A 128,096-nucleotide genomic window follows, 5' to 3' on the forward strand; every position below is an offset into this window, starting at 1 on the left:
CAAGACAATAACCCCTCTTGCTCCCGCTTTCCAAGCCCTCAGTCTCTTTCACATACAGATCACTGAACTCTGCTAGATAAACAACTTCCTCTCCCAAATCACCATCTTACTCCACCAGGTCTCAACCAGGGACAAACTCAAGTAGTCATCACATTACCCGCAGCCCCCTCACTATTAGATTTGCCTCACACCCCATGAAGACAGCAACCACAGAAACGCAGACCACAGTTCAAATAATACTCAAAAGTATCCATATATATTGTTTCTGTCAAAGGAGGAAAACACAGACATTAATTAGAGTAAGTGGCAATGTCTGTCAGTACATACTCTGTTTCTCCAAGGGCCAGTTTGTGCTGACCTGAAAGCATCTTCCCATTTCTCTGTGTCTTTTTTCTAACATTTAAATTCTCTCCTGTTGCCCCTGTCTACACTAGAGGGTGTGGGCTCATCCTAATCTAATCACTCTACACATGTAAGTTTTACATAAGTAAAGTAAATAAGTAAAGTAATCCAAATCTACATAAGTAAAGTAATCTAAATCACTTCCTTGGGTGTCCTACAGACAAAGCAATCATTTCAATGATCTTAATATAATTCAACCATTGACTGTGTCATTGAATAAATATCTGTATGAATATTATAGCTCTTCCTTAAGGACAAAGGAAATACTGTGACTTCCAGTCAATTGCTGTGAACAATTGTTACATTCATTATTTAAAAATCACACTCTGTTAAGAAAACTAAGCTCAAGAAAGAATAGCGGAACTTTTGAATTTCATATCACACCTCACTTAGCAAAGATATGTTAGCAGTTCAAGTCCAAGTAGGAGCCTTCGACTAGTACATTTCAATTTGGCATTGAAGGTTGACTAAAAAGTACAGTGCAGGAACGCAGAATCATTTTCCTTGCTGCTAGAAATTCAACAAGTTATAAGAAACACAGCTTTTCCAACACTTTTCAAGGCAATGAGATGAAATAATATAGAAACTAACCTGCCAACACCAACAGCTCTTTCCTTCTTCTGGTTGAGCCTGGGGTGGAGGGACAAACAGAGCAACTGAAGACTCAACAGAGAAGAGACAACGTCCACGTGCTCTGTTGTGTTCAGTGTGTGGCTTTAAATTCTGTCCTTCCGAATGTCTCCAGCTGGCGTCAGGCTCTGGGTATCACCTTGCAGTCTTACACACCAGACTGACCACTTTGGCATGACTGGTCTTGCTGGGACTATGTGAGGAACTTCCTAATCCTGTGACATGAGAAGGGGACAAGGAACTCAACTAAGAAATCAACATCTAAAAATTGGTCCCCAGTTTTAGTATATTTAACCAAATAGAATCACTGTTCACCTTTTGTATAACTTAGGAAAAAAATGATTCTGTGAATGAGTTCGTCAAAATGAATGATTATCTTACGAGATCAAAGGTAGTGGAAAGGGGTAAGATGAAGAAATCTTGAAGGAGGGAGATATTAACAAATAGTCAAGAAAGAAAGCCAATAATAAAAAAGAAAGAACGTAATAATGAGAAGCCAGATTACAATTACAGTAATCTCAGAGGTTTGTTGAAGGGTACAGTTCTGATTAAGTCATTACACTGCCACAAATGTGGAACTGTCAAAGCAGATTCCTAGCAATCACACATCATACCTAACAGCAAACTTTACTACAATTAGGGAAAGATACAAAAAGCAAGGACAGAGACAGTAACATCCACGCCTGAAATGGCCCCACACCATCAGATGTGCTTCTCAGAAAAGTCATTTATTTTTCTACCCTGGGATGCACTTTGGTTTTAGATTAAGAAATAAGGGCTTACAATGTGTGTAACACATGTGATTTAAAAGTTAGTCTGAGAAAGGAATTTTAGATTTTTAGTTCACACTCCATCAATCATACAAGTAGGGAATTTACATGACTACATTTCACTCTCCAGTCATGCCCTATAAACCATAAATTCCAGTCTTATGTACAATGTGTAGAAAGACCAAATATACAGAGATGCTGTCAACTCTTTTTTTCCCAGTTATGAGTGGGTGCATCAATACTGTAGCCTTCCTTTTGTGGAACGTGTGTGAGTTGCAGTCCTGGAAGTGGCTGAGAATCGAATTTCATCCACTCCCTAGACATCCTATTGTGCATTGTGCAGCCTGGCTTCCCTTGGGACAACTGATGGGAGACAATGACAGCTTTCTGAGCATCCACGAGACGAACCTTCAGCTCCAAGGAGAATGTCTCTGGCCCTCTCTTCACTCTCTCCTGGGCTCAGAATTATTCAGTTTAGTTCTTCTTTTTATACATTTTCAAGGTCTCTATCTCTGCTCCACATTGAGGGCCACTAGGGCACACAATGCTGTGCAGGGAGCAAGGCTACAGGCAGCAGAAGAGAGTCTGAAAGACGGACCGAATACACTGGAAACATAAACTGGTCTTTGGGATGCTCCACTCGGAATTGTGGTAGGGCTGCCCACTAATCAGTGTCCAATAGTTTGGGAGGCTCCAAGGTAATGAATGGATCTTTCTATATCTCAGCATAATCTTTAAAGCACACAACACACACAAGCACCGTGAATAGTTGATATTTTTGGTGAAATCAGGGAGTAATGAATGCTGTATGCTGTATGTAGAGTGACATTTTGCAAACTAATGAAAGCACCCGAGGGAAAACAAATTGACGAACATACTGAGCTGATACTAGCATCTAGATGCTAGTACCAAATTTGAGCTTTGGATTGTAAACATGGAACTATCTGGGGGAGGCTATTATATTTTGCACTAAAGGTTCAGGGCATTGTTTATCGCAAATGTCAAGGTGATTGTTGCTGGCATACCAAAAATAGGTAGTAATAAATATCAGCATTTATTATTAACTTACCATGTAACATGCAATGTACTAACTTCTTTGCACTAATTTTTATCACTTAAATTACGTAATATACCAATGAATTAGGTACTAGTATTTTCCTCATATTTATTTAATAATGGAAAATTTAAAAGGTCAAGTAACCTGCATAAAGGTGTATTTCAAAAAAAAAAAGTAGAGCATGAACTACTTCCTACCTCTTTATTCTTCGCTACAAAATAAGGAACTTAGATTCAGTTTCAAATTAATTCTTTCAAGTTCAAACATTTTAATGAGCCAATTAATTGAAAATATGTACAACCACGCTGAATTCTTTTTATATTCAACATCAGCCATAGCACACACAAACATTTAGTTCCTCTAATTCCATGAATATAAAAACATTAAAAAATTTAATTTACTGAGTTTCTTTTTTTTGGTGAACTATCACAGCTTGTTAGAAGGAAAATATGAATTTTGTATGCACTACAACTGAAATTTTCTCCATAGGCTTCTTAATTTAGTAAGAATATAGTTTTAACTACCACACCAATATTTTTATTTATATTACCATCATAAAACCTATAATTTTATAGCCAATGTTAAACTTTTTAACTGAATTTATACTTTCAATTACATAATTTGTTTCATCCTCAACAAAATGAAATCCCCAAATAATTCCTTTTACTATGTGACATGCACACAAGAATCAAATGTTATTAGAATTAACTAATGTTCTGGTTGATACATCTAATGACACTGATACAAACTGGCCTCATTTAAAATCTTGGCCAAGTTTTTCTAATGAAGCAACATAGTAGCACTAGAATCTTGCTCAAGAAAGGTTGCTCAAAAAAATTAAAACTGAGCATATGTATTTTAGAAGAACAGTGACTAGACATAAAGGAAAGGATGCATGCCACAAAGGTATTTGTCCACCCCGCTCTGCTGCCACATGTCTGAATGCATCATCTTTCACCAGTCTTCTCAGTATACTTACCAACTTTCAGAAAATGCTGATGCTTCTTCAGCTAATTTGTGTCTTCTTGTTTTCATGGGATCAGTGATATCACTGCTACCCCTAAGGTGGGTGAAAAATGTCAACAAACATTTCCGGTAAGAAGTATACACATCAACTCTTTTTTTTTAAATTAGTTTCAGGTGTACAAAACAATGCACTAGTTAGACATTTCACCCCTCACAAAGTAATAACCCCCTTCCCCAATTTATTGCCCCTCTGACATCGTATATAACTGTTACAATTCCATTGACTCTATTCCTATGCTGTACTCCATATCCCATGACCATATATATATATATACATATATATATATATACATATATATATACACATATGTATATATATATATATATATATATATATATATATATATGTAAAATTATAGTTGACATACAATATTATTCAGCTTCAGCTTCAGGTGTACAGTGCAGTGGTCAGGCAACATCAACTCTCTTTAAAAGGAACAAAAATTAATTATATAACATTTTATTACGTGTTAGCATTTCAGTTTTTGTTTGTTTGGGTTTTTTGGGTATTTTTGGCTCATTGTTGCCAAAAAAGTTCCTCACCAAATGAAAAAAAACAAACAAAAAAATGTTTAAACCATTAAATAGCTGAAGACTTACACCATACATTTAGTGACAATCACCATAGGTACTGTTCAGACTATTCTTTACGACTTTGCACACAGTAGGACCACTTGGCCTCTACCACACATCTCATCACAACTGACGTGTAAAAAACAAAACAAAACAACAAAACAACTTACGTATAATTGCCCACTGCAAGTCAGAAGCAGCCTGAATACACTGACAGCTTGTACAAAGGCCTAGCCGCTTGCTTCAATCTGAAGCCACTCTGCAAGGCCATTCCAGCTCCAGGGTTCTACAGGGGATGGAGGAGTCTCTCTCACCACGGCCCCACAGTTCAACGTCAGCTTTCCCCGCTGCCTTGCTGGTAAACCTCCTGCACGACAATGCCCACCTCTGAATCTACTTCCTGGAGAACTTGACTTAAGACCCCAAGTCTTTATGTGATCCAGCATGCTACATTTCTTAAAGGCTGAGAAGAAATGTACAGGTGAAGGCTTGCCTGAGAGCTGAGAAGATAATCTGGGTGAGGGTGTTCCTGCTGTAGCAGCAACGCAGGATTCTGAGGTGCACCGAGAAGCTTGGGCCAGTCAAGGCTGCATGACAGCAGGAATGTATGGGTGATGGGAGCTCTGAGACCTGGCGACCAAAGAGCAGGAGAGACCTGCTGAGAGTTGGGGGGAGTACATGCTTTCCACTCAGACCTATAAATGCAGTTTCCTGACTGATGAACAAAGGGTCGAGCAACCTGTTACGCCGAGAGGGAGAAGAATGCGGCTAGATAATAATATAAGCTTACAGGAAGTAAGAGCAATAGTGTCCAAAGATATCTGGTTTTAATTGTAATGCATTAATTAAAACAAGGGTGATTTTCTTTAAGCCATGTGCTGCTAGTTAGAGATGTTATGGTCGTGTGAGAGAGTGAGTCCTGTGTTCTAAGGTGCTGTATTTGTCACAGAAGAGGTATGCGGCTTGTGGTCTTCATGATTCCATAAAGGTCCCTCCCTTGCAACTATCACAGGGACTGTATATAACATATAAATATGCACATATTATAAATATAGAATATACAAAGCATCTCACATTTAATTAAGACACAGCCCCACCCACACCTCAGGGACTTTCGCAGGATCTACACAGGGAAAGTTCAGGATTGCTCTGAACAGGGATCTGTGTGTGCTCTTGTTTCAATGATCTCTTGCTAAGTAACAGATCACCCTCAAATTAATGGCTTCAATCAGCAACAGTCATTATCACGGCGCATGAGTCTTTAGGCGAGTTAGGCTCACCTGGGTAGTTTTTCCTCTACGTCAGGGGTGTCCAAACTTTTTTCAATGTTTTTTACCAAGGGCCATATGCGGTCAAATACACAAACAGTCAGGCCACTCACTCGAGGTGAAGTACGTATTGCCTCACCTGGTTTATTTAAGTAAACTAAATATATTTTTGGAATTTGCTGCAGGCCAATTAGAAATGGATTGTGGGCCGCAGTTGGCCCGCGGGCCGCAGTTTGGACACCACTGCTCTATGTGATACGAGCTATAGCTGCAGTCATCTGAAGGCTCCACTGGTCTGGAATGACCAAGATGGCTCACCGGAGGCTCAGCTAATTTGGAATGTTCGAGATGGAGGCAGTTGGTGCTGGCTGAAGGCTGGGATTTCAAGTAGGACAGTCAGTCAAAGCACTTTCATCCTCCTTCAGGACATCGTCAAGTGGCTCACGTAGGCTTCCTTAAAAGGCTGGTGGTCTCAGGATAATCAGACTTCTTTTGTGGTGTCCTTTTACGTTTAGGCCAGGGATCATGGAAGACCACTTGTGTCACATTCTATTGTTTAAAGCAGGCCACAGGGCCAGATCGGATTCAAGAGGAGGGGACACAAGGAGGGGCCACCAGGGGTTGTTCATTGGTGTTCACTGATGGGAGAGATTACGCAGGCCTTCCAATCTTTTTATTTCCAAATAGAAGTGTTCAGAGTGATTATCCTGCCTCTTCCTTCATCATGGCAGGAGTCCCTGAGAAGAGAGACCCAGAGAGCGCTCTGCTCTCCAGCATGTGGGGACACAGCGAGAAGTCAGCAGTCTGCAACCCCGCAGAGGGCTCTCACCAGGACCGGACCATGGCAGCCTGATCTTGGACGTTTAGTCTCCAGAGATGTGAGAAATAAATTTACGTTTCTAGTAAGTTGCCCGGTCTATGTAATTTGTTAAAGCAGCCTGAACGGACAAAACACCATTCTTTCCTCCTATATCAGAGAAGAAAGGTCCTCTTCAGACCTCACTTCCCTCTGTTTTGGATCCCGGGCCGTCCCACTTCACTGGGGACTTTGTGCAATAGTGCTTCTCACATTCCTTGGACACAGCTGTGTTCCAAGATACTGGGCCATCAAAACCTTTGCACACAACATACTCATCAGTTTGTGCATCAGCATCATGGAGACACCAGGGCCAAAGGTGAGCAAAGGGGCGATGGCAGGGAACCACCACCAGTAACAACAAACATTACTTCATGATGCCGAGGTGGGCACTGGCCTTATCCAGAGATGAAAGGAAAAAGATGGCCCCAAACCCTGGGATGTAAACCCCACAGTGAGAGAATCCATTTTCACTTGTATATGCTAGCACCTACCCCTTCACTGGCTTGGGCTGGCTCTGAGGTGACAGCAGCAAACAGAAAGGGTACTGAGTGAAGAATAGAGACAGACATCCATGGTGTGGCCATAATTGCAGAGTCAGCCAGGGCTCCATACAGAAAAAACCCCAAAATGGTTTGAACCTTGAAGGAGTGTGGGGAGACATAAGAATAACTACGGCTGAGCACCTAAGAGAGGGATGTTTGCGTGTGAGCCATTTGATTAAATGGCGCTGACATCTGGATGCTGCGATGTGCTATCACCCAAGGCGCACTGTGATTTTAGCATTGCCCGCATTGAGCTATTCTCGGCTTTTGTAGGATCAGAATTTTCTTGCTGCATTTGAGGTGGCTGATCACTTCCTACTACTAGAAACCCCTTCCTGGCACCCGTGACAACATTCCCCTGGTTTCCCTCATTTCCTTGCCTGTTACTTCTCTGTTTCCTTCCTGGGTTCCAGCTCTTCTTCCCCGTCTCCTGGTATCATCTACCACTGTGCTGAGAACTTCCCAACTCTACCACTAGCCCTGCTTCTCCATAAAGCTTCAGAATCACAGACCAACATCTGCACAGCTGGCCACCTCCATCTGATATCAAGCTTTGCCACTGGCTGCTCTTTTTATCTTCAGCTGTGTCTACCTTCAGAAGGGAGAGAACATTTTCTTGTTTATTGTAAAAACCTCATTTACATCCTGACTTAGAGGAGGGTTGCAACAGTACTCAGCCCATTTCAGCTGAGGGCAAAATGGACACCTGTCTTGGAGGTAGAAGACAGCAGAGCCCAGAGGTAAGACTTAGCAGAAACTCTAGAAGATGGGGCTAGGGCCGGGGTGCTTTGGGAGAGGAGCCAAAGGCTGGTCCTGCAAAGTCTTTGGTGCTCTCTGAGGCTCATCTGGAAAACATCACATTTAGAAGGGCCCAGGGCCAAATGAGTCACATTTGGGAGGTTTACCCAAGGCTGAATTTCAGATTCCTTAGATGTCAGTTTCTCTAATCTCATTCCCAATGTTGTAACACCCTCTACAGAATCCTGACCACTGACACTATTCTCAAAGAATTATTACTCCAACCCAGACAGTTTGATCTGATGTGGGCCATTTTAACTATGAGGAAGCACTTTGTTTTTAACCATTATCTGTCTCCTCATGACCACCATGCACTGACTTTGTACACGTCAGGAGCAGTTCAATGTGGTTGTGCACACACGAACAATTTGTCAGTAGCTATCAAAACGTAAAATACTCCTTGGCCAGCAGTGTCACTTCTAGGACTCAATTCTGCAGATACAAGAACAAAAGTATATATGAGGTGTGATAAAAAGATACAGTGAATGTTTAAATTAAAAATATATATATTTGGGGGCAGCCGGTTAGCTCAGTTGGTTGGAACATATGCTCTTAACAACAAAGCTGCCCGTTTGATTCCCACATGGGATGACAGGCCACACCCCCTGCAACTAGATTGAAAATGGTGACTGGACTTGGAGCAGAGCTGCACCCTCCACAACTAGACTGAAGGACAGTGACTTGTTGCTGATGGGCCCTGGAAAAAACACATTGTTACCCAACAAAGGTCCTTTTTGTCCCAAGATCCTATCCAGGCTCTCAGACTGCATTTAGTTGTTATTTCTATGTGGAGGTCCTACACGTCATGATTAGATTTATTTTAGGTGTTTTATACTTTTGATGCTAATATAAGTGGTATCTTTAATTTTCAATGTCGCTAGTTTGTAGAATTAGTTTACTTCATATTAAAATTATATAAACCAACTAAACTCCTTTATTTATAATACTTAATTAGTATAGTTTTGTTTTCTTTACACACAAGTGTATCATCTGCAAATAATGTTCATTTTGCTTTTTCCTTTCCAATCCTTACACCTATTAATTTTTTCTTGCCTCACTGCACCCACTAGCTCCGCTAGCAAAATGCTGAAAAAGAGTGGTGAAGCATTAAATGAGTAGATGCTAATTCTGAAGTGGGGTTTTTATAGAAACATTATCAGATCAATGAGGTTGCCTGGGGGCTGTGACAGAGGAAAGATCAAATGGGAGACCTGTAAGGTGGGAACTGTGAATCTTTGTTATAGCTACATAAGTTCCAGAGCTGTTAGTATATAGAACTCTCTCTCTATCAAATTTCTGTGTATTCCCAACATTATCCCTTATCCTTCTCATGCCTTCATAAGGGCCAGTTGGGACATCTTCCATGAGGAAACTTCAGAGGAGCTCAACACATGAAATGTTTCCCTAGAACTTCTTTCCCAGGCCTGAATGGTCAGTCAGAGCAGATGTTACTGTTCTCAGTTCACCGTTCATAAGGAGACCAGGAATTTGCCCACACACATTCCCACATCCCTGTCAGGTGTGCTCTCTCCCCTGCAGAGGTTCTCACCTAGAAGGGCCCCATCATTTCACAACAGACAGTTCAGCCATGCAAGAAGGGGATCAGGTGACCAGGAATTGTGAAGGAATCAACATGGGTAAACTGTGTATCTACACAGACACCCTCATCCTTGCCAGGTATGCTCTCCTGCAGGGTATCTCCAGCATGGGTCCTGCAAAGGTGCTCACGGAGGAATAGGTAAAACCATAGGAAGGAGGGAAGGAGATATTTTAGAGATATCAAATTCTCAAATCTATGGCAGGCATGATTTCTCACCTCAAGAATTTTCCTCTGTAAGTGTCCTCGCTTCCCTGGGAAAACAGTGGGGGCTGCAGGGCAGAGGCCAGAAGGAACTGAAGAAACATCAGACAGGGCCTTTACGTGCAATCACCACAGTTTATATAAGTGTATGTAAAAACATAATAAATGTATAATACAATGCCACTTTAACATACCAACAATCAAGGCCACCGGGATCAAAGACAGTAAAATGAACCAGTCATAGGAATGGGATCTCAAAAGCAAGAGTGTCTGGAATGCAAAGCAAGTTCAGATGTGTCTTTTACATATTAATCTTAGCATCCTGTTGCAGTAGGATAGAAAGATTACAAAGAATTGGTATTAACTAAAAAGGCAGTCTATGTTGTACTTTTATTTACCAATAAGAAACAATATTCAGATGGGTGAAGCAGGCTTGCCTGAGGTCACACAATCTGTGAGTAGCTGAGCCAGGATTTAAATCCAAGACCATCTGGTTCAGTACCAAAGTCTTTCCACCATTCCAAATTCCCAGTGATGGAGAATAAAGGTAAGACCTCGTCCAGAAGCATCTATTTCAAGATTCAAGATACTTCCAGAGATAAAGGTCAACTTATATGCTTGAGATGGAAAAATACATAAACATCACCTTTACTGAATCTGATCAACCCATATTTCCATCTTTGCACAAGAATTTTACATGTACCGTTAGGAGTCATGCTAAGCCCCTCCTTATAATGCAGTTTCTAGGAATTTTTTTTTTACACAACCTTTCTTCATAGGGAATTACTGTGTGGCCAAAATTATGATAAGCTAATATTAGCAATTTCACAATGTCTGGTTATTGGTATGTAGCATAACAAGGAATATGTAACTTGACAACATTCTGCATAGATAATTTGTTCTACTGACCATTCAGTTCCTAACGTTAAAAGCTTGACATGTCATGGTGAAAATGTCCTTCATTTTCATAATTATTTCCCATCATCTTTGCTGAGTTAGGTATCATCACATTACAAACATGATTTCTCCTATAAAATTTTATCCATAATGACGTCTTCCACAAACGTATCAAATTTATCAGGGTTCCAGTATTTAAGGCTTGAGCTAATACTGAAGGCTTTTCTGTGTTCAGTTCGTTATGGTTTTACTACTGTTATGAATTCTCTGGTGCACAGTGAGTTGTGACTTCTGAATGAAGGCTTTTCCACATGTAGCACACTGATAGGGTCTTTCTCCAGTATGGATTCTCTGATGTAAAACAAGGTCTGACTTCTGCGAAAAGGCCTTTCCACATTCAGCACATATGTAAGGTTTCTCTCCGGTATGAATTCGCTGATGTCCTGGGAGGTGAGATTTCTGAGAGAAGGCTTTCCCACATTCAGTGCATATATAAGGTTTTTCTCCTGTGTGAATTCTCTGATGTCCAATGAGATGTGATTTCTGACAGAAAGCCTTTCCACATTCACTGCATTTGTAGGGTTTCTCTCCAGTATGCGTTCTCTGATGTATGATGAGCTGTGACTTCCGGGAGAAGGTCTTTCCACATTCAGTACATTCATAAGGTTTCTCCCCAGTATGAATTAACTGATGTGTAATGAGTTCTGTCTTCCTGCTGAAGGCTTCCTCACACTGAGCACATTTGTAGGGTTTCTCTCCAGTGTGAATTCTTTTATGTATAATGAGGTGGGACTTCTCACAGAAGGCTTTCCCACATTCAGTACACTCATAGGGCTTCTCTCCTGTATGTGCTCGATGATGTATAATCAGCTGTGACTTCTGGGAGAAGGCCTTTCCACACTCTCTACATTCATAAGGTTTCTCTCCAGTGTGAATTCTCTGATGTATAATGAGGGGTGACTTCTGAGAGAAGGCTTTCCCACAGTCACTACATTCATATGGTTTTTCCCCAGTGTGAACTCTCTGATGTATAATGAGGGACGATTTCTGAGAGAAGGCTTTCCCACACTCAGAACATTCATAAGGTTTCTCCCCAGTATGAGTTCTCTGGTGTACAATAAGATGAAATTTCTCACTGAAAGCCTTCCCACACGCACCACATTCATATGGTTTCTTTCCAGTATGAATTCGTTGGTGTACAATAAGCTGTGACTTCTTGGCAAAGGCTTTTCCACATGTAATACATAAACAGGTTTTCTCCCTAGTTGCAACATTCTGATATTGAATAAGGGATTGTTTATTGGTGAAAATGTTTCCACACTGGTTATCATCACAGGGTATTACTCCATTTTGAATTTTCTCAAGATTAGAATTGGACGCATCTTGGCTAGAGGATTTTCCATATCCAAAACTCTCATCAGGGCTTTTTCTTGAATTGGTCTTATTACAACTAGGTAGGTCAATATTCGATTTCAAGTACTTTTTAAATGCATCACAGTTATAGGGTCTCTGTGTTGAAGTATCTGGTTCTATGCACTCTTGAAACATTTTTCCCAATGCATTATATTTATGGCCCAACTCCACTGTCACTGTTTTATTATTGATAACTGTTACTTGACTGAAAGTTCTGTCTTGGTTTTCGGGACATCTCTGCAGCTGGCCATCACCTTGACAGATTTTTAAAATGGAGTACAATGAACCATCCTTTGTGACTCCTTTCCATGTCTTATTATGGAAGGAAAATGACCCCAAAATACATGATTGGGGATTGTCAAGGTAACTCTTCCTGTCTAAAGGAAAGAAAGATAAAATAAAACAATCACAAAGAACAATTAACAGAACGCAGAGGAGAAGAACAAATGAGTGATCCAACGCAGTTGATGAACTCAGAAAATAGGGCTAGAGACAGGCCATCTTCTAACAGTACATCCATTATCAGGTAAATGGATGGACAGGATGTTAAAGAGATATTCATGGATAACTTGACCTGAAGGAGATGGAAAGTGTCTGGATTATTTTCACTCTAATCTTGGGTTACTCTTCTAGAATTTTCCCATTTCCCTTGATTTCTGAATGGAAATGTTTTTCACCTTTTGAATTCATTTATTTTATAAACCATTTGCTACATATCTACTTAACAACTATTATCCTGCTATCACTATTCAAAGAAACAATGCTTTCTAGTACTCAAAATATTTTAACTCTCCTCAGTCTACTTTCCTAATTAACAACTGACACAAACAACAGAAAATCCAAGATCCTGTTATGGATTCGTGATCAGATTCACACCAAAAAATCCAAGCTTGAATTCCACCATTCCCCATAAATATCATCTCTACATGTCAAATAAAACTAGCAAAGTTCTCCCAGAAGAACCGTATTTCCCTAACTCCAAGATTTTATTCATGTACACCCCCCTCAGTTTGCCTCCACCCTCCTCCAATGTCATCATCAATACTTAACATATCTTTCAAAGCAGCTACCGCTGCATGCTCTGAAAAATACCTTCTCAAATTCTGTTGCATCTCTTTAGACTCTAATTTTCTCTGATCTTTTTAAAAACAAACAGTAACTGTATTTGACATTTAATTTTGTACAGCTATGCGTCTCAAGTCTTACTTCCTAAAGTACAACCTATATTCTTGAAAGGAATTTGCCTTCTATTGTCTTTAAGCCTTATCATAAAAGGCATTATATATGTCTATAATAGAGACTGAGGATCAATAAGAAATAGCTTTCCCCTATAAAGACTCACAATTACTTAATTATTTGTTGAATGCTTACTAAATTGTCAGCACAGGAGCAAAGAAGAATAAGAGATTTCAAAAAGAATAGAAACATAAGCCTCAGGCATCAATCAATTAAAACAACTGTCTTGTCTCCCATCTGCCTGATTTTCACCTGGATAGATCCAATTTGACACGTCTCTTTTTATGATCCATGGTTCTTCTCCTTGTTCCAACTTGGAGATGACATCTGGTTTGGAAAGTGGATGCCCTATTGAATGGAAATCACAGAGAAATTGGGATAGATTGCACTAAAGAAAGAAGAGAAGGTGCAGTTTAAGTCTACAATGAAGCAGTCCAGTTAGCACTTAGCAAAGTAATGACCTCTATTTGGGGAGGAATGAAGATCATAAAAGTCATTATACATGTCAGGAACCACCTAGCCATGGAACCTGATATGAAAGGCACTTGATTACACAAGTCCGAGTTATGCAGGGAAAGCTTCCTTACCCACTGAGACCAGGTGGCTGTAGTTCTCCAGCATCACATCCCTGTACAGGGTCCTCTGAGCAGGGTCCAGATGCTGCCACTCTTCCTGGGTGAAATCCACAGCCACGTCCTTGAACGATACTAACCCCTGTAACAGTATATTCCTGTTTAATCTGAAGTGACCATTCCCACCATTTCTACCATAGTATGTAAAACTATACCTACACCTAGTTTTCTACCATGGTATTTGGGAAAAAACAATGAAAAATCCTGTCTTTAGCAAGAAGAGCCAGACAGATCAGGAAAACAGAAGAGGTTAATCAGAAAATGCCGACCTGTATACAAATAATAATTTAATAAGTGATAAGGGCAGCATTCACATAACTGGTAGGAAGATAGATTGTTCATTGGCTAGTACTGAAACAACTGAATAGTCCGTGGGAAAAGAATAATATTGAGTCCACATGTTCTAGGCTGAATTGTATCCCCTGAAAATTCATACGTTGAAATCCTAACCCCCAATGCCTCAGAATGTTACCTTATTTGGAAATAGGGTTGTTGCAGATGTAATTAGCAATAGGAGGTCATTAGGGTGGACCACAATCCAATATGACTGATGCCCATATCAAAAGAAGACATTTGAACAGAGAAACAAATAGATATAGACGGAAGGAGATATGAAGAGACATGGGGAGAAGATGGTCATCTACAAAGGAGACAGCGCTGGAACAGACCATTCCTTCACAGCCCTTAGAAAGAACCAACCCCACTGACACCTTGAGTTTTGACTTCCAACCTCCAGAACTGTGAGAATACATTTCTGTTGTTTACTCGGCTCAGTTTGTGGTACTTTGCTATGGTAGCCCTAGCAAACTAATACCATACCTTATGTCTTAGAAAATAGAAAAAATACATTCTGGATGGAGCAAAAATTTAAACTCTGAAAAATACCCAAGACCATAAAAGTAACAAAAAAGCATGGGAGAATTTTTATTAATATTTATAGAGAAGGCCTTTTTGAGTATGACGTTAAAAAAAGGGAAAAGCCACATTTAGAGAATCACAGAATGTCAGAGTTCTTGAAGATCATAATCTAATCCCCTCATTTTATAGGAATATAATCTTAGCTTCTCCTAAATCTTACAGTTCTCCTGTATGTATACATGCAATAGCTAGTAATAAAATGAAATAGATTAGTGACAATAGAAATACCAAAGAACAGACTTAACAAAAAATGTGCAGGAAACATTCATGAAAACACCCCAGCAAATTATTGACATGACATTAAAATAAAGGACTTAGGTAAGTGTAGAGCCATAAGGTATTTCTGGAGGAAAAACTGACTGTTTTAATTATGTCACCATTATGTTCACGTTAGTTGTCATCTAATAGTAGGATCTGAGTGATCTGTATTATTGTAAATGATTTTTCAGGTTTTTTCCTAAATATTCCACTATTATCAAATTTTGCTTTAAGAGTGAAAACAAATTAAATATTGTTTCAAATATCAACAGTCCCCTGCTTAAAAGCCTTCTTTGGATCCATCCTTACATATACAAATAGTCTTATCTCAATCTTACGGTCTCTCTCATCCCACACTAAGTCCCGTATTCATACCATCAAGCTGCCAAACATTTAATTTGTCCTCTTAACAACCCTATTAATTTTCCCATTTTATGTTTGAGAAAATTGAGGATTACAGTGCTTAACTAAATACGTGCCAGACGTTACACACTATGTGATTGATTAACTCAGATTTAAAAGCAGGTGTTCTGATTCGATACTTGGGTTCTTGACCTCTGTGCTCCACACTGTGTCCTTGATATTATAAACAAGATCTTTTATATTTTACTTTGGTACCACCCAGAGTCCAACTTTCCATGAAGCACCCCCCACTTTAGTTTTCTAAAATTCTCGCTCTTCCTAGAATCACTCTGCTTGTTCTACTTTTGCTTATGCTGTTTCTCATTCTCACCCTGCTTCCCTCAGGATCCCAAGTTCAAGACTCTCTATTTAAGCCAATTCCCAGTTTCCTTGTTGCTTCCCCCTGTAACAGTTCCTTGCTCTCATGTCTATTATAGAGCTTTTTTGTGTCAATATTGGTTTCCACAGTGTCTACCCCATTTTTCTCTGCATTCCTCCCAGGAAAGAACCATGCCTAAATCTCCTTCAGATACTCCACAGGTAGCCAGTGCATATGACATATATTAGGTAGTCAAGAAATGTTTGCTAAAAAGGAATCAGGAAAGATTATAGAGAATAAAATAAAGTTCATGTTAAGTTAAAAATATTTTTGTGTATCAGTCAATTATATTCTTCTGATCTGAAGAAGAGCAACATGAAAAAGGCAATAAACGTGGAATGCAGAAGAAATCCATCTGATAGGAAAATTAATAGATACAATTCTAACATTCTGGTTTTGCTTTATTAAAGATATTTGAATGTTTCAATATACTAAATACATATACCTCTTATTACTTTTGAAAAAATATTGTGCATAATCAATAGGAAATTGTACTTTTGTCATCTACAAACAATTTTTATAGCTTGGGTGACTTGGAGAATGAAAGCGATGGAACAGATGGAAACAGAATAAATGTTAGAATAGACATGTTCAAAAAATTATGTTTAATAATATATATCTATCCCATTATATCCAAAATAGCATTTTAACATGTGAATCAATCCTTAAAAAGTGTGAGTTTTTAAAATTATACCTTCAAAATCCAGTATGTACTTTACACACATTTCAATTCAGACTAATCTATTTCAAGGTCTCAATAACCACATGTGGCTGGTGGCTCTGTATTAGACAACACAGCTCTAAAATGACTGAAATCCAAGAAGGGAAAAAAACCTGTGTTTTTTTTTTTTCACAAGACAACTCAGTTGTTAAGCTCTACTATAAAATATACATAAGGATTCCTAATGCAAAAGCTGATTTCAAGATTTGACAATAATAATGATGTAATAATAACAACTACAGCTAACACTTAAATAATAGAACAAACCTTCCCCAGTTACAGTTCTAAGCATGGTTTTTACGCACTCAATTCTCACAACAACCCTACGAGGATTATAATCTCCATTTTACAGATGAGAGAACAATCCCAGGCAACCACAGGAAATATTATGCATCTGCTAAAATAATACAGGAGAATCTATGTACTGGCGTGGAGATATTTAAAATGTATACAAAAGGCCGGCCCGGTGGCTCAGGCAGTTGGAGCTCCATGCTCCTAACTCCGAAGGCTGCCGGTTCGATTCCCACTTGCTCTCAACCACAAGGTTGCCAGTTCAATTCCTCGAGTCCCGCAAGGGATGGTGGGCTCCGCCCCCTGCAACTAAGATTGAACACGGCACCTTGAGCTGAGCTGCTGCTGAGCTCCCGGATGGCTCAGTTGGTTGGAGCGCGTCCTCTCAACCACAAGGATGCCAGTTCGATTCCTCGACTCCCGCAAGGGATTGTGGGCTACGACCCCTGCAACTAGCAATGGCAACTGGACCTGGAGCTGAGCTGCGCCCTCCACAACTAAGACTGAAAGGACAACAACTTGAAGCTGAATGGCACCCTCCACGACTAAGATTGAAAGGACAACAACTTGACTTGGAAAAAAAGTCCTGGAAGTACACACTGTTCCCCAATAAATTCCTGTTCCCCTTCTCCAATAAAATCTTTAAAAAAAATGTATACAAAAATCTTTATATTGGACAGTGAAGTTAAAAGTCAAGTTGCAGAACAGAATGTTTACTACAGCATTATTTTTCCAAAAGAAAAGCACAAGAAAATAAGAGACATTCTCACACATTCGTGCTTTCACATATACAGACTTACTTGCAGTTATACAGTAAAAGGTTTGGAAGATTATCTACAAATGGTTAACACCGATAACCTCAGAAGGAGTAGTTTAAAACTGAAAGGTCACTCACCTTTTAATTTTTAGCTTTTTGTATAGTTTAAAACTTTTATGCCATGTATATAGTGAATGTTGACTGGGAGAAAAACATAATACAGACCTTTAACAAGGGAAGAGCAGAGAAGGAATGGGTCTTGAGTTGGGCAGTAATCCTAGAAACTCACAAAACCACAGTAAAGGACGTGGAGCATCACAGATCCTAACTCTCCAAAGTTTTGCCAGATAATTATAATTCAAGAAATGCCTCTTGAGAGGCATATATATTTTGGAAGACCATTCAAAATGTATCCATCCTATGTTATCCAGATTTTATTGGCAAATAAAGCTGGATAATAGGAAGCCTCCGTAATCAATTTGGTCCTCTAAAGCAGAGGTCGACAAAGTTTTTCAGTAAAGGTATGTATTTTCAGCATTGAAGGTCACGCGCTCTCCGTTGTACTTACCCCAACTCTGCCACTGTAGCAGGACAACAGCCATAGACAATATGTAAGCAAATGGCAGGGCTGATAAACTTTGCTTATAAAAACAGTTGGTTTGCTACTGATAAAACTTTGCTTATAAAAACAGTTGGACTGGGCCCACATGCAATAGTTTGATGACTCCAGTTCAAAAGGACAAAGGTCAAGGAGTTTGGCTATGACACTGATACCTTCCCTCTAGAAGAGATTTTATGATACAGCTACAAGAAACGTACTATTGCATTTACCACAGGAATGTTGGTGAGCACACTTTGGATTCCATCACCTAGAGAGACTCATAAAAGAAACGTTAGTATTATATGGCAAGAAATCATTTCTTCCCATGGGAAATCGACCTGCTTTCTCTTTAGAGGATTGCAAAGCATGTAACTGATGATGCCTGCAAGAAAGATCAGAAAAATTTGTACATCAATTTTCAGGCCAGGTTATCTGTATATTACCTAGCAACTCTTTCTAGGTCTTGATCTTTATTTTGACTACTTTTCCCTAATCCAAATTTTAGCTCTTTGTACTTTTCCACTTGATTGTATGGAAAATCAAGGAGAAAAATTTGAAAATAAAAATAAATGCAACTCACCTGGGATGTCATCCTTTTCTGCTCTAATCGAAAAGGACAGATGCCTGTAAAAGCAAAACTGGTGATCAGAAGAGCGTTTTCACAGACTAGACCCAAACTGCAGCTTCCATATTCACCAACCTAGAAACAACTACCGTGTTTTCCTGAAAATGAGACCTAGACAGACAATCAGCTCTAATGCGTCTTTTGGAGCAAAAATTAATATAAGACCGGTCTTATTTTACTATAATACAAGACCGGGTCTTTATAATATAATATAGCATAGCATAGGATAATATAATATAATATAATATAATATAATATAATATAATATAATACAATAGAATACTGGGTCTGATATTAATTTTTGCTCCAAAAGATGCATTAGAGCTGATTGTCCACCTAGGTCTTTTTTTCAGGGAAACACAGGGCCACCAGAAGTTGGGTGAATGATGGGAGAAGGTTGTTTGGTCCTGATAGAAACGTCAGCAAGCACCACATGAAGGAGGAAGTCCTCTTGTGCCTATACTATGATCACACAGAACTTAGACAACGTTTTTTAATTGTATAGATGCGAAGATAAGTTTCATGTTGATTTACTAACAATTTATTTTCCCCCTATGAACCAGCAATTATTTTGTAAAATGTTTTCATAAAGCAATAAACATGGATAGATCTATATAAAGATTTAACTGCCGATAGAGTTCCCTGGCAATAAGAAAGGCAATGACCAAACAGAAAACTGAGGAATGCATTCCCTTATTCCCCAGGAAGAACCAGCAGCTGAATTTCAATACTCGTATCTGCCCTCAGCTCAGCAAACTCTCCTGCCAATCAATATTCATGGACCAAAATGTTAATTTTAAGATGTTTTCTGTTTAAATTTTTATTGCTGATTTTCAACAGTGCAGTTGTGTGCATATAAAAATGGTGATAGGTTGGAACCACTGATACAAGGGAATACACCTCAATGCAGGAAGGTACGTACCTGGTAAAGTTTTCTCAGTCTCAGGAGTCATGCAGACAGGACTGAACGGGTTCAGAGGAAATAGGTGCTCTCATGACAGGGAGATTTTATCAAAACGGATCTGGAAGTTAACAATCAGGAGGAATAATCCTACTAATCTCTGGGTACCCAGCAGGTGCTCAATAACTGTTTCTTGAATAAAATATAAAATGATTTCAATGAACTAGAAAGAGGTAGGGCTAAAATCACACTTTTCATACTAATGCTATCCTTTTTGTTTGGTGTTGTTTTAAAATGATCATTTCTGTGGGGGGCGCCAGACTAAGGGGTGCAATGATGGATTGAGAAGGGGGTTGACCTTTAAGAACTCAACAGTTGTAAGTTTTAGTGTATGTAAAACCCTTCCCAGTCAATTGGGGCTGATCATCAAGATGCCCTGATGCCATTATTACTCCCTCCAAATCTCTGAGTCCTGGGGCCTAGCAATCACATATCCCAAAGAACCCCCTATGCCCATCACATCACTGACCACCACATGTACGTCCCCGTCATTTAGTCCACAGCCTCCTCATCAATCACTGATTCCCCAGAGTCCCCCTAAATCACTGACCCCTGTCATCACCACCAGTGAGTCCCCCACACGTCATCCCCCCTCTGATCCCATAGACAGCCCCATCACTGACACATCCTTCTCCAATTACTAATCTCATAGCTCACACCAACCCTGCCTCCCAAACAAACCCAACACCAATCGCATATTCCTTCCACACCAGTGACTTCATAAATCTCTAATCACCGACCCTATGAACCCCTCCCCTCCATTACCAATCCAATAGACTCATCACCTCACTTATCTACCTTCTGACCTGCAGCTCCTTTATCAGTTCCCGAAATGCCAGGCACGGCTTAACCTGGGACCGCTGTCACATCCATACTGGCGAACTCTCCTGCTTCCTGTCTAGTTGAGCAAAGCGCGGAGCTCCCCAGCCTGCGCTGTTCCGTACTGGGCGGTTTTGCCCACTTCGCATCCCCGGAGGCTTTGTTCAGGAGGCACTATGGCCGCTTCCAGGCACTATGTCTGAATGGGAGCCGCCATCTTGAGAGCCCAGGCAGTTCCGTACATTTGGAGGAATTCATTCGTGGTTGGGATGTGCCACTGGCAGAGAGAAGAAGGTGACAGCAAGGAGGATTATATAAACGAATAAGGTGCAAACTTTGCAGAGAGGTTTTATAGGAGCACTGGGGAAGAAGTTTGAGTGATACGTACTCTATCAGAAGACTGCATTTGGTGAAAGAGGAAGACTTTGGAATAGTAAAATATTCTTATTGACGACACATCTTAAAAGTGTTTGTAAATGGTACAGCCCCCTACCGGGAGATTCTACTTGCTGAGAGGGGTGAAAACGTGGAATAGTATAATCACCTCCCGGGAGATTCCACTGTAGGAAAGAGGGACCAAAGTGTTGAAAGAGTTCACTGGGAGGCAGAGAAAGGGGATACACAGTAATAATGGACTGTGTGCTAAAAACGATTATAAGGAATTCTCTAGGGGAAATTACGGTAGCAACAAGTGGTAAAGGCCAATTGAAGGAAAAAGGAAAATTAAGAGACAAATAAGAGGAGACTGAGGCACGGATTGAAAGACAGTGAGAAGCTGAGAATCAGAGAATAGGAGAAAACAGAAAGCAGAGATACTGGGAGCAGAAGACAGGCCTGTGTAGGCAGAGAGACGGCAGACTGAGGGCAAAAAATGGGAGGCATAGGAACAGAAGTGGGAAGCTAAGAGACAGAACACGAGGCTCAAACAGAAAGGGAAATTGAGACAGAGAAAGGGGAGACTAAAAAATAGAAGAGAAAAAGGAAGAGAGTGATAAGGTTAGATTTCGTGGGGGATCACTCTATTAAAAAACTGAACCAATAAACCATCATATAAAACATCAATAAATCATCACTGTTATCATAACCTTTTAGACCTTACATCAAGCTTTTATACTTTTTAAAAAATGCATGTTAAATTGATGTTTTAGTGTGTATCAGTAGATAAAATTTTGAATCATTAGTTTTCATAGGAGCCATGTTGACTTCTGCAATTAAATGAGTAGCAATTTTACACTTAACAGGTTTATTTTTCATGTCAAATAAAAACAAATCTGGACTTAGATAAGGAGAGATTTTATTCAGAAAGATTATTGAATTGGGAGAACACTCTCATCTCAGAAATCTGCAAGTATCTCAAAATCACACCAAAAAAGTCTTTTCTTTTATAGGGGGAGGGCTAAGAAAGGGTAGCACGGACTTTTAAGAGGTGGGGGTGTGCAAGTGGCAAAACCAGGGCACTTCAACAAGAAATGTTTTTGGGATCCTCAGATTCTGAGAATAAGCTGTTAAGGATGTTTGCACATACATAATACTAGAGTGTGTGTCTAAACTGGAGGGCAAGCCAGAGTTTAGGGGCCTTTGGCGAGGAGAGAAGCCTGACTAATGTTTGGTCAAGACAAAGAAGAGGGTAAGAAATGGGCAGTTGTAATCACTCGCTTCAACTTGAACTTCCACAGTTATATCAATATTTATTGCATACCCTGTGCTTCAGATAGTACAGCCACTGTGTTAGGCACTAAGGGTATAGTAATAGTTAATTTAGAACCCTCAAGGAGTGATGCCAATGGAAGTTGTAGATATAGGAAGGGGCCATACTGTGGAAAGCCTTGTAGGGATTGTGAAAAATTTAGCTCTTAATCCTAAGGGTGATGGGAAGTTATCTTTATGTAGTAACTCGTCAAAAAAGAAGAGGATGGAGACTTCTCTCATAATGAAAGAAATAAAAATTAAAGCTGCAGTAAGACACTATTTCTCATCTATTATCTTGTTAAAAAAATGTATTCTAAATTTGGAATCACACAGTGTTGGGAATCAGGAATGCTCATATATTATTGGTGGTGGGCAGAAGAATGGTGTAGCCCCTCTACAGGGGGTTTGGCAATAGCTAGCAAAACTACAGGTATTAGTTATTTACTGCTGGGTAAAGAGTTACCTGGAACTTAGCAGTTTGAAACTATACGCATTTAACGTTTTATGGTTTCTGTGAGTCGAATCTAGGCACAGCTTAGCTGGGTGGTTCAGGTTTAGCCTCTCATGAGGTTGCAGTCAAGCTGTTGGCCAGCACTGCAGTTATTTCAAGGTTCAATTGGAGAAGGATACGCTTCCAAACTCAGTCAAGGGGCTGATGACAAGCCTCAGAATACCAGTTCCCAAATTCAGTTCCGTGTGGACCTTTCCTGGGGCTACTTGGTTATCTTTATGATATGGTAGTGGTATTCCCTCTTCTCAAGTCTACCTCCTGATATGGTAGCTGATTTCTGTCAAGACCAAGTGAGTAGAGGGAGGGAGAGAATGAAAGAGCACAAACAAGACAGAAGCCACAGTCTTTTTATAATCTAAACTGGAAGTGATAGCTCATTACTTCTTCTGTGTTCTGTTTGCTAAAAATGAGTCACTCAGGCCTGCCCACTATTAAAGAAATAGGAGTTGAGCTCCACCTCTTAAGAGGAGGATTATCAGAGAATATACGGATGTGTCTTTAAAACCACAACACTATATAGCTTTTACCCTTTTATTCAGAAACCCCACTCCCAGGGCTATATCCCAAGATACACTGACAAAAAGATAGGGTCAAAGGTTATTCATTGCGGTACTATTTTTAATACTAAAGGACAGCAGTCAACCCAAACATCTACTACCCGAGGTCTGGTTGTATAAATTACGGCATACACACAAAATGGTACTATTCGGCTGTAAGAGAGAGACAGAGAGAAATATCTCTATATACTAATATGGAGTGAACTTCACAATATAATGTTATGTGAACAAAACAAAGTGGAAAAAAATGAAAATAGTTACTACTATTTAATTTTTTGAAATGTGAAAATGAATGAGTATACAGTCAATTCTCATTATTCATGGTAGTTATGTTCTATAAAGTTGCTGCAAACACAGAATTAGTCAATACTGAACCACTGCTCCTAGGGGAAATAATGTAAATATACATGTATACACTTACAAACATATGTACATATATATGTATGTATATGTACATAATACATATATATCACATAAATTATAATCGTAAATTACAACTTTGTGTAATTAAGATAATAATCTTAAAATCAACTCATCCTGGTAGATTCTATTTTCTTTATTTTACAAATGAGAAAATGATGTTCAGAAGAATTGAGTGATTTACCTGAGGTCACTCCACTAACAGGTGCTAGAGTTGAGTTCAAACTCCATCCACTGGTCCCGTAGCTGGAGTTTCTTGCTCTGCATTGCCTCTGCTGTCTCCATCCTCTGGTCCTCTCTGTTTGCGAGCTGGAAGAAGAGGGAGAGCATCCCATTGCTCACCTTCAGCTGGGAATGTGGGCAACTCAAAGTTTTCACTGCTCTGTGCATGTCTGCTAATGACTGTCAAAGTACTGTGAGTACTGATTTGGGGGTTACAAATATAGTTTAGCAAGTAGGTGAATTTGCAGCTATGGAATCTGTGAATAATATAGATCAAATGTGGGCTGGCCCGGTGGCTCAGGCGGTTGGAGCTCTGTGCTCCTAACTCCTAAGGCTGCCGGTTCGATTCCCACATGGGCCAATGGGCTCTCAACCACAAAGCTGCTGGTTCAATTCCTCGAGTCAGGCAAGGGATGGTGGGCTCCGCCCCCTGCAACTAAGATTGAACACGGCACCTTGAGCTGAGCTGCTGCTGAGCTCCCGGATGGCTCAGTTGGTTGGAGTGTGTCCTCTCAACCACAAGGTTGCCGGTTTGACTCCCGCAAGGGATGGTGGGCTGTGCCCCCTGCAACTAGCAAACGGCAACTGGACCTGGAGCTGAGCTGTGCCCTCCACAGCTAAGATTGAAAGGGCAACAACTTGACTTGGAAAAAAGTCCTAGAAGTACACACTGTTTCCCGATAAAGTCCTGTTCCCCTTCCCCAATAAAATCTTTAAAAATATATTTATAGAGAGAGAGCAAATGTATATGTTTACCTTAAAAATAACAAGCAAATAACTGAAGAATAAACCATTAAATAAAATACTATCTATTAATATAAAGGGTGATATTAGTTAGCTACCGTATTGAAATCTAGCAACTTATTCCCAAATTTAGTGGCTTAAAAATAACCCACATTTATTGTCTCCCTTTCTGTGGGTCAGGAATCTGAACATGGATTATCTGAGTCCTTTGCTTCAGGGTCTCCCACAAATCTATAATTAAAGTATTGGCCCAGGATAGGGTCTCATCTGAAGACTCAACTGGGAAGAGATCCACTTCCAAGCTCAATTACATGATTGGTGACAGAATTCAATGCCTCAAGGATTGTTGGACTTCAAGCATTCCCGTTCTCGCTGGCTGTTGGATGGAAGCCACCCACAGTACCCTGTCATGCAGGACTCTCCAACTTGCAACTTGCTTTATTTAACAAAACAAGAAAGTCAATATCTTTTATAACCTAATAACAGAAGTGACATACCCTCAATGTTGCCATGTCCTATTGGTTAGGAACGACTTATTCACATGGAGATTCTTACAAAGGCCATGAATGCCAGGAGGTAGGAATCATTGCTGGCCATTTTAGACACTTCCTACCACAGGGAAACAGGAAATAAGATAGAGGGGACAGAGATAGTACCTAATCTTCTTTTAATGTACAATGCTCTGTTGATTTGACTTTAGAAACACAAAAAATTAAAAAATTATGAAACAAAATTAAATCTTAGAAAATAATTCCAAACTTTTGCTTTTGGCCAAAGTGAAGTAATGGAATGGATTGTACTTTCACCTGAAGCAATGGAAAAACCACACAAGTGTATGAATAAACAGTTTTCAAGACATTAGACATCAGACAATGAAGGACATTCGTCCTTAAAGATGGGAAACAAATGAGGTGACCCCTTTAATTGCTCAGTCTACTGCCTTGAGAAAATTTCCAGGACACAACATAGGGAAGGGGAGCCCACATAGAGGCCATCAGACTCCCAGAGTTGAGGAGAAAGAGCTAAAAGTACAGAAAGACCAAGGTAGCTGAAGTCACAGAGCAGAGGACCAAAGAGGAGAAAGCTGCACAAAAGGGGAACTACAGAGACTTGCAGAGGGTCCACTTCAAGTATTCATCCGAATATTTATTGGTCAGTGTATGTAGGTAAGGAAACTATCAGAGTCTGGGAAAAGAAATACATGAAAAGAATGAGAAACAGTAACTGGAACTCACAAAAAGCCAAGATTAATACCTGTTCCTACAAGCCAAACTGGAGAAACGTTTCATGGAGCATTGGGCAGAGTACTCAAAAAGTGCTGCTTCAATACTAGGAAATATAATTCACTCTGTGTAAAAATCTTGTTTAGGTGCCATCTAACAAATCAGACCTGAAAGGATCAAACTGCTTCCAAATAACAACTGAACTGCAGAGAGAAGTTTCAAAAATATTTATTGGAACACAAAAGTTCTAGCACCCAGAAAAGTTTGGCATCAGCCAATAATTACCAGGCATGTATAGAAACGAAAATGATACTCATAATGAGGAGAAAAATCAATCAAAGAAACAAAAAGACCAGAATTGGAAGAGATGTTGGAAATTGCAGACCTGGATATTAACAAGTTATTATAGATCTTAACAGTCACTAAAAATGTAATACGAGAAAATTATGAACAACTTAAACATCATAAATTTGACAAGGTACAAGAAATGGGCCACTTCCTCGAATACCAAAGCTCAATCAAGTTGACACAGATAATCTGCATGGTCTCATAACTACATAAAAAAATTCATCCTTAATTAAAGACCTTGCAAAAAGAAAAGATGTCACTGGAGAATTCTACCAAAATTTAAAGAATTAAAATCGATTTTACACAGCCTCTTCCAGAAAACAGAAAAAAAGGAACACATTCCAAATAATTTGATCAGGAAATTATTACCAAAATCACACCAAGACAGTACAATGAAAGAAAACTACAGACCAATGTGTCACGAACTTAGACGCAAAAACCCTCAACAAAATATTAGCAAACCAAACACAACGATCTATTAAAGTAGTTATACACAACGACCAAGTGGGATGTATTTCAGGCATGCAAAGCTGGCCCAAATTTGAAAATTAACCAATGGAACCCACCTATTGACACGATAAAAGAAATAGAATATGATTATATCAGTTAACACACACACAAAAAGGCATTTGACAAAAACCCAACACCTAACCGTGATAAAATCTCTCCAAAAAAAAGAGTAATGGGGGGAATTCCCTCCACCTGTAAAGAGCATCTACCAAAACCCTCCCCCCCAAAAAAAACCCTACAGTATACATAATAATGATGAAAGACTGAATGCTTTCCCCACTAGATCAGGAATAAGACCACGGTGTTTGCTCTCACTACTCTAATTCAACACAGTACAGGAAATTCTACCCAGTAAAATAACACAAGAAAACAAAATTACAAGCAGAGTGATGAAAAAGGAAGGAAATAAAACTGTCCCTATATGCAAATGACATGAATAATTGTCAAAGGAATTTACCAAAATACCTAAATCTAGTGAGTTCAGCAAAGTCACAGATGCATAAAAGTTAATCACATTTCTATATACTAACAATAAACATATGGAAATAAAAACATAATACTATTTCAATCATGCCAAAGAAATAAAAATATTTAGGCCTATACTTAACATGTATGGGATTGTCAGAAAGTCACAAAATGTTGAAAGAAATCAAATAAATAGAGAGACATACCATGTGCACTGTTGAAGACTCATAACAGTAAAGATGTTCATTCTCCCCAGATTGATCTATAGGTTTTAATTAAATTTATTTGGGTGACAATGATTAGCAAAATTACATGGGTTTCAAATGTGCATTTCTATAATGCATCATCTATATCTCACATCGTGTGTTCACTACCCAGAGGCAGTTCTCCTTCCATCACCATATATTTGATCCCCTTTACCTTCTTCTACTATTCCTCTCCTCCCTTACCCTCTGGTAACCACTAAACTGTTGTCTGTGTCTATGAGTTTTTGTTTCTTTATTTGTTTGTCTTGTTCCTTTGTTGCTTTGCTTTATATTCCACATACAAGTGAAGTCATATAGTTTTCAACTTTTTCTGATTTATTTCTCTTAGCATAATAATCTCAAAATCCATCCATGTTGTCGCAGATGGCACTATTTCATCTTTTCTTATGGCAGATTAGTATTCCATTGTGTATATATATCACATCTTCTTTATCCAACCATCTATTGAAGGACAATTTGATTGTTTCCATGTCCTGGCCACCATAAATCAACATCAGAGTACATATAGCTCTATGGATAAATGTTTTCAGATTTTTTGGGTAGATACCCAGGAGAGGGATTGCTGGGTCTTATGGCAATTCTATCCTTAATTTTTTGAGGAACCACCATACTGTTTTCCATAGTGGCTGTACCAATTTACATTCCCCCCAACAGCGTATGAGGGTTCCTTTTTCTCCACAGCCTCTCCAACACTTGTTATTATTTGTCTCATTGATGATGGCCATTCTCACAAGTGTGAAGTGATATCTCACTATGGCTTTGATTTGTATTTCCCTAGTAGCTAGTGAAGATCTATAGGTTTAATAAAATTTCTATTAAAATCGCAGCAAGTTTTTTTTGGAGACTTAGACAGGGTTATTCTAAAATTTATTTGGAAAGGAACACGCCCTAGAATGATGAAAACAATCTTGACAATGAAGATAAAGTGGAAAGAATCACTCCTATAACTTCTATTCAACATTGTACTACAGGTTCTAGTCAGTGCAATAAAGCAAAAAGAAATAAAAGATGTCCAGTTTGGAAAGGAAAAGGTAAAACAATATTTGTAGATAACATGATCTTCTATGTAGGAAATCTGATATATTCTATCAAACAAAGCCCCTAGAACAAATCAGTAAGTGTTTACTAGATCAATATACAATAATCAGTTGTATTTCCATCTACTACCAATAAACAATCAGAAATTAAAATAAAAACGTCTACAGATTTCCTTAACTATAAAAGGCTTGGGGGTGGATCTGACAAAAGATGTGAAACAGCTGTACAATAAAAACTATAAAATATTGCTAAGAGAAATTTTAAAAGACATAAATGAAAGGACTATGTTGTGTTATGTGTTAGAAGACTCATTATTGTAAATCTCCCCAAATTGATTTACAGGTTCAGTGCAATCCATTCAAAATTGCAGCAGCTTTTGAAAAGAAATTAAAAAGATGATTCTTATGATTCCTATAGAAATGAAAAGGACTAAGAATAGCCAAAACAACTTTGCAAGAAAAATTTGTTTGAGGTCCAACACTACCTGATCTCAAGACATACAAATATCTATTATAATCAAGACAGCGTGTTATTGGTGTAAAGAAAGAAAAAAAATGGATAAATGAAACAAAATAGATAGTTCAGAAACAGATTCAACTCACATAATGACAACAAATTTTCAACAAAGCCATTTCAGTGGAGCAAAGAATAGTATTTTCAACAAATGCTGCTGGAATAATTACATATCTATATTTTAAATGAAACCATAATCCTTTCTTCATATACAAAAAAATTCATTCAAAATGGATCATAGCCCTAAATATAAAATCTGAAACTATAAAACTCCTAGAAGAAAATATAGGAGAAAACCCTTGTGACTTAGGATTAGGCAAAATTTCTTAGGTAATGACACTAAAAGCATAAATGACAAAATAATAAATAACAAATAGGATTTTGGTCTTCAATAGACACCAGTAGAATGAAGTGATAAGCCATAGATGAGGAGAAAATGTTTTCAAATCACATTTCTGACAAAGAACTGAAGCCGGAATATGTGAAGAATTCCAATAACCAAACCATTAAAACTGAGCAAAAGATTTAACAGACACTTCACCAAAGATCTACTGATGACAAATAAAAACATGAAAAGATTCCCAACATCATTAGTTATCAGGGAAATGCTAATTAAAACCACAGTGTGATACCACTACGCACCTAATAAAATGACTAAAATTTAAAAACTAATATTTACCAAGTGTTGGCAAGGATGTAGAGAAACACACACTGCTAGTGGGAATATAAAATGGTGCCATCACTTTGGAAAATAGATGATTTGCTTTAAACATAAACCTATATGATTCAGCCATTCCATTCCTAATATTTATCCAAGAGAATAAGCGTTAGGCATGTGTGCATACAACATACAGTATCCATGACACATGTGCATACAAATATTTGCACAGGAATGCTTACAGCAGCTTCATCTGTAACAACCAAAAACTGAGTGTAACTCAAACATCCATTGCAGGCAAATGGATAAACTACCATACAATGGAATACTAATCAGCAAAAGAATGAACTCTTGATACATACAACAAATTGGATTAAATTCAAACTAATACGCTGAGTGAAAGAAACCAGTAAAAACAAGAATGCATACTTTGTGATTCCACCTCATCAAATTCCAGGAAATGCAAAAGAATAGAGGGGCACAAAGCAGATCCATGGCCGCCTGAGCATGGGGTTGAGAGCTGGCGAAGGACGACTAACTACCAAAGGTAAGAACTCTTGGGGGTGATAAACACGTGCGTTACCTTGATTGCAGTGAGTCTCACTGGTGTATACATAAGCCAAAAGTTATCAAATTGTACGCTTTAAATATGTGCGGTTTATTGTGTGTCTATTAAACCTCAATAAATTTGCTTAAAAAAGAAACCTACATCCTCTGCTCCTTCCTCACATTTCTGATGTGATTCTAAATACCTCTTCTCATTCATTCCACTTTAGCCACCACTTTGTTCTTTCCTAAGTCATTTTCACCTCAAAGCTTTTGAAATGCTCTTCTTACTAGTATACAGATTTATTATTACTCTAACCAACTGCCATAGCAAATAAGAAAGATTTAGATTATCTTCCCAAAATGAGAATAACTTTCTCTTCTTTTCTTTCTTAATTTCAGCTTACCCGCACTTTATAAACTTTCTGATGTATGAAATTTTGGAATATAATTCCACACAGGTTGTTAAACCAGTAAAACTGTTTATTCATTCTATCATTTAGTCCTTCAACAAATATTTCGTGAACAGCTATTATATGCCGTGCATTCTTCTAGAGCTTGAAATTTATCATTATAATATAGCTAAATATTCCTTCCCCAGTCATGCTTAAATGCTACCAAAGTGGACAGACAAGAAAAATAAACAAAATAAATTACAATATGACAAGCATGCCATTAAAAAGTGAAATAAAGCAAGGTGATTAGTGACACTTGGGGGAGTATTGTAGTGTCACATATGCAGGTCGGCTAGGCTTAGAAAAGGCTGATCTAATCAGTCATGAACAAGAATCATAATGCAATATAATTCTCCCGTGATAAAATAATAGATAATGGCAATGAAGAGGGTCTGCTCCTCAAGGCTACCAGCAGAAAGAGAATACAAAAGATTAGCGCTGGGATAAACAAAATAGACAATAGAAACCAATAGAGAAAATCAACAAAAAGATCAACAAAAAGATCAACAAAACTGGCACACCTTTAGCTAGATTGATGAAGGAAAAAAAGAGAAAAGATTCAAATAACTATCATCAGAAATGAAAGAGGGGACATTTTAACTGATTTTTACAGAAATCAAAAACATTATACGAGAGTACTATGAACAACTGTATACCAACAAATTGGATAATCTAGCTGAAATGGACAAATTCCTACAAACCCAGAGCTTACCAGCACTGAATCATGAAGAAATAGAAAATCTGAGTGCCCAGAACTAGTAAGAAGATCGAATAAGTAATCAGAAATCCAAACAAATAACCATAACTACAACTGCCTCTGGCACCCTCTCTTCCACATCAGAGATCACGGAGAGACACAGATCGTATATCACTCCTGTTAGAGATAAAGAGTTTGATTCCCAAAGAGAAGCAAGATCTAGACAAGCAAGGAAATCAAGATCAAAACAAGGGGTGACAGTGACTGATATTCAGGGAGCTAAAAACACAATAGAAATAAATTGTTCTACCTAAACCAGAGAACAAGAAAATGAAGAAAAAGAGAAAAAGAAACACAAAATCAAGAGAAGAAAAGGAGTCAGAAACATCTAGAGATGAATATAAACAAAAGTACTCCAGAACATATGATGAGATTTATCAGTGCCACAGACTAGAATCAACTTGAAGTTCAACCACTCCACCTCTTGGCTTTCTACCATGAGCAGTTCACTCTATGCTTCAAGCAACTAAACAGCTAAACAGGCCACATAGTCTTATAGCAATGACTTCTGTTTACTCCAGAGTATTAACAAACAAACAAAAAATAAAAGTAAGAAAGGGAGAAAAAAGAGAACAGGAAAAAGAAGATTAAATTACAACCTAAATCAGAGAATGATGGCGACCAAGAGAGAAAAAGATCTACCAAAGATTCATATCAGAAACAAGGTAGTGATGAGAATGAAGAACAACAATCATACAGAAGAGGATTGAAATAAGGAAGTTACACAGATTCCATTTCTAGATGTGAAACCAGTTCCACATCAGCTAGTGATCAGTCTGATTCCTTGCTGGGTTGCTCTGGATCATACAGTTACTTAGAATAAAGAAAACCTTACAGTAGCCGGCTAGAAAAGGATAATTCAATGGACTTTAAAAAGCCTTATGAACAAATTCTAGCTGAAAATGAAAACCTGAAAACAGTTGCATGATACAAATAGGGAACTGACATATTGTAAATTTTAATTGGAAAAGGCCACCGAGCGATAAGAAAAGATTTGTGGAGAGGTCACTATTGGAAATAGAAAAAAAAGGGATGAAGAGCTTCAGAAAGAAGACTATCTGAAATGGAAGAAGAGCCCAAATGTTACCAGACCTAAAAGCAGACAACCAGAGGCTAAAGGGTAAAAACGGGGCCCTGTCAGAGTTATTAGCAAACTTTCCAAATTAAAAAAGGGATGAGTAATAAAATTGCACCTTCTGAGGAGGGATTTCTCAAAGAAGGCTTTCCCACATTCAGTACACTCATACGGCTTCTCTCCTGTATGAGGTCGGTGATGTATAATCTGATGTGACTTCTGGGAGAAAGCCTTTCCACACTGATTACATTCACAAGGCTTCTCTCCAGTGTGAATTCTCTGATGTAAAATGAGGAGTGATTTCTGGGAGAAGGCTTTTCCATAGTCACTACATTCGTATGGTTTTCCTCAGAATGAACTCTTTGATGTATAATGAGGGATGATTTTTGCGAGAAGGCTTTTCCACATTCAGAACATTCATAAGGTTTCTCCCCAGTATGAGTCCTCTGATGTACAATGAGATGTGACTTCTCACTGACGGCTTTCCTACATGCACTGCAATCATAATGTTTCTCTCCAGTATGAATTCTTTGATGTATAACAAGCTGTGACTTTTTAAGAAAAGATTTTCTACATTCAATACATAAACAGGTCTTCTCCCCAGTTTCAATATTCACATACTGAATAAAAGATTGTTTATTGTTGATAACCTTTCATACTGACCATTTTCACTGTTTCACTCCATTATACATTTTTTTATGCTTAGAATAGAAAGGACTAGGTGTTCTCCCACATTCAAAATTCTCCTCAGTGTTTTTCTTGCATAACCCCTATTACAACAGAAAAGGTTTATATTAGGTTTCAAGCTCTTTTCAAATGAATCACATTTATACATTCTTTGTCTTGAAGTAGCTAGCTCTGTACAGTCATAAAATATTTTTCCAAATGCATTATATGTATGGCCTGACTCTTCAATAACTGTTTTATTGTTGATGATCATGATTTGCCTACAAGGTCTTCTCGATTTTCCTGATCTTTCTCCAGCTGGTCATCACCTTGCCAGACCTTTCACATGGAGGACAATGAATGATCCCGTGTGACACTTTTCCAGTATCTCCTAATAGAAGGAACACCTTCAAGTATATCCAATTGAGGAGTATCAAGTGTAGTATCTCTGTCTGAAAGAATAAAGAAATAAAAGAAAACAGATATAAAGATTTAGTAGAGGACTGAAGAGGTCAAACAAGTGGATGCTCCAGAATGGTCCATGAAGACGGAGAATTGGGAGGGCAATAGGCCATTTAAAACACAATAAAACATGTAAGTTTATCAGGTGAGTAATTAAAGATGGGCTTTACTCCTACAGTGGAAACAATGAGGTAGTCATGGAATTCCCCTCAGAAAACAGGTATAAAACTGAATAAAATTATTTTTAAGACTATCGTTCAGGGCATTGGAAAACTACCAAAGGCAGGTCACAAGTTGAAAAGTATTTACTCACCAAACACTTGTACTTCATTAGGTAAGAATGGGGAACTTGTGGCATTCTTTCCTAGGGTTTTCCCATCTCCCATCCCTATCTGTCAATTTGTATTGACAGATAATGCAAATCCACTGGGTACAGTTTAATGCTGATAGTAAACCAGCTAGAAATTTAACAGGGAGAATTTGAAAGCAAGAGAGTTATAGAAAGATTGAGATAATAAACTCTCCTTATAGCCCTACTTGACTGCTAAAATATTTGTGCAAAGAGCCCAGCAGTGATTGAATGTCTAGACAGACTTGCAAATTTGCTATACTTGTCAAGCATTCTGACACATGCACAACTCAGGTGGCAAAGAGTAGAAGCCAGACGGGCTTTAGATGTCTGATATAACTTCTGTCCAAATCACTAGTTCACCTCTATGTTGTGCAGGTGTTGGGAATCCCTTAGAGAGCCTAGCTTAAAAACAAACAAACAAACAAACAAACAAACAAAACTAAGCAGAGACATCAGTGATGGCACTATATGGGAGACACAGATGTCACAGTTTGAGTCGAAGCAAGTTAAGTGCCTCTAAAACAAAAACAAGAACCCTCAGGACTAGAAAATTTCAGAGACACCACAACATACGTATTATCTACCATGTAGTCTGCAACCAAAAATTACTAGATATATAAAGAAACAGGAGATGGTGACTTATACTCAGAAATAAAATCAGTCAATAGAAACTGACTCTAAGTGGGTGTAAATGTTGGGTTTAGCAAAAGGAGTCCTCAAAAAAGCTATTACAAACATATTGCAAAAAATTGAGAGAAAAGATGCTAAGAAATGAACAAATAGGCAATTTTAAAAGAGAAAAAACTATATGAAAAATACAGTTCGACTATAAAGAGGCAGCAAGAGGAAATTTTGAGAGTGATGGAGCTTTATCACGTCATGATTGTGGATGTAGTTAACTTTTTCTATGCCTTTGTCAAAATTTAAAGAAAGAGTAACATTTATTTTATATAAATTAAAAAATAAAAGAACCAAATGGAAATTCTAAGACTGAAATGAAAATTTCACCAGGGGGCTCATTATATTTGAGAAAGCAGAAAGCAAAATCAGAATCATAAACTTGAAGATACATCACTAGAAATGATCCAACCCAAAGAACAACAACAAAAAAGGATTATATAAAAAATAAATAGAACCTCTGCAATCTGTAGAGCAATATTTGGCATTCCAGCACATGTATAATTGGTGTGCTAGAAAGAGGGGAGAGAGAGCGGCAAAAAAAATTGGGAGAAATGTCTTTAAAATTACCAACTTTCATGAAAAACATTACACATCAAAGAAGCTCACCAAACCTCAGGTAGGATACCTAGTCAATTAGCCACATTATCTTGGACATATTTCACAACACTGAAAGCACAATGGCTAAAATGTTGGAAGCTGACCCAACTTAGAAAAGAGTATGACAATTCATTAAGACGTAGAAAACAGGCTCATTCCATATCATAAATTATACAGTGATAAGAAGGCAAGTACTGTTCAAGCTATTCTATGTAAGATTTTCAAAGAGAAATAAAACATATTTTCAATATTTTACATTGCAGAGTACTAAACAGTTTTACTATATTTTTATTTTTTATACAGTTAAACCAAGAGTAAGATAGTTTTTTATGTTCTGACAAAAAAGTTTACAGGTCACAAAACAATGATACTTTTTTCCCATTGATTATTTAAATTATTTCGCAAAGTTTTGGCTTCCATGGTAATTTTTATGGTCCCTCACTACCATACAAAGTGAGGACTCCCTGTACTTAAGCTCTCATATAGAAAACAAAACAAATCTCAAGTGACTGATCTATGCTTCCACCTAAGAAGGGAGAAAATGAACAAATTACACCCCAAATAAGTCGAATAAGAAAAAATAAACATCAAACCAGAAATCAATGAAATAGGAAATGGACAAATAGAGTAAAATCAATGACATCAAAACATAATTATTTTAAAAAATTAATGAAATTGATATATTTTAGCTAGTGATAAAAAAAAGAAGACATAAAGTAACGATATTAGGAATGAAAGACAGACCATCTCTACAATAGATCCTATAGACATAAAAGAACAAAAAGTGAATATTATGAAAAATTACATAACAATGAATTTGACCATTTTGATGAAATGGAAAAATTCCTTGAAAGACACAAATTAACAATACTGACCCATGACAAACTAGATAATCTAAATAGATCCACATTAAGGAAAGAAACTTAGTAAATAAAAATCTTCCCACAAAGAGAAGTCCAAACCTAGACTGATAAATTCTATCACTGTAATAAACCACAACCATCAGTAGAACAGCTTTTTAAAGTCTGTTTTAAGTCCTTCTAGCAAATCATCAAATCTGAGTGCTGTCTTGTAGACTCACAATACAACTAGCAAACCGAATCCAGAAACATATAAAAAGAATTATATACCATTACCAGATGGAACTTGTCTAGGAATGTAAGGTTGGTTTAGTATCCAAAGATCTATTAATTAAAATTCAGTAATACCTCGGGGTGGCCAGTTAGCTCAGTTGGTTAGAAAGTAGTGCTCTTAACAAAAAGGTTGCCAGTTTGATCCCCACATGGGCCACTGTGAGCGGCACCTTCCACAACTATATTGAAACAACTACCTTGACTTGAAGCTGATGGGTCCTGGAAAAACACACTTAAAAAAAATTCAGTAATACCTCAATATTAGTAAATAGATGGTCTTAATGGATGCAGAAAATGCATTTGTCAAAATCCAACACATTTTCATGATAAAAACACTCAACAAACTACAATAGAAGGGAACTTCCTCAACCTGACAAAGGGTATAACAGGTTAGAGCTAACATACTTAACAGTGAAAAACTGGATTTTCCGCATAAGGTAGAAACAAAACAAGGATGTCTACTCACCATTCTATTCAACATTGTACTGGGGGTTCTAGCCAGGGCAATTAAGCAAGGAAAGGAAATAAAAGGCATTCAATGTGTAAAGAAATGTTTAAAACTATCTCTATTTGGAGATAACAAAATCATTTATATAGAAAATCCTAAGAAATCAACTAAAAAAGTTTTCGAACTAATAAATGAGTTCAGCAAGTTTGCAGGATACCAGACCAATACACAAAACTCAATTGTATTCCATATTTGCTATGGACAATCCAAAAATGAAATTAATGAAACATTTCCATCTACAATAGCATCCAAAAGAATACAATACTAAGAAATAAATTTAACAAAGAGCTAGACAACTGAGACTCTGAAAACCATAAAACATTGTTGAAAGAAATTAAAGAAGATCTAAATAAATGGAAAAAACATTTCATGTTCCGTGGATCAGACGACTTAATATTGTTAAGATGTCAATACACCTCAAGTTGATCTACAAATTCAACCAATCCCTATGAGAATTTGAAGATGTTTATTTGTAGAAATTGTTACTGTGATTCTAAAATTCATATGAACCCTGAAGAACCAAAACAATCCTCAAAAAGAAAAACAATGTTTAAAAAAAATGACACTTCCAAATTTCAAAACTTACTATAAACAACAGTAATCAAGAGAGTATGATATTGGCATAGGACAGATATATAAGATCAATAGAATACTCAGTCCAGAAATAAACCTTTTCATTCATGGCCTATTGATTTTTTTGCAGAGGTGCCAAGATCATTCAATGGGAAACGAATAGTCTTTTCAATAAATGGTGCCAGAACAACTGGATACCACATGCAAAAGAATAAAACTGGACTCTTACCTCACACCATATGTAAAAATGAACTCAAAATGGATAAAAAACCTAAATGTAAGAGCTTATTTGCCGGTTAAGTCTTATTTTCAGGGAAACATGGTAATAATAATAGCTAAAGAATAAAACTTTGTATGTGCCAGACAGTAGTCTGAGTACTTTATACCTGTTGTCTCATTTAATCCTCATAACAACACTACAAGGTAGGTGCTGTTATTATCCTTTTTTATAGAAGGGAAAATTGGGACCCAAAGAGATCAAGTAACTTGACCTGTGCCACACATCTAACTAGTGATGGAGCTAGGATTTAAACCCTGGTAATCTGGATTCAGAGTCCATGTACTTAACTGCAATTCCTCTTTTTTATGTAGTAGGTGAAGAGCAAGATGGGGAGAGTATTTCAAAGTTAGGATTGCTACAGTATCTGTAAAGTATTACAGAATAAGAGGATAAACTCAGCAATCAGAATACAGTAGCAAATCTAATCCTGAGTCAAGTAGGACTTGGCTGATTCTGTGACCGATATTCCTCTTACTGGACATATGAATTCCTGGGCCCTCACGCCCATACAAGAATGAATGACTGGCATTAGAGATAATCCACTTTTTGAAACACTGGCTACAAAGATGTTCCTGTTTGCAAGTGGAATTGATGGTTTTGAAAAATCAGTTCATGTTGATGGATAAATAGACTGGCGCTCAAAGACACTGGAAGCAAAGAGACAAGTGAATATTGAACTACAGCAGTCCACCAATGAGTTGACGGGGCTCCAGTTCAGATCTCTCTGCTCCTCATCCAGGCCTTCCTTTGTTTTCTCTAATTACCACTTCACTCCAGTCACTTTTAATTCTCCTAGGTGGGCTCTCCCCACTGACCTATCACAGCTGTCCTTTTTGTTACTTTTTACTACTTCTTGGGATTATTTCCACACCTCTCCCTTACACATGCCCAATTTGCAAATTCCCATTTGCATATAGCCTGATATATTTGTATTCATTGCTGTATTCTATTTCTTTACTACAATTAAAGAAAAAAGTTGTGGTTTTCTTACAAAGCTCGGGGTTGGGGGGTGTGATTCCATTTAGTTTTGGTGTTTCTTTTATATATGGATATTAGTCCTAAAAGTAAAGATTCAATTTCACAATAGGGTGAAAAGTTATAAGCCATAATACAGAGATATTCACCAATATATTCACCAACATATAGTCTCTTTTGCTTCCTTCTAGAAGAAGTCCGGCAAGTTCATGACCATGTAGAGAGGTTCCAGAGGAATCAAGAAACACTTCTGAGGCACACTGCATTCATTGACTGAAAAACTATGACTGAGGAAAAGGGTAACAAGCGTAATGCACTTAGAAATATATTTTTTTTCTGAGCACAGACTTTGTTTCTTTAAAACAAAGACTCCAAAAAAGACTCCAAAAATTTGACTCTTATGGTAGGAGTTTGAACTATTTAGACTTATTTAGTGGTAATAGAAGATACGCAAGAAAGAATGAATGCAGTGAATGTGGGAAATTCTCCTTGCAGAAGTCAGACCTCGTTATACACAAGAGAACTCATACAGGAGAAAAGCCTTTTGAATGTACTGAGTGTGGGGAAGCCTTCAGCAAGAAATCAAATCTCATTATACATGTGAGAATCCGTACTCAAGAGAAACCTTATGAGTGTACTGAACGTAGAAAAGCTTTCTCCCATAAATCACACCTCATTGAACATCAGAGAATTCCTGGGGAGAAACCTTATGAATGTAATGAGAGTTTGAAAGCCTTTTTCCAAAAATCACACCTCAACATTCATCAGAGAACTCATACTGGAGAGAAACCCTATGTGTGTAATGAATGTGGGAGACCCTTCAGTCTGAAGTCACACTTCTTTGTACATCAGAGAACACACACAGGAGAGAAACCTTATGTATGTAACAAGTGTGAGAGAGCTTTCAGTGACGTGTCATGCCTTATTAGACACCAGAAAATCCCTATGAGGGAGAAACCTTTTGAATGTAATGAGTGTAAAAAATCGTTTTCTGAGAAGTCTGACCTTATCACAGAACCCATACAGGGGAAAAACCCTATGAATGCAATTGATGTAGAAAAGCCTTCAGACATAGCTCAGCCCTCTGTCGACATAAGAGGACTCATAAAGAAAAAATTTCTTAAAAGAGAAATTAATGTGGGAGTATCTTCAACTAAAAATTAGTGACAGAAAGCCTTTAGTAGAAATCAAACCTTATTATGTATCAAGTCTTACTAAGAAGAAGCTATTAATTAAACATATTTTAAAAAGAATGTAGGGGCCAGACTGGTGGCTCAGGCTGTTGGAGCTCCATGCTCCTAACTCTGAAGGCTGCTAGTTTGATTCCCACATGGGCCAGTGGGCTCTCAACCACAAGGTTGCCAGTTCAACTCCTGGAGTCCTGCAAGGGATGGGGGGCTCTGCCCCCTGCAACCAAGATTGAACATGGTACCTTGAGCTGATCTGCCTCCCAGATAGCTCAGTGGGTTGGAGCAGGTCCTCTCAACCACAAGGTTGCTGGTTCGACTCCTGGAGTCCCACAAGGGATGGTGGGCAGCGCCCCCTGCAACTAGCAACAGCAACTGGACCTGGTGCTGAGCTATGCCCTCCAACTAAGACTGAAAGGACAACAACTTGACTTGGAAACAGTCCTGGAAGTACACACTGTTCCCCAATAAAGTCCTGTTCCTCCTCCCCAGTAAAAAAAAAATCTTTAAAAAAAAAAGTAGCTTGGTTTCTGTAGAAATCGTATTCCAGATGTGATGCCAAAGTATTTCTAGACCATATTACAGCAAGTATACCTGCCTATTAAAGGTATATCACTGTGGACCACAAAATTTTTTGATATATTAACAACTGGACTAATCAGAACAAAATTAGAAGACAATATATGGACAATCTGCAAGATATGAAAGCATTGTATTCCTAGCTGCACTGCATTATATTATGTACCATACAACATAAATCATATATGTGTTTGAATTGCATATGTGAAGCTCACATAATTGTGAATATAAAATAAGAATTATATATAGAATGTCATCTACCAAGGTTTTCCACATTAAATAATACCATTTTGCTTCTATTAAGGCAGTATGAATTTTAACAAAAACATGACATTCAATAAGTATTACAAAGGTATTGTTATTTACATAAAAATTTAAATATGAGATAGACATCTTATGAGAGTTTTAATAAAATAAAATAGCCTTGGCCTCTTAGAACACTTACCACAATTTAAAAAGTAGTTTCTGGTGACTAAATTACCCGCTTCTTATATGCTGTTGCTGTTCTTCCCCTAAACTCATTATGTTGAGGCTCTAAAGTTCAGCACCCCAGAATGGGACTGCATTTGGACATAGGGCCTTTAAAGAGTAATTAACTGTAAAGGAGGCTATTAGGATGGACCCTAATCTGGTATGACTGGTGTCCTTATAAGAAGGGGAGATAGGACACACAGAGAGATACCAAGGATGCGGGTGTACAGAGGAAAGACCATGTGAAGAGGCAACAGGAGGGTAGCCATCTGCAAGCCAAGGAGAGAGGCTGCAGAGGAAACCAACTCTGCTAACACCTTGATCTTGGACGTGTAACCTCTAGAACTATGAGAAAATAAATTTCTGGGATTTAAGCCTCCCAGTCTACGGTATTTTGTTATGGCAGCTGTAGCAAACTAACACACATACTGCTGCTCTTTTTCACTGAAGTACTTAATAATTTGAATATACAAATTATAAGTACGACATGATCCGATGATATGATAGGGGGCTTGCTGTACTGTGCACCATTTCTATCTATTTGGAATATCCTAATTCACCTTGTAATAGATTAGTAAGAAATACTTTCATAAGGATTTTACAACTCAGAAGTATAGAGACTTTTTCCAGAGAGGATTGTTTATTTAAAAAAATAAAATTCATTCAATGGTGGGGGATAGATATCCTGTAAATTTCCATATGAATATCTGTCACTTTAGAAATCAACCTGTTCCTTCTTTATTAATTAAAAATGGAACCTCATTAGGCCGGCCCAGTGGCTCAGGTGGTTGGAACACTGTGCTCTTAATGCTGAGGTCGCTGGTTCGATTCCCACATGGGCTGGTGAGCTGTGCTCTCTATAGCTAAGATTGTGAACAATGGCTCTCCCTGGAGCTGGGCTGCTGTGGGCTAATGTGGGCTATCGCATGCTGCCATGAGTGGCCCACAGCCAGTGTGAATGGCCGGCAGCCAGCATGAGCTGATGAGAGCTGCTGTGAGCAGCCCACTGAAGACTGGTGACTGACTGCCTCAGCCTGGGAGACTGCAAGGCTCATAATACCAGCATGGGCCAGGGAGCGGTGTCCTATACAACTAGACTGAAAAACAACAGCTTGAACTGTAGTGGGGGTGGGGAAGGTAGAAGAAGGGGAGGAAAAAAACTTGGAAGTTGTCATGACCATCTTCAAAACAACAGCAAAAAAAAAATCTGAACAAACTGGAATCAACAACTCTTCTTGGATCCTGCAAAGAATTGAGGTCACGTGACAAACCACTGCCCTGAACACTAGAGAGAAAGGGAGAGATACTGAGAAGTTACTGGGAGCAGAAGCCCACCAGTGCAGCCAGTATCGGTAGGAACATTTAGATTGTTGGGTTCCAACTAGCATAAAAGTTAAAAAATTCTAGGGGCTCAGTCTTAGGATGGCCCCCCAACAATTAATGAATTGTTGCAACTAGCACAAGAGTTAAAAAATTCTAGGGGCTCAATCTTAGGATGGACCCCCACAACTTCCTGAGTTTTACCTCCAGGAGCCGCACCAGGTTCTCAGGATGAGGCTCGGAGAAAAGTTTCCTCCTGCTTCAGGTGCTGGGAGCATAAAAGGAACCATTCTGAAATACACCCAGAGCATTCTGTTCTTTTAAAGAAAGGACTTGCTTCAAAAAACTATTTTACCAGAGCCTAAATGACCTGAGGGAAGAGAAACACCCAATTCCACCCCCCTCTAGCCTTTGACATGGAGGAAAGGAAATACCCAACGCTAGCTAGTCCCCTCTAAACTTCATATCTCTCCTGGGAGGCAGGAGAAACTGAAAGCACTTCTAAAGGTCCCAGCCCAGGAGGATAGGCCACAGAAAGACTGACACCTAAGCACAGGGTTGGAGAATGCGCCCCTCCCTCCACATATTACCATCACCTGTATAATCACAATGGGCTAAAGCGAACGTAACTGCAAAGCGCAGATGCAATTTAAGCAGGAGTCTCTGGGGGAAACAAAGACAACAGAGGAGACAAAAATGAGGACACTAGAGGAAATTTTAGTCTCTGACACTTACAGCTACAGCAAACACTAAATTCAGCCTAACTCCTATCCAGGTAAACATAAAACTTCACAGTAAATGCCTATTTACCTCATTTCCAGTCACCTAATACATAATGTCTAGCTTTCAACAAAAAATTACAAGGCAGGCAACGCACAACATTCAAGAACAAATGGGTAATGTAAGCAGAGAGATGGAAACCCTATGAAAGAAGCAGAACGAAATGCTAGGAAACAAAAACGCTGCACTAGAAATGAATGTGTTTGATGGGCTCATGAGCAGACTGGACATGACGAAAGCCTCTGTGAGCTGGAAAGTATGCCAACAGAAACTTCCTAAATGGAAAAGCAGAGAGAAAAAAAGAATGAAAAAAAAAAAAAAAAAGAGAGAGCAGAACATCTAAGCACTGTGGGACAATTTGAAAAGTGTAAAGCCCATAGACAGCTTCCGGATGCGCTGGTCACCAGGAGGACCAAACACATGGTTAGGAGGTGGGAAGCCTCAGAGAAGGAAGGGGAGCTGGAGACTCGGTAATAAAAACTTTAGCAATGAGATTCAGGGAACTTTCAAGTTGATGAACACATAAAGTGCTGGGAGGGTGGCACACCCAGGCAGGACATACAAACTCCACATACCACCCCCATTTCTTTCCTTGCCCTATGCGTCTCTTCCATTTGGTTATTCCTGGACTGCATCCATTATAATAAAATGGTAAACACAAGGAAAGTGTTTTTCTGAGTTCTATGAGTCACTGAGTCATTCTAGCAAATTATCAAAACAGAGGTGGGGGGGTGGTGTTAGAACCCCTGAATTTGTAGTTGGCCAGACAGAAGTTTGGATAGCCTGGTGTTTGAAGGGGGCAGTCTTGTGCGACTGGGACCCTAACTCACATAGACTATACTAACTCCAGGGGCTAGTGTCAAAATTTAACTGGATTTTTAGACATCCAGTTGGTATTGGAGACCTGATATAGGAAAATCCTTCACATTTGGTGTCAGAAGTAGTGTCACAAAAGAGATATTGAACCCTTCAAAAGTTAAGGAGAAATATTTTCTCAGAAAAAAAAAATCGAGGGAGTTTGTCACTAGACTTGCCTTTCAAGAAATGTTAGAAGATCTTCAGAAAGAAGGAAAATGAGGTGTCAGAAATTTAGATCTACATAAAGAAAGGAAGTGCATTGTAGAAGGAATAAATGGAGGCAAACCAAAATCTTTTCTTTTACTTAGTCTTAATTGATCAAATAAGTTTTAAAAATAGTAATGACAATATACTGGTTGATGACAGCCTATGGATACGTAAAATGAATGATAACAGTGTCACAAGGGATTGGGAGGGAGGAATTGTCTTTATATTTGAGTTTCTTGTAGACAACATACACTGCTGGTGGGAATGTAAAATGAGGCAGTCTCTTTGGAAAACATGCTGGAAGCTCCTCAAATGACTTAACATAGAGTCACCATAGCACCCAGCAAGTCCACTCCTAAGTGTATAACCAAAAGCAATGAAAACCTATGGTCATGCGGAAACTCATATACATGTGTTCAAAGCACCACTATTCACAATAACGAAAAGATAAAAACAATCCAAATGTCCATCAACTGATGAATGGATAAGAAAAAAATATGCTATTTATCTATACAATGAAATATTATTCGGCCATAAAAAAAAAAAAAGAATGAAGTGCATGATACAACACAGACGAACCTCGAAATATTATGGTAAGTGAAAGAAGTCGGTCACAAAAGACCACATATCAGGTGATTCCATTTATATGGAATGTCCAGAACAGGCAATTCTACAGAGACAAAAAGTAGACTGGTGGTTGCCTAGCACTGCAGGAGAGGATGAGGGGATGGGGGATGCTAGCTAAAGGGTATAGATGTCTTTCTGAGGTAATGAAAAGGATATTCTAATATTGACTGTGGTAATGGTTACACATATTTGTGAATATACTGAAACCACTGAATTGTACACTTTAAATGGATGAATGTATGTGAACTATAGCTCCGTAAATCTGTTTTCACATGATGGAAAAAGACAGAGTTGGCAGGATCAGGAAGAGCTAAGCACATGAACATTTAAGCATGAGCCACCTGGAGAAGACAGTGTGAAGAATATTTGGAGACCTGGTTTGCTTTCAATGTTTCAGTAACATAAACAATGCTAAGATAAAACTCTGGCTCCTGCGTTATTTACAGACTGATTTTAATATGCAATTTGAATGTTATCCACAAGGGGGAAGCAGGCTACCGTGAGAAGACAAGCTAAGATTTAAAAACAAAACAAAACAAAACAAAAAACCCCAAACTAGAAAGTTCTTGCATAGGTAAGCTCACCCCAACCTTGGGAGCAGATACTAATATTTTCCCCTTTTTATTCATGAGGAACCTGGGTGTGGGGAGAGCAGGCAATGCATACAAAAGCTCACCAACCAGCGAGTGCCAAGGTGGAGTTCAAAGCAGTCTTCTGATCCCACATAGCCGGCCCTCTCCATTCACCGCGCTTCCCAAGTTGACCACAGTAAGATAGTCTCCCTACACTCAACTCAACTCACTTCTAGGCACTGTGTTGGGATACTATTCAGAAATAAACAAGAGGATCCCTGCCCCTCTGTGGGACAGAAGTGTGAGGACAGACTTATACCTAAAAATAACTGAATAACTAAATGCCCACCAGACTAGAGAGACATCAGGAAGGCAGGAAAGACTCTTTGACAATGAGGCTGAGCACGGCTTTATAGAAGAGCCGTGATACCAATAAGAGCTACGGTTGACTTAGCATTTACTCTGTAAAAGGCACTGTGCTAAGTGCTTTATATGCACAGCCACATTAAAAGTTCCCCATAGACCGGGGAGATAGTATATCCTTTTTACAGAGGAGAAAATTGGTGGTCAGAGAGATTAAGAAACTGGCAGAACACTGCAACCCACATCCTTAATGTCTGTTTGGCATGACCTAGAGCGATGGTAGACCTTCAGCAGGCAGAGCTCAGAGAGAGACTCCGAGAAGAGGAAACACAGAAACAAAGTCTTAGAGACAAGAAGTACTGGCACATTTGGGAATACAAGGGGCTCAGTGTGAAAGAGGAAGAAACTAAAGAGATAAAAACTATAGGGAGAACACTGAGCCAGATTGCAGAAGTCTGTGAATAGCAAGCCAAGAAAATCCTTTCTATTTGGGGGGTCAGGGGTATTAATCAGAGAATGACATAACCTGTGCTTTATGAAGATTACTTTGGTGCATTGCATAAGAGAACAAGGAGATTAGTTAAAGGACTGTTAAAATAATCCTGGCTAAAGATAAGAAGGAATGAGAACTAAAAGATATTACTGAGATAAAATCCACAAGATTTGACGTCTCATTAGATACGGGTGTGGGGGGGGGGAAGAACTATGGTTAAGATTTCCAGGTTTGGGCAACTGGGAGGATATAAGAGTGTATATCAAGAGAGGGGCTGAGGGGAGAGAAAAGATGAGGTCACTTTTCTTATGTGAGACCGAGGAACCTGAGGGACCTCTGGGTAGAGATGCTCAGTAGGGAGATAGAGATAGCAAGCTGGTGATTTAGATGTGGTACCTTAGTATCAGGAGAAACGACCCCAGGAGCAGACCAGGGACAATCTATACTTGAGATTCAGCAGGGGATAACTGTTGAGAAGAGACGGCTCCAAGACCTGACCACTGCCTGACCCGTGAGCTGGACTTGGGTCGGAACGGAGATTGCTTACAGCAATGGCCCCTTGGAGACTGTTAGATAGTAATCGATGCCTGTTCTGACATAAACCAGCACCCCTCCTCCCCTTCCTCCTGGTACATGCCAGTTCCTGGAACAGGCCATTGTCCTGACCTGGTCAAGCACGTAAAGTAATTTCCCATACCTGGTAGCACTCACGTGCTAGGACCCGTGAATAACCCCTTTTACTCTATATAGTTCTTTGGTGCCTGCAATTATGCAGGGATCAATTTGTCTTGCCGCCACCCAAAACTTGCCTCCTGCGTAAGATTCTCTTAATAAACTCTATTAATTGCCAGACTGAAGTGGCCAGCCTCTTTCTTTGGTCTTTCCATGCCCTTTGCTGTAAGCAAAGAGGTAGATTTTCAGTCCCGGGACCTTTTCCTGGGTCTGCATGCACTAAAAATAACCTGTAATTCCGCTTCCAGAGTTCTGTCCTGGAGAAATAAAACCACATGCGCACAAGAAGGTGTATGAAGGCTATTCCCAGAGGCATGGTTTGCAGCATTGAAAGGTGGGTGAGGGAGGAATGAGTAAATAAACCATAAAACATCCACATGGTGCCACAGTTAAAAATTAAGTAGATGAAAAATATGAACATGGACACATCTCTAAAACATACAGTGGTGAGCAGCACAATATGTGTAATACTACTTATGAAAAAAGAAGAAAAAAAGTTAAAAAATATGCTGTCACATATTTTAAGTCGTGTGTGTGTGGAGAGAGAATTCTGGAAGGATAAGCACACTGCAAATTATGCTAAAGGAGAAGAGTTGTGGGGGGGAAATGGAGAGCAGCGGGGTGAAAAGGGATTTTAGCTTTAGTTGTCAAGTTTTAATCTTACAAGAATACAATCACGTATTACTTAGGTGAATAAAAACTCTCAAACTAGTAAAATATATAGAGATTCAATGGGAAGAAGAGAGAATGGAAGAGAGAGACATATTCCAAGACTCTGGGGTAGGGCAATATTATTGGGAACACTGGGAGAAGTTTCTGGAAGTACAGGGTGGAGGGGGGATCCACTGCACTCACCAGCCCTGCAGAGGCAGCCAGCTGGATGAGCCCTGTGGGCTCAGTTAGTTTTTAACACCTTTCAATTATAGCCACAAAATCCTGTGTCCTTGAAAGGTCACCACGCCCCACAACTTGCCCTGGAATGAGACTGTGTTTGCTCTGTTCTGAGTTGTAAATATCCTAAGACTTTTCATCTAATTCTTGTGTTTGGACATACCGTACCTTTGCTAGAAATTCCACAGTGGTGGTTCTGGGTGTCCTCATTCTAATCCTTCAAATTGCCTATGAAACTCACTTCTTCCCATTCCAGCCACAGCAAATACCTGCCTCGTTGCTTGTCTCCCATTCAGAAATATTCCCAGTCTAGGTCCCTTGTAAGAGCGTTGCTGTGAGAGGCCGGGACACCCAGAATAGATGCAGCTAACACTGATTGAGCACACAGAGCTGCCAGGCACTGTGCCAAACTTCCACCAACCAAATAGGTCAATGCTATTGTAACTGTCATTCACAGCTGAGACGTGGTGAGTGGTGGTAAGCATGGGGTGGGTAAATGTGTGTGTCTTATGATGCAAGTTTGTCCTAAGGGATTGAATGAAGGTGGCATGGAGGGACTGGACGAGGGGACAAGGCCTCGGGTGCTCAGGGGGCTTCAGTTTGCCCAGTGCCTTGATAGCCATGGTTTATTTCATTTGATTTCACCACAGTGCTCTTATGGTGGAGGTCATTTGAGAAAATAATGAGGAGTCAAGCTTTCATTCCCTTAAAGGCGCAGCCATTTGGGTCAAAGGCTTTTAGGGCCCATTAACCCACTATGCAGCCTTGAGCAAGTTGGCAAGGAGTGGACACAGACAGAATGTATGCTCTCTGTGGCCCCTTTTGGCCCAGCTCTACAACGGTCATCGAGTTCCTAGCAGTCACACCACCCAGTAGGGAAATTCTTGGCCAGGCACCGCCTGCTTTCCAAGCTTGTCCCATCCCAGGAGATAAAGCTAAGCGGCAGAGGAGCCAGTGTCCTGGGGTTAATAAACAGGCTGTTTTATCCAGGAGCAGTCACGGGGCAGGGACAGACAGGCTGGGAGGTCATGGTCCCGAATATTGAGGTTTCTCATAAACATTTGCCCAGCAAGCCTTCTGGGATACAAGGACAACTGTGGGCCCATTGCCCTCCCAGGAGGAGTGCCAAGTCTGCCACCCCTCACCTGCTTCTCCCTTCTCCCCACTATGGCTCGCCTCCTTTCTTTTCTCCTGTCACTCCTCTCCTTTCTTCTATAAGGAAAGGGGGTACATTTTCAAAGTAGACACACCTCATAACTTTGGGCAGGTAGTTTATCCCTCTGAGTCTCAACTTCTCTTGTAAAGAAAAAAAAAATGGGGGTAACAATGGGGCCCTCCTCACAGGCTGTATGGGCAGATGCCTAGCATTGTGTTTGGCACACACTGTGTATTTAAATGTGTTTGTCTTTCCCTTTTCCCCTCCACGCCATCCCTCCTCCCTAATCCTGGCCTCTGCCCTTTTCCCTTTCTATTTTCCTGCTCCAGTCCTGCCCCCACCTCCACCCCGGGCACTTCCACCCTGTCTGATTGTGCTTCTGTTGTGTGGGTGGGTGGGAGAGGCAGCCAGGCTTCCCTCTAAGGAGGGCTGACTACTGTGGGGCCAGCCCAACCAGGCCAGCCTGGCCACTTACCCATAAGGCCACACCCTACGTCTATTGGCTTTAAATAAATAGCCCATAGGGGCTGGAAGGAGGATGTAGAATGGGAGAGGCCAGGCTATTTTAACCTTTGGCTTAGTTTTGCCTGCAATCTGACTCTCTGAGTGGCTTAATGGTCAGAGATCATTGCGTAAATTACTGTGTGACTTTGGGCAGTCTCCTTCACTCTTTGGGCTTCAGTGCAGTGTCATATAGCAGTGCAGGCCCTAGAGCCAGATTGTCTGAAATGAAACCCTATGTTACTAGCTTGGGTTAGTAACCTCCCTATGCCCCAGTTTCCTAAATTTTAAAATGGAATTTATATTATATGTACTTTATAGGTTTGTAAACAAGATCTGTTATCTTGTTAACAGATTAAATAGTCTGTTCAAAGCACTTAGAACAGAGCCTAACCCACATGCACTCAGTTAATCTTAGTTATTATATACAAATAAGACGTTGAACAGACGTTGTACCCACGTGAGGAGAGCATGCTATTCTTTCAGTGTATTCTAACATCCTAAAATCTCACATTCCTCTTCTTTGTTGACCTCTGGATAAGGTCAGAATCTTGCACACAAAGTACTTGACTGTCCCAAGGAGACCCTAGGAAACTAGTCAAAGACTTTCAAAATCAGATGGCGCCTTTAGAGGTCATGTGATCCATGGTGGAGAAAGGGCAAGGAGACCAGAAACTACGAGGACCGCTCTGGGAGCAGAGTTGTGATGAGTTGTAGAATCACAGGTGGTGCTACGGAGAGCAGGGAGGGTTGTTTTTTTTTTTTTTAGAAAGTTGGATCTAGCCTGTCATTCTTTTTTTTTTTTTTTTTTTTTTTTTTTTTTTAAAGATTTTATTGGGGAAGGGGAACAGGACTTTATTGGGGAACAGTGTGTACTTCCAGGACTTTTCTCCAAGTCAAGTTGTTGTCCTTTCAATCTTAGTTTTGGAGGGTTCTGTTCAGCTTCAAGTTGTTGTTCTTTCAGTCTTAGTTGTGGAGGGCGCAGCTCAGCTCCAGGTCCAGTTGCCGTTACTAGTTGCAGGGGGCACAGCCCACCATCCCTTGCGGGAGTCGAACCGGCAACCTTGTGGTTGAGAGGACATGCTCCAACCAACTGAGCCATCTGGAGCTCAGGGACAGCTCAGCTCAAGGTGCCGTGTTCAATTTTAGTTGCAGGGGGCGCTGCCCACCATCCCTTGCGGGAGTCGAGGAATTGAACTGGCAACCTTGTGGTTGAGAGCCCACTGGCCCATGTGGGAATCAAACCGGCAGCCTTCAGAGTTAGAAGCACGGAGCTCCAACCACCTGAGCCACCGGGCCAGCCCCCAGGGAGGGTTTTAATGGAGCAACAGGATGGTAGGATGCTGAGGGCCAGAGTCCAGGCTCTGCGCCCTCTAGGATGTTTATGAATTCAGGATGATTATGAGTTCATGGCTAAGATACTTGGGGTCATCACTGACACCTTTAATAATAATTATTATTTCTATTAAGGAGTAAGAAATATATCCCAAGCACTGCACCGAAAGTTTTCATATGCATTATGTCAGTCCATACAAAAACCCCCTTTTTACCAATGAGGAAAGATGGCTTGCCCAAGGTGAAACAACCAGAAAGAGGCAGAGCTGGGATTCGAACCCAGGTTTTTCTGATGCCAAAGCCAGAGTTCTCAAGCGACACACATTTAATGTTTCCCAGCGCCTGATCCGGGGCTGGAGGCCACAGCCTAAAAATAAGGACCTTTCATTGTGGTCTGCCTGAGCTGGCCAAGCAAATAACACCAGTGAGACTGGGCTCCCCGTCATCTTTCCAACCCTGTGCACCCCACAAAACACGATAAGAGACTAGACCTTGTGTGAGAGGATAGGTCCTCCCCTTCAGGGACCCTGCCTTGATGCTATCTGTCGCCAGTCAGGGGGAGAAGCAGTGGCTATTTTTGCCATTGGCGGGGAAGGAGGGCTTAGAGCCTGGGGTGAAGCTTATGTGCCTGACTTCAGCAAGGGCCTTGACTTGGATGAGAAGGGCATGAAAAAATGGAAAGTGGAGGAGAAGCAAGAAAGGGGGGTCACCTGAAAAACAACTTCTTCCTCTCAAAAAACACAAAGCTTACAGTTGACATGAATGGGTCAATTTAATGTAATATAAGAAATATGATTTATATTATGCAGTCTGCCTTCCCACTTGTGCAGGAACCCATTCATTATGTTCACTACAATATGTTTAGTGCCCAGCCCAGGGCTTGGCTATAGTCAGTGCTCAATAAATATAGGAATGAGGGGCGGCCAGATGGCTCAGTTGGTTAGAGCGTGAGCTCTGAACAACAAGGTTGCCGGTTCAATTCCCACAGCGACTGGACTTGGAGCTGAGCTGCACCCTCCACAACTAAATTGAAGGACAACGACTTGGAGCTGATGGGCCCTGGAGAGACACACTGTTCCCCAATATTCCCCAATAAAATAAAAATTTTATTTTAAAAATTAATTAACTAAAAATAAATAAATATAGGAATGGTAATATGAGTGGTAGCATGAAACCTGGGTCAGAAAACCTTCATTTTAGCATTTAGCTGCATGGCTCCCTGTGACACCTAGGCAAGCCACTTTGGCTCTGTAAGCCTCATTATCTGTAAAACAGATACCATGATAGTTTCTACTTCAAGGGCTTTGAAATCAGAGTGCAGGGCAGGAAACGGTGGCTTAAACACTGAATGTCAAGCTGACAATTGTATTCCTCCAGAGTGTAATAGATTGCTGGGTTTGGCAATCTATTTCAAGGGGCCTTGCCAAACCAGGGTGAGGGGAAAGCCAGAAGTATGGTTCTAGGACTGGCAATTAAACATGAAAGAGACTGTAAAGCTGCTTGGAGAAATGTACCCCTGAGGAGGATACAATAAAGCAGGTATGCATAAGGGATTCTCTCTCCCCTAGGGGTTCTTCAGCTTTGCCCATTCGGGGGATCAGTTAGCATTAGCTGAGCACAAATAGACCTAAGTCTGAGAGGTTATAAGTCATCTAGTCCACACTTCTCCCCTACCTTCTACAGGTAAGAAGGCAATCGCCCGGTGAGGGGGTTAAGGGCTGAATGACAAGGACCAGGCATTCTAGACCCGGCTCAGTGCTGCTCCTACTAAACCATGTTCTAGAAGATATGCAAGGGTGGGTTTTAAGAGAAACAGATTAGGCCAGGGAAAGAATGCCTCCACATAGCAATGATTTACAAAGGGCTTACAAATAGGAGTCATCTTGATAAAGAAGAGAGGGGGAAAGTTAAAAAGACTCTTTTACACCTTTAAGGACTACGTTTCAAAGCTCCTTCGTGTGGAATAGCTTGTTAAAGTGTGGTTTTGAGATGGAGCGTTACTGACTAGGCATCAGAAAGTCCGTATTCATCTCCCAGCTCTGCCATGTGACCTTGGGTAAGTCCTTTCTCTGACCTTCAAAATTATTATTTAAAGCCAGGACAACAGTGCCTACCCCACAGAGCTGATCCGCGGGGACCTGTTCGGTAACGGATGTGGAGAGAAGTTATATACACCATAAAATGCTCTAAAATGGGCAACATAGCAAGGTGGTCACGAGTGAGGGTCCTGGAGTCAGACCTGGGTTCAAGCCCCTGTTCCACCAGTCACCCGGTGTGTGACTTAGACCCTTCGTGTAACCTCTCTGTGCCTCAGTTTCTTCATCTATAAACGATGTGGTGGGAATCAAGTATGATCATACATATAAAGTGGTTCGCATAGTCCCTGGTACATACTAAGCATGCAACATACTGTTAGTTATTATCACTAGTTTGAAGGTGTGGGATTTTCTCATTTAATCCTCACAGTAATCTCCTAAGGTGGAATTCTTTTTTTTTTTTTAATTTATTTTTTAAATTTATTGGGGTGACAATTGTTAGTAAAATTATATAGATTTCAGGTGTACAATTCTGTATTACATCATCTATAAATCCCATTGTGTGTTCACTACCCAGAGTCAGTTCTCCTTCCATCACCATATATTTGATCCCCTTTACCCTCATCTCCCACCCCCCACGCCCCCTTACCCTCTGGTAACCACTAAACTATTGTCTGTGTCTATGAGTTTCTGTTTCTCACTTGTTTGTCTTGTTCTTTTGTTGTTTTTGGTTTATATACCACATATCAGTGAAATCACATGGTTCTCTGCTTTTTCTGTCTGACTTATTTCGCTCAGCATTACACTCTCAAGATCCATCCATGTTGTCACAAATGTTCCTATATCATCTTTTCTTACTGGAATTCTTATTAGTCTCATCTTGCAGATAGGGAAACTAGAGAGAAGAATTAGGCCTAGAGAAAAGAATCGTTTACCCAAGATCCATCGCTAATTAAAACATAGCAAAGCCAGAACTACATTCCAAATGCCCTGTTTCACTAGATGGTAGAAGACAGAGTCAGGCAGCAGGGCAGGCAGCCGTGGGAAGGTCTGTCAGTGGAGTCCAAGGACCAGACTTTGAGTAGCAAGGAATTAGATCATCTCTAAGGACCCTTCCGGCCTGATAGTCTCTTATGAGGCAGAGAGAGCGAAACCTGAGAAGTAGGACAAGAACAGATTCTGACCCAGCTGCTCTAGGAGTTCGGTGTGAGGGCCAGATTATTTATTTCCTGCGGTCCACAGACCACCGAAGAAAAAGGAACTTTATATCCAGAGCTTGGCCAGGCTCTGGGTGGGTCAGCTCACCCAGACCCACCTCCCTCGCCCATTTCTTAACCTCACCTACACTTCACTACCTGAAGAGACAAAACTTTCTGAGCCACACCCCTCCCCTATGGAGAGCGGGAGGCAGACAGTGGCTTATCCCTACATAAAGGATGAATGAGGCTTAAGAGACACTCTCAGATCTATGCCCCCTTCCTTTTTCTCATTCATTCATTCATTCAAACAACTATTTATTGACTGCTCTATGTGCTTGTACTCTGCTAGGGACTGGAGTTACAACAGAGAAAAATGGTCTCTGACCTCATGGTGCTTACATTCTAGTTGGGAGCAGAATGGGATAGACCACAAATAGGTAGATAAATAAATGAATGAGATCATTTTAAAGTGTAAAAAACAATAAAAGAATAACAGAACAAAGTAATGGGGGTCTTCTTCTACTGTCCTCAAGATAAAGTCCAAAGCCATCAAAGGCCAACTCCATCTGCCCTTGTTTACCTCTCCAACCTTATGTCTTGTCACTTTTTACCTTGAACTTGAACTCTCTGCTTCAGCCACAAAGAACATGGAGTACCAAAGTTCAAAGGGGCCAACCAGCCTTTGGTCAAGTGATTCCTTTCACCCCAAACATTCTTTCTCTTTTCCCCTCCCTCTTTCATGTCTCGCGCCCAGCTAATTTCTCCTCCTCCTTCCCAGCTTACTAGTGACTCCCACCTGGACGCTGGTCCTGCTACCACTGATCCAGGTTACGCGTCCTTCACTGCACGGCCACTTTCCCTGTGGGAGCATCCATCACCCTGCACGGCCAGTTTACTGTCATCAACTCACCAGACTGGGAGATCCTTGAGGGCTGGAATCATGTCTTGTTTGCTCTGAATGGTAGAATCCTCAGCCGTTGACACGGTGTCTAGCACATAGTAGGCACTTAATAAACACCTGTTGAATTCATTAACATTTAGTAAGTTCAAGAGCTCAGTAATACGAGGCAAAGGCATTGACAAGACATGGTTTTGGAGACAAAGAATGAATTGAAAGGAAAAAGCCAATTCCTTAGTCCTTGGAGTTCATATTCCAGCGTCTTTCAGCTCCAACTCTCTATCAGAACCTCCTTAAAGGTTTCCTGGGCAGGCAGGACAGAAATTATTGGCCCCATTGAACAGCTGAGGAAGGTCACCCCCCAGATAGGTGAGTCTCCGTTAGCTGAAATTACCCAGCCAGGTGGTGGCAAAGTGTGTCTGACTAAGGTTAGGGCCTCAGAAACCTCAGGCTTAGCCTCTTCATTTGCAGGTGATGAGGATGGGGTGGTAATATGTAGACTCTGAACTAAGTGTCTAAAAGTTAAAATCATTTAAAAATCAAAATAACCATTTGAGGGTGATCATGACCACAAAAGAGGAAACGACATGATTTACCCATAGTCCACCCTCACTCTGTAACCCAACCCCAACTGGGCAGACGCTTCAGACACCACCCCATTTATCCTCAGGAACTCCTTCCCGCGGGTCAGTTCATGAGAAACTGTATATTCATAGACTGGTGGGCATGAACAAAACCTCAGAATTCTAATTTCATTTCGGAGTTGGGGGAAGTCCAAGACTCAGAGAGAAGGGCCGAGTGGAAGGTACAGTGAGACAGGATCAGGACTCCAGACTCTCAGTCCAGAACTTGCTCGAGTATAGCTCACAAGTTCCCCGTCCTGACCTTCTGAGTTGGGGAAGCGGTAAGAATAGGTGGCCCTGATCTGGCCATTGGTTAGCTGTGGTCCTGTCGGGTGAAGAGAGGCGGGAGGGGTGATAAGCCACCCACCCCACCTGATTAGCCTACTCTAGAGTTTATTTATTCCCTCTGGTCCTCATTAGTTTTGTGCATTTTCAGTTGACCCACAGGAAATGGGACGTGGGTTGTTCACTGTTTAGTGACTGTTCATGGAGGTTGTTATTGCTACTTCAGCACTGTACTCCCCCAGCTACCAATAGCCTAGAAAGGGTGGAGGGTGGGTGGAGTGAGGCTAGAAGAGATAGGTAAGACTACCTATGAAGAAATGGGGAAAAGGATACCTGTTTGGGGTTCCAGCAACATATAAGGGCATCTAAGAGAAGGAAAGGGACATTTTGACTGAAAGCTTGGTGTGACTCTGGTAGGCGTTTGTATTTGCTATGTGACACTGGACAAATCCCTCAACCTCTCTGAGCCTCAGCTCTTAGCTGAGAGGGGTAAATGAAATAGTTTCTACGGACTCTTCCCCTTTTTATAACTCCCTCCAACTAAGAGAGCGTTGGAGAGAGTGGGAGTCTTGAATTCCATTTCAGTATTTGCCAAAGCCTGTATTTGCCAGGCCAAATCCTGTTGAAGTTTAACTGGGAGAGCTGCAAGAAAAAAGTCAACACAGCAGAACTGAGACTGCTATCCTTAGAACCATCTGCTTGCATGGTTGGCCCTTGGTTGGCTTTTGGAACTTTGATTTCAGGAGGATTGCTATTATTCCCAGAACTGAGAAGAGTCGTTCCCTGTACCAAAACTGTTTGTACAAACAACATGGTTTGTGCTGAACACCCGCTTTCCTTCTGGGAGTCTGGAATTGAGGTACATGCCAGGCCGACAATGCCTACATGGCTAGCCCCCAATAAAAGCCCTGGGCACTGAGTCTCTAACGAACGTCGCTGGTAGACAACATTTTACATGTGTTGTCACAGTTTGTTGCTAGAGGAATGAAGCTCATCCTGTGTGACTCCACTGGGAGAGGACTCTTGGGAGTTTGTGCCTGGTTTCCTCCAAACGTTGTCCCATGCACCTTTTCCCTTTGCTGATTTTGCTTGCTTTGTATCCTTTTGCCATAATAAATCATTGCATGCTGAGTTTTGTGACTTCTCCTAGTGAATCACTGAACCTGGAGGTGGTTTTGGGGACTTCAGACAGGAGCTAAGCTGAGATTTCAAAGGGACAACCACAATTGTATACCAATCTCTTAGGAATCTATAGCTTACGCCAGCACGGTCCGATAGAAATATTAACATTAGTTGTGCATGTAATTTTAGATTCCCTAGCAGTCACATTCAAAAATTAAAAACAAGGGCTGGCCCGGTAGCCCAGGTGGTTAGAGCTCCATGCTCCTAACTCTGAAGGCTGCCGGTTCGATTCCCACATGGGCCAGTGGGCTCTCAACCACAAGGTTGCCGGTTCGACTCCCACAAGGGATGTTGGGCTGCGCCCCCTGCAACTAAGATTGAACTCAGCACCTTGAGCTGAGCTGCCACTGAGCTCCTGGATGGCTCAGTTGGTTGGAGTACGTCCTGTCAACCACAAGGTTGCCGGTTCGACTCCCGCAAGGGATGGTGGGCTGCGCCCCCTGCAACTAGCAACAGCAACTGGACCTGGAGCTGAGCTGCACCCTCCACAACTAAGACTGAAAGGACAACAACTTGAGTTGGAAAAAAGGCCTGGAAGTACACACTGTTCCCCAATAAACTCCTGTTCCCCTTCCCCAATAAAATCTTTAAATAAAAAAAATTAAAAACAAGTGAAGTTAATTTCAAGAATACATTTCCTTTAACCCAACATATAAAAATACTAACATTTCAACATGTAACTATATAAAAATTTATGAGATATTTTTATAGTCTCTTTTTCTCATATTACATCTTCAAAAACCAGTGTGTATTTTACACTGATAGCACATCTCAATTTGGACTCGCCACATTCCAAGTTCTCACTAGTCATACCTGTCCAGTAACTATCATGTTGGCAGCACAGGCTTAGAGATGAATAGCAAGGGCTCTGGAAACAGGACATCTGGGTCAGAATCCTGGTTCTGCCACTTACCAACTGCATGCCTTTAAGCAGTTACTTAACCTCTCTGGATATTAGTTTCCTCATCTGTAAAATGGGCACAATAATGTTAGCTATCTCACGAGGTGGCAGGGACTTTTCAAAAACTGCGGCAGTACCTGGTGTATATAGGATGTTGGGTGAATGCTGCCTGTTACTCTTATTATCCAAAATCTTGGCCCTTCAGGTCAACTTGTCCAACTCCTATAGATGAGGAAACTGAGGCTCAAAAGCACTGGCTTCAAAAGCAAAGACTCTAGCCACCTCTCCTCTTCATGGACTCACTGTCTGCAGGCTGGCTCTGAGGTTAGATATGCCAGTTATTCAGAACACCAGCAGCTGGCTCCACCTGGGTTCTGCAATCCCTTCTTGATTGCAAAACAGGGCCACTATCTGAAGTTGGCACTGAATTCATGGGGGTTGGGCTTCCCTTCGGCAGCCGCCATCCAGACCTATTAGTTGGGCTGGCTGACCCCATCACTGAGTCCAGCACTTACTAAGCAATGATAGGGGTGGCTTCCATTGTTTTGGCTTTTTATAGCCTTTATTGTTTGTTAACTCATGTTCTATTTTCCTTGAAGACACAGAGCATCAACACTTTTTTTCAAACCTCCTTCTAAGTCATCTACAGTCTCCATTCACACACCAAGACATATTTTGGGTAGGCAGTAAGATCCCTGTATATGTCTCAAAAAACAAAAAACAAAAAACAAGAGGGTGCACACTTGCCTGGGATTCAGTAGAGACTTTCTCAGACTAGAAGCAAAACTGGCTTATGATTTGTCTATAGAGTCGGTTTCCACCCTTCCCTTCCCAAAACCCAAAACGCAAATCATCTACCCTTATCTGACAAGCTCATTCAACGTGACCCACATGTCTTGAATCTTACTAGCAACTGGAATCAGACCAGTTTTGTGGGCTAACCTTGTTAGCATGTGCTGACCTGAAGCCTTGCTTATTCTATAGGCCAAACAGTGTTTTATTTGACATTCACTTATTTCATAGATATTCCTGTGCATCTACTATGTTTTAAGCCCTGGGCAAAGTGCTGGGAATGAAGCCTTCGTGGACCTTATGGTTTAGTATAGAAGATAAACAAACAAGAAATGACAATAAGGTACAACAAAGGGTTGATGTAGAAAGTGTCAAATGCTCTAGGAACTATAACAAGGGGACTGTATAAAGGGACCTGAACAAAACTCTTTTCTGAAGAAGTGACATTGAAGCTGAGACCTGAAAAATGGTAGGAGAGTTAAAGCGAGAACATGGAGCACTCCAGGCACAGGAACAGCATAGACAAAACCTGGAGGTGAGAGAGAATGGCATGTTGGAGGAACCGAATAAAGTCCAGCGCAGCTGGGATCGAGAGAAGAGGAGTGTGGCGAACGAGGAGGAAGCAGCTGGACTTTGAGGACATTGCCTGAAGCGCTAAGGAATTTGGACTTCAACCTGAGGGCAAGAGGAAACGCTGTGGTGGAGAATAACATCTTTCAAAACATAGGCTTCCTAGGAACAAATCAACCAAAATGTGCTTTAAAAAAAGCTGGAGGTGAGAAGACTGGGCAGTACTGTTTTCCTTCTTGTCTTCATGCTCGTTGTACCAAGGCTCAGGCCTCCTCAACGCCAGGCCATGCTACCCCCACCCCCACCCCCTGTCCCAGAAATCAGTGCTCCTGAGTTTGGTGTGGCACTGGCCTTCCTCTGACCCTTGGAGCTGTAGAGCCACAGAGACCACTGGTGAGAGAATGTCAAAGACCCTTGTTTAACAGATGGGCCAGCTAAGGCCCAGGGAAGGAAGTAACTGGTCTGTGGCCCCACAGTAGGCCTCAGGCCTCTGACGTCTGCTTGTTTCCCCCAAAGAAACCGAACAAGCAAGATTGGGACCAGGGTAAGGCCAGTCAGGCACACAGAGTGCAAACTTTAAGGCACTCACTCTCAGATGCCAGCTGTGCTTACTTGCCCCATCCCAGTCCTGGCTCTGCTGCATATGCCTTGAGGGCAGAGATTGTAAATTCCAGAAAACTCTTTGACATCTCTTATGTGGTGTTAGCATGATGCTGGGCACACATCTTGAGGGTCACTAGATGCCTACTGATACTGATGAATGATGGATTTCTGACAAACTGATAAGTATACAGATGTTTGTATCCTTGGGTATACATGGTCTTCAAAAGACAACAGAACAAAATGAAAAGGGCCTGAGATCGGAATCTAGAGACCTGGATTCCGGACTCCTCTCTGCCACCTACTTGCTATGGGAACTTAAGTAACTTGTTCTCCATCTCTAGACTTCAGTGAAATGAGGTAGGAGAATAAATTACATTTATTGAGCATATACTTTGTGTCTGTTACTGTTCAAATGTTTCTGCCCTTTAACTCATTTAAAGACTTCCTGGCCTTCAAGCTTCCCTTCACTTCAACAGGCTGTGGTTTGAGGTAAGGAGGCTTCGCAGAGAATGTGGAACTTGAGATAGACCTTCCAAATTTCCACAAGCACAGTAATATTTTAAATCGTAATAAAGGCATGGTATCTCAAGGTACTTCTCCGTCAGAAGATGGGGAATCCCCTGCTTCAGAATCACCTTTGGAACATGTCTGAGGGCAATTCTCAGCCTCTGCCCCTGAGATTCTAATGCAGTGATTCTGAAGTGGGGCCTTGGAATCTGTGTTAAAACCTTCCTAGGTAGACAGATATGGGAAGCACTAATCTCGACTCATTCCTCTATCTGTGGATAGAATCATCCCGGACAACCCAGACCTAGAGCTGTCTGGCCGGTTCATCAGTATCTCCCAGCAGAGAAATGAATTCATTGATGGATTAATGCAGCAAATATCAAGCACCTGTTGTGTTCTAGGCCCTGTGCCAGGTGGTGATTATGGTCCCTACTCTCAAGGGACTCCTGGTTTGTCACTTATTTTAGAAGCAAATCATCTAGCCAGAACCAGCAGGACCTTAGAGATGGTCGACCAATCCCATTACACAGTTGGGGAAACTGAGACCCAGAGAGGGAAAGCAACACGTTCAAGACTATACAGGGAGCAAATATATTTCCTGCTCCCAAACCAGCTGAGGTATCCCAGTGTTCTTCCCAGGAGGGGGCTGCATTCAAAATCCTAGGGCACCCACTCTGCTTCTTAAGCACCAAACTTACAGAGCAATGTTTCTGAAAGTCTGACTTCAGATCTTGCTGACATTTTAAATCCTCAACCTTTCTTCAACTGGCATGGAGGCAGGAGGGAAGGGGGAACACCATGGGGTATTGGAAAGCCTAGGAGTGAGAAATGCTTCCCAGAATTGAGCCTACCATCAGTTCTTCCGTGTTATCTAAAGCCCTTTTCCTGGCTGTGCTGAAGGACATCGTGCCTGCCTCCTGTTGCACTTTAAAACCAAAAGAAGAGGGGGCCCCTCTCAGGTCCACAAGGACCTGGCTCCCACCTCTCTGCCCAGACTTGCTCACGTCACTGTCGCCCGGGACCTGCGGAGGAGGGAGAAACGGAGAGTAAGTCGTGCCCGCCCCTGAAACGCGAGCGGCCCTGCGATTGGCTACAAGGACTCCGGGCCAGCTGCGGATTGGTCATCACTGAGGGCTTCAAAGGTGCCTGAGCATCGGACACCTCAGACCGACGGTGGCCCGGGATTAGAGAGCGTCTTGGGCGAGCCCGAAACGCGCCCCCAGCCCACCATGGCCCGGCTGCTCCGGGCATCCTGCCTTCTCTCCCTGCTCCTGGCTGGCTTCGTCCCGCCCAGCCGGGGGCAGGAGAAGTCGAAGGTGAGTGAGCCTCTGGGGTGTGGGTCAGGGTGGCGGGTCGGGGAATGAACATAGCCCCCAGGTGTCCATCTTCCTGGGAGGCACCCCTCTTTCCGGGTTCCCCTCCAGAAGGGCAACACCTTGGTGGGAGGGACGCCCTTAACTCCGGTTGCCTCCCCACTGCGCCTGGACCCCCACACCCAGACCGTCAGTCTCCGAGCAGTTCCACCTATTGGAGACCTGAGAGCCCCGGATGAGAGGAAGGTCCCTCTCCTGGAGTTCGAGATTCTCCCCCACGGCTACCTCAGGGTTGCCTTGCTACATCTATGTCACTTCGGAGCTACTCCGCTCCAGTCAGGCCTGAAGGGGGTGCAGTCACAGAAAAAGGCCTAGAGAGAGACTTGGCATCTGGTTGGCTGACGAGGTTTCTTGGGAGACTGACAGCCAAGGAGGAAGGAAAGAACGCAGCTGGGTGGTCCCCATTTTGAAGAATTGCCTTGGGGGCTCTTCTAGCCCAAGAATACACCCAAGTAGAAATGCACTTGGATTTGGGGCATTGGTAAAAGATACAGAGACTGGTGTCAGAAAAAGCTCCAGACTGGTAGTGCACAATACCCAGGACCCTGAGTAGACCGCTGCTCCTTTCTGGTCCTGTTTCTCCATCTGTAGGTGTGTGTGGGGGGGGGTGGGGGGGTGGGCAGCGGTGAAATGAAGTTTGAGACTTCAGAGGGGATGCTTGGAGAAGCTGCAACATCCACACACTGTTCTCTGAAAGGCTTCCTGCGCTGGGACAGCCTCCCAACCCACCACCCATTGTGCATACTGTCCTGAACACACCTGGTCGTTGGAGCAAGCGGGGGACTGCCAGCTCAGCATGAGAGGCAGAATTCCCCTGAGCCTGAGTCTATGGCCAGCAGGGTGTGTGACTCTTAGCTAGAGGGGGATGCTGAGGCCAGCATGCCTATCTCTTTTGATTATATACACCAGTGTGGGACCTGGAGGCAAAAGCCAGGCATAGGGATGGACCCAAAGAGAGAGATTTCTGTCTCCAATTGCCCAACAGAGACACACACACACACGCATGCACGCACGCACGCGCACACACACGCACACATACACATAAGCTCAAAAAGAGCTTCTGTGTTTCTAGAATTTTCTGGGTCTTTATTCTAAGATCTTAAGAGTCCATGATTCTGTTTCCAAAGTTCTATCTACTGCTCAGGAAGCCCCTTCCAAGCACAGGGTTCCTTCTGTCTGATTCAATCCCCTGTACTGTCCTTAGCCTAAATCCCATTCGGTGTATTCCTTCTCGGAGTTGTCAGCCTAGAGACTAGATGGCTATGAAGCCACTTCCTCCCAGCCTCCTCCTTTGGATCCAGCCTTGTTCACAATCCCCAACTCAAAAGGCATTTTCCAGGGCAGGGATGCGGCTGACCTCAAGACTGAGGGTGTGGGGTGGAGGTGGTATGGGCAGGCCCCACCATGGAGTCTGCCTTATACCCTCAGTTTGGGGAGAACAAGAGAAGGGAGGGTCGGGCCCTGCCTCACGCAGGCCAGAGGGAAGAACATGGACCCCCATGAATAACTCATCACACTGTGTTCTCTGCAGAACTCTGGGGAGAAACAGATGGATTCAGAGAGTACAGGATGGGTATGGTCTCGTCAAGTCTTAGGGTGAGGTGTGATCATATCAGATGCAACAAGCTACGACTTGCTAGCTAATGAGAGCCTGGGTGGCCATGCCCATCTCTCCTCCCAGATCCTTAGAGTTGAATGTCAAGCCCTGGATTCTAGGACTCAGCGACTTACCTTACTCCCACTCCAGAGCCAAGGGGAGGGGTGGGGGGGCATATGGAGAATGGGATGGGCAAAAGATGGCAGCCCCAGAGGGATGTTTGCCTCCTTCCAATTCAAAAGGACAGGCTACAGAACAAAGGGAATCCTCCTTTCCTTGCCATGTCCCCTCTCCAGTCCAGCTTAAGGTTGCCAAGGCTCCCTGTCCTTGCTCTATAAAAGGACTGCAGAAGCTGGAGAGAGTAACAACTGCTGACGTGCACAGGACCCTAGTAACCGCTGGTTTCTAGGTGACTAAACCAGGCGGAGAAATCGAGGAACCACAGGCTGACAGAGCTGAAGGGCGGCGCTTAAGCCAGCACTGAATCTGACCGCATCTCACAATGGAGGAGCCAGGAAAGGAGTGGTCAGAGTCAGAGGCCCAGCCAGGCCCAGAACTCAGATCTCCTGCCCCCAGTCTAGTTTTCTTTTCACAGCATCACACTGATGGGAGCAGGAAGATGGGAGAGAAGAGAGACACAAGACCAGTAGCCCAAGGCAGCCAGCAGGGGTCCTGGCTGAGTCTCTACCCGCCTCCAACTCTCGAGCCATCAGAGCTCTCCTGTCTGGTCCAACTGTGTGAGGATTGAGGCACTCTCACAGCCTGCCCCTCCTTCGCCTCTGGCCTCCCCTGTTTAAGGTGCAGGGCTCTGGGAGTCCATAGACCCAGAGGAAGGAAAAGGGCTCAAGGAAGAACTGGGCTGCAGTGCCCAGGGGGGAGTGCAGGCCTTGGCTTCCCCCACCCTGGGCCATTCTCTGATCCCCATTGGTCTGAACCCACTGCACTCACCTCACTGGGCCCAGTAGAAATCCTGGAAGCTCTGTCACTTGTCCCTCCTCCGGGAGACGTCTTCTTCAGATGGGGGTGGGGGGGACGGTCTTCTTCATTGGCTGGGGAACATCAAAGCCCTCTTCACAACAATGTGGGAACAACAGGGCCCTTTACCCTAGCTGCAGGCAGAAAAATCGCTATCCCTTGATGTGGTGATTTCTTTCCAAGAGCCTTTCAAGACAGTTTGATCTGCCAAGAGGGTCTCACAGCCATTTTTGGAGGCAGTTGGTATTACCCTCGCTCAGAGAGTGAAAGTGACTTGCCTAGGGCTACAGAGCCAGCAAACATCTAAAACCTGATGAGAGGAGATACCCCTTGCCCCACCCCCACCCGGAAACAGTACCCAGAAGCCGATCCTCCTGATGTTTACAAGCTTTCGTTATTTGGACAACCTCTTGGCTCTTTCTCTGTTTCCCAGAGTTTGGTTTATTTAATCTCTATTTCCCAGAGATTGGGGGGGCGGGGGGGCGGGGCAGGGAGGCCTTGCCTTCTGGCTGCTAGACCTCTGTGGCCAGCTGGGCTGTGTTTGTTGTGCCCTAGTTGTTTGTACTTTGAGGTAGAAATGACCCCAGCTGGGACCAAGGAGGCTCAGGGGCTGGAGGAATATTGAGTGGAGGTCTGAGGCCTGCTCCCAGCACCCACCAAACGTCACGGGGCATGGAATATTAGACTAATGTAAAGCAGGGAATGTGCACCAAAGCCAAGAGAGCCCGCAGCTGTCAGGGAACGGAGGGACCCAGCCTCACCTGGCTCAGCAGGCCTGTGGCATCTTCAAGACAGAGGCAGCTTTTCTACACCCTCCTGGGACCACACCCTGCCAGCCCAGATGGCTTCCTTCAGCCAGTTGGGCTGAGGTGCTTCCTTCACTTCAACAGCAAGTCTTCCAGGATTGATGGGAAGAGAGGGCGTGGATTTGCCTCTCTAACTCCTATCACCTGTCTCCATCTCTCCCGGTCTATCATAGTTTGCACTCGATTTGTTTATTGCCTTTCCACTTCTCATATGATGGCAGGGCCAGAAAGCAGCTTCGAGGTTACCTGAAACAACGGTGGCAAGCTCTTTCCTTTCCCATCACCACCGGCCCACCTGCTTATTGTGCTACTGAAACCATGACCCCCTTTCAAGAGTAGACCCAGATTTTTTGTGGTCTGGGCCAAGGATGAGGGAGAGGCAGAGTGGAGTCAAATGCAATCTAATGCTTGTTAATAACCCCATTCCTTCCTCTCCCACTGAGAAGATGCTCTCAAGCCATCATGGGTGAGAACAGCTGATCCAGTTCAAGGCTCTCATTTTATAAAAGGAAACAGGCCCAGAGAAGAGAAAGGTCCATCCAGGACCCTCCAAGGAGTTCGTGGCAGAGCTGGATGTGGAATCCACGTCCCCCAACTTGCAGTCCCTTGAACGCTGTCCCTCCTTGTTCTGGAGGTTGACTTTGGAGCAGCCGCTGGCCAGAGGAAGGCACAATGGTCATCGTCACAAGTGCTCACTTACAGGAAACATCTCATATGTTTTAGGCGCTGTGCTGTACCCTTCCCACCTTATTTCATCCTCACGGCAGGCCTTTCCCCATGCCTGACTCCTATTCCTCTGTGCCTATTTTATAACAACAGCCTCAGCTTTCCAGGCCTCCAGGTTTGGAATGTCTGAATCTCACCACTGGCCACACTGCCGCTGCCTTCTTCCCTCTCAGCTCTTCCTTCACCGTGGTCCAGTTCAGGCCCTCACCATCACTTGCCTGGATTATTGCACCAGCCACCCAACCAGTCTCCATCAGCCCATCTAGTAAGGCAACCACGCCTGTCAGGGTAGTGTCCCTCAGAGCCTGGGACGCCAATGTCTATAAGTTGACATGTGATATGAAGTAATGACCCCAGTAATTCTGCAGGTCTCCATAGCACTCACCAGCATATGCAGTGCTTTCATGATCATTATCTTGCACAAGGAATTAGGAGACCTTGGTTCTAGTCCAGTTCCAATGCTTAGAGTGGTCTTGAAAGACATCCAAGATAATCTTTTGTTATCTTGAAAATGCAGATATCTAAGTTCCCTTCCAGCTTTAACCGCTCCGACGCTGGTCTTCTGTTCCAGACGGACTGCTATGCTGGCGTGAGTGGCACCATCTATGACTATGGAGCCCTCACCCTCAACGGGGAGGAGTACATCCCCTTCAAGCAGTATGCTGGCAAATACGTCCTGTTTGTCAACGTGGCCAGCTACTGAGGCCTGACGAGCCAGTACATTGGTAAGAGCCCGCCCCTTCTCCCTGCTTTATTTGGGGCTGTTTCTGCCAGTTGGGCATATTTCAGTCATAAGCACTTTTCTGGTGGAAGGGGGAAGGGGTGACCGTCCATGAGATTCCAAACCGTGTATCTCAATTCTGTGTTCCACGGTTTTGTGAAGATCATTACCTAAGCCTGAGGTCTGATTGCCTTTGAACATCTTCGGAAGATTCTGTTGTCTTTCTTTATCCCTGGGCACAACTGCCCAAAAAGCAGAGGGATGGAGGAGGTTGGGTTTGTGCCTGAAGTATCCTTTCACCGGAGTAAGGAATGGTAGCTTTGTCTTGCTGAGAATTTCTCATTTGCCCTCAGCCGCATCTGCCTTAGCGCTTCTCTTGGCCCTTATCTGGAAAGCAGGCAATGAGCCTCGAGGCCATTTCAGCTGGGTTTCTTGATCCCTGGTATCCTCACTCCTTTCTTCTTAGTTGAGGCAGAGTGAAGAGGGACCAAGCAGGCCAAAGGCAGCTGGCAGCACCCACAGGAAACTGCTCTGGGGCTGAGCAGTCTGGTGGGAGGGGCTAGGAGGTGAGAGCAGTCTGACCCTGAATGTTCTGCCTGGCAATCAGGCGGATTCCTGGAAGTCGAACGACAGAGGGCTGGATGGCCGTCGGCAGGGGCTGCTGTCTAGAATGCTGCTGTCAAGCCCTTGGAATAGAGCAGTGTGTTTGTGCAAGAGATAGGTTGGGTGCTGGCCTTGTACAGGCCAGGAACACTGAGGGAGCTGGGCCAAGGCATTCCTCGGATCCCTGAATTCCCAGAGTCTAGGAGGGGTGTCAGCCCCCTACCCCCAGGGAAGTCCTCTGCTTTCTCCCAGCAATGGATGGTTCTTGCTCCAGGAAACTCAACCCTCAGAGTCCTGAAGGAGCCCTGCCTTGGCAGTGGGTGGGTGACTGACTACTGATTTGAGAAAGGGTATTACTTTCTTTCCCCCAAAACCTCCAACCTATCCAGCTTAGAGTCAGGAGGACGGGACTTGAATTCCAACACTGACACATTTGCTGCGTGATCTTGGGCAAGAGCCTACTGTCAGGCCCCAGGGATTTCAGCGGTATGGATGCGGCAGGGCTCCTCACCAGCTCCCCCCCTCTGCTCTCTCTCCCTGGCCCAGAACTGAATGCACTACAGGAAGAGCTTGAACCATTCGGCCTGGTCATTCTGGGCTTCCCCTGCAACCAATTCGGAAAACAGGAGCCAGGAGAGAACTCGGAGATCCTACCTACCCTCAAGTGAGTGCTCACTCAGCGTCCTGAGGAAGAGCCTCCATCCAGCACGCCCACCCTGTGCCCCGGCTCCTGAGGCCTCAGGCTCCAGGCCTCTCTTGCATTGGCCCCTACTCATGAGGGATTTATCAGCCACCTAAACAACTCTCCCATCCCAGGAACCCCCGTTTAGTGAAATGAGGGGAAGACGGGAGAAAAAAAGGGAGAGCGACAGGGATGACTGGTTGTGTGGGTGACGTGGGGGGAGGGCAGGGGTGACTGAGCAAGTACCAAACTGGAAAAAGAAGACGGCACACCCACATTATGCCAAGCCATTCAACATTCTTTGGCTCCCACTGCCCACTACTGAGTAAGATCCGGATTCCTAACACCCCCGCCCCTGCTGTCCCTCCCTCTCATTTCTGAGCCCTGTGCCCAACCATCTCCTTGGGACCCACATAAGAACATTCCTCTAGGCATGTCCGACCAGGTGGAGGCTTCGTCCCCAATTTCCAACTCTTTGAGAAAGGAGATGTGAACGGAGAGAAAGAGCAGAAGGTCTACACGTTCCTGAAGGTGAGTGCATGGCCACCTCTGCGGGAGCCCCTCTGCCCACTGCAGCTGGCTGCGGCCTGGGCTCCAGCTGCTCCAGGCCCGTGCCATCCTGCCCTGCTCCTGGGCTCTTGGCATCTATTGTTCCAACTGGCGGGCTTTGCAGATCCTAGGATCTCATCAGCCTGTTTTACAAATAAGGCCCAGCCAGGGCCCCAGAAGGGAAAAGCTAAGGGTTTCACAATCGGCTAGAGCTAAAGATGGCTCTGGGATTCGGTCTTTGAGCTCCCAAACTGGCACTTCCTCAGTGCCAGGCTGTCCTACCCCGAGGAAGGCCTAGGAGGAAGAGTGGGAGGGGCCCCACCCAGGGTTAACGTTCCTCTCACCCCTGTTCCAGAACTCCTGTCCTCCCACCTCGGAGCTCCTGGGCTCATCGCACCGCCTCTTCTGGGATCCCATGAAGATCCATGACATCCGTTGGAACTTTGAGAAGTTCCTGGTGGGGCCAGACGGTGTACCCATCATGCGCTGGTACCACCGGACCACAGTCAGCAACATCAAGATGGACATCCTGTCCTACATGAAGCAGAAGGCAGCCCTGGGAGTCACGCGGAAGTAACTGAGGCCTGCTCCCCTCCCCCCCACCCCTACCATGTCCATCACGCAGGGCTGCGGAGGGACTGTTCAGGAAGGAACCCATTTCTCCAGCCACACCACACTCCCACCACACACCCTCCCTATCACACAAGGTCCCAGCCTGACACAAACGTGTGCCTAGTTGTGTGGGGATGCACATGCGTGTGCAGCCACGTGCCTCCCTGTAGGCGTGTGCACCAATATGTGTGCCACAGCTTTGTACCGCGGAGAGTACCAGATAATAACACCCCTTTCTCTCCAGTTCTCTGCTCCAATGACAACAATTCACTTTCAGCTGAGCCCAAAGAAAAAACCAGCGCTAGATCCAACTCTTCTGCTCTACCTAGACCTCAGCTTTGGGGTCAGCATCTGCCACTGCCTCCAAATACCACCACTGAAGTGCCCAGAAGTTTCTGGGTCCGCCACACTGCCCGACCTCTCTCCTCTCCATCATACAGCTCATTCCTTCCTGAAGGGCCCTCCCAGCCCCCTCCCCCACCCCACCGTGCTCCCTGAGCAGCCAAGGCAGATGTGACAGCAACGGCCACGTTCCCCAGTTCAGGGGTGGCTTCTCCATGAAGGAGGGGCCCGAAGCCCTTATGGGCGGACCTCCCCTGAGCCTGTCGGAAGGGCCAGCCTTTAGTGCATTCAGGCTGAGGCCCCCGGCAGGGATGCCACCCCCACTACTTCGGAGAATGTGCCCTCACTGCTCACCCTGGCCCAATGGCAATAGACTCACCCCCGTCTGCCCAGTAAAGGCCTTTCTGCAGCAGCTGAGTCTACTCTGGTGTTTCCGCAATGGGGCCACCACAGCTGGCGGTGGGTGGGGGTTGGGGAATGAGAAAAGAAATGGAGTCCTTTAGGCCCCTGCTTTTTGGTTTCTACCTAGGCCCACTATGCTTCTCACTCAGCATCTGGAGTTTATAAAACTAGTTCACATCTACTCTCATTCCCTCCCACAATTCTCCAAGGTGGCTAGGGCTGAAGTGAGGTGTTCCATTTGACAGGTGAAGAAACTGAGGCTCACAGAAGGGCCAGGCCTTGCCTAAGGTCTCCTGACAAGTGAGGTGTAAGATTGGAATTTGGATCCAGGTCGCCTGATTCCCAGCCCAGGCTCCTCCCACTGTCCCTGGATGCCCCACTGTCATGGAAGCTCTGAGCAGGGCCCCAGGGTGTATCAGCCAAGAGTAATGGCGACGCTCTCAGGAGACGGGGGAACAGGGCAGAGAGGGCAGGGACGAGGAAAGCAGTACTCTGACTAGGAGGGGAACATTAGCCGAGACATAAAAGAACACCATTACAGAAACTTTCACTTGGATTTATGTCCAAGATTTCATGCAAAGAGCTGCCCAGGGACGGACAGCCGCCCCAATCTGGGCCTCCAGCACCACAAGCCTCCAGTGGTGAGGCCTAAAGCCTGACGGCCTCAGGCTGGGCCCCTTGGTGGATGTGGCTGGAGTGGCCTTTTTCCCAGGCTGTGGTGGTGGTAGCAAGGCTGCCATGGGCAGAGAGGGCGGGCCCGACAGCAGACATCCTGTCCTTGTCTTCTGCTCCTGGAGGCAAACCCATTCTTCCCACGCCTCCTCTCGGAGGGGAAGGGATGGGCATGAGGCAGGTCCTGCTACTACAGAGCTTAAAGCAAACTTAAACATACATATGAATTGAACGTGGTCCCCAGAGGGACTGGAACCACTTCTGGGGAAGTGTCAAGAGAAAGTGGTCTCAGCTGCATCCCACTCTTGAGATTGACGTCCCCCGGTGGATTCCACAAAGGATGGCAGGTCAAAGCAGGATGAGGCCTCTCCACTAGGTGGCAGGACAGTGACTTTTTCCTGGTCACTCCAAAGATGAGGCCCGATGGAAACCTGGGGGGAGCCTCCCATCTGTAAACAGTTCAGGTTGGGGCCAGTGCACAAACTGGTCACCCATCTCAGCTTCCTGTCTGGCTGAGGCTCTGGCCACACAGAGCACATGGCCTCTAGTTTTTCAATAATCTGAGGTCAGCGGGCTCTGGAAGACGAAGGTGGAGCCAAGTGATGCAATCTGGTCTCATTGAGGCCCCTCGCGGTCGTTTTTTGTGGAGTCTAAAGAAACACAAATTTTGAGGACTGAAAGAAGATGTGGTATAGTAGGTTTCAAAGTCCTGTGGAAACCAATCCAGTGACAGTGAAAATAACAGAGTTATTGCGTGTTACTGATGCCAGGCCCTTGGCTAAGTGCATTTAGCACTTAGATGTAGGGAGCTGAAGCACAGAGAGGTTGTAAAAAACTTGCCCAAAGTCCCTGATGTAGGAAGTGTTGCAGCCTAGTCAGTCTCTGGCTCAAGATCCCAAAAGTGGACTAGTTCTGGAAGCGGGGACAGCCCTGCCCTTTGGCCACCCTCTCTGCCCCTCATCAGGGCAGCCTCCGAGGGGCTCTACCGAACCTCCAGGGTTCTGCTGGGAACACGAGAAAATGAAGGAGCAGCCCAATCCCTCCTTCCAACCACTAACTCTCCAACCACGCTCCCCCCTAGTCACCTGCAGCCTCTGCCTGCACACTGTGAAAGGGCACACTACCTCCTAGCAGAGCTGGCTCCGTTTCTGCGCAGCTGCGACTCTCACAAAACTCCTCTATACTAGGGGATCACGCTTACCTGGTTCTGCAGGCCTGGCCGTAGGCGAGTCCATTACTTGGGAGGTCTGATTGCGCATCCCCCCACAGGGTGGCCGCCAAGTGTATTCCGGCTGCAACAAATCTGGTACTTTAGTAATCAGAAACCACACTCAAAAATTACAATAGCAGCTACCGTGTTTCCTCGAAAATAAGACCTACCTGGAAAATAAGCCCTGGCATGATTTTTCAGGATGACATCCCCTGAACATAAGCCCTAATGCGTCTTTTGGAGCAAACCTTAATATAAGACCCGGTCTTATTTTCAGGGAAACACGGTACCATACTAAAACAGTACTAAATACATGTTAATCAAGTATATGGTTGTCCCTTGGTATCCTTGGGGGATTGGTTCCAGGACCCCCCGAGGACACCCAAATCCAGATGCCAAGTCCCCTATAGGGAATGCTGTCGTATTTGCATATAATGCATATATCCTGTGTACATCCTCCTGCATACTTTAAATCATCTCTAGGTTACTTATAATACCTAATACAATGTAAATACTATGTAAATAGCATTTACTGTATTGTTTGGGGAATAATGACAAGAAGAAAGTCTGTACATGTTTAGTACAGACACAACCATCCAAGGCCTAACTACATGGTACACATCAGCAACAATGTAACTTTTCCCCAAAATATTTTCAATCCACGGTTGACTGAATCCTCGATGTAGAACCTGTGATATGCAGGGCCGACTATAGTCGAATCCCTACAACAACCCAGGTTGCCATTCCCATTTTACAGGTAAGGAAACACGGGCTCAGAGGGGTTAAGTAACTTTTTGAAGGTCATCCATCTAGGAAAGTGGCCAAACTTCTATTAGAATCCAGCTCTCTGTAAGCCCAGAGTCCACCTCTTAAGCCCCACACTATACCAGTGTTTAAAGAACATGTGTACAGAATGGTCATAGGGAGAGAAGCTCAGAGAGCCCGGATAGGAGGCTGCTCTCATTTGTCCAGGTGAGAGTGGGGATACCTGAGGGGGCGGTGGCAGAAGCATGGAGCGAATGGAACAGGAGACCGCAGCTCTTTGGAGAAAGAATGATAAGCAAGGAAAAGAAAAGAAAGCAACAAGAGAGAAAAGGAGAAGAAACTGAAAACAGAGCTGAGAAGAAGAGGAAAAAGCAAGGGAGGGAATGTCTGATGGTACCCGACTGCATGTGAAAGTTGTAAGAAAATGTCAAACCCAAACTCTGGTAGCCCTGGCCTGGCTAGCTGGAGGGCGCCCTGCTTGCTGCCCTGCTCTCTTGCTCAGCCTTTTCCGTCCTCCATCAGCGACCATGCCCTGGGAGAGCAGGCCAGAGCCAGGCCCTGGACACCTGCCTGCACACCTCACTGCTGTTCCCAAAGGAGCCAAGCATGCAGTTTCGGACACCCTCACTTGACCTTGCCCTCTGGAAAGGGCCTGGGGTGGCCTCCATGTGTGTCCTGGAGTGAAGGAGGGACACAGACTCACCAGATGGAAGAGGCGCGAGTTGGGGAGTGGGGGTGGGTGTTCCATGCCCATGGGAGGTGGAGGGTAGCGGATCTGGGTCCAGTCCTCAAAGCCATGGTGTGGCACCATGGCTGGCATGGGCGGGTAGGCATAGGGGTAGGCCCCACAGAGGTGCTCCGGGTGAGGCTCCATGTGGTAGCGCTCTGCCGAGGCCTGTAAGAAAAGCTCACTTCTGGCTCTGGCCTGTGATGGGCTGCACAGGCCACCCCCAGTGATACCCATCTTATCTCCCCTTCTTTATTTAGGATTTTAGTTCTCTGAAGGCTGGTACATGAGCATGAATAGCTGGTACATGGGCACGGAAGGCTGGTACATGCACAAGGCTGGCACATGCACAGGGAAGGCTGGCACATGGGCAGGGAAGGCTGGTACATGTGCACGGAAGGCTGGTACATGTGCACAGAAGGCTGGCACATGCACAGGGAAGGCTGGAACATGCACAAGGCTGGCACATGCACAGGGAAGGCTGGCACATACACAGGGAAGGCTGGCACATGGGCAGGGAAGGCTGGTACATGTGCACGGAAGGCTGGCACATGTGCAGGGAAGGCTGGCACATGGGCAGGGAAGGCTAGTACGTGGGCAGGGAAGGCTGGTACATGCACAGGGAAGGCTGGCACATGGACACACAGAATATCAGCAATGATGACAGCTAATGTGTCGTGAGCACTTACTCTGTACCAAGTACTGATCTAAATGCTCCCCCTGCATCACCTCATTAGTTAGTTGGACACCTGAACAAACACTGTCTCTCCCTTCAGACTGTAGCTCCCTGAAGAAGGGAAGGCAAGGTAAGGGCTGTTTCCTCCCTCAAGCCCCCTCACCTTTGCTTTCCTCTTCTGCTGTTTGAGGGCTTCTTTCGCCTTCTCCTCATCTCTGAATGCTTTTAGCTGAGGAAGGAAGGAGAGAGAGAAGATCGTTGGCCCAGGTGCTCCCTGGCCAACCCTGGACCCAGGGCCTAAGCAGCCCCAGGGCTGCCCAACAGATGAGCAGGGCTCCCAGTCCAAGCTGTCCTGCCTGGCCAGCCCTGAGGAAGGGCCTCAGGGGACACCGCACAGCCCAAGACATTGGCTACAGGTCAGGCCTACTCCTGGGAAGTCGGAACACCTGTCAGGAGGGCTCCTGTGAGCCTCCCTGCTTCTGTGCTTCCGTAGTATCACTTTCAGTTGCATTCTGTGAGAGAGTGGGTGGCTGGCTCAGGACCAGTTCCTGAATTTGCTCTTTAAAGGCATCCAAACCGATTGTGAAAAGCCAGAGCTAGAGGTCACAGAGGGGAAGGGTCTTGCTGAGGTGCAGAGAAATTTAGCCGCAGAACCAGCGAGTCTCCGGATAGCCAGTCTCACCAGGACCCTCCAATACATGTCCCCCTCCCCGTGAGGACAGGCCAACAGCCCCTTCCTTGGTCCAGCTCCTTGCACCTGGGCATTCGACAGGGTGACCTGGGCCTGCAGTTTCTCCACCTGCTTCTTCAGCTCTTCCTTCTCCTCATTCATGCGCTCTCGATCGCTACGCTCCCTCTGGAAGTCCTCCTCAAAGATCTTGACCTGGAGACGCGGGGAGGGGAGAAGGGAGAGGGGTGAAAAAGGAAGGGCCGTTCTGAGCGGAGGCGCAGACCTACTCGGGCCCAGCAGCCCAGGCCTGCTACTGGGAGTCACAGACGTCCTATCACCCTGTCTCGACAGCCCCCGCAGGGAAGGGAATGGGTACACCTCCAGCCATACCCCCAACTTCAAACAGTGGTTCTAGGTCCCTCTAGTTTATATTCTGGGTTTCAACACAGGGCTTTATTTAAACAAGGCATCCATGGCTTTGGGGGAACTAAAAGGTTGACAGCCATCAGCCAGTCCTTTCACTCTGCTCCAGCCTCAGGGAGGCGGAGGCCACAGGACCACCGTGTGGGTGGAAGACCAGTTCAGGGAGCAAAAGGCCTACAAAACTCTCCCAGGTCTCCCAGGGTGCCTGGAAGGGAAGGGGCTGGGAAAAGGCCCTGCCTCTGTCTCTGCACCTACAGTTTCACATCCTTAAGGCCGCTCAGTGAGATTCTGACTGGTCTGAGATGACGTAGGAGGATCCAAAGCATGGCTACCATAGAAACACATGGGAGAGCCATGACCTTTTCAATCTCCTTTCAAACCTCCTCCGCTCCTCCAGGAGAAAAGTCTCTGTTTTATGCTAATATGTCTTTAATGCCTTTCTAGTATGTGTTCATTTCCCTTAAGCAAAGGGAAAATGGACTCAAGTGCAGAGTCTTCTGAGACAAGCGTATCTAGCTCAAGTTCAATAACACTGTTTTGCTTTTACTCTATTTCTTGCTTATGGTTACTTTCTATATATGGCAAATAATAAACAGGTTTTTCTATTTCTAGTAGTGATATAATTACATTTAATGAAACTAATTTATTTTTTAAATATTAGGTAAATAGTAGCACAGCTGCGGTATAGACATGGCTAAATCACAGAAGTGGCAGGAAAATGACCTAGTTAGGGACACACTGCTGGAAAGGACAAACCTATATAACTAGGCCAGGGTCCTGGTTATACAGCTTCCACGTGATTGTGAGCCCATCCTGGGCCCTCAGGAATGCTCCAGCTCCCACTGAGCACCTCCTACTTGGCCTCCTCCCCTCAGGCTCACCTGCTGTTTCAGCAATTCGTTCTGTGTGACCAGCTCCTGTTTTCTTAGGAGGCCCCCAGCTCCTTCCGGGCTCCCAAAAGCTGTTGGGGGAGATGATGGGGAGGCCTGGATGCTCAATGCTTCCTCCAGGGCCTGGGATCAGGAAGAGAGGAGATGGGCCCATCAGCAAAAGCCCAGGAAGTCAGATCCCATTGGAGGGGTCATCCTCAGGGACCCCCTTCCTGATAATACTGATAACGATAACCACCATCACCAGCACAATTTAATAAATGTTGCCTTATTTATTAATACTATCTACACATCATTTCATTGAATCCTCTCCACAGTTCTCAGAACAAAAGACTATATGATCATCATCCCCATTTTATAGATGTGAAAACTGAGGTTCAGAGACCTGAAGTGATTTGTCCAAAGTCACACAGCTAGTAAGAAGCAAAGCAGGGATTCAACCCCACTGTGTGCTCCTAACCAGCAGCCTAATCTGGGATCTTCAGGTAGAGGGAGAATCTCCCCTTCCCTGAGCAGATGTGGTTCAATTCCAGCACCCAGACCTAGAAGGAATATTAAGTCCTTTGGGGAAGCATTCAGTCTCCTCAACAACTGCCCTGCCCTGAGGTTCTTCAGCTTCCACAGTCCATTCCCACCAGGTCAACCCTTCGATCCTCACCTCTTCTGAAGTTAGATTAAACTGGATTTAACTTCAACTTAGTTAACTTTTCTAAACCTGAAAATGGGCTGAAACATCACCAAATAACATTTGAAAAGAGAGAAAAAACCACCCTTTTCCTACCATACTCACAAAACTCTTTCTTTTATGTAAATTGTGTGCTCACATCTTCTTAAAAGGTTTCCATTAACTGGTTTACTCCTTCAACCCTGCTAACATGTTACTTGGGGACTTTGGACCACCTCTCGAGACTGGCCACCCTCATCAGCACCTGGACGTCAGCTCCCTGGCCAGCATTGCCCATGGTGCCTCCCTGGACCTTGGGGAGATAAAGGAAACCTTCCCCAACTTGGACCTGGGCCCCCACTTGGTCTCCTCGACTCCCCCAGAAACACAAGGCAACTGCTGAGCCAAGAGTCAATTTAGGGTGCTGCAGGGGAATATGTGGCTCCCCTTCATCCTCCTACTCCATTCGACCCATTTTGAGGTGAGAAGACTGGGCTCCAGGGACAGGGAGAGCCTTGTACAGTCATCCACATCAGGGTCTCTGTCCCCAGCTGTTCCAGGAAACCTGGACGGCAGTGATTCTGCCTGGGTCATCTCTCCAATCAGCGCCACATACGACATCCTGCCAGGATTCAGACCCCGAGTTCCCAGCTCGGGACAAATCATTCTTTTCTCTGAGAGCAGGTCACAGGACTCCAGACTCAGCATAATCAATGCTTTTCAAACATCAAAATGGAAGGGAAAAGGTGAGCCAGACTCAACAAGTCCTCCCGGCCTGCAGAGCACATTTCCTCTCAAAGCTCCCTCTTCTAACCCCTGCCCTGAAGGTGCTCAGGGATAGAGTGAGTCCAACCAGGGATCAGATAGCAACACTGAGGCCCCGAGAGGAGGGTACAGTGTTGGAGCTGGGACTAGAACCAGCCCCCACCCCGGCCCAGCCCACTGCCACTCGCCCTGGCTCAGAGGACAGGGTTTCAGCCTCCAGCCCGGAGCCCACTTCTCGAGGGCGGGAACCCTCGGGCCTGTGCTCACCTACTCTGTTCAGTGAGTATTTCCTGAACACGTGCTCGGTGCCAGGCGCTGGGGGAATATGCCCTGGCGAAGACGTACACCTCCCACCACTGCATGAGGACACAATGTTACACAGGTAATCACAAGACAACGTGAGAAGAGCTGTGAAAGAAGTTGCTGGTAGTCTAGTGCACAGAACACGGTGATGTGAACGAGTCGGGGAAGGCCGTGCTGAGCCTGAACAATGTCAGCATTGCCCATGGTGCCTCCCTGGACCCGTGGGCAGAGCGGCACCATGTGAAGAAACCGCGCGTCCAAGGCCAGGGAGGGGGAGTGAGCACAGACTCAGGCCAGAGCCCGCCACTCAGCGTGAGCGGAGGGACAGGCAGAGGCGAGGGAACCATGAGGCAGCACCGAGCCTGCAGCGCCAGGGCCATGACCCAGGAGTGGCCCCTCCTGAGCTGAGGGTCACGCGCACTAGAGATGGGGTGGGCATTGCAGGTGGGCTCAGGGGGGCTCTGCCTGCCCAAGGGAACAGGCCCAAGGCGCCCACCTTGTTGAGCCGCTGGATCTCCTTTTCCTGGTAATCCCGCTGCCGGCTCAGTGGACTCAGCTGATCCTGCAGGTGCTTGACCTTCTGGAGCAGCTCCTTGGTCTCTTCTGTCAGTCGCTCCTTGTCGGTCTGCAGAGAGCACAGGGTTGGTAAGCAGGAGGCTTCTCCAGGAGGCCGGGACTGCCTGCCCTGCCTGCCGCACCCCTCACGCAGGCAAGCCTCCTCTCGCTCCCTCAGCAGCCCCACAATGCCCGCTCACAGTGCACCATGCAAGGCACAGGCTTACAGAGCTAATGCCCACGGGGTCCTGTCCTCAAAGAAGAGGCACTTTGGTTGCGTGAAAGGCCCTGGGTCCTGATACCAGCTCCTCTACCAGCGAGCTGAGACCTGGGGCACGTCACAGCACTCTCTGGTCTCAGCCACCTATCAGTCATGGGTAAAGGGTGCTGAACCTGAGTCACAGAGGAGCTTCAGGAGGTCAGGGAGCCCCAAACCTGAATGCAAGATTTTGTCTGTGCAATTTTCTAGAGACAAAAGCTATAGTTTCCACCAGGTATGCACAGGGATCTTACGTGACACACAGAAAATGATAAATAAACCACAAGAGGATCTCTAAAGGACCTTTCTGCTCTTACAGTCTCTGACCCGAGAGGGCAGAAGACACTCAAAGAAATACATGCAGCATAAGGCAGAGAGTGTTCCTCCAAAAGAAAGAGTCCTCAGGCTGAAAGAAAGCACTAGAGCTGAGAAGAAACGAGGGAAGGCTGCAAGGTAGAAATACTGCTCCAACACCCACAATGGCAAGTCAGGGCTTCTTCACTGCAGAGGGACACAGCTGGACTGGCCTTTAGAGAAGGTCAAGTCCTAGCTCCTTTATTCGATGGGAAATGAAATGTGCAGGGAAGGGAGGTGACTTATCCCAGGCCACACACCGAGCTGAGGCTAGAGCCCAGGTCTCCTCATTTCGCTGCTCTCCCTCTTTGCAAGTCAAAGGAAGTATTTAAAATATGAGAGGGCAGTCAGAGATTGCTGAGGGCAACTTTGTCAGGAGGTGTGGGAGCTGCTCTGGGCTTCCACTACAGAGGCTCCAGAATTAGCACTCGCCGTGTGTCCTTATCTGCAGGACCCAGCTTTGTGTTGAAATCTGCCGCCTTCCCCCAGCTGAAAGAGAGGCGCTGTCAGATCCAGGGACTTGTCCACCTACTGATGTGAGCCAGGGGTCTGGCTCTCAGTCACAAGATGTGACCGCACTCAAAAGAAAAGTTAGGCAGTGTCCTCCGGAACACACCTCTTCAAGTTAAGGAGCGGTCACTGAGGCAGGCAGACCGCTCAGATAAGGCCCCTGGGCGTCACATGCTGAGAGCAAACTCTGAAATGCAATCTCTCATGAAAATGCCCATTTTTAAGCTACACAAAAGCAGCCTGGGCCTAGTTACCACAAAGGGGAAGACAATGTGACATAAATAAAATCTCCCATGAGTCTGGGGGTCAAGTGCCCTTTTCTTTTTAAGTTGTAACAGGATCCGAAAGGCCTTGGCTAGTATCTGTCACACGCAGGACAGAGCACATGCTGTCCTTCAGGGGACGTATTCCTGGACCCCACACTGCACCTGGGCCTTCCTGCCCTCTCCCCGAACCCTGTAACTTCTCCTGGCTAGTACTGAACACACTTCTACGCATTTGCTTCTGTAACTAGTTGTTTAGCGTCTCTTCCCCCTCAAGGGTGGGACTCGTCTGTTCACGGCTGAGTCTCTGTGCCCACCAAACTGCCAAGTGCATGCTCTGTTGAACAACGATTGCACGAATGAACAAAGAAGTGTCGTCTAATGTTTCAGCCTCTCCCTCATCACAGCTCTAAACATTCAATAGCCCCCGACCCCCATCGAGTGCACCAGAGCTGGCCTGCTCAGCTCTCTCTTATGCCCTGTGCTGCCCCAGTCCATAGGTTTTAATGGAATGAAAAGTTCTTCTGGATGAAAACAAGAAAATATGAAAAGCAATGGCTAATCCAACGTCTTCAATTTTTAGATGGGAAACTGAGGCACGGGGAAGTACTTTTGCCTACAGGCGCACAGCCCTTCAGCACCAGTGCCAGAGCTGGAACCCCCAGGTCTCCCGAGTCCTGTCCCCCGGCTTGTTTGTTCCACTGCGCTCCTGGTTAACGGGAGTGGGGAGAAGGCCTCCCGGAGCTGGACCTGCAGCTCCCGCAGTCGCACTTGCCTCCTCCATTTCAATCTTGGACTTGGCCAGGAGGAGCTTGCGGTCAAAGTCACGCTGCTTCTGCTCCCGCTCAGCCTCTAGGTCAGTCACCTGCTTCTGCATGTCCGCCAGCTTCTGGCGCAGCTCAGTGATCTGGGGTCAGAGGCAGAGAGAGGGGTGCGTGAGGGTGAACGTCCAAGGTTCCAAGCTGCTGAGAAGGAAGCAGCAAGCAGGACAGTAGAGACATAGCGCAGCCCAGACCCTGGCTCAGCCCTGACTTCCCATCACTCCCACACTACCTTCTGCTCGTACTGCTGCTTCATGGACCGGAAATGCTGGTCCCATTGCTTGTTCACTTCAAGCAGCTGTGGGGAGAGATTGCGGTTAGCAGGAGACAAGCAGAGAAATACCAAAGAGCCAACTGTACGCACACCAGCTTCCCAAGGAGCACGCAGGGTGTGGGAACAAGCGGTGCCTACAGACACTGCCTCCGTCCCTAGCTTCCCAAAACCTCAACACTCCTCAGAGGTTCACCTTTATCAACTGCCACATGTTATCCTTGCCAGGACGAGACTAATACCAAACACAGAAACGGTCTTTAAGCTTGGCGTACAACTATAGAACAGATACCTCTTTAGAGAGCAGTTTGGGACTATGTGTTCAAACTCTGAGTTCTCAGTCTCTTTACCTCAATAATTCCACTCTGAAAAATGTAACCACAAGAAGCACTGGCACGAAAGTGTGTAAAAATATACGTATATTGCTGATCATCTCAATAATGTTTGTATTACAAGACAATCCAGAGGCCCACCTAAGCATAGACAGGTTAAGGAAATTAGAGTATAAACAGAAAATGGAGCGCTGTGAAGCTATTCAGAAAGCCAGGCATTTAATACATTGACTCAGTTATAAGGCAATGTTTTATTTGCCATACTCTTGATATAACAGTTCCTCAGGGAAGAAAAAAAACTCTAGATCATTAAATAAATGAAATGGGAAAGGGTGTCTCAATTTCAGAAACATAGGATAAAAAGTACTTGAAAATTAAAGGAATACAGTATATTTATAAATAAATACCCTCAAAGATATAGTTTATTTTAAAGAAAGAAAAGGAGAAAATAAATTTGCAACGCAGCATGTATAATTTTTTCTGCTATTTTAAAAAGCAGATCATACATTAGTAAGTACATAGAAAAGAATGAGGAATATGCAATGAACTGTTATCAATTGTGGTCATCTCTAGTAGTTGAGATTCTCAATCTTTTTATAATGATTATATTACTTTTGTAATAACAACAAAGTACCTTACAGCAATACTAACAGAAAACTAGTACTAATATGCATGTAAGCAAAAGATAAACGGAGCCTGACTTCCAAACGTGCAGGAAGACCTGGGAGGCAGAAAGGCCTAGGGGCCTGGAGAACAACCTGAGTTGTGTGGAGAGGGGGGCTAAGAGAACTGGCTCCATCTCCGGTCTGGAAATTCTGGCCTAGGGGTGGGAGGTGGAGGAGGAATGTGCATGAGACACAAGAGAGTAACCTCAACTTCTAGAGACTCTCAGCTGGTTAGTGTCAGAAGAAGACGTGGATCCTCTCCTTCTGTGACAGTCCCTCCCTGGACCAGCTGCACGGTGACAGATGGACCCCAGGTTCCCTACTCCTACTGCTGAAACTTGCCTACCTTATCACAACCTCTTTCCACCACCCAAGGTTTCCCGTGGGAGCCTTCCGAAACTACCCCTCCCCTGCCAACAATTTTAGGCCATTCCTCAAATGCCACCTCCTCCTTGGCCACTGTGAGCAGGAGGAATGATCGAGAGACAAGAGTCCAGGACAAGGCAGCGGGTCTCTCCCATGGGTAGATGGTTCAGTGGTCACCAGGGCAACTCACCATGGTGACCTCAGACTAGCAAGAGTCAGAGCACCAAGGAGGGCCTTGTCCTGCCCGTCCCAGAAGGGAAGACAGGTCTTCCCGGACCACTACCCTCTCCAGCCACCTACCTCAGTGCGCTGCTGCTCCAGCATCTTCACCTTCTTCTCAGCAGCACCCAAGGCTCCCACTTCTGGCATCTTACCTGCTATCACACTAGCCTAGGGAGAAACAGAGGGGCCTTCAGCAAAGCCTCAAATTAACAGTTGTCTCGCCACCCCGAGCTCCTCTAAGGCCCCTCACCCAGCCCTCTGTCTCCCACCTCTTTACCCTCCCACTGACCAGGACAGATACACACCCAGCCATGACCAAGGCCCCTTTGGGAAGTCCACTGACACTTCCTGACCCACAGTGGCTCCTAAGTGCTCCTCCCCGGCCCTTCTGCCCTCTTCCCTTCCCTCCCCATGACCACTTCTTTCCTAGCTCAGGCTCTATCTCTAAGGGACTGCCCACTGTTCTCCACCCCAACCCCCATCAGCCAAAAATCCTCTGGTCTGGAAGGCAAGAGTTATATAGTTTTTAATGTTTCGTAAAACACTATTTTAAAATGTTTTTAGGAGGATACAAAAGTAAATAAGGCCGTGTGTGTGTGTGATCAGTACACGTACACAGATTTCCTAGCTCTAGCCTCTGAGAGGGCCTAAAGCAGTGACCCCCCAGGAGCAACAACACACACAGGGCCCAGATCTTGGTTTCTAAATGCCGTTCTCCAACAAAAAGGAACAGCGCTCCTCAGAGAGGTGCTGAATTCCAGGCCTGGGGCGGGAAACACATAAGATGAGTCTGGAGCATCTTGTGGTCCCAGAAAGTAAGGAAGTGCTCAATAAGCAGGAGAGGGACATGGCAAATGGGCATAGGAGACAACTTGAAAGCGCTTCCTATGGCCAAGCTGGAACAATCTGAACAAGAAAATAAATCACGACAGGATTATAACCCAAAGAATGAAACAAATGTCCTTAAGTTCATATTGGTAGAAAGAAAGAGCTAAATAATTAAATAAATGGGAGGGAAGGGACAACTCCTCCTTATAGAAGAAGTCCAATTAGCGACTGCAGAAGGAATGAGGGAAATACGAAATCGCCATTAGAATACTACACTTAATAATAATCACAGGGGCGGCCGGCTGGCTCAGTGCTTAGAGCGCAGTGCTCATAACACCCAGGTCGCTGGTTCAATTCCCACACGGGCCAGTCAGCTGCACCCTCCACAACTAGATTGAAGTTACAATGACTTGACTTGGAGCTGAGAGGCCTGGAAAAACACACTGTTCCCCAATATTCCCCAATTAAAATAATAATAATAATCACTATGAGATCCTCCCATGTATACTGAAATTAGTGAGCAAAAGTGTAAGGAGAAACAAGACATTTGCACAGTCTCAAAGTTTCTCCTCAAAAAAACAAATATGTGATTACAAAGAGAAAATCCGTCCCTTTATACGGAGAGACCTGACACACATGTCCTTAGCTGTGTGATCCCAGTTGACAGAAATCAGACACCCCGAGAGCATCTGCCTGGTGCAGTGAAAACAGCATGATGGCAGTTCTGTGCTGTTCTTGCCCAAATCCATAACCTCAATCCAATAATAAGAAACCATCAAATAAACCCAAACTGAGGGACATTCTACAAAATAACTGGCCAGTAGAACCCAAAAGTGTCAAGCTCATGAAAGGGAAGGAACAACTGGCAATTGTCACAGACTGAAGACTAAAGAGAGGTGACAAGTAAATGAAAATGCAAAGGGCTGTCGATCCTGGTACAAAAGGAGAACATGAGTGAAAAACTGGTGAAATCTGAACAAAGTCTGCGGTTTAGTTAATAGTATTGTGCCAGCATTAATCCTAGTTTTGATCATTGAACCATGGTTATGTAAAACGTTAAGGCTTTGGGTGAACCCTGAGGGCAGAACTTGTGAGACTCAAGTGCCCCCTGCAGGCTACGGTCTGTAAGCACAGCACAGAACCAGGGAGCGAGGGGAGTGAGCTGGGGGAGCCCTTCAGGGACCATCACCTCCTCTGAGAAGGGCACAAGATGGGCCTGCCCCTACAGGCCTGCTGTGTCTTGGAGTCGAGCTGTACTTAGCATTATTGGGGAAAGAGGAAAAGGGGGTTCCAGGCTCCCGGAGGGTACACTCTTATCCGCCAAGAAGAGAGGAACCAGCCAACTTGGCTACTGACACCAAATCTGCCATTGAAAGCAACAGGTAATGTTCACCATTTCCTACGTGCCACAAGCTAAACTTACTCTACAGGCATCACAGCACTGAATACTCCAACCACCTTTTGAGGTAGGTGTTAATGTCTCCATTTTATAGAGGGAAAACCTGAGGCCACAGAGTTTATATAACTTGTCCAAGGTAGCAGCGCTGGCAAGAGTTGGAGCCAACATTCGACCCACCTACAGTGGGATACAGGCTTCATGGCTGCCCGCAATGCACACCTCCTACAGGACCATCCTCCCCGGCAGGGCAGTAAGAACATCTGGCATTCCAGGGAGTCAAGGGAGAGGAGTCGACATTAAAGGGCTTTGGAAAAGTGAAGAGGCCCGCCTACCGACCTCTGACAACCCGGGAGAGATCAGGACAGTCCACATGAGGGCAGGCAAGGCAAGCACTGATGTGAGGGCAAGTGGAAGCAGAGAGGGGCCCCATGGGCTGGGGTTCAGAAAGCCACTTCTCAGCAAGGTTCCCTGCCCTACCCAAGGGCTGTCAGATAGCTGATGGTGCAGGAATCTTAATTAGGTGTTATCATATGACTTCTCCAAGCCTCCTGCCATAGCAGGGTCATGGAGTAATAGTCCTGGCCCTGCCTACCTTACAGGTAGAGAGGAGATCCAAATAAGACAATGGGTTTGAAGTCTTGGGTACACTCTACAGTAATTAACTTATTAGGATAATCACTACTATTACATAGGTCTGGGGTTTGTTAAAGATGTTGAGTTCTGCTGAACAGCCATTAAACCCTATGGGGGTGGCGGGGGAAGGGGATACTCAGTGCTGCAGCCACAAGAAAGGCACAGACCAGGCGAGGAAGGACAGCCAGCTCCTGCTTGGGGACTGGATGTGAGCCCGGGCTGGGAGCGGGTGGGAAGAGGGCAAGTGGGCCAGACCCTGGGCATTACCAGGCTATGCCCTCCTCTCTCCATGTCAGAGGCTCCAGAGCACGATCACAGGAGCTTATCAGAGTCCCCTGAAAGCTAACACCCTCATTCTGCCAGGACTGTCTGAGAAGTTAAACTGCATTTTGGGAGCTGCGTTGTAAGAGAGACCTTGACAAACGAGGATGTGCTCAGGGAATGTACTCAGGTTAAGCAAAGGACTCAACACCACATTCTATAAGCAATGGCCGCAGGAACTATTCAGCCTGGGGAACAGAAGGCTTGTCGGGGGTCACACAGCCACGGTCATGGCCAGCAGCCTGCGTGTGTCACAAGGAATAGGGTTGAGCAGTGGAAGCTCCAAGGAGGCAGACTGTTAGGCCACGCTAAGGAAAAGCCATCCTAAGACTAGAACCTTCTAACAACGGAATTGGCTGCCAAAGGAGGTAGTGAGCTCACTGCCACTAGAGGTGACAACAGAGGCTTGGCACTGGCAATCGGGGATGCTATGGAAGGAGTTTCTGACCACATACCTGCGGCTGTCCAGCCATCCCCTTCTTGCCTGCGCCTTCCATCTTTGGTGAGCCTGGCCGCCCACAGGCACCCTCTTTGCTGCTATTCATCAACAATTTCTTGAGCTCCATGTTTTCTTCCCTGGGTCAGAGGCAAACAGAGAGGTCACATTGCTGGCCCGGGGTTACAGAGGCTGGGGCTCTTGGACCTCTACTCATCTAAGTTGCAGCTGGGTCCTGGCGAGTAAGGTAATACCCTGAAACCTGCCCTCAGATGGAACCAAAAAGAGCATCATTAAGCCACTGCGTGGCAATCTGTGGGCTTTCCTAGCAGTCTCAGCTCATCAACAGCAGGGTTTCCCCATCTGTGGGATGTCTGTATACATGAGGTCTTCAGCACACATACAAACCTGCATTCAATAACACGGACTCACACTCTAGTGAGAGAGGTACACCCTGTCCAATTATCGTCAAACTTCCTGTGTAAAGCATGGGAAAAGCCTCAGTTTGGTGCTAACCCATCTTGAGCACCTTTCTAATACTTGCCAGTCTCCCTGGTAATGTACAAAGAGCAGGCTTCAGGCTCAGAGCCTTCGGTCGGCAATGGTACTTCACCAGATTTTATCAATATCCTTCCATTTTTATTGCATTGACTGTTGGAGTTATGTTATCTTCTATTTATTATAGGTAATGCTGTCTTCCATTTACTCTAGGGAAAGCTTTCTTTATAATAATTTTAAGTCAAAGCATGATTCAAACTGAAGTAAATTCTGAAGTGAAAAATAAGGCAGGTGATACAGGACATACTAAAAGTGATGTGGACTCAAGTATGACTGAAATACAGAAAATATTTCTTTATGTTCAATTTGCCAGCTGGGGTTCCACGTACTAGAAAAACAGAGAAGTAAAGTGGCTTTCCCAAGGTCACACAGCAGGGATTTGTACTTTTGCCTTCTAGTCATGAGTCTTTCTATGAGCCTGGGGTTTGAGATCCAAGGATGGAGTCATTGTGGCTATAAAACTCTTACTGCTTGGAAATAAATACATGCAGAAGTAAATAAATATACGCTGATTCAAAATGGCACGGTGGCTCAGCAGTGACACATTACTCTGTCTGGGCCTCACATGTCTCTCTCTGGGCTTCAGTCTCCCTCTGCACAATGAAGGGTTGAGCCCTCATGATCTCAAAGGGCCCTTTGAGCTCTGACTAAGTCAAATGAGTGTTTCTCCAGCATGATCCTGGGCCCACCTACATCATAACCACAGAGGCCCTTTGGAAAATAAAGATCCCTATGTCTTGCCTCAGACCGACGGAATCAAGAATCGGGCGAGGGAGGGGCAGGAGTGTAAACTTGTACGCCTTGCCCTCAGTGAACCTGATGCACAATTAAATCTGAAACCCACTAGCCCAGCAGAGGAAGCCCTGACTGTTCTCAGGAAAACAGAGCAGGATGGGATGGTGACCAGCAGAGGGCAGCGAAGTCCTGAGCCCTGTCTCCACCACCGGGCAGCCAGCTGCTAACAGGCTAAGCTTAGGAGGAAGTTTCCAAGGTACTTTATAGACAGACACTCCTCAAGGTACTCAAGGAGAAAGACCAAGAGACCTGACATCCCAAGCACGGCTCTCGGCACAGGTCTCAGAGCCCTCAGCCCAGAAATCAGTGCCCTGCACCCAGCCCTTCCTCCGGCCCATCCCACTCTTCATCTCTTCTCTGAGGAGCTTAGACTTACCGCAGCCTCTCAGCAGCCTGATCCCGCTGTTCCAGGCCCTTGTCCAGCTTGGCCTTCAGGACCTCATTCTCCTTCCGCAGCTGCTCACACAGGGTCTACAGGGCAGAGAGGTGGATGAGAGCAAGGAAAGGAAAGGGGTGCATCTCCAAAGCAGGTTGATGTTGGAGGACAGGGAGGGGCTACAGCCATACCAGGTCCCAACACACCCCCTTTGCATGTCCTCATCCAATCCCACCCAGGACAGCAGGGAGCCGAGCCACCAGGCCCACCCAGGCTCCTTTCTGTATCCTCTCCCTCAGGAGCCAGCCGTGAGGACACGTGACTACGAATCAGCCACAGGGCCCTCTAGTTCTCCAAGATGGAGAGTTCTATTCCTCCTCCTCCTCCTTCATTGCTGTTCCTACGCCTAGAACACTCTAGAATGCTCTTCCCCACCAGCTTTCCCCTGGCTTACTTCTACTCCTGCTTCAAATCTTAGCCTAAATGTCACTTCCTCAGAGAAGTCCTCCCTGACTCCCACATGTCAGGTGAGTTGGATCACCTTTATTATCCTTGCTCATAGCTGCCTGCTCTCACACTTCTTGGTTCTTGTGACAATTAGAGCTAAAGAACTGTTTGTGTCCTTATTTTCTTAACGTCTATCCCCGCTCACCCCATCCACGAGTCTGTGAGCTCCCAGAGGGCTGGAACCCCCTCCCCACTCTCATTCACTGCCAGATGTCCTGCCCGAGCTCAGGACCTAGCACAGGTCGATGCTTAACTCTGCTGAAGGCACATACGACTGAATGACAATGGCCACATGAATGAATGAACAAATGAAGACCTGAGACGTAGCCTACGAGCTTGGAGAGTGGGCGGGGCTTCCAGTGTAATCAAATGGTGAATCAGAAGACGGGGCATTTGGTCAAGACCTCACCAGTTCCTTAGGTGTGGCCAGGCTTCCTTCGCCTGAGACACAGCTCCCTCCTCTACAAAATGGGGACCACTGCTCCTTCTCTGCCTCCTTTATAGGGTTGCTAATATCTGAGGACTTGTAGTCAAAGCGCTGAGAGGTGGGGTCATGGAACATGGACGCCAGACTCAGGGCTTCACAGATGAGGAGGGGAGGGCGGTACCAACTAGTAATGGTCATGCGTCATGTCAGTACTAAGCACTCAATCTTTCAACAGATCGTGAGCACTTAACACGTGCCAGGTACGTGGTTGGGTGCTCTTCCACCCACGGTCTCACCGGAGCCTCACAGCGTCCCCAAAACTACGTAGGTCATGTCTATTTTAAAAGTAGGCTAATGCAGGTGAAATAATTTGCATGAGGTTGCACAGCTGTTAAGAACCACCACAGGGGTTAAACTCCATCTGGCAGACCCTCCCCTGGTGTCTCTCTCCCCAGTGATGCAAGGCGGGGGCTGTGAGCTGGGCTGTGAGCAAAGGCAGTGGTATTCGTCAGACATTCCACCTGCTCCTTTCCACTGCCATTTCCCCTGCTGGCTGAGATCACGTGGCTAGTTCTGGCCGATGAAAGATGAGTGGAAGCGACAAGTGTCCCTTCTGGGCTGGCCCATGCAGGATTCTCCGAGTCTTTTTTCCCCCTGTGGCTGTGGCTGCCTCCTATTCCAAAGGGCACAAGGTGGAAGGGCCACTAAGTAATCGTGGAGCAGAAACAAGTCCTGGCCACAAACAATGAGGGAAAACTTTTATGTTACCCTGGAAGATTTCTGAGCTGTTTATTTCCACAGCAAAACCTGGCCCTTTCTGACTAACGCAGGTGAGACTTGGGAAGGCTGAATGGAGAAGACAGCCTGGAACTGGAGAGGGTCCGACATGAGGGATCTGAGGTGGAGAGAAAAAACTACTATGACTGGGTCCAGTGCCTAACAGGGGCCGTGCGCCATACCTGGCCTTGAAAATGTTTGTTGAGTGAACCAAGGAACAAATCAATGAATGAATGAGGAGAAACCAGATTAATCTGCCTCTACCCACAGGCTGGGCAAATACCCAGGATGCCACGGCCCTGAACGAGGCCTCCAGGGAATGGAACGTTCTGCTCATGGTACTAAAGGAAGGCCAGGACGTGGCTACCATGCTGTCCTCCCTTCCAGGCTAGAGAGCTGTTTCCTCCAAGTTTCTGGGAAAATGCCCTGGGCACAAAGCAGCTGCTGGAAAAAGGTCATTACAAAAGTCATCATGTTCTATCAAAGGAGCTAACAGGGCTCACCTATGAGTTCAGTAGTTCATTCATTCATTCATTCATTCATTCACCAAATGTGCACTAAGCACCTATTAAGTGCCAGGCACTGGGATAGAGCGGTGAATATGACCGACAAGATACCCGCCCCTCTTATGAGTCTTACAGTCTAGCAGGAAGTGCAAGGAAAAAAACACAAAGTAAATAAACCACCTAATAAAATTATTACAAACTATGATAAGAGCTAAGAAGGAAACAAATAGGGGCCTAATATAAAAAATAACAGAGTTTGGCAAGACCCCCCCCTTTAGGATACCCGGTATTGACCCCATTTCAAAGCTGAAAACTGACCCTGAAACCCATGCGACAGCCAGGTTCACCTCCCCAGAGCTCAGCTTTGACACCTCTAGACCTCGCTGACCTCTGAAAGTCTGTTAAAGTCGTCTCCCTCAGCCTGGCCCTCAGGCTCCTCCAGCCTCACCTCCCAACATGCCCTCCACTGGAGGTGAAATGGGGGTCCTGCCCTCTCCCTGGAGTTCTCTGCCCTCCACATCTCTCCTCATACTGTGTCTCCAGCCTGGACGTCCCTCCTGCTCTTGTCAACCTAGCCCCTTCTCAAGTCAGACATGGTGGATATCCTCCCCATAAACTGGGCACCTGAATGTTAGTTTCACTATCTGTGAATCCTTCCCTACCCCACGCCCTCAAGGCTAAGATCCCCTGCCCAGGACGGATGACCAGTCATCATTCAATCCTAACAGTGACCACTTTTTGAGTACTTACTATGCTCTAGACTATAGCAGCTGCTTCACTTAATACAGCAATTCCACGAGGCAGGTATTCCTAGCACCACGTTACTGACAGGGACAGTGAGGGACAGAGAGGATAAATGACTTGTCCAAGGTCACATAGCAATAGTCACTACCAGAACTAAGGACCATATGACTCCAAGGCCTGGGCAGGCCTAGGAAGGAAATCTGACTTCATTCCCACTGCAGAGTTATGAAAGGAAGCCTCCTCTACCGCGGAGGCAGGTTGGGATGGTGGTTAAGAGGATGGCCTTTGGAACATGACAGCTCAAGGTTCAAATCCCACCTGCACCATCTACTGGCTGGGTGACCTTAAGAAAAATAAGAAAATCACCTCTCGAAGGCTGTGTCCCCATCTGTGAAGGGGTAATGATGATTGTCCTACTGGCCTTTGTTCCCTCCCTTTCCTCACCTGTCTGTGAATAGGGGCAGGGCTGCTGCCCACCTGCCCACATCCATGGCCCCAGGGTAACTCAACCATGAAATTTGCATGGCCCACCCCATATTTCCTAATTTCCTTCCTCTTCCTCGTCCCTCCCCACAACTTCCTCACCCTGCTCACCACCCCAAACAACAAGCCCAAGGCCAGCCTCCAACATCACCCTTGGAAGTCCCCCGAGTCCCCAGGATTCCCAAGAAGAGCTGGCAGAGGTGGAGAGGGCAGCACACCTGCTTCTCCCAGGTGACCCGCCCTGGCCTGCCTCACCTGCAGGATGGAGGTGCGCTGCTCATTCTTGTGCACCTTGGAGGCCAGCCGGTTGAACTCGAGGGCCATGCGGCCCAGGTGGGTGAAGAGCTGGCTGTGGTCGGGCTCCTCTGCACACACGCTCAGGGTGGTCTCCAAGCGCTGCAGGTGCAGCAGCAGGTTGCTGTCCTCGTGGGGTCGGGGGCCCAGCTCCTGGCAGGGGTAGGGGACAGGGACCACTCTTCACCAGGTCTGAGTAGGCGCCACCAGCCCTTCTCCCTCTGCTTCCCCATTCCTCATGACTCAGTTTCCCCCTCTGATCCCAGCTCAGCCCAGGGAAATTCTCCGGTTACGCAGGTTCCCTGTTTGGGGCTGACTCACAGGGCAGGACCCGGACTCCCAGGCCGCTGTGGGCTTACGAGCAGTGGAGCCACTTTCCTCCCACACTCTGGGCCTCGCTGTGTCTTGTGGATAAATCACTCATCTGCTGGGGCTCAGAATCCTCAGAAGCTAACTGTACACACACCGCTTCCCCCCCGCTACCTCACAGGGGTCTAATGAAGCTGAACTGATGCATGAAAGCAGCGAGCCCAGGAAAGGGGTCTCCCTCTATGCACAGCCCTGCTTCTTTGGCTCAGGGAATCTTGACCAGGGAGCCACACAGAGACCAGAAGTGCCTGACTTTTCCGTTTACATATGTCTTTTGGGGTATGGTTCAACCGTTTATCAGCTTCTCAGAGCTCCCAAGATTCAAAACAGGTTAAGAATCATAGCTCTAGATGGATATTTTAAAGAATCCCAATCTAGCAGCGTGTATAAGAAAGGAAGCATGCCGTGGGCAAGACAGCCCTATCTCAATACAAAATCAGTCTCTCCCTCCGTCTTTCCTGTGTCAAGAACACTCCTTCCAAAGACAGAGCCTTAGTAATGCCAACACCACGCCCAAGGACCCGCGGTGGCACCGTACAGCTCACTGGCCCTGGCTGAGCCCCCCACACCTCGCCGGGCTCCATCCCAACGCATCCCACATTTCAGCTCCTGTAGCAGGCCTCCCCGAAATGTTGACGGAAGTCATAGGATGTCGGAGCTACAGGGAGCCTGAGGGTTCAGGCTGGGAAACCGAGGTATGGGGAAAAGGAACTGGCCCAAGGTCACCCGGTGGGTCAGTGGCAGAGCCAGGAGTGGAACTTAGGCTTCCTGACGTTCAGCGAATGCCTGTGTAATACTGTTAGCACCGTATTCTAACAGGAGATAACACTGCTTCTTCAGTTCTACGCTCCTTCCCCCACTGTCTCTCTTTCCAAAGGATCTGAGGTGGCGAATGCTGCTCTCTATTTAAGGCCCAGGAATTGCTTCATCCTCTGATCTAAGTAGCCTCCAAGCTCTTGTCTGCTCGGCAGACCAGGCACATGACAGGGCTTAGGAGGAACTTACTAACTAGATGAAGTTACTGGTCCAAGATCAGAGTAAACTACTTTCTGAGCAGGGGGTTCTTGCTGCCTCAGCCAGCTTCTCAGAGCCCTCAGGGACAGAACAGGACAAGGGGACAAAAGTTCCCAGAAGACAAATACAGAAACTTTTTAACCCTCAGCCTGCATAAAAGGGTAAATCATCTGCCATAAGCCGCTCCGGGCCTCCTGAGCCTTTCTCTTCCACCCGGGCTAGCAGGCCACCAGCCCGCAGGCTGAGTCATAATGTGCGGAGGTGTCCCGCACTCGGTGGAGACCACAGGGCTGGCGACGTGCCCAGGCTTTCACAATGATGGGGTGCCTGTGTGACCCAAGTTGGGGAAGTCACCCGCCAGGGATTTGCATATGCGAGCGAGAAGCACCCTCTGCTCCAGCACCCCCCCCCCCCTCTCTATTCCCAAGTGACTCCAGGATGCCCAAGGTCCTGTGAGCAGGTCTTGTGCCTTTCGCCCAGGGCCAGGTGACCGAAACAGAGAGGAGACGTGGGATAGCACTAGGGACCTGCCATCCACTCACCATCGTGCTTCTGGTGTGGCCGCTGCCCTCTGGTGGAGAATTCTGCTCCTCTGTGGGGACCACTTCAAATTCAGAGGAGGTGCCCTGTGCAGAACAGGAGTTAGGGGCTGCCTGAGAGGAAACCCTTCACTCCTCCTCTGGGAAGTCACAGCTGAGAGCAGCAGGGAGCGGGCAGAGCATGGGAGGACAAAATCCCTTCTCACACCCCATTCGATCGGGCATCCCCTTCATGCAGAGGCTGAGCTCATCGGGCAGTTACACATCCCTTCATATGAGACCACAGAGCAGGATTCCCAACAAGTCTGCCTACAACCCACGGTGTCATCTGAGGTTACGTCCTTTCTGTGACCAGTTTCCCCATCTGTATAACGGGAATATTGGACTAGCAAGTCTGGAACCACTAGAACTTCAGGTTTGTTTGTTTTTAACTTGCACTTTTCAAGTGTTTTCATGAACTCTGTTATGGTCAGAAGGTTATATCCCCTTTGGACAGATGAGGACACTGAGAGCCCATCGTTAGTTAATGTAAAAGTAGGAACTGAACCCAAAGCCTGCAAATCCAACATTCCTGCTATGGCACCAGAGCTGTCTCCCAGGCCCAGGTGTCCCCAACTGGTCACCTGGAGAATGTAGATAGCAGTTAGTGTGGCCACTGCCAAGGCGGTCTTGTGCCAGCCTTGCCCACCTAGTCCCAGAGAGCCCAGAGAAGTGGACTGATCTGGGGTAAGTTCCAAAGACACGTGAACAAATTTGGAGAGATTTGTTTTAGGATTCCGCCAACTCCACCCTGGCCAAGGACTGTCAGTCTTTTTCACGTCTCAGCCACTCCCAGCAGATACGCTGATGGTCCCTCGGAACCAGCAACTGACTCTGCGATTGCTTTTAAACTGGGTCTTCACAGACAGTGTGGGCCTTCCCTCATCCCAGGAACGGGCCGACGGAGGGGGGACCTCTGCACCAGCTCCCGCTGATCCTCATGGTTCTCGGCCCTGCCCTAGAAAACTTTTCACCTCCACATTTCCCCCCACTGTCTATGTGACCTTGGAAAACGCTCTTCTCTCTCTGGAACTGATCTACAGGAGGAAGATGCTAAGTGCTACAAGCAGGTGAGTCCCTTCCAGTCATAGAATAGAAACCAAACTTCTCGAGGCAAATCCACAGAAGACAGTGTCTAAGGCCCCTGAGAATACGAGCTCTGTCACATCCATCTGTTTTCCTAGCACTGTGCATAGTCAATACACGCTTCGTATTAGGCGTTGGACAAGCCAATCTCAAGCTTTCTGGGGCCTCAGTTCCGCCATTTTCAAATGAACATCATCGTTAAAACTTTACTAGGAAGACGCAGGTATGCAAAGGAATTCCATATCAGAGTCTTCCTAGTAAGTTTTAACGATGTTTACCTGAAAATGGGGAAACTGAGGCCCCAGAGAGATTGAGATTGACTTGCCCAACATCACACACCAAGTTGGAACGTGGGCTTCTAGACTCTAACTCTTTCTCTTCAGGTCCCTGTATCTGCCAACAGGACCCTCAAGTCCAGGCAACTTTCCGCCAGAACTCCAAATGCAACTTACACTGGATGGAGGTTTTTGGACTGGCTCTGGCGTGTCACTGGGGAGTACAGGGTCAGCGGGGGGTGCTGGGACATTTGCATCCTTTCCTGGAGATTTAAGAAAACATGGATGAGTCGCAAGGAAAGGGGAAAAGCCTAGGTCCTGCCCCCTCAAAAACAGCCCTGGCCAGAAGAGTTCTTACACAGAGTTCCCTACACGAGCCTAGGAAAATGGGAGGTGGTCCCACCAGGGCCAAATAGTCTGGGGAAATGACCAGCCCTGGAATTATGAGACAGAACCTGTGCAGAGAGACTATCTTTTCTGGACTTGTTAGGAAAATCCCAAGATGGCCACTGCTCCTTGCTACCCTGGACCTGTCTCAATGATGACAGGATGACAGTGGACAACTAATGAAGTGTTTTTATATTTATTATCTCAGCTAATTCTCATGACAGCTCTGCATTCCCATTTTATAGGTAAGGAAACTGAGGCATGGAGAGATCCCCAACTGGCCCAGTTACACAGCCAGCAACTGCAAAACGAGGACTCAAACTTCGCTCTCCCTCCCTGACCTCCTAGGGCTTTTGCTGCAGGGAGACCCTCAAGGGGGGCTACACGACACACTCTGGGGGTGGGCCCAGCACCAATGTGGAACTCAGGAAGCATTGCTGAATGGACACGTGGAGGCTGGAAAGCACCCACTCACTGCAGCACAGTGGACTCTGAGAGCGTCACTTTCTTCCATGTGTCCATTCAGCCAGGATAACTACCAGCCAAATGGAAGGCTGGTACACTGGCCTGGGCCAACTCTGTACAGTGGGGCTGCAGCTGGAGGTCTCTGAGCCCCACATGGGGAGACCTTTGCCTCCCTAGTCCCAGACCCTACCCTGGCCTTGGAGACATGCCAGAGGAATGCGTGGTGGCCACACACAGGACTTTAACCCTTAGCCCCAGTCAGCGGTTTCCTTTAACAGGTAACACATGTAACCTTATATCTGAAATACACTGCAGCCGGCCAACAGGCAGGTGCAGATTCTTCCACGGGCCTCAACTTCCCCAGCTGTAAAATGGAAGCGGGGGAAGCCAGAACAGAGACTTTTGACTCATAGGCCTACTCTGAGTGCCTTGAACTAGATGCCTGGAACACTCTGCCTGGCACACAATAGCTGCTCATTAAATATTTGCTAAATAAACATGCTGATAAAGATCCTGAGGCCACATGTTGGGTGCAGTGGATTGTCGTGATCCATAACTAATGTCTGCCAGGGCCTCAGAAGTACTGAGTCACCAGCCATTTCTGGACAAGATTATTTTGAAGTCCCATCCAGCATCTGGGGGACGCGGTCACCAAAACATGACTGCAAGGATGGTCTGTCGCCCAAGGGTAAACGAAGGAGGTGTGGCTTTCTGAACAAGAGGAGAGTCCACTGTTAAGGGTTTAGGGAGTCAGGAGTACAAGGGAAGGAAGGCAGAGGACAACCCAGGCTCCCCATGGACCTGTGAGCTCAGGCAGGTGGTCGAAGGAAGCCAAAGAGGTAGACGGCGGTGGGAGCAGCTCACTGTCCTTGACTAGCTCCTCTGCCTTCTGTCGCAGCCTGGATGCTTCCATCTGGGACTCTTCCAAAAGCTCCCCTGGAAAGACAAAGGGGAAAGGAGGAGCAAAAGGAATTACTGGCTCTGCGCACCGATTCTCACTCTGCTATGCCCCTAAGCTGCTTTGCCTGGCTTTTGAAGCTCCAGGCTCAGTCTCACCACTGCCTTGTGGGCTGAGTGGGAAGCATGTCATTCTGACCCACAACCAGACACAGGCGGATAAGGAAGAAGGCCCCACAATCAGGGAAAAAGGAGTGAAGGGGAACAAACTCCTGGCCCCCCCGTCCCATCTCCACCCCCTCTTTCTGCCCCACTCCAGCCACACCTGGCCAGGACTCCACAGAAAGCCAGGGGCTCTTAGGACTATCATCATGGCACCCGGGGGCTTCCCAAGGCCTATGCCCCAAAGACAGGGGCTGCCTGAAGGGATACTACCAACCACCCCTCTGGGCCTCTGTTTTCCTCCTCCCACAAGTGGAAAAGGGAAACTCCACTTTTTCTTCCCCAATCTGCCATTCCAAACAGAGGTCTGCGAAGCAAGGAGAGAGCATTTGGAAAATTGGGGAACTGGGCTCGATCCCAAAGTCTAAGACCAGAGAAGGTGGCAGCAAGACAAAGGAAAAGTTTTAGGAATGAGAGGAAAGAGAGGTCCCTCTGGATGGGGAAATCGATGCATGTCTCACACAGAGGAGATGGCATCTCAGCTGGGTGCTGAGGGTGGGCACCACTCAGTCATATGGAGGGAGGTGAGGTTGCCCTAGGCAGTGGGGACAGCTTGAGGAAAAGCCAGGAAAAGAGAAATCAAGAGATCTTCTCCCGTTTTGCTTCACGCCAAGCTCGGCTCCCTCCTCCAACACTTGGGGACCATACCCTGGTTGCCCAATGATGTCAGCTCTCCCCCTTCCTGGTGCTTCTGGAAGACCAGGCCACAGATTGGGCCTTCCAGCTCCCTCTCCCTGACCCCATGTCTTTTTGTCAGTCCCTCAAGGTATTCTGAGGTCTGTCATCATGGTTCTGGGGTGATGGGGACTCAGGGCTGGGAATGCTGCCACCTTGCCACGGAAGTGCATAAAGACACAGCTGTGGGGCAGGAGCCAATGCAGGGCCAGGAGGGACAGGGACGATGTGGGTGGAGGCATATGCCAGCTGGCATTGCAGGCTATAGGTAGGAGGTTTGCAGGGAGAGTGCAGGGTCTGCTTTACCTAACATCTTTATCCCTTGCATTTTTTCCTTTAGTCGGGAATTCTCCTCCACTAGGCGCTCAAAAGCTGTGGACACCTCTCCCGGAGGCACGCTGCCCCCAGGGTCGTAGATCCGGAAGATCCGGTATGGTCCTCTCCCTTCCATGAGGGTGGCTCAGCCCCTGCCGTGGTGCCCGCCTGGCTGTAAGGACAACAGCAGGAAATCAGGGGGCTGGCCAGGCCATTGAGGTGTCCCAGAAGGCAGTCCCCATAAGCCAAAAGAGAATACAGCACTTCAGGCTGGTGTGGCCACAGTACAGCAGAGCAGGACAGTCACCTCCTTTGATCTGGACGCTCTGCCTCTTTTAATGCAAGCTAAGAATGGCGTAAGTTTCTTTGAGCTGCCTCCCTGTACTACTCGCTCATTTGGAACAACAACCGACTGTGAGGTACAATATGGAGCACAAGAAAGAACACTGGACTTGAGAGTCAAAACACTTGAGTTCATGTCCTACCGGCGGGGTCCAGAAAGACAGGGACCCTGCATCATCGCTGCATTCCCAGGCCCAACACAGTATTAGCTAAGAAATGAATGCTAATAAACACCAAATGAATAAACGGTCTAACCATTAACTCACTATGAAATCGTGGGCAGTCCCTTCCCCTCTCTGAGGAGGGGAAATGAAAGTCTTACACTAAATCAGTGATCTTTAAAGTGAAATACTTATGCCCTAAGGGATAAGCAAGTCAACCCAATCCAAAGTTCCATTTATATGTATGTCATCTTTTTTTAAAAGAAAGAAGAAAAAACCCTGACTAATAGTTAATATACTAATTGACACTGTTACCTTCCTCCTTCAGTCTCATATCGTGTATGGACTGTCCCTTCCAGTTCTAAAGAACACATGAATTTTCCACCAAATCACTACCTACTTGCTCAGCCAGCGTTCTGCAGTAATCTGTCCAATTTCATCCACTTTATTTCATTTGAAACTACTCTGCGAAGTGATTTCTGAATCCTAGTTCTGTGACTTAATAGAGAAACTTCTTTCTTGCATTCGCTCATTCATTTAACAATTATTTATGGAGCATCTACTCTGTGCTGGGTACTAGTCTGGGTGCTGGGAAATTCTCAGCAAACAAAACAGGAAAATCCCTCCTGCTGCTTACACTGTAGTGGTAGAAATGATAGATACATAGATACAATGTTAGGGGTAGTAAAAATATCTATGGACAAAAATTAAGCAGGAAAAGTATGAGGCAGGGACTTCAAATGGAGCTGTCAGGAAAGGACTCACAGAGGAGTTATTTTAGCAAAGACCTGAAGGAGGTGAGGGATCTAGCCATGCAGATATCTGGGCAAAGAATATTCCAGGTAGAGAGAACAGTAAGTGCAAAGGCTCTGAGGCTGAAAAACTTGATCTAGCCTCCAGCCCCTGCAAAGAGCTCCCCAACACAAAAAAGCTCCAAAGGCCTCTGCCAGGGACCTCAAAAGGACTTGGGGCCCCGAAACCTCCCTCCTGAGATCACCACCCCCAGGGCAAAAACTGTTTCAGTCAGGAATCCCCAAAGGCCCTTTAAGCACCCACACAATGCTCCCTGAAAGAAAAGAGTAAGAAAGGACGAATAATAGCAGTCCCCATTCATTCATCATCCACGTGCCAGGCACTGCGTTATCTCAGTTAAGCTGCACAACAACCCTAAAATTCGTAATTAAACTATCCTCATTTTCTAAGGGAGGTTCAGTGAGGTGAAGTAACTCCTCCAGGATTACATAAGCAGCCTGTGAGAGCCTACATGCAAATCTAGCTCTGCCTAAGAAGCTGACTTCACTCCCTGCTACTTTCCCACAGCTACCCCAACAAGACTTAGGCCAGAGGTGTTGAAGCCAATTGGTAGAACAACACAGGACTGTATCAGGTAACTGCTGGGCTGTTTCCCCTGCCTCGCAGCACAAGAAATAACAAGGGTTTTGCCCAGAGGGTCCACATTACCACAGAAAGACAGGGGCCAGAAAGAAAAACAACATTCTGGTGAGCGGGACTCCTCCCCCAAAGACTGACAAAGAGACGACAAAAACATGCTCCCACGCCCTGCTGGGCCCCACAGAGGCAAAGGACAGATGCCTACCCACCCAACACAAAAGTCATCACTCAGTTTGGGGGGGGTGGGGGTGTTTTTAACTTGAAAGGTCAACGCTACACAGCAGAGCAAGAAAACCCTGAAGTGTTCACTGAACTCAGACACAGTGTGGGTAAAGCACTAAGTCCAATGACTGGCACACAGCAAGGTGCTAAAAAATGTTGGGAGCTGGTGTTTTGTCCATGCTCACCTTTCTTCTCATGTGCCATTCCAGCAAAACACTTACTGACCAGGATGGACTGTATCTGACTGGGGGAAGCATTTGGGCATTTGGCTGAGACCTTCCTGAAGGCAGGAGCACGCTTTACACAGCAGGTCTGGCACTTGGAAGGTGAGCCATGATTGACAGGAGAATGGAGTTCATGAACGGGGGAGAACCGAGACCTGGAAGGAGCTGTAGCCACCTTTGGTGCTAAGTGGTAGCAGGTGTCCTGGTTCCTGCTCACCACTCAAAACTCACCCTAAACAGAACTCGCAGTTGACATGATAGGATAATTTGGGTCTGCTTTTCACTCCATATCTGCTCCTTGAGAGCAGGGGCCAAGACCACCCTGGCTACCAGAGTACCCTGACAGGCGTCCAGAAGACAGCCTTAACAAACCGCTCATCAAAGCAGAAAGAGAAAGGTCCAAAGGAGCCCTTAAGCCTGCCCCAGCCTCCTCAGAGGCTACATACAAACATTCCAAGAGCCTGCCCGTGATGTACTCACCAGAGGCACTCTGGCTAACCATACACTTCTAGAATCAGAGCTGGCACAGCCACGCTCCCTCAGAGATGCCCAGATGTAAGGCCAGGTGACATAGCAGGATGCAGGATACAGGAACTGAAACCCACCTCCACATCCTCCAAAGCACATAATGCTCAGGCTCTTCCTCAGCCCTGGGAGCTGACAGGGAACGGGGTACTAGGGAAGCAAAAAAGGAGGCAGGCACTGCTATTCTCCCCAATTCCAGCCGTGGCAGGCAGAGCTTGGGGGCAGGGGGAGAGAACAGGCTGCCAGGCTGTGGGAACAAAGACAAAACAGCCTACCGCGAGAAAAACCCTCTTTGCAGCTCAGAGGAGCCACCCAAGGGAGGGCCTGGACTTCTGGAGAAAAGACAAAGAGAGAAACAGGGAATTTCCACATCCTGCTGACCTCATGCCCAGATGGTCGGCGGCAGTTCCAGAATGACTGCCGGGTAGATGGGAACTCTCCTAGTGAGTGTGGTTTTTATAACCTTTCCTGGAGAGAGGAATCATTCCCAGGATGACAGAGCTGAAAGGGAATCTCCAAGAGCAAAGAGGCCGAGCCCCATTAGCAGGCATCCAGCGGCTCTCTAAACGAAAGGCTGCAGGATTCTCCTGCCCCCCAGGCTGACAGCACATGGCCTTCCCCTCGCCTGGGGCAGTGCTGGAGCACAGTGCCTCAGGTGCTGGGGTCTGAGCCCATTGGACTCTCCCTGAGGGAGGGAGGGCTGTCAGTCAGGGCCAGAGCACGGAGACCAGCGTCGCCCAAAGGGAGGCCAGAGCTGGACCAGAAGGTCTCTGCTCTCTCTCCAGGATGCCCGCTGCCGGTTCCTGCACTGGGATCCCACTACGAAGCAGAGGCCCCACCCCATGTTCTTTCAGGGTCTGTCCCAGACTCCATATCTACCTGGGCCTGGTTCCAGCAGCTACAGATCAGCAGGTGACCCCCCCCAGCAGTGGGACACCAACCTGCCTTCCAAAAACACAAACATCCAACGCAAACCTTCTTCCAAAACAAGACCTCAGCTGGGGGGTTGAGGGGCACGATATGTTCCCACAGCCCGCCCCAAGGGGTCCCGGGGTGCCCGCTGGAACCAAAAAGGCCCAGTTTGGAGGCAGAAAGGGGCCCAGACAGACAGGCCAGGCAGCAACCACAGAGTGTGAAGATAGAAGTGATGCTGCTGAAACTGAAGAAGCCACCAACTCAAAAGAGGAGGAGGAGGAAGTGGCAGTGATGGGGTGACAGGCAGCAGCTAAGGGGGTACGAGGGGATGGGAGTGTGGGCCCAAATCGCAGCCTCCAGCCAAGAGAAAGAAGGCTGAAAAAGGCAAGACTTGGAATTAAACTTACATTCCAGCTTCTGCATTGAAATGCTTCAGCCCATCTGACTGTCTTGTGATTCGCCATGTGCTGACTCCAGGAGGGGGGCTCCCTGCCCCCACCCCCAAAATGATATGAATTTGCATAGCCACTAACATTCGCAAAATACGTAGTAGTTTCCCAAGCATTATTTTTCCATCTGATTGTCACAACAGCCTTGGGAGAAAGGCAGGACTGATGTCTGCCTGACAGACGAGGAAACTGAGGCCCACTTGGGAACTTAATCAGCCCGATCCCATGCTGCTGGGCACTGGCTGCATCCTGGGAGCAGTCAGGCCCTGCAACCACAGGAGAAGTGACATTCTCCTTGCCCCAGAGGGAAAAGTCCAAGCAGATCTCTGGTATTGCGAGTCGGGGGGTCACAGCAGCCAACAGTCACCTCCTGGGGCAGAGGCAGGGGCTGCCAGAAATGCTGGTGACCAAGGGGTGAAGGAAAGGGGTCTCCGGGAAAGAAGGCACCAGACAGAAAGTCAGAGGGTCCTAGCGGCTGCTCTGCTGCCTGCTTTCATGGCTTTGGGCGAACCCATCCACTCTCTGCACCTCGCGTGACAGGGAGCAGCCCAGACTCGAGAGAAACTGGGAGATGTCTTAAAGCTGCCTAAGGATCAACGGAGACCCACGGGAGAGCCACTAGCACGTCAGGGAAAGGAAGGGGCCCCAGCACACTGCAGATTCGCAGATTCGGGAAGAAAGGGTCCAAACAGGGCAGGATCTTAGGGCGGAGCCGGTGAGGCATGCAGGGTGCACCGCGGAAGCGGGCACTCAAGTGCAAGCACGGGACCCTGAGCCAGCACTGTCCTCCCATGGTGCACCTGGGGCCTCGCCCCTGCGTGCCTCACCCTAGTCCCAGCTCTGTCACCCCTGCAGGCTGTGTGACACTGGACCAAGGCCTCACCTTTCCTGAGCCTCAGTTGCTTCACCTGCAAGATAGGAATCATAATAGAATCTACCTGGGGTCAGATTCAAGAAATTAAATGAAATAATGTGTACAGTTAGAAAGGATTTCTCACTTTATACTTCCTGATTATTTGATCTATTTAATAAGAATCATATGCATTGTATAATAAAATTTCCAAAATAACAATAGAGTGTGTAGTACCTACCTAAGTACCTGGTACACAGCAGGCTCTTAGTAAAAGGCTGAGGCAGTGCCATGTCTGTGCCCAGCTGATTCAAGGGCCAAGCCTCCCCCTGCCCCATGGATCCCTTCTTTTAACGCGTGTTTAGGTTCTTCTGTTGGCTCTGTAAACTGGGTCATGCTAAGTCACTTTATTTCTGGTACCTGCAAATGACCGTTAAGCAGAGACCCTGGAACAACACCAGAGCTAGCACATGTAGACACAAGAAGCCCAGGGACCACGTCACCACACTAAGGCAAGACTGGCGACCACCTGAGCCCCATTTTCCTCATGTGCACGTGAAGAGCACAGTCGTAAATGGGAACATCCTGCAATCATCCCCCAGGGAAGAGGGTACTGAGGCAGCGTGAAGCACCTTACACAGAAAGCAAAACTCGTTCCCCACCCATGTCACGGGCAGGAAAACTGTGGCCGCAGTTCATCCATCAAAGAGCAGGCTGTGCCCTCTTGCTGGCTGTCAGCAAAGACACAGCACCGCCTTTAGACAGTGTGTACTAGGGAGCCCAGCCCGGTGTCCTCGCCAGTGAGGAGTCAAAGACTTAGGAAGTCTTTGCAACCAATGCAATAATAAAGAGGCTGCAGGCGTCTGGTGGAATATGAGGAAGGGGGGCTCGGAAATCGTGGGATCTAGGCAAGGTACACCAGGGCAAGCATCTTCCTCTCACTGAAAGGAAGGGCTGGCAACAATAGCAACACTCCAACAGTAGGAAGACGAACAATCTTGAAGGCCCCTTCTAGATCTAACATTCCAGAACTTGCAATTTATTACCACCCCTTTCTATAGTCTTCTGATCTTGAGAAGGCTCCTCTCCCCAGCTCCAATCCCTCCTAATGCCCACGTGCATTTCCTTGACCCCTCAATCCTCCCACAAGCGCTACTAGGGCTGCTGTCTCCTCCCCCAAAGCAGTCAGAAACTCCTAGTCTGCAGCCGTTCACTGGGTCCTCCCCTCCTCCCTGCTCCAGCCCAGCCTGAGGACTGTATCCCTCAAATATGGCAAGCATCGCCCCTGAACCCTTCTTCCTCCCCTCCTCTACCCTGACTCACCCACAGAGGGAGTCCCACTGTCTCCACTCAGCCTCCAAGACCCAGGCTCCACACCACCACCCTGGGGACAGGGGCGTGGACCAGGGCCATCAGCCAGCTGGAACCACTGCAAAAGAAGACCAAGGAACATCTAAAGCTGGGAGAGGGCCTGACATTTGTTAGGTGCTACCACATGCCAGGCCCTGGGATGTGTCATGATGCACCTTGACTTATTTTCCTCTTATCACACAGAGATAAAAATTATTACCTGTTTTCCTTTCGGCTAGAGAGCATTAGCTCTATTTTTCACATGAGGAAGCAGAGTCAGAGAGGTTAAGTTACTTGCTTAAAGACACACAGCTGGTTAGTGACAGAACAAAGAATCCAACACCCATGTCCTTTCCACTGGCAGGCACTGCCTGTGAGACAATGAGCTGAAGCTCAGGGGGATAAAGCCAGTCCTGCTGTCCGGCTATCTGGAATGTGCCACCAGTCTGCAGCCTCTGCCTCCACACGTCTCTAACTTTGTATGCAATCCCATCCCAGTCTACCCTTGATCACCTACCGTCACCAGGGCTTAGAATCGCAGGCTGGAAGGAAACTCAGGGGAAATTCAGTCCATGCTTATCCCGTCCCCGGGGAGCCAAAGGACTGTGGGTGATCACCTGTAGTGATCACCTTTAGTGACCCAGACCAACTTCCTCCCCAGTGAACCTCGCCTGGGCAGTCAACACTCCCAGTTCTGCTTCCACCGGCCCTTGCTCTTCCCCTGAGGTCCCCTGGAATAAAGCGCAACATGTCTCTCTTCTCCGTTTCAACCCTGAAGTGATATGGACCTTGCAGAGTTCTCTTGAAGCTGATCAGCCCTTGTTCCCTCCATCGTTCCACACAGAATCCAGATGGGCTTCCACACCCCTCCGCAGACACCCCCCTCAACCCTCCACTTCTACCCTGTCTGTAGCTGGTCCTGACACTGAATACAACACTGCAGGTGTGGTTTGCCTGACCAAACAGGGAAACTTTCACCTCCACCCTTTTACATACTTGTGTTTCCCTGAAAATAAGATCTAGCCGGACAATCAGCTCTAATGAGTCTTTTGGAGCAAAAATTAATATAAGACCCCATCTTTGATTAGATTAGATTATATATAACCCGGTCTTATATTACAGTAAAATAAGATCCGGTCTTATATTAATTTTTGCTCCAAAAGACGCATTAGAGCTGATGGTCCGGCTAGGCCTTATTTTCGGGGAAACACAGTATTATGTTTCTATCGATGTCACCTCATGTACATTTGTTTTCTTATAGCTGGATCACCCTTAGCAAAGTGTACCCTTTCTTAATGACGTCAACAACTTGCTTATCATACGCCTAACTGGCTGAGAACAAAGTTCTCTTGTAGAAAAGTATGCTTGAGGAGGTTTCAATTATCTAAAGGGCCACAGGTAACTGATTGTGTAATCCCCTATCTGTGCACCTTGAAATCATTGCATCACGGTACACAGGAGCTGCACAAACATGTGCCTGCCACCTACTTTGTAATAGCAAAAACATCCTGAACATCCATCAAGAGGGAACTGATTTAATAAACGAGGGTGTACTCATTCGATGGAATACTATGCAGCCATCAAAAAGGGGGCAGACTGCAATGACACAGAAAGATGCCCATAAAATATTGTTAAGGAAAAAAAAAGCAAAGTATGAATTTAGATGTATAACGGTACTATTTTTTTGTAAATCAAGTGTGTGTGTATGTGTGTAAAATCTCAAATGTGCATAGGGAAAGGTCTGGAAAGACACATACCAAACTGCTACTAGTAGACAGCTCTAGAGTAGAACAAGGGATAAGGAGAAAGAATAAAAAACAACAACAACAACCTTTAATTTACCTATAATTGTTTAGCTCTTTACAAGGGAAATCTGGTCTTGTTCTATTTTTAAAAAATTAATTTTAAAATACAGCAGGAATGGGGCAGGGGAGAGGTAGGAAAGAAAAGACAACTTTTACTTTTTACTTTATACCTTTTGTATTGCTTGAGTTTTTTTGAGTTTTTTCCTTCAACGAGCACATGTTATTTTGTAACTTTTTAAAGGGAGATATATATATATATATATACACACATACATACATACATATATTAATTTAAGTGGCTTGACAAGGTTAGAACAATAGGGAAGAGCTGTTCTACACCAAATGAGGCTAAAGGGCTGGGCTGGGAAGGGGTAACAGTCTCCTTACCATGCACCTACCTCACGTGGACAGACAAGGCTACAGGGATATGATCACAGATAAGGATGGAAAGTCCAGTGACAAGTTTTCTGGTCAAGGAATTTGGTGGATGGAGAGTTGGCAGATATAGAGGAGCGTTTCCACGTGGAACCTGCCGGGAAGGATCAGCCTTCAGGAAGGTGAGGGCTGGCCTGGAGGTGCCAGAGGCGGGGAGAGAGGCACCAGACTTTGGATAACCATGCTCGGCTGGGAACAAACGGGAAGCTCCCCACCCACGGCTGTGGGACCTCACACTGGGCTTTACACCTGCTTTGCTGGAGAGGAAGCCCGGTCCAGACAGGTGCAGAGCTTGGCTCAAGGCCACACAGTTCCCAAGGGATAAAGAGGAACCCACACCTGATCATCACATCCCTGGTCCCCACCTGGTACTTCCCACGGCCAACTGTTCCTTAAGGAGAGCTGAGAAGGCAGCCCAAGCAACCCCAGTCCTCTCCCCTCCTCCCCCCACGCACGCCTCCTCTCAGCTCCTGGGCTCCACAGTGCCCACACTCCAGGACTAGATGCCCGGCTTCCCTCTCAGCAGCTGGGACCTCACCCAGGTCAGGAGGAGCCCCTCAGCTATCAACGTTAGCGACATAGGGCAGTAGGGCCGACCTTGGGACAGAAGGGATGGGGGACTCGACTGACTTTTTGCCTCCCAGCCCCCAATATGCCCAAAGCTGGTTTATCTAATGAAGCGCTTCTCCAAGAGGGATGATGATAACTTGTGAGAATCCTTATGCCAAATATGATGGAAAGAAGGTTTAATAGGTTCAAATCCCAGCTGTGCTTCCTCACCAGGTGACCCTGAGCAGACCTCACTCTCCTTGTTTCTCTCTATAGAAATGATGTGAGGACCAACTAGAAAGTGTAGAGCTCTCTATAGACTTTAAAGAGCCATGATGGCTAGGAAGCAGCGCTGGACGGGGGTAAGGCGACTCGGATAAAAGCCAAAGGTATCTTGTTTTAACAGCCAAAGCTGGAAACTACCGAATGAAGAAGAAAATGAGTAAATGTATTGGGACCATTTCATACTCGGTAATAACTACACAGTCATAAAAAAGGAATGAACCTTTAGTGACCCAGAGCTAGCAACATAAATAAACATGGATGAGTCGCACAAGTATGTTAAGCAAAACAAGCAAGTTGCAAAAGAATATAGACATTATAATAGCATTTGAGTAACATTTGAAAATACACAAGACAGTACTACATATTGTGTACGGAGGCATATATTCAAACTAAAACTGTAGAGACATGCGAGAGAACAAACTCTAACTTCAGCAGCCTCGGTACTTCTGGAGGGGAGGGCGAGGGGATGACCGGGAGAAATTTCAGGAGCACAGAAAACGTGTTCCAGCGTTTCTTACGGCGATGGGAGGGTGCCCAGGTATATCACATTACCCTCTCTGTCTGAAAGAGTCCTTCGTATTTCCTAAACGGCCGTGTGGCTGTCCTCAGGCCCTCTTCCCAGGGGCTGGAATGGGAGGTGGAACAGCACTTGCAGACGCAGAGGTTGGGTGGGGGAGGGGCCAGGGCTCCTTAGACCTCTGCCGAAGGCTGCCACGGGGAAGGCAGAGGACAAAGGTCTCCCGGCCAGCAGAGAGCGAAGCAAGCACTCTCCCGTGTGGGTGGAGACCAAACCAATGCCCCTGACTCATGGGACACTCCGAGGCCCGCCCTCAAAATGCCAGCTCTGGCCTCTGAGTATGACTCCTTGGTGACACGACTCCCACGGCACCCTTCCACCTGCCCTCCCCACACACAGATACCCGGGACACCCGGTTTGTCCACCCCGTAGGTGCTCAAGGACACAGGGGACAGCCTTGCGGTGAGGTCCCTGCGAAGCGACGAGTTCCCCAAGGAGGACGGCCCTCAGACAAAGAGCCAGTGGCTCCCCAGGCCAGTCGTCCATTCCTATGGGAAGAGTGACTGTCCTAGGCCAGTCATGGGGAAAAACATCAAGAACTTCCTGCAACCGGCTACGGTGGCTGCCAAGGTCTATCTAGGGGTTGGGGAGCTTCTCCCTACTTCCCTGGGTCTTCCTTTTGGCAACTCTCCCGTGGGCCCCAGAGACACTCCCTTCAAAGAGGGACAGGGAAAAGAGGGGCAGGCACACGGGCAGGCAGCAGGGGCGCAGCAGGCAGAAGCGAGGAGGGTGGGCACTAGGCCTGGCCCACTAGGAAGGGCTCAGAAAATGAGGGAGCCAGAGACAGGGCGGCCCAATCACTGGGCTACCGAGATTTTAGAGCTGGTAGAGGACACCCAAAGATTCCAGCCAGTGCAATCCTTTCTGTTTGCAGCTGGGACACCAAAGCCAGCAGAGGGCAGACAGCTGCGCAGGGATGTTAATGACAGAGGGGAGGTGAACCAGGGTCTTCTGGTGGCCAGCTACGCCCCCTTTATCACATCACACTACTGCCCTCCCTCTCCCATCCCCTCCCTCCCTCAAAATGGTCAGGTGAGCAATGAGGGAACAAAGAGGAGGTGAGAAAGGGAGAACTTGCTGTGAGCCCCCCACCTCCCTGCAAAAGCAAGCCATCTGTAACGACACTGGGAGGGGCTGCCTGGAAGGCAGGCTCCCTGACCCTGGGGGTGGGGGTTACATGGAAGCTGGACAAACACCTGCTGGGATGCTAGATGCTATGGAGCGAATTTAGGCCAGATGTCCGCTACTCCCCTGGCTCATGTTAAGCTTCCACTATTCTCAACACAGACAGAAAGACGGCTGCGACAAAACAAAGGAAGCCCCAGCCGGAGAGGACACAGCATGGTCCGTCCACAGGTGACAGAGGGTGGGCAAGTTTTCCCAAAGCACGGGGGAAAAAATGCACCATCCTCATCTTCTGTTGAAATCCCTTCAACATCCTCATGATGACGTCCGTTAACAAGGTAGGCAGGGCACTGACTGAGGACTTGACCCCGCATCGGCCCTGAGCTGAGTCTCATTCATTTGCACCCTTCGAGAAGGCAGCACTGACATCACAGAGTCTTACAGGCGAGGGAGCAGAGGCTGTACCCACACAGGTGGACACGGAACTCCAAAGCACACGCTTCACACCAGTGGTTCTCCAAGCACAGGCTCCCCAGCACCCACTGATCAGACCTCAGAGCGCACAGCCCAGTGAGCCAACGAGCCATCGGGTGATGCTGACACATGCGTTAAGTTTGCCAACCAAGTGCTCTAATCACTTCCCAAGGCTGCCGCCTGGGAAAAACCGATACTTCTCTACCTGGTAGTCAAGACCTTAGGTGTTTTCCTAACCCAGCTGGTCAGCTCCCCCCACCCAGCAGAGCTCTACCCCAAATCCACTGCCCAACCTACTAAGTTCCGGATGGGACTCAGGCCCCACTCTGCACCTCATCATCTCTCTAGGGCCTGGCCTTGAAGTCACCTCCCTCCAGAAGCCCCCTGTCCACTGGTACCCCCAAACTGGCCCCCCACTCCAGTAGGAGTTACTGCTGGGCACTTGCTGACACACCTGCCCAGCAGGCAATGCTCACAGCACACTTGTGCCCATTCCACTACAGTTCCTGGAGGGCGGAGCCAGTTCTTCATGCCCCTGAGCATCATGCCACTCAGCACAGCACCGGGCACCAGGGCCACCGGGAAATATTTGCTGACTATCAGAAGGAAAAAAAAAAAAAATGCCTCGGGGAGCAAGTTCTGCGTCTCATCCTGACTCTGCCACTACCTCTCCGGGACAAGTGCCTTCCCATTTCTACGGCCTCAGTTTCCTCACCTGTGAAATGCCCCCTTATTCTAGTTTCTTCGAATCTACTCATCCACTGAACAAAACCAGCAGAGCCTCATCCAGACACTCTTATCAAATATCAGGGATGCATGCGTGAAACTAAAGAGGTGCAGGCTCACCCTTCTATTCCAGGAAAAGAGCAAGACAGAAAACAAGTAAACATAGAACTTAAGTTCTATGTATAGAACTTAATGTATGCCAGACATTAAGTTCTATACATATACTTTCTCATTCACATATAAACAAGATTATTTCACAGCGTGATAAATGCATGAAAAAAACACATAGTATTATGACAGAAAGTGAAAAAAGGGGCTACTTTGCATAGAAAGGTCAGGGAAGGCCCCTCCAAGGAGGTGACATTTGAGCTGAGGCTTGACAGATAAGGAAGAACCAGCCATGGAAAGAGCTGGGGAAAGGTGTTCTAGGCAGAAGGAATAGCACATACGAAGGCCTCAAGGCAAGAACAAGCTTGGCATGTCGGAGGGGGAAAAAAAGCGGGTGCCATAGCTAAACTGCAGTAAGCGCAGGAGTAAGGTAGTGCCCAGTAGAGCCCAAGACAGGGAGGCAGGCAGACAGACGACCTCCTACAATCCTGAGGTGCTCAAATCAGGTCGGCCCGACCCAACCCAGGACATCCGGGCCCAAGTCACAAGCAGCACTGGGGGTAAGGGGATGAGTCAGACCCCACAGCTTCCTGGGGCCCCAAAGGATCTGGTGTGGGCATGGGGGCAGACACCAACACTCAGCAGGAGTGCCACGACATACCCACGGGACACCCATGGCTGGAGAGGTCAGGGTCACATTAAGTATGTAGAACACAGGACGTTCACGGCTGCAGCTTCCAGAGGGACATGATCAAGTGCTTCCATGAAGTGCCAATCCCTAATCACATTATTTTCCCAGGACACAGTCAGGACAGGAGCCTCGGTCAGTGGAAAGGGAACATGGAACATGGCCCAGGGCTTAAGACTTACTAGTCTTAGGCAAATCTTAACCGTTTTGGGCTTCAGTTCCCTCATCTGAAACTTGAGACCACCAATAGTGACGATCTCTTAGGGTTGCTGAACAGATTAAATGACATACTGAATGTAAAGCACAGTGCCTGGCACATGGTAAGGGTTCATAAATGGCAGCTGCTGTTATTACCATTACTGGTTTTTCACTGCCTCAATTCTCTCTGCTATAAAACAGGGATATTAATACAACATCACAGGCTTGCCATGAGTTTGTACTAATAAATATTCCAGCCTCCAAATGCAGTATCCATTATCAGGAATTTAAAAAAAAAAAAATTTCTGAGAGTCACCTTTCCTGACCTCTCATCGGATGCCGAATTCTCCTCTCGCGTACCCCACTGTATGGAAAGTGACTAAGTGCTGCTTAAATTCTATTTTGACTCCACTCTATTTTGACTCTAAAGTGATGCATCAGGAATCCACACATTTCCCCACAGTCACTCTGCAAGGAGGTGGGGATGGACGTCGCCGATTCTTCTGCAGCACCCACAAAAGTCCCACCCTCCCAACCAAAACACAATCTCTCACCTAGTCGCACAAAATTCCCACTCACTCCCATACACACAACTAATGAATGTATAATGCCATCACTTCGATACACACGGTCTCTCACACACACAAACGCATAGAAATGTTCCAGGGTGGAAAAGTCACCCATACGTACAACTCTACACCCAAAATCACTCCTAGAAACTCACTAAAGCTACCCTGAACATGCACACAAATGTTGTCTCCAACACTGTGCAAATACGTTCAACAGAAACAGTGGAGCAGGGACTCGGACGCCAAATGCCAGCTTTCAGATACTGACTTTGCAACTCCCTAGCTGTGTGACCCCAGTCTCCAAGTGCCTGGGTTTCCTAAACTGCAAAATGGGGATGACAATAATAATAATACCCATTTTGTGGATGGATGTGACACTTAAATGAGTTTAGACACATGTAAAGGACTTAGATCAGCACTTGGAAAGCGCCCAATAAGAGTTATTATTTTCGTCTTCATCACATGTGCACACAGCTTCCAAAACCGGTCTCCCACGTTGTAAACAGACGCACGCCCGCACGCTCCCCTCACCCGACCAGCGTACACCGCCTGCACACCCCGCACCCGCCTGCACACGGTTTCCAGAGCGCTCGCCCAGCGCAGTGCGCACGCGCACCCACCACCCGCCTCACCCCGCAGGGATTCCCCACGCAGCCCGACCCCGGCCCCGGCGGGAGGCCCCCTGCGCCTCTGGACCTCGCGCGCCGGAGCCTCAGAAGCTTGGAGCCCAGGCCCCCTGGCGAGGCCTGACCTCCTACTCCATGCCGGGTCACTGCTAAGGCTCTGAACAGCCGGGTTCGGGACTCCCTTCTTCCTGCTCTATCCCCACTCAGGACAGGCGGGCTTACCTAAGGATGAGGGCCCTGGAGGACAGCGTCCCACCCTCTGCGTCCAGCCCCGGGTCCAGCGACGAGGTAGCGGCCTAGGCCAGGATCTCACTTCAGAGGACTCCGCAGGCTCCCGGCTCCTGGGGCGGGGGGCGGCGACGAGGAAGTGCTGGGGGCTGGTCCGCCCCACCCCTGGGAAAGTCCCCAGTGATTGACAGGCCACTCGCCCAATCGCGTCGCGTTTCCCGACCGCAGGAGGACGTCGGGGTGGGACCGTGCAAGATAAACAGCCGGTGAGCTGGCGGAGTGGCCCTGCATATCCCCATCCAGCCTGCGATTGACGTCCCTGGGTTGTGGCAGCTCCCTGAGGGACTCCCCGCCGCTGAAGCCCCGGGTCCCGGAATGAGGCTGCGGCAGCTCTGAAAGCTGGAACTTCAGAGCGGAGACGAGCTGCAGAGACTACCCCACTCTTTCCTTGAGCCGAGTGGCACCCAGGCCAGAGAGGGGAGGGAACTTGCCAAAAGGCACGTAGGAATTTGGAGCTAAGCCAGAACTAGAGCTCAGGGCCCCAGAGTTGATCCGGGGTGCTCCCGGACTTCTTAGCACAGCTCGTAGAAATTCTGAGCTGAAAGGACCCTTCAAGAATCTTATTGTTACTGCTAACGTTTATTGCTCCAGACATTGTAAACACTTTGCATATATTAATTTGCACAGCCACCCTAGTGAGATGGGTTTTATCCCCCTTTTTACCATAAATAAGTATACAAAGCGCAGAGAGATAAGATGACCTCGGCAAGTGAACCAAGATGCAAACCCAGGGAGGCAAATGCAGAGCCAGCCTCCCGCCCTGCCTTCCTGTGGGCCAGATCATCAAAACAGTCTGTGGGATTTCCCAGCTCTGTAAGGATCAGAAACTCGGTTTAAGATTGGGAATACTTTCTTTTTTTTTTAAGATCATCGTTTTATTTAAAAGAGGGTAAATTTTAATTTCAAAAAGTGGAAGGACCTAACCGTGGAATAAAGGACAGCTCTTTAAATTGGGTGAATATAACTTGATGAAAAACCTATTACAAAAGACTCACTACATTGAAACTGTTGAAAACAATCATTGACAGGCCCTCATCCTCAGAAAGGATTTGGGGAGCTATTTCACACAGGCCCTCACTGTACTAAAGGAGAGATCTGTCAATCAACTGTGACTATCAACACACACATACCCTGCCCAAGTATACGCCTAATCCAAGAATTCTTTCAGCGTTGTGACATCTGAGAGGCCTTCACTTACTTCAAATTTGTTATCAAATGCTCAAAACAATATTCTAGTTCATTTTAATTATGAAAGTAAGTACACATATACCCTGATTTTAAGGAGAGGGCGGGAATGAGGGATGCAAACACCAAAGCACCATTGTGTGTCATCAATAGGGGAGGGTCCAGGGAAATTAGAATCGATGTGGCCGCTGTCAGGCATCATCTCTACCCATTGGGCCCCCCAAAACTGGTTTTCTTCCTGCTGTTCGTCTATGCTTTCCAAATTGCCTCTTCCTAGAATGCCATCTTCTTAATCCCAACCACAATCTTCTCATGAACATTGAAATTTACTCAAAATATGAAGGGTCTCCAACTATTTGCATTTTGTTTCCAGACTATTTCAGCTGTTTTGGTAAAATGTCTAACCTTAGACAGTTAGGCAAATAGTTTCATTCCCCAAAGTGCCATCTTACTCCTAGGTGGGCTTTTGGATAGTGCTCTAGTATGACATTAAAGAGTCACACAGTCATTTTTTTGCCTGATTTCCTACTTTTGGATAATTTTTTCAAATAATTACAATGTGTGAGAAAACGCATTTCTTCAAAGTCATGACTGCACCCACCCCACCCAGCCTTTTAAGTCTTAGTCTGACTTTAGAACATCCCACCATGTTAGAGGCCATGGAGACCATTGAGCACAATCCCCTATTTGACAGGTAAGTAAACTGACGCCTTGATGTAGTAAACGACTTGTTCAAGGCCACACACAGTGAGTGACACAACCAGGGTTGGAACTCAGGATCTTGGCTCCCAGGCATACAAGGTGTGATAAAAAAAATATGGTCACGGGCAGCCGGTTAGCTCTGTTGGTTAGAGCACGATGCTCGTAAATGTTGGTTAGAGCACGATGCTCGTAACACGAGAGTTACCGGTTCGATCCCCACATGGGCCTACGTGAGCTGCGCCCTCCCCAACCAGGTTGAAACAACTACTTGACTTGGAGCTGATGGGTCCTAGAAAAACACACTTAAATAAATAAAAGTTAAAAAAAAAAGATGGTGAATGTTTAAATTAAAAAAAGTTATTATAGCAAAAGACACATTGCCATTAATCCCCCTCAAAATGCCACCCCCCCCCCACCGCTTTGAACACACTTATCCCATTGTTCTTGCCACTTTCTGAAGCGGTTCTGGAAGTCCTCTTTCGTGAGTGTCTTTAGTTGCACTGTTGTGGCTGCCTCAATGTTCTGAATCGAAAATATTTACCTTTCATGGTCACTTTGACTTTGGGGAAGAGCCAGAAGTCACATGGTGCCAGATCCGGTGAATAAGGTGGATGAGGACACACTGTAATGTTTTTATTTGCCACACCAGAAGTGATGTGTGACACAGAGTGTTGTCACATGATAGAGGATGAAGTAAAGACACTCACGAAAAAGGACTTCCAGAACTGCTCCAGAAAGTGGCAAGAACGATGCATAAGAGTGTTCGAAGTGAGGGGGAGTATTTTGAGAGGGATTAATGGCCATGTGTCTTTTACTGTAATAAATTTTTTTAATTTAAACATTCATCCTATTTGTTGATCACACCTTGTATGTACTCCTTCCACTGCATCATGTTGTCTTTACAACATCATGATTTTTCTTTCTTGCAGAAATTCAACACTCATTGTGAACATAGGCTACAGATCTAACTAGTGGTCTTCTAACCCCTAGTTACTATGTTTCCCCGGAAATAAGACCTAGCCGGACCATCAGCTCTAACGCATCTTTTGGAGCAAAAACTAATATAGATCCAGTCTTATTTCACTATAATATAAGACCGGGTATAATATAGTATAACATAGCATAACATAACATAACACTGGGTATAATATAATATAATGTAATGTAATATAATATAATATAATATAATATAATATAATATAATATAATATAAAACACCTGTTCTTATATTAAGTTTTGCTCCAAAAGACGCATTAGAGCTGATGGTCCGGCTAGGTCTTATTTTTGGGGAAACATGGTACTACCTGGGTGGGCTCTAGGCCTCAATTGCTCTCTGGAAAATGAAGATAATAATTGTATCTACACCTGAGGTGATCATAAGGATAAATGAGATAATGCAAGTAAAGCCCAAAGCTTGGCACACAGAAGGCATTTGAGAAATGACAGACATGGATTGCGTGCATTGGGTAGAACTTCACGGTTAAACCCAGTACAGCCTCACCAGGTTCCATCCCATCATCCACATCCACTATGGTACCCTAGACTCTGGGAGCCTGGTAGGGTGGGAAACAGGTGTCCTAGCCTGTCACTCCCTACTATCCCAGATCTGGAAGGAGATTTCCAAGCCAGGAAGCTGGGCCTGACTCTGGGAGCTGAGTGACTCAGGCAACTGGGAGTCTCTTGCTCTTCCAGAGTGACAACAAGCACTTGCACGGAGCCCCACCTGGGAGGCAAATCAAAAGGCCTGTGTCTTGTTTTATTTTGTTTTGTTTTAAAGCACACAGCTTCCCAATCTCCTTTCTGCCACTCCCTACCCCTCTGCCACCCCCACCAAGGCGGCTCCAAAGTCACACCTAAATCCACATTTGAGGGAACTAAGAAACATACCCCCAAACCCACCAATAACTGATTGAGCTCTAAATCAAGTGCCTAAAGAGCAGTGGAGGCTGCATATTAAAAATATTGAAAGGTAACATTTGTGGAGTATTTGCTGTGTGCTAGGCCTGCACTGTTACATAATGTATCTCCCAAACACCCTCTGAGTTCAGAACCATTACCATCCCCATTTCACAGGTGAAACTGGGGCTTGGAGGTGTTAGATGACTTGCAAACGTCTTATACAACAACAATTAACTGGAGCAGAAAGACTCAAACTCTTAACACTCTTAAACATTATGCTATGGAGTCTTGCCAGCTAGCAAGACATAGAACTCAAAATGCCAGTCCTTAGAGGGTCATTAGAAAGGATCAAACCTAGCCTTTTTCCTGTAGGGAGGAAGCCACAAAGAACCAGAGAGGGGCAGGGATTTCCCAGGGGTCTTACAGAGGGTTTGTCATTTACACTCAGGACTAGAACCCAAATCTCCTGCTCTCAGAGCGCTACTATCTCCACGTGCCCCACTGATGGGAAATGAGCTTCTAACGCAAACAAGCACATCTATCACTCCAGTATGAGAATTGGGGCCTTGGCTAGGGGGTCAGTGAAACTCAGGGCAAGCAGCTAATGAACAAGGAAAAGAGCGCTCCTGGGCCTGGGTCCCTTCCTTAGATCCAGTCTCACATCTCCATAGCCCAAGGCAATCTCGGGAATGTAAAACCCACCCCCCATGTGGATTCTAGGTGCTTTTTGGTATTGGGTGTGTATGTATAATGAGAGAGATTTCAGTGATAGTTAAATGAGAAATACGCATCAAGCACGTGATGTTGACTAAAGTTGTACTCGTTAATCGTGTTTTTTGGTAAGAAGTATATAAGTGAGCAGAGTCTAGGGTCCCTGCTTCCCACCCTAAGCCGGATAAGCCATTTTTAATTCTCTCTACCTACCTCCCAAATAACTTCACAAGGGCGTAGATCTGATGGTGGTAAGATAGCCATAACCCCTAAGGTAAACTAAACCATATCATACCCACAATTGCCCCTCCTCCAAGAGGCAAGTCCTGCAAGGGTTGGGGCCTGGGCTGTGGAGTGAGACAGACTCCAGTTTGACACTCAGATCACAGCCCTGACACCCTCATGATTGCTCCCTGCCTGTTTCCTCATTCATAACATGAAGGTTAGAACAGTGCCCAACGCACAGGGTGGAGTGAATAAAATGCCACTGGGCCTGGCATCAGTGAAAGGCAGCAATGATAATTGCGATCATCAGTCCTCTAGGGTGGGCAGGGATTGTTGATTTCCTTTTTCCAGTGAGGACCCCAGGGCCTAGAGCCGTGGAGAAACTTGCCCTAGACCTCACAAAGTGTGTTCTCGGAAGTGCTGGGCCCAAAAGGCGTTTCTCCTGACATTTTCTCCAGGGTCTTTCCTGTTTTCCTCTTTCTCCATCCCAGCTGTGTCCCTGGCGTCCCTGGACCTGCCTTTTCCTCTAGGGTTTCTAGGGCACCTCTGGAGGAGAGAAAAGGGCAAAGTGACAGTGGGGGAAATTCCCAGCCTCATAGCCTGCACGGCCTAACCAGGCCCCTCCCACAGGTCCTAGGCACCCCAGGCCACCCCTGCTCCAGCTCCTCACCCTCTGGCTCCCTGTCTCCAGGTCAGGGTGGCAAGCCGGATGTGGGTTTAGATCCAAGCTTGCCCCTTGCCATCCTCCTGGAAGTAGGAAGAGGTCAGCCAGGCCCAGCCCAGCCCCTGAGGGAGGCAGATCCACGGGAACCAGAGTGTTTCCTAATCCTGGGAAGCCCTGACAAGGCCTTGAGAGCAATCCTCCTTCAGCCTCACCTCATATCCTCTCATGCTCCCTCTGCCAGGGCCCCTCCTTCTTCTCCTTCCATTCTTCTCCAGCCCAGAAGCTACTGTGGCAGTGACTTGGCCTCCACTCCTTTCCCCTCCTAGCCAGGGACTTCCCTGGGCTGGGCCTCTGACCAGCTTTGGGAAATCTGGACTGTTTGAGATCAAAGAGGAGGCCCATGAGAACTGTGTGTAGGCCTTCTCACCCACTCCTAGTGCCTCGGCTCTCTGTTAAAGGTTCAACCACTGAAGGGTCCAACTACCCCCGGGGGAAAGCAGATGGGGGAGCGCACCAGAGGGTCCCAGCCTTCCATCGAGTCCCCAAGGACGGCAAGGGGTGAGGTGGGGGGAACTCCCACCTGGTCGCTTCCTGTCTAGTTTTAGATCGCTAAAGTGCCCATCACACACCCACACTCTCCCCCTCACACACATACACACACACTCACGTAATGATCCAGACACAAACACACTCACACACACACACACAGAAACATGCTCACACACTTTCACTCACACGGACATACACTTATACACCTCAGTAGGTATGACACACACTCACAAACATAGATACACATTCTCACAAATACACACACAAACATCTGCGTTCACACTTATGAACCTATTCCCTTTTCTTGGGGGAAGGATAAGACAAAAATAGACTTCTCTTTTCCTTTGGAATAACTAGTAGCGACTAGAGAGAAAAGGACTGGCAGAAAAGGCAGGGCAGGAAGAGAAGGGCAGGAAGGGAAAATAAAAGGAGGGAGAGAAGAAAGAGGAGAATGGGGCTAGGCAAGGAGACCGAGAGGCCCCGCGCCCAAGCCCTGCCTGGGGGAAGAGGGAGGTGGGCTGGGAGCAGCCAACCCCAGCTGTCAGGAAAGCAGGAGAGCGGGTGGCTCTTGGCCCAGAGCTGGGAGGGTCTGGTGGCCCCAGCACCCTTGTGCCGGGAGCCCTTTCCCCTGTCTTGGCTCAACGCCCGCAAGCTGGGTAACTCACCTGGGGAAGGGCAGGAGAAGACGAAGGTGTGCGCAGCGGGGGCTGCCGGCCCTGTGAGGTTCCTCAGCTCGCTGCTTCTGCAGGAAGGAGAGCTGGGCTGGGCTGACTTTTAGGCAGGAGGGGAATTCCCCGAGATGGAGGAGCTAGGCAGCCACACAAGCCCAGCTGAGGCCCCTTCCCTCCCCCTGGCAGAGCACAGGGCCCTTCTTTGTCAGTCCCCACCTGTCACTTCCCAGACTGGCTGTCACTTGCCATGAGTGAATTCCAGGGAAGGGCAGAAGGCTCTAGGGAAAAGCTGGAAGCCTGCTCATTCTGTGGCTGGTCTGGGAACTGGCAGAGGGGCAGGGGTAGGGGAAACCTGGCCTGGCCACCCTACCCCACCTTGGGTTTCTCCCAAGGATCTCTGTTTCCTCCTTCGCCTAAGGTGGGGGATTCCGGTGCCCAGGACCCTGAGGAAATCACCAGATGCCCAGCCCACATCCTCCTGTCCTCCTGCCCCCCAGTTCCTGTCCCATCTGTTTACACTTAGTCTCTTATGGATTCTCCACACGGAAGGAAAAGCTTACTCCTTCCCTCTGTGCCAGGTCTCATTTGGATGTCAAGGGGGGCCTTAGAGACCTACCCACCAAGGAGCAGCCCAGCTCTGCATTAACCAGCTCGCGTTCCTGAGCCTCACTTCTCCGTCCTGAGCCTCAGTGATCCCCTGCTGTAAAATGGGGCTGAGTCCTTCTTTGCCCACCTCCTGCGATGGTAATTAAAATAAGATGATGGTTTACAGACATCCTTTGTAAACTATTAACTCCTCTACAAACAGAAGGTCTTAGCTCATTATCTACTGAAAGATGTTGGGTGGGAGGGGGCCATCTGGATGAGTTAGCCTTACTCAATCATTCCTGGTTCGGGAATTTCTTCATTCTTACAGTTTCTTCAGTCTTGTAGACCACGGAGGATACAAGAGTGGACAAATCAGACCTGTTTCCTGCTTACTCAGAACTCACAGACTTTGGGGCTGCCCTGTCCAGCAGAGTGGCCATTAGTCAGCCACTCATGGCTATTTAAATAAAAATTAGTTAAAATTAATTAAAATCAGTAATTCAGTTCCTCAGTAGCACTGGCCACATTTCAAGTGCTCAATAGCCACACGTGGCCACCACATTAAACTGCACAGATATAGAACATTTCCATCATTGCAGAGAATTGTATTGGATAGCATTGCTCTGGGGGCTGTAGGCAAGATCATAGGTAATTACAATGAAGTCAGGTAGAGGTGTGTTTTGGCAGGAGAAATAGAGGGAGCTACAGGAACCTGGACAAGGGAGCATCTGGTCAGAATTTAGGGATCTGGAAAGTCTTCCTGGAGGAAGTGACACCTCAGCTGAGACCTGAAAGTAGCAGAGCAAGAGTGTTACGGAAAGGTGTTCTCAGCAAAGGGAGTAGACCTGCAAAGAGATGAGTTCATTCAGAGAACTGAAAATCGTTCACTCTGAATGGAGCATGGGGTTTGAAGCAGGCAAAGGGGAAGTAACAGAGGTGGGAGAAATCAGCAGGCCAGGTCATAAGGGGCCACAGTCAGCTCTGGGCGGGGGGTCGTGAGGGGAGGAGGAGAGTCCCCTCAATCTAATCCTCAACGGCTTCTGTGCCCTTCATATTAGGATTCCACAGGAAATGCTGGTGAGATCTCCCAGCCCAATGGCCTCACTTTACAGGGGAAGTGACTTTCCAAGTGAGGAAATGGAGGGACTTCCTGATTCTTGGTCCATACTACCCTCAGTCCTTCAGTCGCAGTTGCCACTCTTTTTTTTTTTTAAGGAGGGTGCAGCTCACAGTGGGGATCGAACCGGCAACCTTGGTGTTATCAGCACCATGCCCTAACTAACTGAGCTAATCGGCCACCCCAACAGTTGACACTTTTTAAAGTTTCAATAGCCACATGTGGCAAGTGGCTGCCGTATCAGACTGTGCAGATATTTCCACTACTGCAGAAAGTTCTACAGGGCTAATGGCACCAATCCTTGAACTAGACCAGGCACAAAGAATGACACACTTCCCTCCATATAGACCCTTTTCTCTGCTGGGAGTAAAATACACCTTCTCACATCCGTGCCGTCAGATGCTCCCCTCTCTGTCCTCTGATACCAAAGGACAGGGCCACCCTCACCGGTGTCCCCAACAGCTCAGAAGCAGGCATTTGGGCTGGTGGCAGCACTCAGCATCAGGAAGAGACATCTTGTCCCTGGTTCCCTTTATGAAGCTTCCTGGTGAGCTGGGATTAGTCCCCTGGGTCAGCCAGAGCCTTCTGTAAAATCGAGGAATGGCACTTCTTTGAGGAAATAGAGTTTCAGACTCCTCATCAGGGGAATATGTCATTCAGCCCTGATGTCTCTGGATTGCAACTTTCCCTCTATACACAATGTTTTCTCTCCAGAGGATGCAACAACCATAGATGCTCTGTGAGTTCATGAAGTCTGACTTGGACTGACTGGTTCCTGCTCATGCAGTCTCAGGTGGCAGTAATGACCTTGAAGGGCTAAGGAGGCTGAAGGAGCGGGACCTGCATGAACTGAAATCTCCAATTAGGAATACTTGGCTTGCACATCCTGGGGGAAGATAGACACTGAGAGCAATCAGCTTCTCCCACCTTCTCTCCCACCTCTTCTGTCTTCCAGCCATGAATTCCCTGAAACTGCCTTCCTTGGTCAAGCCATGGGATAGACATCAAAGAAGAAGAGGCCCTTGGGCTGGGCATCAGAAGAGCTGAGTTTGAGTCCTGATTCTGCTGTGTGGTCCTGGGCAAGTCCCTTCCCATCTCTGATCCTCAGCTTCCCCTTCTATGAAAATGTAAAGGAATCAGACTAGATAATCACTAAGGGAGCTTCTATTCTGACACTTTAAAGAAATCTAAAAGTTTAGACAAAGGAGAAATCAGAACAGGCCAAGATGGTCAGGAAATAATAACACTAATAGCTAATATTTAAGATTAACATACACCAGGAATGGTATTAAGTACTCTTAAAGGAATTATTGCATGCATTCCTTGTCAGAACCCTAGGAGATTGGTACTGCTATTTTACAGATGAGGAAACTGAGGCTCATAGTGGCTTAAGCCAACAGCTAATCAATGGCATAACTGGAGTTCAAACTCAGGTAATTATCTCCAGAGCTCACCTGGAGGAGATGAGACCTCTGCTATTCATCCAAAGATTGGTGAAATTTGGATATACACAGGGAAACTCTCCCAGGTCCACTTCTTTGATACTTAATTATCCAGCCCCATCACTCCCACCTTGACCTCTCTGGTCTCGTTGTTGATGTTGTGGGAACAGCACTGGGCCAGTCTCATAATAGTCAATCAACCAATATTTATTGTGAGAATGAATGGATTTGACCCTGTGGGTTTCCTGATTCACCAGTTCTGCAGAACACTCCCCAAGGATGGGACTCCTCATGCCATTAGGACCTAGCTCAGGACACTGGGAAGAATTCTGGGTCCCACCACAGACTTAAGATATCAGACTCCCAGGTGGGGGTGTGCCCCAGAGGCAGCATTTTAAATACATGGTCACCCTCCCAGGGGTGACTTTAGCACTTAGTAGAGTTTGAGAAGCCCAAGCCCCCTAAGCTGGGTCTTCCAACTCCAAAGTAAGAATTAACTGCTCATAGATAGGCAACCAAGGAGAACTCACTGTCATGAACTATCTGGAGGTTCCAAATGTGCTAGTACTTCTCTGGGTCCCGCAAGCATCCAATCCATGACTTGTGCAAAAAGAGTCTCCAAGCACCTGCTGGTACCAGGCCCACGGCCATTCCTGACTCCCCTTGTGATCTTAGCAGCGGTTGCCTCTCTCTGTCCCTCACCTGCCTCACCTGTGTCAGGGGATCAATTCTCTTTGCCCATCTATAACTCTGGGAATACTTATGTGCCTAGAAGGGGTGCCCATTGCGATAATTTCCTAAAGAATATCCTAGGTCAGGGGTTTGTCAACTTTAGTGTCCGTCAGCATCATCTGATCCATTTGGTTTTGGGTGGGGCCTTAGATCAATGGTTGTCATTCTTGGCTGCACCTTACAATCACCTGGGGAGCTTTGTAAAATTAGACTCCACCCTAGACTAATTACATCAGAATCTCAGGGGGATGTTTTTGTGGCTGCTCGCTGGAGGGTCGTGAAAGCATTCATGAGTCAGGTAGAAATACAGAAGGAAGATTTATTAAAGTAAGAGGAGGACCGGCTGGGCAGAGTCTGCTGGAAACTCCTGCCCCAAGTCTTTGTTTAGTCTCCAGTTTTATATTTTCTAACCAGGATGTAAATTGCTTCAGCCTGAGTTTGGCTTGGTCTGTTGGGGTGGGGGAAGGGGCAGGTAAGCCGGTCATGGCAACCTTTGCGTATGTTATGTAGTTTTAAGTTGCAGCCAGGAGTGGATCCCACACAGATGCAAAACCTTTCCCAAGTCACAGGGCCAGCACTGGGCTGAAGTCATTAGAAACATTGAAACTGGTCTGCAGAGTAAATATAGTATAGGAAGCAGAATCATTAACAGTTGGCGGAAAGTGAAGAAAGAAAAGAAAGCTTTGAAAGCGTCCCAAGCTAAATTACACTTGTTAATTTGAATACAACAAGAGAGCCAAACCTCAAAATAGAAGATTGCGTGACACCATTACAAGTCCCTTGTCTCATCAGGTGTGGCCTGGGATTGGTACTTTAAAAGCATTCTAGGTGATTCCAAGTTATGACTGACCGCTGCTCTTGAAGTTGCCATTTTAACAGTTGCTTCTGATGCAGGGGGTCCCAGGACCTCACTATTTCTTGGGGGCACTGTGGTCTTGCCCAACCTGTGCCCGTTTTTGTACTCAGGGCAGGCAGGTGCCTTCTCAGCTCCAGTGCCAGGGTGAGAGACTGAGAACAGGTTTTAGACTCGGGAGAGAACAGCGCTCTAGTCCACTTACCGTGGGTCACAGAACATTATACATGGTGATGCGTACAGAAAAAGTAAAGCTCAAATCAAACCATGATGAGGAGAGGAGAGATGTATAGTTCTGTCAGCATCTGAAAAATGGGATTCAGGGATGCGTTTTGCAAAATTGTGCTTTCCAAGGAACCAGATATAAGGCAGTATGTTGCAAGATTCTTGTCAAAGGAAGATGATCCAAGGACAAATGTTGCAAGACTGCTGCTAGAGGAAGTGGCTTCTTAGCCCATCAAATCTGGAACAAAGCTTAGAGATTATCTTAACGCCACCACCCCACCCACCCCCGCTGGACAAAAGAGGAAACTAGGGCCTTGGGAGGCAGAGGCGTTTGCCCCCAGGGTCAGGTAGTGTTGTTGACAATCTAGCATCACAATCCAGGCTTCCTGACCCTCTCCTGCCTGCTGCCCTTTTCTCTCTTCCTCAAATATCTACTACTTCTGTTTTTGCTCGGGGTCTCCAACCCATCCTCTACACTCAGACTCTCTTGGACAGTGCCCAAGGTCGAAGGACAGGACTCAATCTGTGAGCCTGGATCTACACCTGCCAGATGACAGAGGCCAAAGCCAACGGGAGGTGGGGCATGTTGGAGAGGAAGGAGCAGTGTCTGATGATGTGGCTTGACCTCAGAAAGGAAGCCTGGTCACCGGGGGAATTTCCCCCAGTGAGGTCTCTTGTCTATGCAAATATTGTATTGCAATTAATCTGGACCCCAGGATAGGAGAAGGGCGAGGGCAGAGAGGACACCGGCAGGGAGAGGAAAGTGAGGAAGGCAAGGAATAAGGTCTGAACCTCTCAGGGTACCAGACATTTGTGCCAGGCTCCTTGTATGCAAGCTCATTTTGTCCCTGAAACATCCTCCTAAGTAGGAAAGTTGGGAGTCTGAAGCCAGTGAAGGGAGGGTACATGTGCCCAAGAAAATGCCACATATTCCGACCCCAAGGGGAGACCAGGCCTCAGGAGGACGCGATGACGATGGGTTTGGTGCTGCTGCTGACAAGTATGACAGTAATTAGGCTTGAGGCTGAGAAGTTTCATTTTAGGTTTCCATCTCACTCACCAGGGAGTTTTATCTTGGGAACAGCTAAAAGGCATCGCATGGGGAGGTCGTGACCTTGACTCCCTTTGGGCAAATCCCAGTGAGCAGAATGGTAGAGGGTATGGCAGCTCAGGCAGTTAACCCTTTCACCACGAGCTTCTAGAACATTCCTGGAGAAGTGAATGGAATGGGAACAATACTTTTGAAAGAAAATCTCTCTCTCTTGCCTCTTCACATTTCACTTACCTTGAGCCTCACTACCACCCAAAAGCTTTCCTCAGAGATCCCGCTCCCTTCCAAGTCTGATCCTACTTACTGCCTGGTTCTCCAGGGAGCTGGTCTGTCCTCCCCAGAGCAGGTCAGCAAGAGGGACTGGAGCTCAGGTCAGGACAGTTAGGCCCACAGTCTGTCATCACAGAGCCTGGCTATTTCTCCTATCAAAGAAAGTACACAAGAGCAGGCAGGCCGCTGATTCTGGAGTTGTGTGATGCACAGAAAGCTGTGTGCCAAGAAAAGTGTGAGTGTATTTGTGTCCCAGAGAGTCTGAAAAGCAAATTTGGGTACTTGTGTGAAATACCAGTGTCTGTATTTCTGTTTGTTAACAGCAGTTTATTTGTGGGCCTAATCATTTTATTTTTCTCTACGTGGCCAACACTGTGTGTTTCTGATTCTGGGTGTACAGAATGTATGTCCCTGTGGGTATGGCTGGCAGCGATTTGGAATCCTGTGTGTCTGATAAGCAGTGTTATGGCTCTGAATGGATAACAGATATGTGGGAAAGTGGGAATGGAGATTGCTGGCCCACCACAGGCTTAGAATCTCTATGTTCATCCCCCACTCTGCCTGCTCAGTCAGGCCCTCCCTTCCCTGCCCATGGCTATCTCCGAGTCGAGGTCCAAGGCCATCTCAGTGGGTTAGCCACCAGGGGGCTCTGGCTGCAGCTGGCAGTATAGTAGGCAGATGGTGGAAGCTGGGAGGAAGGGGTAGGACCATCCCACAGAAGGAAATGTATGTTCTGGAAACTGCTGCAATAGCTGGGCCCGGGGGCAGGGCTCATTCCTAGGTGGCTCTGGTTTAGGGCTTCCTCAGTCCATACCTGGATGAGAGGGCAGTGGGACGGCCTGTATCTGGAGCCTTCGGCTTCACATGCTGCCTTTAAAAGCACTTCCTGCATCTGGGTTCCCAGGTAATGACCCTTGGCTTTACCTCTACCTCCCTCTCTCTTGGGGATAGCAGGTTGGGGTAGTTCCCTTGGTTTCTTGCTCCACCCCCATGTCTTTCTTCTCTTTTCTCCATCTCTGCTTCCTCCACTCTGGCTCAGGTCCTACTCCCTCCACATTCAGGGAATAACTGTAAGCCTGTCCAATAGTCTCCCAGCCACTGTGCTGGTCTCTTCCTCCATGATGGACCCCAGAGGTGTCTTTCTAAAGGACATCGCTCATCATGCTACTCTCAATCCTAGCATATTCTGAGGCTGGCCAGGGCCTGGAGGTGAAGTCCACACGCCAGCCTGGACTCTCTGTGACCTTCCCAGATGGTGTCCTCACACTGAGTGTGGGGCCAAAGGCCCAAGGAGCACTTCCCATTGCCTCCACTTCCACCTTTGCGCCCTTGCTCAACCTGTTGCCTCTGTCTGGAACTCCCTCCTGCCTTCAATACCTTTTACTGTTGAAAGCATATCTACCCATCTTTCAAGGTGCCTTACACATGCTCCTTTCCAGGGAGCCGTTCTAAGGCTTCTCTATGGTTAATCTGTGGTCTCTGCACTTCTTATCACTTACTACCATGTGCTTGGTTGAATTTTTCTAATGATCTTAGCTCTCTAAGCATTAGAGGCACAGTGTAGGAACTCAGTAGTCATCAGAGGCTGTTTTAAGAGACTCCCCCCTCCATCTTCCTTCTCTATGAAATGGAATCAAACCTATTTATTAATAACAAAGAGCTGGTATTTACTGAGTCCTTCCTATATCATGAACAGTGATATACATGCTTTGCCTTACTGTCTTCACAACAACCCTGTGAGATAGACCTCTTTGTCATTCCCATTTGACAGATGAGAAAATCTAGGCATAGAGGCCAAGTGACTTATCTACTTCTAAGTGGCAGTCCTGCCTATCTCCGTAGATCTAACCACTGAGCAGAGGGCTCAATTATACAGCTAGAGTTTCCCACTTGCCTAACTCCAACCATAAAGTGAAGAAGTCTGCTTAGGGAAACCTGAGGTCTGAGGGGAGTGGAGAGGTCTGTCAGAATGACAATTTACCGCTTCTGGGTTCGGAAATTTGGGTTGGGCAACCTGACACTTCTCCCTCCCATTCTCAGCTCAGTTTGGCTTTTGCCAACAAGAGAAAGAGGACCTGTCAGCAGAGAGAGCAGAGCAGAGCAGAAGTCGGGAAACTCAGGTGCTAGCCCCAGATCTAACCCTTACTAATGTGGTCACATTCTTGCTCTCTGGGCCTCAATTTCCAAACTTATGAAACAAGAGGTTTGGTTTGGATGATCTCTACTCCCTCTTGTGCCAGAGCTCAGTCCATCTATTATCTTCAGACAATGTTCTTCAATTCACCACTTGGACACTCAGTGTCCTCTTTAGAGTGAGGTGATCTCCCCGGCACTATTGTGAAGGAAGGAATGGCTGTGGAGAAACGTCTCCTGTGGGATGCTCTGGTGGTGACTCATTGCTCTCAGCAAAGCTGGGGCACAGTAAATATCAAGGGGTTTCAAATAGCCAGCAGTTCCCACACTGCTTCTCCAATGGCAGGAAATGTGACAGTGGCAATTCCCAAACAGATGCTCTCTGTTCGGTCAAAAGGGCAACCCCCTCCCAGCCAGCCACTTCCTTTAGACATTTTCTTGTGGCTCCAAAGACCATGGTTGGAACATCCCAGTCCAGAGCTTCTGAAAAGAGTTTGCCCTGAATGGAAAATGCATTTCTCAAGGCCGGC

The 128,096-nt window shown here is 45.9% G+C and overlaps 3 protein-coding genes and 1 pseudogene across 16 annotated transcripts; 1 reads left to right on the top strand and 3 right to left on the bottom strand.

The window, feature by feature from the left end:
* Window positions 1–9,847: 9,847 nt before the first annotated feature.
* On the bottom strand, window positions 9,848–65,202 carry LOC109448730 (zinc finger protein 300). Of its 3 annotated transcripts, none has more exons than XM_019734321.3 (9): window positions 64,447–65,202; window positions 55,078–55,185; window positions 23,998–24,122; window positions 20,624–20,913; window positions 19,779–19,878; window positions 18,812–18,855; window positions 13,860–13,986; window positions 13,525–13,620; window positions 9,848–12,413 (listed from the first exon to the last, which is right to left on the bottom strand). In XM_019734321.3, exons 5-9 carry the CDS (start codon window positions 19,807–19,809, stop codon window positions 10,855–10,857), a joined length of 1,857 nt encoding a protein of 618 aa, XP_019589880.3. In that variant the 5' UTR covers window positions 19,810–19,878; window positions 20,624–20,913; window positions 23,998–24,122; window positions 55,078–55,185; window positions 64,447–65,202; the 3' UTR covers window positions 9,848–10,854. The 3 variants fall into 3 exon arrangements, with proteins under 3 accessions (XP_019589880.3, XP_019589882.3, XP_074169904.2); XM_019734323.3 differs by having other exon boundaries at window positions 20,616–20,913; XM_074313803.2 differs by having other exon boundaries at window positions 12,375–12,610; window positions 20,616–20,913.
* Window positions 31,863–61,759, bottom strand: LOC148758292 (uncharacterized; annotated as a pseudogene).
* GPX3 (glutathione peroxidase 3) lies at window positions 61,676–69,926 on the top strand. Its single transcript, XM_019734325.3, has 5 exons — window positions 61,676–61,844; window positions 66,577–66,730; window positions 67,876–67,993; window positions 68,443–68,542; window positions 68,916–69,926. Exons 1-5 carry the CDS (start codon window positions 61,758–61,760, stop codon window positions 69,135–69,137), a joined length of 681 nt encoding a protein of 226 aa, XP_019589884.1. The 5' UTR covers window positions 61,676–61,757; the 3' UTR covers window positions 69,138–69,926.
* A 530-nt stretch (window positions 69,927–70,456) lies between these two features.
* TNIP1 (TNFAIP3 interacting protein 1) lies at window positions 70,457–119,221 on the bottom strand. Of its 12 annotated transcripts, XM_074313795.2 has the most exons (19): window positions 112,484–112,634; window positions 106,300–106,430; window positions 97,658–97,838; window positions 96,359–96,493; window positions 94,883–94,968; window positions 93,309–93,392; window positions 91,345–91,536; window positions 87,646–87,740; window positions 85,936–86,056; window positions 82,378–82,467; window positions 80,676–80,741; window positions 80,398–80,529; window positions 78,178–78,306; window positions 75,941–76,072; window positions 74,724–74,849; window positions 74,130–74,195; window positions 73,267–73,458; window positions 71,790–71,880; window positions 70,457–71,262 (listed from the first exon to the last, which is right to left on the bottom strand). In XM_074313795.2, the coding sequence occupies exons 3-19, from the start codon at window positions 97,800–97,802 to the stop codon at window positions 71,204–71,206; spliced, it is 1,941 nt and encodes a 646-aa protein (XP_074169896.2). In that variant the 5' UTR covers window positions 97,803–97,838; window positions 106,300–106,430; window positions 112,484–112,634; the 3' UTR covers window positions 70,457–71,203. The 12 variants fall into 12 exon arrangements, with proteins under 12 accessions (XP_074169896.2, XP_019589877.3, XP_074169897.2 ...); XM_019734318.3 differs by lacking the exons at window positions 106,300–106,430; window positions 112,484–112,634 and adding an exon at window positions 119,150–119,217 and having other exon boundaries at window positions 70,457–71,238; XM_074313796.2 differs by lacking the exons at window positions 106,300–106,430; window positions 112,484–112,634 and adding an exon at window positions 119,150–119,171.
* Between the last annotated feature and the right edge of the window lie 8,875 nt (window positions 119,222–128,096).

This window comes from Rhinolophus sinicus, chromosome 5, assembly GCF_057876585.1.
Source record: "Rhinolophus sinicus isolate RSI-liver-muscle chromosome 5, RSI-T2T, whole genome shotgun sequence".
NCBI classification, from domain to species: domain Eukaryota; kingdom Metazoa; phylum Chordata; class Mammalia; order Chiroptera; family Rhinolophidae; genus Rhinolophus; species Rhinolophus sinicus.

Excerpts from the sequence above, each read along its gene's own strand:
- LOC109448730 (XM_019734321.3), bottom strand. The coding sequence starts at position 19,809 with ATGACTCCTGAGACTGAGAAAACTTTACCAG. Across the intron at positions 18,856-19,778 it reads GACTGAGAAAACTTTACCAG|GCATCTGTCCTTTTCGATTA; the intron begins GTACGTACCTTC and ends TTGCTTTTACAG. Across the intron at positions 12,414-13,524 it reads GTCAAATTGGATCTATCCAG|ACAGGAAGAGTTACCTTGAC; the intron begins GTGAAAATCAGG and ends TCTTTCCTTTAG.
- TNIP1 (XM_074313796.2), bottom strand. The coding sequence starts at position 97,802 with ATGGAAGGGAGAGGACCATACCGGATCTTCCGGATCTACGACCCTGGG. Across the intron at positions 94,969-96,358 it reads CCACCTGCCTGAGCTCACAG|GAAAGGATGCAAATGTCCCA; the intron begins GTCCATGGGGAG and ends TTAAATCTCCAG. Across the intron at positions 71,263-71,789 it reads GGCCAGGCCTGCAGAACCAG|TCCTCAAAATTTGTGTTTCT; the intron begins GTAAGCGTGATC and ends ATCTTCTTTCAG.